The 144,179-nt window shown below is 37.0% G+C and overlaps 1 protein-coding gene across 2 annotated transcripts; it reads left to right on the forward strand.

Moving 5' to 3' along the window:
- Positions 1-11,907: 11,907 nt before the first annotated feature.
- TBC1D32 (TBC1 domain family member 32) lies at positions 11,908-96,178 on the forward strand. Of its 2 annotated transcripts, none has more exons than XM_056344175.1 (34): positions 11,908-11,997; positions 14,301-14,455; positions 18,509-18,670; positions 21,487-21,664; positions 22,308-22,379; positions 23,565-23,690; positions 24,568-24,646; positions 24,790-24,890; positions 24,978-25,039; positions 25,558-25,702; positions 26,431-26,490; positions 27,921-28,020; positions 28,290-28,427; positions 29,647-29,739; positions 29,989-30,131; positions 32,598-32,725; positions 33,870-34,071; positions 37,016-37,098; positions 39,532-39,670; positions 40,354-40,441; positions 41,948-42,066; positions 42,710-42,826; positions 46,195-46,283; positions 58,384-58,506; positions 59,759-59,867; positions 60,709-60,802; positions 66,556-66,681; positions 76,541-76,624; positions 85,690-85,759; positions 86,568-86,683; positions 87,622-87,776; positions 89,482-89,622; positions 91,491-91,679; positions 94,956-96,178. In XM_056344175.1, exons 2-34 carry the CDS (start codon positions 14,301-14,303, stop codon positions 95,073-95,075), a joined length of 3,906 nt encoding a protein of 1,301 aa, XP_056200150.1. In that variant the 5' UTR covers positions 11,908-11,997; the 3' UTR covers positions 95,076-96,178. The 2 variants fall into 2 exon arrangements, with proteins under 2 accessions (XP_056200150.1, XP_056200149.1); XM_056344174.1 differs by lacking the exon at positions 11,908-11,997 and adding an exon at positions 12,174-12,407.
- Positions 96,179-144,179: the final 48,001 nt, after the last annotated feature.

Here is a 144,179-nt window from a genome sequence, read left to right on the forward strand (position 1 = left end):
AGGGAAAAAGCCTTTCACCTTCTTGTGTGCCATGTGTTGCTCCCACAGTACTGGACACTCCTTAAACTTAAGAGACTTCTACCTACTTTCATGGAAACTTCCACATTTATATAATTTCCCTTGCACTACAGACATCTTCATCCCTGTCCAGTAGCCTGGAGTGGTAAAAAAAGTAAGACCACAGAAAACAAAAGTCACAGTCTGAGTTGACAGAAAGAGCACCAAGAGAAAGATTAGGCATAGTAAAGAGCCCAGAGCTAGCCAGTTAGAGAAAAAAGTTCCTAACCTCATCTTTTAAGAGGAACAGAGGTTCAGACTTCATCTCATTTCCAAATCTCAGATTTCTAAGAGATTTTCCCACACCCTATATTGCAGGTGACAATCAAAGCTATAGTTTCAGTGAAGTATCTGTAATATTCATGCTGCATTTTGGTGCAGCCTACAACTAAGTGCTCATACAGAGGCCATCAGAGTCATTCAGCTTTGTTTATGTATTTCTCATTGTAAAGATTCACAAAACTCTCCCTCTGAATAAAAATCTACTGAACATAAAGAAAGAAAAAATCCCTCCAACAGCTATGCTATATGCAATACTGCAGCCCTAACATCAACTCACACCATTTCACCTATTACACCCTATATAAACACCCTCAACAATGTGTTTGAAATGCAAGCATACAGGATAAACCATAATGAAATAATATGCTATATATTTATATAGTACAATATAACAAAGAAAAAGCAATATTTTTTCTTTCTCATCAGAAAATTAAGCGTTCTTTAAACAGGCACTAAAAATATTCAGGATTTAAGGAATCAGACATTTTAAAATGTTAAGACAAAGCTCTATATGACACTAAAAAAAGCTAGCAAATGTAACAAGGTTTACCTGAAGAGACTTTTAGCTCATTCCCCCATCTGTTCTTTAAATCTACTTTGTCCCTTGGTGGTGCAGAAGCAAATTAGCGACATGGGAAAAGTACTAGGGAAAACAGAAGGTGTACATTAATTTCACACCTAATTATTAATTAACTTGCTCAGGCTCTGCTGGAATAATCAGCACTTGAACAGCTTCACTTGTTCCCAATGAGCCACTGCAGTGTATGTTTAAAATTCCAGGGGGGTCACAGTTGCAGCAGGCTGAATAGTAATGATTGCAGGAAGCCTGAGCCTAGCCCTGGCCCTCCTTCCATAGGATCTGCACCACATGCTTTTATAGTACCAAGCACGAGTGGGTCACTAACACTAGGGCAGATAGATGTGATTTCTTTCTGATGGTTGAGTTACACTAGCATAAAACTGAAGAGAAAGGATTCAAGTGAAGTAGCTCCATTGGTCTTGTGTTGCTGTAAAATCATGAGTGTTAAAACAAAGCCAGTGTTACTGGAATTGGAGAAATTATGCAGGACAAATTAATCTGCATAATGTATTATAAGCCAAGGCTTTGGTGCTCTGATACAAGTAATAGTGTGGTATTGGGAGATGATAGGCTCTACTAACTTACTAAATAACACCCAAATCATCTTTGACAGACAGATGTGAAGGCTGGCTGAAATTTTCCTATGTGTTGCCTCGCTTTCAGATTAAACTTTTAAAATACAGCATATATAACCAGTTCCTTGCACATTTGATCCAGATTGCCTTTCACTCCCTTCTGTACCCTATATAGGTTGTAATTTGCTATAATATGTCTGATAAAAAGCCTTTAATTTATAGAAATTAAGTGAGAATTTGAAAAAGAGCATTATGCTTATATAGATATGACACATCTTCCATATTCTGCCCTTTTGTTATCCTAGGTATCAGAAATTGGTATAAGAACTGTCATAGATATAGAGAGAACTGTGTAGAGAAAGAGGCACATGTGAAAAATGGAAGCCATTTAGGACCAGATTCAGAAGGAACTCTGGTATAAACAGGACTTGGTAAACTTTATACCCCAAACTGAAAATTAGGATGCAGTCTCCTGTTTGGCTCTGAAAATCCCAGATGCCTGCACACCTTCTCCCCTCCTATATCACAGTGCTCACTGATACTACCTAGCTCAGCCCTAGAAATTGGGAATTGAACACAAACCTGAACAAAATAGGAGAATTTTATACTTGGTGAGGAGCAGGCTGAGCAGGACTTTCCTGTTTTCCTGCTGAGGATTTGCAAAGGCAGTCAGGATCTGCCAAAGAGGGAAGGAAAGTTGATAAGGAAGAGCTTGGCTCTGCAGAGTCACTAGGACACTTGGGTAGGAGTGAGATGATGGGACTGTCACTACTGTCAGGACTGATTATGCATTTTATATTAAACAGTTACTGGACTTACGAGTAATAAAAGGAAAAGTACTGCCAGTCCCACATCAGTACTTAACCACAATGCAACAGTCAAGCTCCATCTCTGCATCCACTTTTCAGCTACAGGAATTTAGCATTGCTTTGGGAAACTTCCCTCCCCTCCCTGTGGCACTCACATTGCAGACTGCTGCCAGGGACCTTGCTGAGAGCCTGGGGTCCCTCAGGCTGGAGGATGCCTAATTATGCAGGTCTACTACTGCTAATCTCTTCTCAGAGCGAGCTAGGGGCACACTCTGAAAAGGCACCAGGAGCTTTGCCTAGCTTATTCAAACAGTCTTGATGGGCTCTTACCCTCAGAGAGAACGTGGACTCCTGATACCAAGAGAGAGGCATGGACCTGCAGCCCTGAATAAGGAACCTAAGCTCCAGAGCAGGATTTGAGGGACAGTCCTCAGTTTGTATTTTCTACCTGCATCTTCCTTGTTTAGTATGTCTGGGGAGAGTAGAGTAAGAATTTGCTGAGGGCCACTGAACATTCCCATGCACTGCCTAAAAAATGCTATTTCAGTGGTTCCTTTTGGCTATCAGGACCCATTCTGGAATCAAGTCCACCAAATGAGAGCCATGCAGTGTATTTCTGGAAGTACAGTCATCCACAGAAGACAGCTCATCTCAGTAAGCTTAGCTAAGTATTTCAGTTTCTGGTGGATAGGAACTGGAGTCTCCTGTTTAAAATGCAAAATATTCTACATATGGGTAAATAAGAGAAAGAATAAATGGTTCAGTTCTGCAAAGTGAGACTCTTGGCAGGCACTGCATTCAGAAACTACTGAGAATGTGCAATAACCCTCAGGACTGATCTTCAAGTAACCTCTGAAGCAAAGCATTACAAACATAAACTAATCTTAAAAATCAGGTGTAAAACCCATAAAATTCTAGCAGAGCTTATTTACTGTTTTATACCAAGATCTATGTTTGTATAAAATTTCATGAAAATTGCATCTAATTTACTATGGGTTATGTCGTGAATAAAAAGTAGGAAGAAACGGAATAATAATTTCCCTATATTTTTACATTATTTTTATCACAGTAGGTAACCTACCTGTAATAAAAAAAAATGCAGCAACTCTGTTTTGTAATGCTATGTTTATTGTATTGAGTTATATGCAATATAATACACATCAATACCATACGGTGCATACGCAGTAAAATAGAGTATGAAACACAATGGCATTACAGTTATTTAGTGCTATAAACACCATAAAGCATCGGAGTAGCTAGCAAAATTATGCTGAAAACTAAGCAGGAATGTTTTTTTAAAGTTTTTTGAGAACTTTGCGAACTACTCAGCTGAGTATATCCTCCTTAAAACTGGTGTTGAATCCTCCACTGGTGTAATTTTAAGATAGATCCATCGGCATAAATCAAGTTAATCAACATACACCAGCTTAGAGTCTACATCCATAGGGAATCTTCCCTTCAGCTATCACATTATTTTCCAGTGCAAGCCCAGGAACCTGAGTTAAGCAGGAAGAGCATGCCAAAAGGGAAACAGACTTTAAAATAGTAATTATCCCATTATTAGCATACTTTGCATTGCTGTGGGAGCACTCCAAGGATTCCAAGCAGAATAATCAGTCTTCAATCAAGTCATTACAAGTTCACAAAACCCATTTTATAGATGAGATATTCATTATATGAAAGTACTGAAGATTACACTCAGCCTTATCAAAACAGGACATGCTCGCATTTTCTTTGACCGTAAAGCCAGGTTATGGAGTTCCGAGCCCCATCACTAGCTGACTTCTTCCACCCCAGAATCCCAGGTCTTTCCACCCTCAGCAGCACTGACCTGTACACTGCAGGTCTGGTGCAGTAAACAAGACCATTCACAAGTCTGGAAAAATGGCACCTCCTGAACCATGGGACCCGAGTCCCTCCTTGTGGATTTTAATAAACTTCTGACTCAGGAGAACAGGGGCTCGGTGAATGTTTTTTTCTGGTAGTTGCCCCAAACACGTATGCCTAAGTACGATTGCCTGGATCGAGGAGGTGGCTCCCTTGAAAAGGAATTGAAGATATGAGTCTTCTGAACTGAAGAAGAGGAGGGATATGTTTTTTACAGGCTGTTCAATTTTCTTCCGAGTTTACAGATAAAGATTTAAAAAATTTGACATTTCATGCCAAACAGGCTGTAACATTCAATGTCCTGATCAGCGGGAGGCAAGTCCTGTCTAACTGAATGTAGCTTTACACTTCTGCATCCCAAAGTACTGGCAGAGAGCCCTAATAATGTCTGTTATGCCTGTTCTGTGAATAGATTTCTTCATTTTGCTGCAAGCCATATGGTTTTCATGAAAATCACTTTTTTTCTCAAAATACTAAAATAAAGTAATATATGGCTGATATTTTATTTACTTACCAGTATCTTTCGGGACAATGATTTAGTCTGGAATAAAATATGCATTACAAATTTTGTAACAGTTACTGCAGAGGTGTATCAAGATACAGAAGTATTTGTCTTATTCCTCACTGAAATGAGTTTGGCTGATAAACCCATGTCTCTATTGGAATTTTACTCATGCCATGAGAGCACTAAAATAAATATAAATGAAAATATTAAGTATTCTGTTTGTTACTTAGAGATTATTATTCATGTCAGAGAAATGTATTTGCAGACTTACTGAATCAAATTCATCCTTAACACTAAAATTCACTGGAATTACACCAGAGATAAGGGTGGCATATTGACTTTAATAATACAAAACTATAACAAATATTCTTTTACTTCTCCAAAGAAATGAAATTCATTATTCCACGGGATGTTTGTGTGTTACCAGTGAGATTCCATTGCACAAAAGATTCTGTTACACAGCAATCTTAAAATCGATTTTCATTAAAAGACCCTTTGTTTTGTGTGAAGACATTCAGAACTGCTGTTTTTCTTCATCCATCTTTCTTTATTTCAGACATGGTATTTGTTCAGAGAGGGTCCAAAAACTTTTCTCAGATGTAAAATTATGTTAGGATCCCAGACATTATCTAAGTGAAATAAAAAGTTAAAAAAATGCTTTCTGGAATGTAAATAAACAGTGTTGTTACCAAGCAATGCTTTTACTATTTCTTTAAAACATCATGTTGATGTTTGAGGAGGTCACAGTTTGCTAGGACAAACCTATTTGAAAAACAAAGCACACAGGTCACGTTGCTCGAAGTACACAGAGGAATAAAGCATGGCAAAGTACAGGCCATATTCTGCCCTCCTGGGCAACTCTTACAAAAGAGTATAGCTTCAAATGAGCAGCAAAGAGCATGATTTTCTTACTTTTCAAGCATTTTACAGCATTCCAAGTATGAAGAGAACAAAGTCTTCTGTGTACCACATCTGGCTAGATTAATCTGTTCTTCTAGAAGAAACTCTTAAAAACAATTATATGAACAAAAGAATATAAACCAACAGCTTACATAGCAAACATGTAAAGTATTTGACTCCCTGCAAATATTAAGATTACAGAACGCACTTGGTGTGCTGGTACAGGAAAGAAATTGTTTTGTGTTTGATACTGGGATTCAGAACTATAGAAGAACAAGCCATTGACTAAGGAGAGCTGAAGTTTATCTGGATGGATACAATTTTCAGAAGACAGATGGGAAACAGGAATGAGAAGGTGTGGTGGCTCAGCAGAAAACCACTTATGCAGGCTTTATAGTGTAGTATGGTATAATAAAGTGACAGCAATGATACATTTTAGGGAAATCTAAGACAAATAGAAATCCAAAAAGGAATAACAGTCTGTGTCTGCAACAGAATACCACATCAGCAGCTCAGAATTCTGAAATGTCAGGATAACAAGTGCAGGAATTAATGCTGATCTTGGAAGGAAATCTGAAGGAAGTTACTTCTAGCAATACTGTACAAAAGATGAACGTAAAATCAAGCAATCATAAAAATATTCAACTTCAGGATATCAAAGTACTGGTTTGTAAGGCAGAAGAAACAGTAACTGGGGAGGACAAGAAGAAAGTCAGACAATTCTAAGGCACAGGAATATTCACATACAACAGAAAAGGCCGCTAGGTTTGCTCAGCAGACTCCTTAGGGGTCAGTGTAACAGTGTAACAAACTGTTCAAAATTGTAGCTTTTGCATTTCATGCATATTTAGGTGGGGAGATTACATTTAAAACAAATGCAGTTTCTTTCTTACTTTTATTTCAGGATGAGACATTCAGCTGTGAATTTGGGAGGTCCATTTGAACCCGTGAAGACTCACAGGGAAGCAGCAGGGGCATCATCAGCTATGCAATTCCCTTCCTCAAAAGTGGCCTTCCTGGAACAGCAGCACCAGGACCTGGGCCCCTGTCCTGGATGCACTGTGAGAGCAGCCCTGGAGCTCACAAAAGACTTGCAGGCATGAGGGTTACCTAACATGCAGTTCTGGATTGAAAGACCAACGGGAGGACAGCACTGCTGCAATGTCTTTGCTAGCTTCCATGATGCTCCGTTCAAGCTGTGGCTGGGATCTGCAAGTCCCTGACCAGGCAATTGCTGGCAATGTGATGGAAGTGAGTTCTCCAAATTGTCTCCTGTTTCTAATGTGGATGTAATTGCCTTGCCTCAGCAGCAAAACCATTTCATGATAATGCGAAGTGTATTGAGTCTAAGGCAAAAGGAGAAGTGTTAAAGATTCTTTTTGAACTAAAACCCTGTGATGCTGGTGTGAGATACAGTTGGCCTGAGTGACTGTAGCAGTGATTATAAATGATTAAGATCAAGTGAAGGAATGGAACTGAAAGGAACCTTATAGATAGGCTCTAATCTTCCTTCAGTGATCACAGATAATATTTGTATAATGTTTTGAAGTGCTAATGTAGTGCCCACAAATAAGCTAACAGTTCACTTCAGAAAATATATGTGATCCGGACTTCACTGAAGCCAATGAAATAGATAACTTTAACTGCAAGCAATAAATAAATAAAAAAAAAAAATTAAAAATGTATAGTACTGTAGGAATATTCCTTTAGCTTCTGAATTCTTATCAGACAAAAGAATAAGCAATCCTGTCACCCTAGGTCAACATATTTTCTTCATATTCTGTGGTGATATTGCTCATCATATGACCACAACTACAGTATCTATGCCATAAAAGTTTGATTTTAGTATATTATAAATAGCCATAGATACAGATGCATTTACATTTCAAGAAATGCTGTTTTACAGTTCAACAGGTTCAAAAGTCAGGCATCCATGCAACTCCTGAATATTGCTGCCACCTTCAGGAAATACATGATAAAAAAAGACCAAAATATTAATTAGAAAAGAAATGGCAAATAAATCAGAGATTTATGATGTCACTTTGTTATCATATTGTACTTCTGCAACATTAATTTTCATAATGGCACATAAAGATAATTTTATTATCCTCAATTTCCAACAAAGATGTAAGTCCAATCTTGAGAGATTTGCCTAAAGCCAATCAAAGCCAGTAACACATATGTCCTTAGCTCCTTGAAGTTTCACCAAGAAAGATTTGTGGATCAGAAAATCATTTTATTGGCATTTGGATATTTATATTGTCGTTGAAGCTTATTTTGTCTTTGATTCACAGAGGCAGTTACTTAGCATTGCAATATAGATTTCATTGCCTGCACTGAACCTCAGTTCCAGTAGTTACTTTTACAACCACATGAAGAGTATCTATTGACAACTGTGTCATAGAATACAGATGGAAAAATCAGTGTCTATATATTCACTAAGTTGAATTTTTAATCAATAACATTCCTGATTGTTATTGGGCAGGATAGTTCTGAGTTGGTGCTATACAATGTTATGCAAGAGTCCCATTGATTTCGTGCCAGTTTTCCACTTCTTTTTCTCAGACAAAAAAAAAAAAATCAAAAAAAAAAATCAGGCATAGCAATGTAAGACCTTCAGTCTTTTTGAAATGTCAGCATAACTGAAATTTATCAAATAAGTAAACTGACTCAATTTAATTTTTATTACTGGAAGAGCTTACGTGTGTCTCATATTGGATGAGCTCTCTGTAGTAAGGTACAAACTCATCTGATGTAACATTAGACTAAAATCATGATACTTTAATTTTTTTTTTTGCAATAGAGGCAGTGTAAATTCTGTATGGCTGTGCTTTAAAACAAGCCTTCCCAGCGCAGCTGACAGTATGAAGTGATCCAGCCTGCAGCCCTCATGCCCATTCACCCACCGTTTCCTTATTGTTTAACGGAAATATCTAGTAATAGGTTAGTATTTCCCCAGAGTGCACAGAGAGGAAAGGACAGATGGTCTCTGAAATAGAAAATTTCCTTTGGAGATTATTTAAAAAGACTTTCTCATCAGCAGTAATATTTTAAGCAGTTTCCTTTTTGATATTTATGATTAGATTACGATCTAATGAAGTTTCAAAACATGCTCAAAGTTCCTCCAAATTTGGGAGACTCCCATGAATAGAGACGTGAGAGGGCAACAAAAGCCACAGTGTTCATAAAAGGGTTTATCTGGGGGCTCAAGAACTACTTAAGTAATGTCAGCATACTCAGAAAGGTGGAGTAAGCTTCTTGCATTACGTCCAGAGCCAGATTTCACACTGACTTCTCATTTCCTGACATCTGTCTTAGTCCTAGTTTGGGAAACTCTAAACTGGGGGTATCCTTGCTCCTCCTATTCTTGATTTAGCTTTAGAATGGAGTATAGAAAGTTGGTTTTGGTCAAGTTAGTTTGCCTTCCCCTTTAGTTCTTCTTTGGTATATACTCCTTTGAAAACCGTGTCAGTCAAGGAAAAGCATGAAGCCGGATTTCAATACATACTGGTTATGGTAAGTTATTCTACCAGATACTAAAAACCAGTTCCTTCAGTTCGCTAAAACAAAGGTCCTACCTACTGTTGCTGAAAGTCTTAGTTAAATGTTCTTGGAGACACTAATGGCTGTGCATCAACTACATAAAATCAGAATCTCTCCAGACTTTTGTGTGCCATCCATAAGAGGATGGTCTTGTGGACAGTTACAATTGAAGGAAAAGAGAAGATGGCAGGGCAGAACAGAGCAGAAAGTAAGGAAAGGAGAGAAATTATGTCCCTAGTGTAATGACATTAGCACTAAGACCATCTGTTCCTACTACTACCATTAGCTGCAAAGAAGATTCCTCCACAGTTTCGTCCTTTCTGGATGGCTGTGTTGGGACACTGCAGTATAATTTTAAATTTCCAGATATTTGGAAAAAAAACTGGTAATTCAAATTCTGGGATATGTTCAAGGTATGAGGAGAGTCTTATTAATCAGCAGGTATGGAAATTAAACTTCTCTGTAATACTTAAATGACTCACATCCCTATGTTTCACAGCTTTAAACTTTTCTTACCTTATATGCTCTAAGAACTGGTGCATTTACTCTTTTCTCTAAGTTTCTAAAATTTTGGAGGTCAGCACTGTGATGAAGACTTGTTTGTAACTCATGTCTTCCTGAGCTAGGGTTAGGAGCCAGGGGTTTTCATTTGTACAACCAGGAGAGAACTTCTGGAATATTTTTGCCAATGAGAAGGATGCCTTGGTCTAAGAGACAGTGGAATATCACCGGTGTGAGATCCACATAAGCAGTTTCACAGTGATTACAGCCTCTTTCATGTGACTGATATCCATCCATGTAAACATAATGCACTTCAGATTACTGTTGCTCACTCTGGAGTATCACCCTCAGAAGGTATCTGCTTGGATGCATCCTAATGATCATGCCCAATGACACTTGAGATCTGCCAGCTCGGCTCAGGAGAAAGGGCTCCAGGTTCCAATTGCTGTAAAACATGTGGCAGAAGTAGCTGAATGAAATACAGGTGGAAGAGAGTAGAAAGGAATGGATCTCAGAAATACCACAGGTACCATGAGAACATCTTTCTGTGATGCCACTACAACTGCAATTTGTCTTCTAATGTGTTTAATAAGATAGGAAAGGTATGCTAAAATGGAGGCTTTCTCAGTAAGGACTCCGAATGCTGACTGTTACATATATTGAGTTTCTTTATTCCATACCAGCCATGAAATTGAGGTGCTGTCACTTGAGTCAGTGCTTGTGAAATGACAGAGGAATTAGAAGCGTTGTACCACAGCACAGCACTTCTCAGTTGGTATAGGGACAGAAAAGAAGCAAACCAGACTGTTGCCTGTGAAAGAAGATCCTGGCACAGATGAGGAATAAGCTGCTGTCACTTGTAGTCCATTCCACACAGCGCACTTAGAAGACTTGGAGAGTGTGTGGCTGAGCCAACAGAACTCTGGTGAGTTTACTGAAGAATCTCTGCAAGCAACAGTCAGCAGACAATTGTTTCAGTTTTTGTTTTGTGGGCACCTGAGGGCACTGGCTGCTTCAAAGTGCTGAAGAGAACAGTGTTAAAGGTACCACAGACACTCCACTGCAACTGATCAAAATCTTGTTTCTGAGGAACTAGCAGTAAGACAGGTTTGTGTTTCAATTCCCGAATCATCACTTTTCAATAGAAATATTGCATTTTACATGCTTGGCCCCAACGTGCTAGTAGTTCTACTGTGAGAGAGTGGAGGATCCCCACACTTAGATAGAGCGAAGGGGCTACAGATCCACTTACAGGAACATGTCATCATGGAAGAGCAGCGTTACTGACATTATCAAAATCATTAGAAAAAAGTAGGAGTAGAGGGTAAAAATGTACAATGAGTCAACTTACATGCAAGCACTGTCAAACGTCATTATGAGGGTTTATTATAACTCATTTCTGGCTTGCAAATAAGCTAATGGAGCTAATGGAAAATGATTTTAAATACAAATGCTTTAGCTGTTTTGTGTTATGCATTTCTTTGAATAGAAAATACTACTATCTACTCTTTCAGTAATACTTCCTCTGGAGAGTTAAAGAGCACTGGAAAATACCTTGCCACTCATATTTTCATTTATCGAGACAATCTGCTCCCCTGCTGATGTAAACTGGGAATATCGTCATAAGTTTATTCCTTTGATTTTAGCGGAAAACTTTTGCCACACAGATGGCTGGCGGCCACCATGGGCTTGACGGAGGGGAGCCCCGACACACCAGCCTGAACACAAGGAGAGCCGAGTTAACTGCAGCTGAATGGTTAATGAGTGTTGCTGGGTGGCAGGGGGCAGCTTATCGATAACCCTGTCTGTTATCCAGGCCATGGGTTCTCCCTTGCCGTGGCCTGGGCGCTTCACCACGGAGGCGAGAACGAGGGGCAAGTGCGGACCCATCATTTCCCAGCTCAGTGCTGTTCCTCCGCACCTTCATTTTAAGGAATTTGGCCGACAACACAGAGACCACCATGCCGCGCTGCAGAGAACGCTCGCGGGAGCCAAACAGCCTCGGCGCGGCAACGGAGGCCGTTACATGCTCGGACCCGTTACGAAGAGAGCCTGCGGGGCTGTGGCCGGCCGCCCGCCCCGCCGGCCGCCGCTGGCCGGGGAAGCCTGCGAGAAGGCGAGCGCCGGCGGCGGGTCGGGGCGCCGAGCCAGCGAGGGCCGAGGGGGCGTGCGGGGACAGCGGCAGCAGCTCCCCCGCCGCGCACGGGGAGCGGCCGGCGGGCTGAGGCGGCCCGGCCCCTCTCGCGATGTTGCTAAGGGCCCCGCGAGACTCGGCAGCGGGCGCCGCCGGTTGCTAAGGGCCGCCGCCCGGGGAGACGCGCGGCCGCCGCGGCGGGGAGGGCAGCCGCCGCCTACAAGGTGATTCCCGCCGGCCCGGGGGCCTCGGGGCGGGGGCGCAGAGCTGGAGAGGGCCCCGGGCCGCGCCGCCCCTCGCCACAACCCGCGGGGCCGGCCCGGGCCCCCGGAGCCTGGCGCTGGGCGGAACTGGGAGTGCGGGGCGCCGGGGTCGGGCCGGGCCAGGGAAGGGGGGCGCCTTGAGGCTGCGGGGGGAGAGCGGCGCGGGCGGCTGCGGCGGTGCCGGAGCGGTGCCCTGGCAGAGCCCCGCGGTGCGTTCAGCCGTGGCGTGCGAGCGGGACCCAGGCAGGGTGAACCCTCCTCTCCTGACGCTTGTTAAAAGACAAGCCGCTGTCATACACGAGTTGGCACTAGCAACCTGGTAACAGCCGAGAACTGATACGCAGTGGAATGACGATAAAAATCGGGAGGGGGTAGGAATTCTCGCACTACTCCTATTTCTGTGAACTGCTGTCGTTGGTTTGTTGCTAAAATTGCCAGGTTTTCTGTTACAAGCCTTGCCTCAAGCAAAGGCTTTTGTAAGGATGAATGCTGGCCTCAACAGGCCGCGTCTGAATCGTCCCCTGGGTTTTGCGGCAGGATTTGCGGTTGCGGGACGGTGCCGGGAAACAGAATTAGAAATTGGAAAGGCTCCGCAAACTGGGCTTGTGCTCGGGCTTCTTGGGGAGAAACCGACGGTTTAAACCTTGCCCGGAAACTGAATGGGAGGTGCGGCTGCTGACGGGGAACTAACACAAACAGAACCCCAGCAAACCCAAACACAACGAACCACAAACATTTACAAAGTAATTTTAAGATGAGTATCTGTTAGTGTTTACGTTAGTCAAATACGACTTTTGAAAGCAAATTGGAGGTGAAACTGCAATATTCTGGGGATCTGTCTTTATGGATAGTTTGAGTGGGGCTTTGCAGGGATTGCCAACCAGTACCAGATTAGTTGTACTTTTAAAAATGCCTAGTTATACCAAAATAATGAAGTTTTTTTTGCAGGGGATTAGGGTGCTATACAATAAGATCAAAATATAAGACTTACGAGAGTGGTTTACATAGACTTAAAAAATACATTGACTTTGAGGAAATACCTTGAGACTATAAGAAAGAGGACTGCAAATCAGGGAGTTAAGATTATTACAAGATTTTTTTTTTTTAAATTGTAACACTATTTCTGGTAAGATGATGGAGTTAATGTTGAATTATGTTTAGTGAAAGTGAAATGTTCAGCAACTGTGCTACTTACTACAGAGAACTGCTAACTCGGAAACGTTACCTTTCATAAAGAGTAACTCCTCCAGCTGGTGCTATATGGCTTTGATTTTTATTTGTGTTTTATTAGTTAATGGTGTTTAAGTACAAAGAAGTGATTTATTGTATTGTCTCTTCCAAGTGTGCATATTGTTTATTCACAGATGCGTGGAGAGTCTTTGATTGACTTTTTTTTGTTTTCCTTTTTGATAAAAACCCCTCAAAGGTCTCTAAATCATTCTTCCTCAAATAAACTAGAAATATATGTTAGACCTGCTACTGGGGATTGGAATATAAAGAAGTTTAAGCCATAAATTTAGATTAATTAATTAATTAAGATAGAAAGGGAGCTTTTAGGCTTTTTTTGCAACCCTTCAAGATTAAACTGATAAGATGCTGTCTTCTGGACTGTTTCCAGTTTCTCGCTGCTGCTGCTGCTCCTCCCAGTTTCTCCCAGTAGCTGTAGGGTTAGATTGACTGGACTGTCATGTCACTGCAGTTGATTGCTGCAGGGAAATTAAAATAGTGCTGATAATTCCACCACCCCTTGCAAAAGCTGCCAGCAGCCTTGATCATGGGCATGGCAAGAGCTTTGAGCAGAGGGATCCAAAAATCAGAACTGAGTAGTAGTAGTGGATGAGAAGCAGCTGAGAGACTTGTAGAGGGTTCTCATCAAGATGCAGTCATTACATCTGTAGAAGCCCCCTTTTTTAAAAAAAAAACAAACTACGGTGTAGTCTTGTGCCTGTTTGATGGGAAAGTCCTCAAGCAACTATGAACAGGAATATTCAGGCTTTTCTTAATGCAGTATCTTGTTTAGGAATATTGTACTAAGCTAACATGAGGTTTATTAAAACTGATATGATTATTTTGTTTCCAGCTCATCTGAAGATAAGCTCTGTCAAATATTTCTTGTCTGTGATTGTGTCTTTTGATAGAAAATCTCATGTTGTTGGTAACAGGAAAAAAGTGACAATTTAAGGGATTTATGATTTTAGCATCTTGAGGGGAGGAAAAAACCCAACACTATGAGAGCTTTTTATTCTTATATTTGCTTTATACAGATGTCGCACTTTACAAGTGAAGATGAAGCTCTGTTACAGTCTATGCTTAGGCAGCTGCTGCGGAGTGTGAAGGAAAAAATCACTGGAGCCCCATCAGTAGAATGTGCAGAAGAGATTCTCTTGCATTTGGAGGAAACAGATGAAAATTTTCACAAGTAAAAATATTTTTGCTTTTTTTTTAATCTTTTGAAGGAGGTGAAATGTGCTGAACTATATTGTTCCTGGGAAATATTTACAAGTTATATTTCTATGTGAATGTGTATGTATTTTTATATATAGATAGATATTCCTGTCACTGATCAATTCTCAAAACCTGCTAATTTAGAGAATAAAATTAATTTTGCCATTTTTCTGAGTTGTTTTTTTTTTTTCTTTTTTCCACTTTTGGTGATTGTATTTTTACTGTAATGGTAATTGATGAGCTGTTTGTGAGAGAGTGACTTAGAAAACTACCTAACTTGGCCAACTCTCATGAATATGTACATGTAACGTACTAAATGCACACATGAACAGAAGCTAGAAGGAATCCTCACTGAAGGCTGTCAGGCAGTGTTTTTACACCTGCTAGACAATCTAATTTTGTTTTCCAAAATAAGGTAAATTTTAAGAAGGCTAGCTGGCTTCTGTATTTGATTGTTCTGTTTGGCTTATGTTACTGAACCCTTGTATGTCTTATGAGGTAGTTATTTAATTTATGTTTTGAATAAAGCAGAAATGTATCCCCATCATGTTTCTGTTAAACTAGACTTGACAGTGCAGCATTGCTTACATGCAATGTAGATTTCTGGAGCCTACACTCCTCTTGCCTTTCCATGGTATTCTAACTTGCTTATTTTTTTACTCCATGGGAGATTTTTAGTATGTGTTTATGGTAAGTCAACAGAATATCATGCTGAAATGACCTTGAAGACATTTTAATAAGGACCGGTTTTGTGACCTGACTCTTTCTGAGAAAGCTGGTTCCCTGCCAGTTTTTTCAGAAGCAGGACTATCTACACTCTTTTAAATTTGTCTAGTTTTTAGCATTGCTTTGTGAGTGGTAGAAGTTAGGTAAAAGTAAATAAGTGAAATAGAACTAGGGTTTATCTAAAATTTCACTATAATTTAAAAACTTTTGTGCTTTTGTATCTTCTGAAGGTGCTAAATGCTTTAAAATGTATTTTAGCTTAATTTTAATTTGTATTACAAATTGTGTCGGATAACATTTTTGTTGGCATCTTGCGAATTTTGAGTACCAGGTTACTGGGTGACAAGCATGAGAGTAAAAACGATGGTTATAAACATATCAAAGTTGAAAATTGCATGTAATTTTGAAATAAAACAATTTTTATTTAAAGAAAGATATATTAAAGAAAGATACATACAGTAAATAAAGCCCGAACAACCAAAACCTTGAAATTACTTCTGTAAGATATTTCTTCTGAGGACTTACTAGGAGAATACCCAGGGTAAGGGAGTAAAGTCTACAGCTGTGGAAACAATGCACACATAGCTTTCCTCTTTAAAACAGTGAAACCATGGCATCCATTACTCTTTCCGGTATGTTAAAGATTCGGTGGTCCTAAAGGTACTTTCTTTTAATGAGAAAAAGTTTTAACTTACATTTAATGGAAAATAAAGTGATTGAATGTGAGCATTACTCTGGTCCTGGAATATTTCTGGAGGTATTGTAGTCTTGTTCATGACCCACAGCGATATAGGCTGGTTTCCATGGAAGCTCAGAGCAGTCATATGGCAATTTTTTAGCGAGAAAATTAAGAAGCTTTTTCCTTGAGCCTTACCTCATCCATCCAGACTACAAGCTCCTTTATTAGTAGTGTGTGCTTTTGGGTTGTCCAACTGAAACAGAACAAGGTCTTAAAATAAAAAGATTAGTCAGGATGAGTTTGGTACAAAGCTCTGGGTGATGCTCTGTTTGTGTTGAGAAAGGAATGTACTCTGAATAATTAGAAAAGATAAGGTGGGCACCTGAAGGAGATAAGGAGACCATCAAGTCAGGAACAAAGAAAATCGAAAGATCTACTCCACCTAGACAGATCCCCCCTATTGTGGATGGAATGATTAGGTGTCAAAATCAAATGAGTATGTATGTAAAGATGTTGTGTAACCTCTCATGAAAACTGTATAAAATACCTAACTTTTCACTGAAAACTTTGGAGCTAGTTTGTCCGGTGCAAATCGGCTAGCTCCCCAGCGTTGCACGAAAGAAATACCTTTGCTGCTTAAAGACAAAATTCGTCTCTGAGCAGTTACTCTGTGCCGTTTTGGCATCACAGTGCACTTGTTTAGCTCAGTGTTTTGATCGGCACTGTTAACTTATGGTTATTTTGCCTCAGAATTTTTATCAGATTTTGAGATGCTGCTTTGTGGTTTGTTCCCACCTTGATGTACAAAAGACAGAAACACAGGATCCTCAGAAAGCTAATAAAAAGGAAAATGGAATCAAGTTAAAAAATTATGTGCAGTGGTAGAGAACAGTATTGTAAACTAGATAATTAGCATGTTTTCTGTTGTATTTTTTTCTTTAAGTCCTAGAGTTTTTTTAACCCTGTTTTTCTTTTTTTTTTTTTTTTCCTGGTGTTTCGTTTGTAAGCCCGTCCAGTTCAGTCTGACTTGATTCTACATATGAGGAAGTAGTTCTATCATTGCTGAAATACTTCTGTGTTGCAGAACATTTTTAAGGTGGCAAAATGATACAGAAGATCAAGGCAAGGACATGAAGCTGACATAAACTTAGTGGCATGAATAATGATGTGATTGCTGTGTATTTCAGAGCGAAGCAGCCACTGCAAAAATGTATACCCTGGAAATGTTACTGTTGGAAAACAAATGGGAGAAAGTTTTATGAAAGCTTTCATTCAGTGGAGTCGTGCCATTTTATTATGGCAGAAGTAAAAAGCTAGCCTTAAAGACAAATGAAAATGCAAATAAACTTGTTTGCACCTTTCTTGAAATGTATTTCTTTGTTACTTTCATTGAGAACAAAAGTGATGTAGGAATTAAAGTGGGAAATGAAGGGGTTAAAAAAAAAAAGGAGGGTGCGCCCCCCCCCCCCCCCCCCCCCCCCCCCCCGCCCTTATAGTTGATGGAACTTGAGGTAGGCAATCCATGTACGTACATAAAAAATCATGACACAAGATGCAATTTCTGTGCTTATTTTTTTAACGTACCATGAACGTAATATGATTTTATTTTCTTTTAGTTTATAGTATCTGAGAAAGGCAAAAGTTGTAACTTTTTGTAACAGTTGCTTTTACTTACATTTGCATTTTATAGCTTTGGACTCAGTACCTACATGGTGAACTGACTTTCATTTGAATTTTTCTCACTCTGTATTATCCAAATGAACAGAAAGTTGCACATCTACATTTGATATAATGAAAATATAATGATGTGCATCTACTGTTTATGTATGATTACTTTTTTGTGTGTTTCTGTTTGCCTTGTCCTTTATACAAATCAGAAAACTAACTAAAAAAAATATATTCTGAGCACTACTTTTTAGCAGTTCCTGTAGCTAACACAGTGTTTGAGGACCCACTGAGAGTCTTTCACTTGAAATCCTCCTTTGATTATTCTTTTGTTTAAACGAGTTTCTGTGAGTATCTAATAATGAGTGCAAAGTGCCAATTTCCTAGTTTTTAATATGTACATGTAATTACAGACCGTTAGTTTGTTAGTTTGACTGAGGGCTTCTGCATGCTATCATGACACACAGACTTTCTTAAACCTTAGACGTGCTCATACGGTAGAATTTATGAATTGTGTTTTCGGTTTGTTCTCATTTTGTATGTATACTGCATAAATAATAATACCAGATGGATATACCATAAGACAGTGCTATGTTCAGGATGTTCCAAGTAATGTTTCTTTTGGAATTCGAGACTTCTTGATATTCTATTATTTTTGTCTACAAAACCTTAACCTTTTGTCTGAGTAGATTTTTACATTTAGAAGAAGCAGAAAAGGAAATTAGAAACTATTTGGTATTGTTTCTTCCTGGAACGTGCTGTTAATGACCATATTGGAAAAAATCAGACTTTACTGTGGTGTTTTACACCGTTGAAGTTTATTTCTCTGCAAGTCATAAACCCTTACCTTAAAGTAACGGGGTCTTCTGGGATAGAAGATAATGAATGCTAATATAATGTTGAGTATGTTTGACGGTGAGCTCAAGGAATCTGTTAATTTTGTGTATTTTGTTGCAGCTATGAGTTTGTGAAATACCTTAGACAATATATAAATAATACAGTGGGATCTGTGATTGAAGAAGAAACAGAAAAATGTACTTCTGCTCAAAATCAGGGTGAAGTATCTGGCTATGACACGCTTGTCCAACATGTTACTAAGAAGACCCGTGAATCAAAAGAGTGAGTATATACATGTAATTCACATTTCTTTTTCTTCTTATGTCTTCCTTTCTCCTTTCCAGAACTTGTTTTGAACAAATTCTGAACCAACCGGTAACAAAAGTGATTCTTTGTTTCCAAAAAATCAGTGCTAAGCAATTCAGGTATTCCCACCCTACAATGCTTTTGTCGTATTTCTTCTCACTCTGGAATTAAGATTATGAAGTATTGCGTAAAAAGATCGGTAGCAAGTCTATGAATTTTTTGAGGTATCTAGGACTGGAGTTCAGTAGGTGTAAGATTTGAGAGAAGAATCACTACTTCATACTGTTTTACTGCTGCAAATTAAATTCAGTTGTAATATGGAAGCTGGCCTAAAGGAACAATTTGTTTTATCAGGTATTAAGGTTTGATGATTTCTGTAGATATAAATGGAGAGTGCATGACAAGGTGGGTTTTTTTTAAAAAATAAATGAGAATACATGTGTATTTTTGGTTTTTTTAAGGATTTCTTCCTTGCTGTCTAACCAGGTGTCCTGTGAGAGTAGTGTGTTTAGTCAGATCTGCTTTTAAACTTGACTAGTTTAAAAATTAAAGTTTGAGTTATCTTGCTTTGTATTTTATTGTACATGCAAAGATACTTCTGCAGGGCTATCTGTATAATGTGGAATTGGTATGTGGACCAGCTGTGTATAATTGTCTAAGATTTTTTGACTCAGACTGTCAGATGGCCAGAAATCAGTAGGTATGCACATGTCAGCATATTACAGGGTCTATGGTCCAGATTAATTGGCTTTGAACACCGTATTTAGTAAAGCAGCCTTCAATAGAAAAACCTCTGTGAGTACCAGTTAAATTCTTTTCTTAGTCATCTCTTCCCTACTAACTTTATTCACCTTCCTATGGACATTAAAATAACTTGTCCGTGGAATAGAGGCTGGTAGCTCTGTTACTGAATTTTCATGCTTTGGATTTCAGATTTGCATGGGCAGATAACTGCCATGATTCTTTAAAGCAGTGGTCACTAGTACTTACGAAAATGATTTTTGTATATACAGCTGTTACTTCCAGAAAATAGGTAAAACTTCAGAAGTTTAATCTGTGCATCACATTGTTTTTTGGAATTCCTGTAAAAAATCCAACTATATCATAATGCTTAAAGCAGTTCTAAAAATATTTTTTCTTTAATTAAAGCAAACAATATACTTTCGTTGTCATAGTGAATGAGGTCCTTGCCTCTCTGTTTTTGTTATAGAGAGCCAATGATGAGGGCTTTGAGGGCTTTACTAAGGCTGAAACATTACAGTGTGAAAACAATGAAATTAAAGTGAGCAATGGTGAATGTAGGCAAATGAAAATCAACTAACTCCCAACTATTTTAGCATCAGTGGTCATTTTTATGTGTTGCAGAGGACAAACCCAAAAAAGACAATTTTTGACTGTCATGTATTTTAGCCACTAAAATTATTTTATACATTACTTTAGCTGAACTGTTTTTTTTCACTCATTCTTACTGCACAATTTTAACTTCATGTTTTTTTTTGGTGGAACTAGTATTTACTTTGATGCTTATTGTTTAGTATGTGTCATCAGTAAGAAAGGAATTAAAAAATGACGTGTTTCTGTTCTGGAAGATTTTATTTTCTATTTATTTTCAGATGGTTTCTTTTCTAGAAGTACACAGAAATATGTTTTATGAACCATGCTTTTATAGGGTCATTTTTTGTCACCCGTCTGCAAGCATTCTGAACTCTGATCGAGCATTATTGGGTCTCACTGTGATGGTCTTGATAACATTTTGGGATCATTCAAGGTTCCAGTTTTGTTCATAACAGTTACTCATTTTCTGTGGTAGGTAGTATGTTTAAAGGTATTTATGGAGAAAAACGTATTAAGCAATTTAACTCCTTAATGTTCCATTCTGTATTTTCATAGTACAGTCATTTATGTTAGAAATCAACTACACTTGGCTTGTATTTCCACGCAGGAAATAGATGTTAGGATGACTGTTTTCAAATTATGCAGTTTGTGTCTTCTTGTTTCGAGGATTAGGACCCTAGGGTTCTTGTGCTTGTTAAAGTTGGTAGAAGAAGCTCCAATGAACTAAATATGACTGTATATTATATTTTTCATTTGAGAGGTAGGAGGATATTAAAGCACAATATGGTAATTTATATCTTTGGTGACTGTAAAATAAGTAATAGTGGTCTTAAAGTAGAAATAGTTTGAAATAAAATATCAACATTTTACAATAGGGTGTTTTTCTGAAGCAGCTTATATTTTGAATTGCTTCCTTCTGGATATTATTATTCAATATATGTAACTTAGAAAAACCCTGGTTTTGTTGAAAGAAAATTATTTTTTGTACATGACCTGTACTCAAGATCTTGAGTCAGGATGATGTGTTCTTTTCTCTCGGTTCTGCTCAAGGTTTATAGCTGAAGAAAAACTAGATGTTCCACTTGAAGAAACAAACAGTAACAAGGATGAGAACTAGGCTGTTTTCTCAGGGACAGATTCTCCCTTTTGGAGGATTCACTTTGTTCTTAAGGACCTCCCAAAACAGGATTATGTTAGTGGTATTTTATTGAATAGTTTCAGAAGGGCAAAAAGGAATTTTACTGTAATTTTAAACTATAGTTATCTGAAACATTTAAGGTACATACATGTTTTGTTGCTCATTTTGGATTTGCATTTGTTTTTCATTCATATGTGTAAATTCTGTGAGTTTGGGTCGAAGTAGCATTATGCAATATTCAGTTATTCACAATTCAGTGATTTTTTTTAATTAGTGATTTTTTATGCTTTTTAATATTAAAATCATCTTTGCTTTGAAGATACAGAGAAATGATGCATGCCTTGAAGAATGTCATGATGGTTGTGATAGAATCTTTGATTAACAAGTTTGAAGAAGATCGGATGCGTAATAAGGAGCTGGATAGTAAACCAAAGAAAGAACGTCAGAGTGGCTATTACACAGACAACTGTTCTGACAGTGACTCCTCATTCAACCAAGTACAGTGTGTTTTCTCTCTATGTTACGAAATAAGTGTGGCACTGCAAAATTGTTAAGTTTCTGTCAGTGGAGATTGAGAACAGCCCTAGAAAAAGTTCATCCTTTCCATCTGATATATCTTAAACCAAATTAATTACCTTTCTTTCACTTTGAAGTACTAAGCTTATACTAGCTATCTAACCTTTAGACAGCGTATGCTAGATGAGATTAATGTGATGCCCGTATGCTCTAAAGTACCTATTCCAGTACTGCAAAGAAAAAGATTAAATAATGGTAAAAACAATACATCATCTAACATTTTGTGATTTTACTTCAGGAGCCAAGTAATGTGCAGTTCATTTCTAGACTACTGCACCATGCCATAGTACCTACTGAATGAATTATTATAAGGAATTCTATGAAGATACAGGAAACTCAAGTACAGCAGAGCACAATATGTAATGCCAATTTTGTTGCTATAAATTTAACTTGGGGCAAACAGCAGAAAACATTTAGAATGTTGACTTTAATATTAAATCAGTATAAATGTTGAAGTCCTAATTATTAAAAGAAAATTAGATATCAGAAAGACTGATGATTTTAATTGTCTGCTATTCAGTTTAATAAAATATACTAATGATCATTCTATAATGTGTGTTACAGAGTTACACGTTCATGAGTCAAGAACAATTACAGCTGCTTGTAGAAAGGCTTGACCCTATTCAGCCTAAGGAAGTAAGCTTAAAAACAGAAAAAAAAGGTTAATACAAATGAATATTTATGGCATATTGGAAAACAGACTGTATATACATCAGAGTTCACATGTACTGAAGTGTCTTTGTTGGTTGATATATCTTGGCTTCAGTGCAGCTGCTGCTCTGCAGTGCAGTATTTCATCATTCATAACTATCTGGTTCAAAAATTAGTGTTGCAGGAAGTATCTTTTTTGTTTTGTTAGGACTCTGTATGCTACAGATGTGTATTTTTAATTTAGAAAAAGTTGTTCTGTGAGAAATAAAGTTATTGACACTTATTTTCCTGTATATGTGTCTCTTACCCTTCTCGGTAACTTCGGTGTTGTCCTTTGTGTTATCCCTATCAGAAGAGAGAATTGCCTGTTGATTTGCCAGTAAGCTGCTGCCAGGTGGAATGTATAAAGTCCAAGTTAGTTTTTTTTCTATCAGTGGCAGTACTAATTTGGGTCTCTAACCACCAATCAGCATCAGCTGCTGATATTTTTGAAGCTTGGAGAAACATCATTTTGAGAGTGTTGTCTTAGATTTATTTGGGATTGTCTGGCAGTTGAAAAAGGCATGGTAGGTAGGAACTGGTATAAATATTGTGTTCAAGTTCTATTAGAAAACCAGGTAAAAAGTCTGATGCTATTAAATATTGTTAAAATTTCCTAGAGTTTCTTTCAGGAATATGAAATCTATTACTAGAAATCAGTTGTCTACCAATAGAACAAAAAAAGTTATTTGAGATTATTTAGATTATAATGCTGATGAAAATTCAGCAGTAAAATACAGTGTCTAATAACTCTGTTTCCACTTTACTGACATTTTAGAGAGCTGCTAGGCATGTTTGTATCACTTGGCCATAGTTTCTTATATTCCCTGATAACAAAGTATTTGTTTACAAGCAGAAAATAGAATATAAGTCTTCTATCTAGTATTGAAAACGCATGTAAAATGGTTTTGTTGCTTCTTTAAATATATGTTTGGTTTTCTTTTTTTCCTCAGTGGTGTAGTGTTTTGTCTAAACTACCATAAAAGTATAGTAAAGAGAAATATTCTGAAATTCCTTATCTGTGCTACAGCCAGATGCTGTGCCTTCCTGCCTCCAAATTATATTTTAAATTACATATTTGAGAGGTTGCTGTGAATGGGTTTGTGATGTTTATCTTTCTGACTACTTCAGGTTCGCCAAGAAGCATTGCAGACACTGTGCTTTGCCCCTCCCTCTGATGTACTGAACTTTGAGAGTTGGCCAAATCTGCGTAAGCATCTGACGATGTCTCTGTCAGATCCTGATGCAACATTCAGTGTAAGCTAATATTCTGTGTTTAGTTATCAGATGTGTAGCCATAGTAAAGAGTACTGAAGAGGAGTAAGGAGTTACTTACCTACTATGAGTAATTCAGCAGATTCCCAAGACATTTTATTATGAGTGTATGTATCACACAAACTCTTCTTGAAGTAAAAGAACTATATGATTCCAGTAGGTCTTGATTTAAAGGATTACAACAGGATTTCAGTAGGGTTTTTAGAGACTGGAGCATATCTTTTAATGGGAATAAAGATGTTTGAATGTCTTCTAGCAAACAGATGTAAAAAAAAAAAAAAAAAGACAAAACTATTCTGTAAAACATGTCATGTTAATATTTCCTATTTAAGTCATATATATGCTCCATGTTGATGAGAAAATGTTACATAGTAGTATTACACAGGCACTGATGAGGCAGCTGCTTAAACTTCTTTTAGATTATTTATTATCCCAGTTAAACCTTGTTTTCTTTTTCTTTGAATTTTAAAGTGATTACCAAATAAATAGGAAAGTTGCCCCACCTGCTGTCATTTATTTCTCTTTCAGCTTAGAAGAGCTAAACCTGTGCTAGTTAAAGTCACTGGTATGTTTAGTAACATAAAACCATTAACGTTAATGGAAAAGTACAGTAATATTCCCTGATCTACTTCTTTGTATTTCAGTGATGGTTTGCATTGGTACTGTCAGTTAAAGTATTTGAGTAAAATTTCCTTGGACTGTAGGTTTCTGCGCTCCCAAACTGTACATTTTTATAGAATATGCTCAACACCTATAAATATATAATACTAAGAATAATGCCACTACATATTGATCATTGTGCAATAATAATACACAGTAACGTGACTATTTAATAATTTGCTTGCTTTTTCTCTCTTAGGAGAAAATTCTTAGGTTCTATGCAAAAGCCTTTTCTTCTTCTCCATTTAATATGACAAAAGATGTCTATACAAGTTTAGGTATGTGCATTTGATTACATTTAAGACTTGATGAATTATGTACATCCTGAAAATAGATTAACTTTTATAATTAAGCTGTATAATAGCCTGTTTTGTCACTATTTTCATGCTGGTGATTTTTTTTTTCTTTTCTTCTGTTTTAGCAAGACACTTAGAGTTGTACTTCCTTTCTGGAGAATACTCTCTTCGTATTTCAGCTGGTCTGGATGTATCTAACAAAGATATAAATTATTTACTTAAAAAGGTATAAATGAACATTGTGTACGTTTTTTACCATTACTGAAATTTTATGCATTATTTATTTTTTTAATTTTAGTAATTATTTTTTCAGGTCCGCCTTTTAAATGAGTACCAAAAGGAAGCTCCATCCTCCTGGATTCGTCATCCAGAAAAGTATGTCACCTTCAAAAACCTGTCACTGTTTCTTAATTTAATGATTTTTGGCATGTAATTAGATACATATAATTTTAGCAGAGAGTTGATGCACGATGCAAAGATGACTGGTCAGTGATAAGGGGTGAAATAAAAATAGTGTGTGGGAAAAGTTGAATAAGGAGGTTGCATAGGAATAGTCATGAGTCATGTTAAGCTGCTTGCTTATCTTTTGAAGTATCCTAAGTGCTTTTTAACAAATATAGTTTGGATGTTTTACAAAGTAATGTGTAATATTTAGGACTTACAAAACATGTAATAATTTGGGACAATACACATGGATGTTAGTATCAGTTTTATTCATGGTAATACAAAGAATTAATATGCTTAGAAGATGAAATTAAAGGTAATGTTGTTCATATTTATGATTTACCTAAACAAGGTTTAAGGTTTTACAATAAATTTGTTCCTGAATGTTACTGGTGGAATAATTTAAGTTAATTTGTTTTCTGTTTGTTTTTTTGTATTTGTGTCACAAGGTACATGGAAGAAGTAGTGGAGAGTACCTTGTCACTTTTGTCAGTAAAAGATGAACCTAATCATCCTGCCTCTCCAGATTTTTTGAGTCCAATCTACTTCTTAGCTCTGCTAGATATCAAAGCAATATGGTTTAAAAAGTGGACGGTAAGTAAAAAAAAAACCAAAACAACCCAAAACCCCATAACTTTTTCATGTTTTAAAAACTTTTATTTATGAGTGTTATTATCACAGACCTGTTGTGTCCTGATAACAACCTATAATGAGCACTGTAATTAAGGAAGTTTGGGGGTTTTTTTAGGCATTTATGCCCTTTACCCTTTAAAACTACTCTCTCCCTCCATTTCTATTCAGTTACTAGTTTTCATAGAATTTCTGAGAACATACTGCACTTTGTGACTTCAGTCCTTTTGTCATAATTGACTGATAGCCATTAAAAGATGCACATATTCTGGAAGAAGTGATAAGCATGAAAGTACAGTTATATATATGATACGCTACACACAACTTGCTAACCTCCAGTGGACATTAGAGGTTTTTGCAGCCTACCATGTAGACACCTCTAATTTAGGATTACATGGCTATGTCAAAACACTTAGTCTTAACATTTCAGCGTAGTTATTGTTTTTCTGTTTTACTGCATGTTCTGCTAACATTTTTCTAATTACTTTTTTTTCTTATGTTAAGTGTACTGCAAACAGAAGGCTCAGTTAAGTATAATACCTTTTTACACAAGCTGAGGTTTGATACATCGAATATGTACTGTGCACAAGATTCCTAATAACAGAACATAATTGGAGATAATTCCTGCTTTTTAATTAAAAAATAAAACTTATATGTTTGAAGTTGACATTAGGTCTTCTTTTTCATTTTAGCATGCATATTACAGCAGAACAGTGGTACTTAGGCTTTTGGAAAAGAAATATAAATCTTTGGTAAGTATTTCCAAAGGCAAATTTACTTGGAGATTGTTCTTGCTGTGCACATTGTAATTTGAACATTTTTTCCCTTTTTTCCTTTTGTCAGAGCTGTTCCATGTTGTTTAGCTAGATGAGCCTTTTGCTTTTTAACTTTTTAGTTTCTCTTTGCTTAGATAAGTCATTGTTAAATACAAAGGTATGTGACCAGATAGATCTGAGTAACGGGAAATTTGGAAGTTTTACAGCAGGTGTTTAATTAGGATTATTATTTATTGTTTCCTTATGTTGTATTCATATTTAGCATTATTTCTGACAATGTATAAAAATAGCAAATAGTGTATGAAAAACACCAGAAACTCTATGCTGAATTTAGATTTTTGATGGAAAGAGATGAAAAAGCCACCACTGTGTTCTTTAAGTTGTGATATGAAGCATTAAGGATTCATAGTGTCAGCAAGATAAATCAAACTGGGAAAACATCTTTAGTAACGTAGGTGTTAATCCTATCACATATTCTGTATGGGCAGATCTCTTCACTGGGGTGGAAGTTTCATTGATTTCAGTAAGACCAATATAGATGTGTGATCCATTCATATACACAGGACTGACTATTTTGTAAAATCTTGTTATACAAGTGAAATACAATGTAAAACCTTAAGATAAAACCTCAAGATGGGAGACAAAGATACAGACAGCTATTAAGAGATGTTTGTCTCATTTATCTGTGTGCATAGAATAAAGCACGTTCCATGGAACAAAAAGTTTATAATAGGAAGTCTATGAGCAGCATAGTCTAATTTATAAGCATAGAGTAAACATCAGGTTATTTTTTTATTATGTATGTCTGTATATTTTACTTACACTTGTGAATAAATCTTACCAGCTCCAAACTGTAATAAAGCTAAAGGTCGTTCTTTGTTCATATGAACAATACTTGCGATTCCTTTCTAAATCTATGTTGATAATTTTTAAACTTTTCTATACGTTGATTAGAAGATAATGCTATGATAATGATACACTTCTGCAAAGAACAGGAATAGCACTGACAGCACCCAACAACCAAACTTAAACTTTGTCTTGAATATATTTACTAAACTGTATCATGTGTGGAAAATGAAAGTCTTCCATAGTAATGACAATATGGCAATCATTGCCATTAATGTGTCTAAATACTTGCATGTTCTCTGTACTCTTTTTTTCATAGATTGTCTTAATGCTTATGGAGCTGGTAGTGTGATAATGTAATAATAATAGTGATGTATTTTAATAGCTCTGTAAAATTTTGCCTCCTGTTGGGTAACCCATCCAAAGCAATGAAACATGAGGTAATTGCAGTGAAGTGGATACTCAGGTTCTTGTGTTAAAGGACAGTACTTGGATTCAAGAGAGGATGACTTTATTGTAAAATGCCAGGTATTTTATTATTTTCTGCTTTTTTCCCCCAGATTAGTGCAGCTGTTCAGCAATGTGTTGATTATTTTCAATTTTGCAAGGCATCAGTTAATAAAAATTCGGGAGTCGATGACTTCTCGCAGCAGCATCGTAGTGAGTATATTTGCATGTCTTGGATTATGTACCCATACATCCACATTCTGTAGGTCTTTGCATGCTACCTCAAGAGGAAGACATTCTATCTGTTCTTTTTCTTCCCAAAATATTGTGTCTGTCTTCTGAGAGAACACTGATTGCAGTCGTTAGTTACTTGGGCTGTCTGTCTTTATATCTAAAATGATACATGTATGTTGCAGGTAGTAGCTAGGTACTGTAAAGTAAACTGAAAGTCAAATTATATTTGTTTGGTTTTATTGTTAAAGGTGATAAGCAGAACTTTTCTTACACTGGACCAGAATTGCAGTACGTCTATTTTGTTCATTCACTGTGCCTTTTAGGAAGATTGTTGATCTATAAGCAAGGCCGAAATCTCTTTCCAGTACAGCTGAATAATAAAAAAGGTAAGGGGAGGGCTGAGGAAAATGGAACCTGTTGAGAAACTCTTTATCCATACTTAATATATGTCTCCACTGCAATGTTGTGGACATTGCTGAACAGAATATAATTTTGTGCCTGGAAACCTTTCTTAAAAGATAGTATAGGCAATTCTGAGCAGCAACATAGTTTTTTAATCTTTGATGGATGTGGTTGAATAGATCATTTTTGTCTTTATGTTTAATACATGAATTTCATGTTGAAGGATAGTTGGGTCAGTGTGTAAGTAATTCAGTCTTTCTAGGTATGAGTAATATCTTCTGTCAAACGTATTGATATAATTGGTTGGAAGAAAGACATGTCCAGGGACCAAAACTGTTTTTCAGGTGTGAAACAAAATCAGTATTGCAAGCTAATTGCAAATTGAAAACAATTGCTCTGAGCTTAGCCTATTCATATAATTAAGGTAAAAACAATTCTAGAGGAAAAAGTTGGTACAAGTGAACAGAAATGTTGGTAAGGACAAAAGATGTGGAATGGAAAAGCCCTTTGATATCCAGGGAGATGTGCATATGGTGATACACTGTGCAGAGTTGGCAAATGCAAGTATGTGAGAGAAATTTTAGTGTTCTGTTACATTAATATCTCTATGAATTCAGTGTAGAATTGAAAACATTACTGGCCACTAATTCTGAGACTTGTCTTTTGAAGGTATTTTGTCCCTCTAGTTTCAGAATCAAGACTTAGTAGATCCACTGTAGAGCAGTTTTGAGGAAGAAACATCTAGTAATGGAGTGCTTTTCTCAATTATGGATTATCTGTGTAACACCATTCAAGCAGTGGTCCGTTGGTGATGGTTGCTTTTTTCTCTCCCTTAGAAAAGTAACAGTCTCACCATCTGTCTTCGTAATAGTGTCCTTGGCTTCACAGATAGCAACTTTTCCCTTACAAATTGTCTGATTTATTAACATAATTACATTCAACTTGGAGCAATAGCTTCCAATCTGCATTTAGCTATAAGTTTGTTGTTGGGAGCAAGGTCAAGGCTTATTAGTTGATCATGAAATACCTGGGTAGAGTCCCATGGATGCACAAGTCCTTTATTTTATCAGGTGTACACATGTTGTTTTTCTCAGTAAAGCAAAGCACTGTTTAGATATGTTTGCAAGATCCATTTCATTTGTAAAATGAAAGTTGCATATTAATTTGCAGAGTACTTTCCTCTTTTTATTTTTTTTTTAATAGATCGTGTATCCATAACCGATCTGTTGGTATTGTTTACTCAGCTTATTTATTACTCCCCAAGTTACCCAAAGACAGCTTTGGCAGCACATACAGGTAAATGTTTGTGTTTAATAGATGCTAATACATATCATTGTTATGAGGCATGTTGTAACTTCTTTTGCAGTTTTTGATTTGAGTCTGTTATTTGTGCAGCTTTTTTTCTTCCCTTCCTTACCTTTCCTTCTTCCCTGTAATTGTGTTAAATCAATGCTTAGCAAAATTATAATTCAGAAACATCTAATAAAACATAAAGATGTGTTTGTTTAAGTTAAAATACTAATAAATACTTCTTGTGTTCACCAGACAATTATTCTCCAGCAAGTCTTGTTATGGAGATTCTGCAAGCTTTTTGTGATCAAACAGGATGTGCTGCTGAATGTTTATATATGGATGCAGTGATAGATGCCCTACTTCATCCTGTTCAAAGTTTACTGAGTGGCACACAGGTTTGTAGTAATCTTCCAAATAATTCTGAAATCTATAGAATGTTATCATTTTTCTGTGTTTTCTATGTAGATTTATTTAGACAAATAGCAACTTCTGTAGTATGTTCTACATTAGCTGTCATAGCATGCCTTAAGTACTGTAGGTTATGATTGATTGACAGACTTGGTTTTCTTGAAATCTTGTGAATGGTAGCAAAAATCACTTGAGAGAAGCACATAGCTTTTTTTTTTTTTCCTTCTGATGTCTTTTGGATATTTCTTGGACGTTTATTTGCTCTACCTTCTATTTAAAAGGCAACCTACTTTTATTCCTTTTTAAATTTTTAAATTCAACTGGCAACGTGAAGTTAAGTGTTCTCAATAGTTAGTATAGGTAAAATAGGTAATTCTTTGTGAAAAATTATTATTTTCTCAATTGGTAAAAGGAAGAGTGTGGGTTGTTTTCTTTTGTTGTTTTTTTTTTTTAACATTTCTATCAAAATGGTAAAAATCTTGGGCAACGTTAATGAGGTTGTTAAAAGTCTAGTTATAATTTCAGCCTGTCTTACTTTGTTTTGACCGAGATGATTTAATTGATCTAGGTGACTGTAAGTCTCAAGACAGAGAGGCTATGAGTCTGAAATGCCCATGGAGGAGCCTGAGCTGTCTTACATAAAGAGATTTTGAGAGTATTTAATGTCTGAGAAATTCCAAATTTAATTCCCGAGACTCATGCTTGCAAAGATGTCTGGGTCCCTAACTTAAATACCTCATCTAGGTTCTTAAAACTGAATTTAGTCAATATCCTTCTGATTATTTTTTCAGCGCAATTTGTTTATTCTTCAGAAAAGACTCTATTCATTCCTGAAAATATGTTTACCTATACAAAAATGGTATTCAAAGATATAAAAAAATCAGTTTCAAAGTAAATATTTTAAAGTATTTATTTCTGTAAAGCTTAAAACAATAGTCTGCAAAAACTTGATCATATCAATAATTTAGTTCTTCTGTGGGTGTCTGTACTGAATACAGTAGCATTACTTAGACATTTTATTACAAGGCTATCTATGGATGCTTTTGCAAGATTAACACTTTAAATTGTCTTGTTTTTACTATACCTTGCAAAAATTCAGTGCCAAGTTTTTCAAGTACAAAAAATGACCGAACCTGCATATGCTTTGAACACTGATAGTCAAATTTAAAAGCAGTACTAAGGCAATACTTCATTGATTTTCTGTGATGGAGGCCTGTGTAATCCCCCAGGCAGTCTCTGTGGTCATGTGGTATTCTAAAGCATATACAGCTGTCTCTCTTTATTATAAATTAGTAGTTAAAAAGAAATTACCTCAACTTTTAACAGTTTTTCCCTTTCTTCTTTTTGTTTCTGCTGTGCTCAGCTGTCTCTTGTATGTGGCTGAACTCTTACCAAATTGTTAGCCCTCCTGTGACTTAGTAACTGTCTATTTAAAAAAATACCATGTTCAGAAATATTTAATGCACGGTAGCTGTAGTGGGTTCCTTATGTTTTGTGAATCTGGAATTTGTTGTATTTGTTCTAACAAAGGTGCAAACTTTTTGTATTGCACAAAATGGAGGGGATCTAGACTGTTGGGTAAACTGGTTACTATCACTGGACCTTGTCTGCTCACCTTGCTTGGGTATGGTGGGACTGCCTGCCCATCCGATGGCAAGCCATTGCCTCTGCCCACCTTGTTATCATGCTCAGCTCCTGGCTTCTCATCCCTTGCAGTCCATCCTGCCCTTGCTGCTTCCTCACAGGTTGTTTATGAAGCACCCATGTTCTGCTTGTCTACCATTGGAATATTGACTTCACTTATTAATAAGAAATGGCCAATTTAACATTAATTTCGCATTCATTAGTCATGATACCATACTGAACAGTCTGAATCGCTGAATTAGATGTTCAACTCTGCTTGATTACAGCCGAGTTGTGGCTATACAGTGCTCTGATGTAAATAAGAAATTGGTAGAGGACTTTTGCTTTGCTCCAGTGGGGAAGACTTTCCTCATGATTCCAAAGCAAATGGCTGTTTGGGTCTACTGCAGCCTAGAAGTGAGGTGGATACAGAAAATCTTGGGAACTGGAATTGCATTTCTGGGCAAAGTTGCCAATGCACATGCAGCAACGAGGGACTTAGCAAATTTTGCACCTTGATTTGGGCATTGTTCTTATACCTCTGGCTGGCATTCATGGTGGAAAAAGAGAAAAAGGAGTTTACAAAAGTCTGTTCTCTACTTCTGTGCAGTAATTGGATTCTACCATATCATTAAAAATGACAGTTATTGTCGTTTGTGATGAAGATGTCTGTGTGATGGTGTTTGAACATAGGCTGTTTACTTACTTTAAGCCGTTAAGCAATCATTGGAAAGGAGATCTTCAGGTTCTGCATACATAAGCCAGACATCAATAAACAGCTTTCACGAAATCCTTGAATTTAAACCTTTTTATTTTTCTCTTCCAAATAGATGTATATAAATTGTCTTGAAACCACTTTAATTGATGTAGCTGATATTTTGGCAAGGATTGCTGCTGTAGAAGATGGTCTTTCTCTTCTTCTTTATGGAGAAAATGAAAAAACTGCCAAAGAAGATAGGTAAGAGTGCATTAACAAATGGCATTAGTGAGTACTTTAATGAGTTACTTTAGTCTTATGAGACTAATTTTCTTGTTTTTCATTTATCTATAATGTCATATGTTTTGTTTATGTTTGGAGTACAACATCTGATTATCAAGCAAACTAGTAAGTGTTTCAGAGAATGTATTAGAGAGGTGTATACCAGGTGAAATGACATTTCAAAGAAATAATTTTATTAGGGAAGATTTCTGTTCTTATTCATGCGAGAGCTTTCCTTTCTCTGAATGTGGTTCCATTGTATTCATTGTGCTACTGTTCAGGCCAAAGGCCTCTCTTCTCAGTTTTTTGTTTGGTTTATTGGTGGGTTTTTTTTGTTGTTTTTTTTTAGACTAAATATTACAAATCAACTTAAGTTATTGAAATAATAGATTTAATGTACCATTCACTTTTCAATACATCTAGTAGAGACAGATCTTCTATCAGTAGCTGGCATTTGTAACACTGTACCTAACTTAGGATCTCTGTGATCCTGTGGGTAGTATATTGTTAGGTGATGCTAAAACTTGAAATAGGGCAGTAAAATTGAAGCTAGCCTTTAAAAATATCTAAGCTGCAGGTCATGAAAATGTTTGGAATATGTGTCTTCCAAGTGGAGGATTCTCAGAAGCTGCGTATGTTTTTAAGGGGGGTTGGAAGTAAAAGATAGTATTTTGGAGGGAGTTGTGCTTTGCATTGCAAACCTAGAAGACTTCAGAAGGAGATCTCAGGTAGGAAAAAGGAAGAACAAGGACAAATTTTGCCTTAACATATCCTTAACACTGGTCAAGCAGAAACCAAAATGATTTTCTTGTTATACTTCCCAGCTGGACTCCTATAAAACAGTCTGTGTAGTTCATGGCTATGTGGGCTGGATGGAAGACAATAGATGCATTTTTGCTTATGTAGACCTGTAGGCAAAATAAAATCACTTGCTGTGTATTTCTTTTCTTCTGACAGATGTTAACAAATTGTTACATAATTGGCCCCTGCCATAGTGGGTCATTGTTTCTTTCCATAATTTCTTTTCCTCTAGAAAAATGTAAATAAGTTTAGTCATAGGATTTGTTTTGAGGCTTATTTATGACTAAACCCCAACATTTTAAAAGTGTTCTTTTATTTCTAGTCCTACAGCTGTTCATGTAATTGTTCCATTTACAAAGAAGCTTCTCCGTGATGATATTTCTCTTTTATCTGGAGCCGAGCTTTTGCCAGCTGTTAAAGGAGCTTTCATTTTCGTGTGTCGTCAGATGTATAGAACTTGTGAAGGTCTGCAGATATTACTTCCTTATGGCTTGCATGAGTCTATAGCAGAGGCCTGGAAAAAGGTAAATCGTGTTTTGGATTAGGGAGACTGAGAAAAAAATCTAACTGTAAGAGATTCAGCTTATGTAATCGTTGGTCTTTGCTTCAAGTTGCTTATATTATAGATAAGTAGTGAGATAATGCTTGGAATTGTTAGAATGAAGCTCTACTTTTCAAGTTTTCCTTCTCTATGTGAACCCAGCAGAAGCTTAGTTTGAGACTTCTGTGCCTTAAGATTAAACCAGGAGTTCTCAAGTTGCACCAATGAGATTTATCATTCATTGCCCTTGATGCTAGGTGTCACTTGATGTCATGATAGCCAGTGTCCACCACAGATCTTCTTTTCACTCTTGGTTTGGGATATTTTGAAAAGATAAACTCCTAAGCTATGGTCTCAGTAATTTTTAGGTTAAACTAATTTATTTTGATGGGAGATAGGGAGGACAAAAGGAGATTCCAAATACTTGACTTAAATAGTTAGATGCCACTGAAATATTCTCAAGAGACCATAATGAGAAGTGCCAGGCAGGAGTGGTTGTCTTACCGATGTACTTGGATATCGTATGAAATGTAGGATGTGCACTCGAGCTTCACTTTGACTGCTAGTCTAATATTTTTTCTGCTTGAAAGAGCTTGGGTCCAATAATTCTGTCTATTCTATTTTCTGTTATAAATTTACTGAACAAGGTATATGGATCACCGCTTTATTCATTAAACTTTTCTGTTTTCATTGTTCTGCTAATCATATGCAGTGTGAAAATTCTTATCTATTATAAAAAATTAGTTAAGATGGAAAAATGACAATAGATGCTGCAAGACCATTTTTCAAAAAGTTTACACTGAAGTAAAAGTCAAACATTTGAACCATTAAAATAACATTGGCAGCATTTAGGTAAGGGTAGCATGCAAAGCTTCAGCTTTGGCTTCCAGCTAAACTGAATGCGTATTTAAACTATAGTTATTGGAACTCCTAATGGAAAACCAAAATTTACCTGTGTTGTTTCACTTTATACTGAAAAATGGAACGTTCTCATTTTTTTTTTCCTTCTCCAGTGATTGTAAAATATTTTCTTAGAAAAGGAGCAGACCAAGATGGAAGAAAAAAAGTGGCTAAAAGATTTTTTTTTTCTTTTTTTTGAGTCAAGGAAGTGGGAAAGAGATTGCATGCAAGGGAAAGAGAATGGAACAGCTATTCTTCCTGTCAAATGGTGTATGCTTTTATTATGATTAGAAATTTCAAAAACAGTCACAATGTAAACTGAGGCAGAAAATATCAGAAGGATAGAACATGAGAGACTTAAATCAGCAGCTAGTGGATATTTCTCTCTGCTTTCATATATGAATGTGGTCATGAAATAATACATTTTGACTGAAAATAAAATATATTATTACTTATCCTAATGATGTCACACTAAAATCTCATCAAAGAATGTTGCTTTTGAAACTTACATTTTTCTTTGCATTGAGAATTTTAGGATTTTATTGAATTAAGGAGTTTAGTTCACTTGAATCGTGCTGTGATTTACATAACTGTATTTCTGTGCATTTTTGTTGTGTAACTGGGCAGTCTTGAGCTAACCTGTTATTCTAATATTTATCACAAGCAGACTGTTGTGTGCTTTGAGGGGACATATCCAGTTATTTGCTCTAAAGCACCACAGCATTTACACATGCGCAAGAGAATTCTTTGCACATTAAAATCCTTTACTATGGTATGGTACATCATTTAGACAAATTGTTTTGATGCATACAGGATAAGTAGGATGAATGTGTTGAATTTAAAAAAAATAATGAAACATTTAACTGACAAAACGCCATTTCTTCACATTGCTTTGGAGGTCAAATTGAGACTGAAGTGGAATCTACCTATTCAGGACTTCAGGAATCAACGAGTTAGTACAGGAAAAACACATTTTCAACTCTACTGTCTTGATTAGTTTTTAAATTATTTCCTGTCACTGTTCAATTTTAAGACATCGACAGTTTATAAAATATTCTGCCATTTATAGTGTAGCAAAAATGGTGGAATTCAGACTCTCCAAGCAGTAGTGACAATTTTTTTAATGGATAGACTGGTAATTTGTTTACTCCTTTTTTGCATGTCTCCTGGAGTTTTAAGGCTGATGAAGAAACAACTTTTTTCTTGACAGATTCTGCTGGAATTCTGGGACAAAATTTACACAAATGATAATAAAAGGGGAACTTAACAGATCCACTGAAACTGACTAATTTGATAGAGGAATCTTTTATGGATTTATTAGGTTGTGTTTCTAAGAGCATAAATTCATGACTGCTCACTTTCACTTGAATGATGCAATTTGCTTTTTATCCCTAGAAACATAAAACAGCTTAAATCATTCATCTGCAATATACAGTGCTTCTCACACCAATTATTTTAAAATGTCTGATTTAAAATTTAAATTAGAAACTCATCAAATATATGTAAGTATGTATATATATTTATATATGCCTGTAGCTCCAATTGTATGCATACTAATTTAGATAAATTTATATAATTTGTCAATAAATACAATAAAATTTGCAATATTACATAATACATTTTGTATTGAGTTGTTGACTCCAGAGGCTGTTATTTCCATTACCTGTGACAGAAGTGGAGTAAAGAGTTGCCTTCTTATTTTTTAACATTTATTTATTTTAATGATGATCTTTGCTTTGACAGTCTCCAGTTAAAAAGTATAAAGAAAAGAATTTTTTGTTTTAAGAATTCTAATGATTTTTTTAAAAATGTACTAACTTTAAAATGGTTTATACCCAAGGAAGAAATAAAAAATAAGCTTTTCTGGAATAAAAGATGTAGTGGAATAATTTATTCTATACCAAAGTCTAGACTACAGCCTGATCATCGTGGTTTTTTTGATATATAACAAGAGAACAAGCAAGATCTGGAGTTTAAAAATGGTGTAAATAAACGGTAAGGAGGTATTTATTTATTTTTTATTTCAGATGAGTTTACTTTCAGAAAGAGTACCTACTCCTGTAACTGGTGCAGACCTGACTTCATCGATAAGTCTAGAGTCAAAAAACGTGTAAGTTGATGCTTAATTTATGCACATGCATAAGTATGAAGACATACTGCTAGTTTATTGACAACTGAGGCATCTTATAACCCTGTGTCTTTTTTCCAAAAGCATAGTGGTAGGTAGAGGGAATGATGTTGTCCTAGTGTGGGTGTTTGTAGAGTTACAAAATTGTTCTTGACCTCTTAGAACTTCTGTGGCTTACAGACTTGTGTCTAATTATGTGAAACTTGATCTATAGTTGACTCTGTCTACAGGAATTAGTTTGAGGAAGATGTGAATTAGAAAGCATAAAACAAAATAGCTGTTAGAGTTTATCTTATGGCTTTGACATAGTGCTAATTTAAGATGTTCAGCTGGATGGTATCTAAACCTTCAAAATATGCAGGAAGATTGGCAGCATTCTGGCTGAAAGTCTGATACATATTAAATGAAAGGCATCCTTCCTTTTATACTAAAACTTAATGTCCCTTTATAGAAGTTTGTATGCATTAAGATGGGAAATATACAAATACTTGTGAGCCTGAAAATTCAGGGTGATGTTCGTGTTAGTGCAGAACCTAGTTAATTAAGTAGATTTCATGTAAAATTTGCAGAGATAACTCAACAGTTATTACTCCAGTCTGTGGTGGTGGCGGCATGTGAACTGGTTATATGAATTCCAGTCTAGTGGCAAAAAGAAATCTAGGGATGCAGAGCTCTGACTGAGGTGGCTGCTACTAATAACTACCATTGACATAGATTTGTGGGTTCATAGAATGGTTTGGGCTGGAAGGGACCTTAAAGATCATCTAGTTCCAACCCCCCTGCCATGGGCAGGGACACTTTCCACCAGACCAGGTTGCTCACAGCCCCATCCAGCCTGGCCTGGAACACTCCAGGGATGGGGCACCCAAAAGTTCTCTGGGCAACCAGTTCTAGTATCTCGCCACCCTCACAGTGAAGAATTTAATCCTAATACCTAATCTAAATCTTCCCTCTTTCAGTTTAAAGCCATTCCCCCTTGTCCCTTTTAAAAACTCCCCCTCCAGCTTTCTTGTAGGATTTTTAAGTACTGGAAGGCTGCTATAAGGTCTCCCCAGAGCTTTCTCTTCTCCAGGATGAACAACCCCAACTCTGTCAGCCTGTCTTAACAGGAGAGGTGCTGCAGCCCTCTGATCATCTCTATGGTCCTCCTCTGGATTCACTTCCACAGGTCCATGTCCTCTTTTATATTAGGGGTGCCAGAGCTGAATGCAGCGCTCCAGGTGGTGTCTCATGAGAGCAGAGTAGAAGGGGAGAATCACCTCCCTTGACCTGCTGGTCATCATTCTTTTGATGCAGCCCAGGATACAGTTGGCTTTCTGGGCTGTAGGCGCACATCGCTGGGCCATGCTGAGCTTCTCACCTACCAACACCCCCAAGTCTTTCTTCTCAGGGCTGCTCTCAACCCATTTTATGCCCAGCCTGTGCTTGTGCTTGTCCTTGCACAAGTTCCTTGCACTTGGCCTTGTTGAACTTGTTGAGGTTCACATAAACTGCAGTTTCCTCCTGGCATCTAGATTGTTCGCTAACTCTGGAACAAGACATGCTGATACATTTCTGGGTGAATTTTTTTGCTTCTGAACATGACTTGGCAGGGATTCTGCAGAAGTGATTAAAATTTTGGGTAGTGGTTGACTGCTACGAGAAAAGCTGTATGCTGCTTGCTGGTGATATGAGTAAAAAATGGGAAATGAGAACTAGAGATGAGAATCTAGTAAGCAAATGCTTTTGGAGAAGCAGAACCACGAGTCTCGTGATACCTGCAGGGATGGTACCCATTCAAAGGTAGTGTAATTGCTTCCTTTTTATTTTTTGGGCATAGAATATTTTGCAGGGCAGGAGGGTATCATCATACTTCATACTTGCAATTGCTGTTCTTGCCGTGTCTGTAGAAAATATTTTCCATTTACTGTAGTTAGTATGTGAAGCTATTCTGTATATATTGCACGTTGTTTTCTTAACTCTACTAATTTCTGGCAGGAGCCTTTATCTCCTTAAACATGAGTTTTTATTAGTTCCTTATAGTGTTTTTACATTGGTGGGAAAGTCTGTGTCTGCTTTGCCAGTTTGCAGCTGCCCTGTTAATACCTTAAGAATTGGCTTGTGTTAGTAAGTCATAAGTATGTTTAAGGTTGGCATAGTCTTTTGGGTTCCCTGTTACATTGTCTTTCTGTTCTGTGATCCTACCTAACCTTAGTTTTGCCAGGATGAGTGTGAATATTTGTACAAAATAGAGTCTAATACATATTACAACTTTTCCAAACACTTTTTTTAAACTATCATAGTGTAAACATTTAGAATAAGCACAGAGTCTAGTGAATGAAGGGGTGTTGGTTTTCAAAGTTAGAAGTTTAGTTTTTCTTTTTTCACATGCTTTTTTACATAACTTTTTAAATTATTTTATTGCTACTCTTGCAGTTTGTTATGGGAAGAGACTTTGTTAGATGCCTTGCTGAATTTTTCTGCCACACCCAAAGGACTGTTTCTGCTTCATAGTACAGGTGCCATAAATGACTGTGTGAACTTTATATTCAGCAGTTTATCAAAAAAACTCCAGGTAAGCATTACAGAGTCTGTACAGTTTTTCTTTCTTTTAATGATTATAAGAAAATAAAGAAGAAAGAAAATAAGTCCAGAAACAGTTTTGTCACTTAATTTTTGCAAAAATGAATTTAAAATGTATCTTATCTTTGAGATTGGTGCCACACTGATTTAAGTTTGTTGGATGTTGCTTATCTTCAGAATGTCAAGCATATATTTAGTTTTTCTGACTTTTTACTGTAAAGTTTGAAATGCTAGGAAAAATATTTTTTCTTGTTTTCACCTAAGTGCCAATTTTTCTATACTATGTTGGTAGGTAGTGTTGAAATCTAGATATGCTAGGCACTCAAAATGTAATAAAAACTTGGATAATATGCATTTTGGGAGAAAAAACATGATGTTGTAGTCATCCTACTGAATGTGTGCAAAAAACATTATAATACATTTTTATTCTTTCCTGATGTATCATGTCTCAACCATAGTATTTTGCATTTAAATTTTGATAAGATACTCAATAAAGATGTTTGGTTTGGAATCTAACCCTGCTAAGTCTGTAGAGGATGAACTGTTCAAATCTTAACCATACATTGGATTAAATTCTGTAAATAAGTGTAGGAAAGATCAATATTTAAGAGATCATTTGAGGGTTTTATGCCCTCTGAATAACTAACACTGTGCTTTTATATTTGTTACTAACAGACTAATGAATATGAAGAGTTTGATAATAGAGTGATTGTTACACAAATGGCAACAACACCAACAGGTGCAGTAGCTCTACAGAATTCAGGTAAATTGAAGAATGATGCTATTATGAATAGTTACACTTATATTCTGGAAAGGATCAGCGGAGTGGAATAATCACACAGAATTAGCAAAGACTGCTTAAATGTCTGTTGATTTTTTTCTTGATAGAATTTTTTTCCCCCCAACTTTTAAGTCATTCACTTGATGCAGAGTTTAGATGTTGGTTTTTTTTTTGTTTTTTTTTTTTAAATTGAATTATGCACATTTTTTACTTCATTGGTTTATATTTCCAGAATTTTCCTGTATGTGCATGAAGACATTTATATCTGTTAAAAAAGAAGTTGCTAAAAATTTGCAAGTGATTTTTATTGACCTACAGATCAGAACTAATAACTGTTGATTGCTGTAAGTTGTATGTACTTTTCCATGGTTACTGACTGCTCAGAGAGTGAGAAACTGCAAAGGCCTGAATGTCGTTGGTGCTCCTATACAACAGTGAAATGGAACTGACATTGTCTGAATTGGCAATTCTTGTATGTCAACCCATATGACAAAGGTCCTTCAGATTCACTCTTAAATAACTCAACTGTTGTCATACCATGCAGTGGTCTAGGTAGTCATGTTAAAACTAGAATCTTAGCAATAAAGTAAAGCTACTTCTTAAGTTGCTAAGGAAATCAATGAGGTACAAAAGTTGCAGATATTCTCTCCGAGTATCTAGAATTGGCTGCTGTGAAATTAAAATGACTTGACTGAAAAACTGCCAGAAAGGCAGGCCAGTTCTGCTGGTCAAGGAAACTGATTGTTAGTTGCTCATTATTTAGGCCTCTGGGATCTTTCAGAAAGCAGGGAGCAGATCTACTTGAGGAGCAACCCATCTCTTGGTTAAGGTTCTCAGCCAAGTTGTTTCTTACGTCCCTTGGTGTTAAAAACAAATGATAGGCCAAAAATAGTCAGCATTGATTTTCAAACCTGCGTAGAGGTTGTTTAATGTAGATGAAGTTTGTAGCAGGCTTGTAACATACATTTGGAGGTTTCAGAGTTAGATGGCTGTCCTTCCTCCTCTACTTTAATTTAACATGTTAAATTCAGCTAATAATGCTTCTCTTAAAAAGATTTTTGCAGTCCTTAACTTTTCACTGTGGTATGTTTTCATTTATTAATGAGTTATAATAAATGTGTATTTTTAGAACCACAGAGCCAATACTAGCTAAGCCTTGATCTGTAGCAGTTAACTCGTTCGAGGAGGTCAGCAGCTCATTTACATGGACGATATATAAATATCATCCCACTCTAGTATAACAGTCTTTGCAAACTCTTGCTGTATATTTTAGATTAGATATAAGCAGACCACTGGAGAAAGGCAATTTGACTAAAGGACTGAGAATAGCAGAGTAACCCTCAGGCAGTGTGTCTTGTGAAATTATAGTTGACAATTTAGAGAATTTTGAAAATATGAGTTAGAATTGTTATGTAAAACGTTTTAAATATGAAAATATTTTTCTGATATTCTTGCCATTCTCATGATTAGAAGAAAAATTTGTTTTAGGCTTTATAAAGGCACTTGTAACTGAATTATGGGCTCTTTTGGAGTGTGGAAAAGATGATTTGAGGATAACTCAACCCAAATCTACTCCAGTTGACCCTATTGACCAAAGCTGTCAGAAGGTGAGAAATTACTTAATCTTCTGTACTGGCATAGCAAAACCAGTGCTGTATTTCAGGTAGGATGATACCTACCTTTCTGTAAGCTTTTATTGCAACTATACCTGTTTTTTTTGCCATGTAGGCAAAATTAATATAGTACACTAGTCAAACGATGACTGATTGAAAGGATTCTGGTGCTGCATGGCAGGTTGCAGTGCCAAGGATCCATTAAAATCAATACAAAATAATAAATAACAATCATGGTCACAACTGAAAATCTTAAAATACTGGCCATCAGTTCATATGTCTGATTACTGTAGTAAGATCATGGAGATTGACATGTTGTAGAGTATGCAGTGTCTTTGTATTTTAGAATTACGTGCTAAAGAAAATATTGTAATTTTCAAAAAATTTTATACAATTTTATAGATAATATATATTTCGTAGACACTACTGCCCTTTTAGATTATACAGACACCTGTCAGGGTTTGCAGTCTTATCCTGGGCAGATATACATATGTCAAGTTCAGCCTACAAAGAAGGATAAGAACAAACTTAAAGTAAATGGCAAATAATTGTTTATGTTTACTTGGTTATACTTAACTGATCAATGTTCCCTCGTTCCCTTTTGCCCCCCCCTTCCCCCACTTTTTTTTTTCTCTAGTCTTTTCTGTCTCTGATAAACATGCTCACTTACCCTGCAGTTTTTGAGCTCCTGAGTGAACGAGATATACCAAATAAACCAAAGTATTCACTCCGCGAAGTACCTGCAGATATTATTGTAAGTACACATTTATTCTGAAGGAAAAATAAATACATCTGTGAAAAACTTTTTCTGAGAAAATTTTACTGCAATAACAGAGTAAGTTTTTCTTTTTCCTAAAGGATTTTGAATTTTTCTGCATTTTGTATTACATACAGCATGAGGGCAGTATATGCACATATCACTTCATGTTAACCTAAATTTTAATTTTTAAATCCTAAAGATAATATAAAATTTGATGCCTAATATTAAGATCATCATTCCTGGCTTGTGTTAGAACTGTGTTTTTCCATAGAAAAAAAAGTGGTATACATAAACACCTCTGTATGTGCATGCAGTTACATACAGGAAATTGCTGGAATATCTATACTTGCATTTCATATAATACTGCTTTATCCCACTGTCTGTGGATTTAAGCAAAAATTAAAAAAAAAAAACAAAACCAGAAAAAACAGTCAAGCTTTCTTAATAACATACATGATTCACACACAGAAAAAATCACTATTTGTGAAGCTACTCATTTAGGCATATTTCAATTCTAAGAAAATCAGTATCTCTATTTCTGTATTTAGTATTGGTTTGTGCTAGTTCATCCAACTGCAATCCATAAGGTTTTTTTCTCATCTACAAAGCACAGGCAAATTTCATCTGTGACCTTAGGTGGCAGTTAAAATGAGATTTTTTAATCTATTGAGTTATCTATTGAATTCCTGTTGTATTAAAGTTTTTATTTAGCGCAAACTCTGTATTGGTGACAGTTCAGTTGTTTAGACAGAGTATATCATAATAATGTATGTTACGTTTGGAAGGGATATTTTGTAGTTCTTTTTTGTAATACTGTTTTGATGATTTCAGGAGGAAGTGGGGTGATAAATTCCATTTTTTCCAATTCGGTCAAAGTTGGTATGTCCACTGGTGGATAGTTCTGTTCAGTCAAGTTTTCTGAGGCACTGGGAGCAGGGGAGATAAATGTATGTTGAAGGTGATACATATTTGAGAGCTTTCAGATTAGGGTAGATATTAAGTAATGATTTTTGTGACTTTTGAAAGCCTATGTTATTTGGCTTTTGAGGCACTTCAGTCTTCTGATGGATTTCTCTACGTTTCCAGAAATAGCAATACTGATACAGTTGTTCAAAGTTCCCTGAGGAGTTACAGATGTTTTGGATGGGATTTGTCTCTCTTAACTACTGTGCAACAGGGGGGTTTGTAAGCCTAAGTGAGACATCCAAGGTTATGTAGTTAAAAGAAGGGAATTGGTCAGTTTGTTTAATGTCAGTTTAACATATGATGACTAAGTTTGAGTAGTCAGAAAACGCCTGGGATTAAGCAGACATACGGATTGGTTATAACCTTGTTTTTGGGCAGTGACTGCAGAAAGCTAAAGGTAAAAGTTTTGGCCAAATGTAAGTATGGTTAGAAAGCAAAGTAAAAGCAATTTCACTGCAACTAGAAGACCTAATTGCTTTGTATGCTTTGTTTTTTCTACATTTCTGAATCATGTCACATTGCCACAGGATCAGACTTGTAATATTTATGCTGAACTATATTTGATAGTGCACAGAACTTAATCATGTTTGTATGCCCTTTATTTCTTAATATGCAGGATTTGAACATTTTTTTCCTCCTTAGTATTTTTGGCTAACTAGTTGTGACATTGACTGAACAGATTATCAGTCAGACTTTTTACTACTTTTAATGGTTGACTAGTCAGGTTTTTATTTTGTGCCCTTAGGAAATTTTTTCTTAATACATGCAAGATTTTTTAAAATTCTGTTTAGATTATAAAAATATTTTAGAAAACGGAGCAGATAAATCAGGGTCCTTCTACCTACCTCGGGACTCTAGCTTGGAAAGTACCCTCCAGAACTGTAGCTTTGAAAGACATGTTAAGGCAAATGTTTGGGAGGGTTTTTTTTTCAGTGATTATGGAGACTCTTATATTTGGATGGTGTTTCTTAGCTATTCAAAGTAGATGACATCCTACCTGTAATATTTCACTCTGCTCACACAATGTATCTGAGCATTGCAGATGTATCTCCACATTTTTCTGATCAGACCTTGCTCATTATCTTCCTTCCTAATATCCCAAATCAGACTTGGTCTGCTTTCTCAATAGTCCTGTCTCTGTGCTTGCTCTTTCTACTCTTTTGCAGGCTCCAAGCTCTGATGTACAGGTGAGAGAAAGAGGCTGTTGTCAGAGAAATGCCCTTTGGCATTTAACTCTGTATGTGCAAATATCTAAATGGCTTCAACCCCAAACAAATCAATTGCTTGCACTACCTATTTTATGAACAGTCTTGAGGTCTGAGTTGAGTGGTTTTATTGAGAATTTTTTTGTGAACATACTATGTGGAAAAAGTGCATTCTTCACAGCTGTCTCCCCTACCACCCACTAAAATCCAATAGGGAAAATGTGTTTTCACTGTATTTTTAATAAGAATACCTTTTATGAAAACACTTTACTTTGAAAAATTCTATTTTTTCTACTACTGGGAAGTGGTGTTTACTTTTCTCTGTTGAAGATCATAGCTTTGGCTGATTTTGTGAAAGTATGGATCCTAACTTTTTTCTCATATCACATTAAAATGACTTATTGATCTAACCAGTTGAATAATAACTCCCCCTACTGTCTCTAAAACTATACTTAAATTTGGAGAAAATAAAAGTTTGGATTTAATCCAGACTAAATGAAGCCCATAAGGATTTTGTAGTTTGTTTCTTCTGACCATAGCACAGCAAGCAGTCTCTGAGATGATAACATCAGTGAATGTTTTTATGCATCTCTTAGTCTTCTAATGAAATTTTTTCTTCTGAAGCAGTTTGGGTACACAGTGAACCAGAGGGGAATATAACTAGGCTGGATTTCTGGAATAAGTTGAAGCAGCCGCAGGTCATTGTCTATTACATGAGCTGCTGTAGGATGAAAGATGTAAGCCTCAACATCCAAGCCAAGCCTTGCTATGCTGAGAATAAATGGCCATGTTTTGAAGCATGTATACTAACTGTTGTGAGAAAGGGCATTATACAAAAAGATTTGCTGTTCTTTTCATTAAAATAGATGTCTACTTATTTCAAACACACAAAACAGTGTAACATTTTTGTGTGGTTTATTGCTAAATAAGAACTAGGATACTTGGTATGCCAGGATCATTTTGTACGTTTAGGTTTTTTTAACTGGATTTTTTTCCCCCCTAACCTTCTGTATGTTTTTTTTTTTTTTTGCCATTAACTTTTATGGTGGAAAGCACTTATCCTTACAGAAAAAATTTCAATGTGTCTTTTAATAATAGGTTTCATTTTGTAGTAAACATCCCTTTGAAACTATTATATGCATTAAAAATAAAATAATACATGAGATTTTTACATTTGTCTTCCTTTGGCAGGATATCATTGACAGGCTTGTAATTTTGAATTCAGAAGCTAAAATTCATTCCTTATTCAATTATGAACAATCACATATCTTTGGTCTGAGGTAAGATGCTCAGTTTTTTATTCTCTGGTCACATTAACTAAATAGGATATAACATGCTTGGATGTGTTGCTTCTGATGAGATAACATTGTTTGGTTTTTATTGTGCATGAAGGTGTAATCCCCCCCTTTTTTTAACATAAGATGATTAAATGAAAAATGACCTACACAATGAGAATAGCAGTGAAACTAATGTTATTACCTGTAAATGGATATATGGATAATACAATAAGCAGTAATAGAAATTGCATGTTGTTATTTTGTTCAGTTGATTGCAATGAACATGTGACATATCCATTGTAGTGCATAAAACAAAAATCGTATCAAAATACTAAAATAAAGTATTTTTTTAGCATGTTTATACCAGAGTTCATTTATTTAGTCTCCCTGTACTTAAAATTACTTTTTAAAGTGTTGTTTTAAGTATCACCAATTTCAACAAAACTTACTTTGAGAATGAGAGTACCATTTGATCCCAAATATTTCTAGAACCTGAAGGAACACTTCATATATGCTCACACTATCAACCTCATGTTTTGTAATATGAAGTGCTTTATAATATTTTTACATAGTAATTAGTTCCTGCATTTTTTTCTGTTTTCCAAAGTTGGATATGTAAATCCTTGAATTCACATTTTTATTACTAACATATTTTGTGCAATTGAAATAAAAGATCTACTGGATTGTACTTTACAATAATATGGAAAACTTTGATAACCTTGCTTGAGCAAGATCTAGCTCAATTGATTAAGTATTGCAACATTAGCTTCCTGCAGCTGTATTTGGACTTTGATATCACAGTAAAATTATTTCATACTATGTATGAATAACCATAACATACAGTATAATTTCCTGATAAGGGTGAACATGGCAGACTTCGGAGTTGGGAGATACATGAATTTGTTGTATAAATTAAAAGTTATAAATGCTGCTTTGGAGGAAATCACTGGTTAGCTAGGAATTAGCAGTCCTAAGATGAAATTTTAAAGATACTACTCTTCATGTAGGATTATACTGACTTCCTTAAAAAGCTTAACAAAACTCCCATTGACTTAATTCAGGATAAGGGAAAGTGAGATGTTTTACAGTTTAGAATAATAGTTTGCTTTTAGATTGTGTTTTATGTGTATAAAGTAAAAGAGCAGATTACTCCTACAACGGTATTAGGAATCTGTGTAAGGTATAGACAAAACTGAGTTATACAATATGATTGCATAAGCGGTTGACGTCCATGCTCTAAGACAGACTGGTACACAAATTCATGGATCGTATGTTGAAGTTCTGTTGAATGCTTACAACGTTTTTAACAAGGCCTATAACCTGTGGAGCAACAGAACTATACATAAGCCTGCATATGAGCAATGTAACAAGCTCATCTGTAATCATGTAAAAGAAGCTATATTGTTACACAGGTAAGATGAGCTTTAGAGTCCACTGTGGTACTGACATTTTCTGCTGGACACTGACAAAGTCAAAAAACAAGCAAAAATCCAGTCAAACTGCCAGATTACAGGAAAGTAGTATTTTCATTGTACAAACTTACTCATAAAAGTGGTAGATATTGCCATAATTTAGTAGCAATCAAGTAAAGGAAAGATTTTTTTAAAAACATTTAAATATGATTTCCAATAGAGGCTTCATGTTCTGCATGGACTTTGGAATCTCAGTGATATCTAGGACCTCATAGGTACCTTCATTTTTAACAGATTAAGCCTTTTTTCTTTTTTTTTTTTTCTTTTTTTTTTTTTGTTCAGAAGCCCTGTTCCCTTCCTCCTTGCCTTTCTTTTCCTTTCCTGTAAAACAAGGAAAGATACAATGTTAGGATTTTTAATATGGACCTGTGCATACCACAGATAATGTAAGACTCGACTTACTGATTAAATGGCTTTTCAAAAGCATGTTGGGCTTGCTGTACAAATGTTTTTTGTAAATAATAGAGAATTGACACATGACCCTTTTAATATGACTAAGTCAACTCCCTGAACAAAGAGAATTTTTATTATTACATAGTTTTCAAAGTTCCCTATTAAAATGATACCAGAATTCTGGATGGCTGTGGAATTTATCATGCTTATTGTATTGTTTAATATTGTAAGATAGGCTATGTTACCTGAATATGCAGTGTACAGTTAATTTAAAATACGTTTTGAAACCAAGTTCCATGAGCTTTTCTGTAAATGCTGCTGACTGCAAATATCTGTGTTCTTGCCTTGTGTGGTTGGTTTGCTCCTTGATGAAATTTAGCAGCAGTTAGATCAAATGCTCTCAGATGCTTAACAGGTCTGAAATTTTAGAAAGTTAGTTAGAAAGGGCAAAAGATCTACATTTTTCTTTGCCGCTATGTAGAAATAAAATATTTAAATGTTTGTGATAACGGTGACATTGGAAAACTGAATGGTTTTGTAACTGAATGATTTTGGTGAAACGTTTGTCTAGAAATGTTTGTTTCTTCTAGGCTTAGTACCAATAGTACAGCCATACCTGCATTCTTGTAATCGTTCACGGATCTACACAGCGATATACTTCGTTACTTGTACACGTGGCCCACCCAGAGCTGAGCGCTGAACTTCAGTTCTGTTCAATTTGCAGGTTATACTTGGAGGTCCCGTAACTCGCTTTTATTGTTCAAATGAGTTACAAATCTACATACTTGAACCTTAAACAACTTCTGCAATTTAGAGCTGCAGTTTTCTTCATGTGAATACCGTGCTTCAGTGACTTAAAATTATTTTGGTTACTAGCTGTGTAACTACATATAAAACTTAAAATATATAGGTATTTCCACAGTCTGTTTAATCCAAAACACATAGGTGTATCTATTTATGTTTATAATGTAAATATTGAATTTTCTGGTGGGTGATTGTTTTCATTTTGAATAAGTATGAATTCTGGATTATTATTTTGAAGAGCTTTCCTTTCCAAGCTTGCCTGCTCTGAGAAGTGATGTGCTCGCAGTAGAAATTGAAGGGAGAATGTAGGGAAGCTAGATAGGGTTTTGCATAGCCAGTATCTGTCTGTAAAGAATGCTCCCTAGAGTGCATTCATATAGATTGGGTCCTGTGTGATCAAGGTAAAATACTTGGTTCCACACACTCTATAGCCTAATGTGAGTATATATTTTTATCATTCTTAACCTTGAGGTATCTTGGCCTAGGATTCTTCAGTAGTTTCACAAACACTGATCTGGTATTTCTTTAATTGCAGCTATTGCACAATTCTAGGACAAGATTTATTCACTTGAAGATCCTTTTAAACTATTTTTTAAAAAATATTATTAATTATTAAAGGAAAACTCTAGGCAAGAAGTTGGAGTTAAGCTCTTTGAGTCTCTGTAACTTACATTACAAAAGAAATTAAGTAAACAGGAGTAACATACTTTTTCTTTCAGATTGATGAATTATATGGTATCAAGGCAGCTCATCTAGTATTTCAGTACAGTGAATACATCTATGAGTTGAGCTTTTACAGCCTGCAAGAAAATAGATGAGCAATATATATTTTCAAAGCCTCTGCCTAAAACATTATTCAGGCATTTACATGTTACATTCCCTGTGTTCAGAAACTGAGTTTTCTGTGAATGTTAGTGGCACTGTGTTGTTAGGTCAATTAGTGTGGCAAAGTACCAGTTTTGTACTTTTGATAACCAAACTCCCATCCCTAAAAAGTATCAATACTCCAAAATTAATTAAAGAGACTTTGTCAGTGTTGGCATGCATAACAATTAGGAGAAACAGCATTACTGGGAAGAGTAGACTGTGGACAGTGGGAGGGGATCAGAGTTGGACTACAGGCAGCTTTGCAAAAATTCCCCTCATTTAACAGAGTACTTTTGTAACATACACTGGTCCTGGAATTATTATTTTTTTTTAATCGCTCTCTAATAATATGGCACTTGTTCACTTAAATGCCTCATGCTAGTGGTCATCAAGCAACAAAGACAGCACTCTGTTCAAGAGTTTGGCTTTCTGCAGGAAAATGCCTGAATAACTCTGAGAATAAATCCTTTTCCTTCAGATACGCAAATTGGGACTGTTTAATTTTAAAGACACAACGTGCTTGCTTAGCATTAGAGATATCTGAAGACAACCTATTTTGTAGAATCATAATTTGAACTGCAATGAAAAATAGATTTATTTTAGGCCTCTGTAAGGTAAGACTGAAAAGAAGTATTTGTTACAGTGCTTGTGTGAATCATCTAAATGCATTTATGTTTCTGTGGAATTATAGAAGATAGTAAATATTAATGAGTTACATGCTCATCAATATCAGCCCCAGGATTGTGTGGAGCTTTCTGCAGATAGAAAAAGAATATTGGCTAGTTATTTTCAGATTTGTATAATAAAAATTCTGACATTGTGTGGTGGCTTGACCTGGGCTGGGTGGCTTGACCTGGACTGGGTGCCCTGTGCCCACCAAGATGCTCTGTCACTCGCCTCTTCAGCAGAACAGGTGGGGAGAAAATAAGATGGAAAAAAAAAATTGTGAGTCAAGATAAAGGCAGTTTAATGAGGCAACAGCAAAAGTACTGTGTGCGGAAGTGAAGGAAAAGATGTTATTCTCTACTTCCCATCAGCAGGCAGTATTCATCTACTTCCCGGGAGGCAGGGCTTCAGTACGCATAGCAGTTGCTTCCAAAGACAAATGTCGTAAATCGACTGTCCCCCCCTTCCTCCTCCTTTCTTTTAGCTTGCATATCAGAGCAGACGTCATATAGTATAGAACATCCCACTGGTCACTTCGAGTCAGCTGTCCTGGCTGTGTCTCCTCCCAAGATCTTGCCCACTCCCAGCCTCCTGGGATGGGGAAGGGTTTACAGACAGCCGTGATGCTGTGAGCTCTGCTCAGCAGGAGCCAAGACCCTGGTGTGTTATCACCACCTTTCCAGCTGCCAATAAAAAGTACAGCACTGTGAGGGCTGCCGTGGGGCTCAGCCAGACCCAATACACATTGTTAAGTCACTTTTTTTTGGTCATATAAAATATCATGGTGAATATATTTTTCTTATAATACTGATCTTCTAGCTTGCTGAATGGTGCAGAAGATGATAAAAATTGCATTGTATTTATTTCTGTTGGCCAACAAAACTATTACGAGAAAGTTTTAGGAAAGAGAATTTCAGTGGTTTACTGACATGAAAAGCAATTGGCGTTTTGAAATTTGCCTGAAAGCAGTATGTATTTGTCAAAATTTCATCAAGTACACTCCAGTGAAATTCAAGTGAATTAATTAAATGCTACAGGAGCTGGGAGATGAACAAGCTTGTAATAGGCAAGAGGTAGCTTTGTGGGTTGAGGAAATACAGATAATAAACACCCTGCATTCTTTTCCGTTATGTTTTCATCTGCATTGTAAACACACCCTCTTATATATAATTGCATTTTAATAATGAGGTAGCTTCAGCACATGAAGTAATTTGTTCCCTTAATTGTACTTACATTATATGTATTGTTAATTAAGAGAATGTGTGATTTCTAATAATTGCAACACAATGGGAGGAGCATTAATTGCCTTGTTTTCTAAAGGTAGAAGATACAAATGCTGAGCATTCATTTTCCTCAGGTCAACATGATGTTTAGATTTATCCTCTCTCTTTCTTTATTAAAAAGCATTATGAATAGCAGCTTTTTGAAAATATTCTTATATAATTCTTTAAAGTCTCATTCATTATACATTGGAGCAAGATAAACAAATCCAGTTTCCCCTTTAGAAAACATGGCACTTTTTTGCTAGTTTCATGTTTTCTTTCTACTTCACTTGCAGAGCCAGAAACAAGGCTGTATCTCTTGCTTTTCACACATCTTTATTCTAAATATACTGGCATAACCCATGAACACTGTCTAATGTCACTGATGAATCTTGTTGATTGCTAACATTTGAGTGACTGGCTGGTACATTCACTCTTGCAACAGCATTTATGGTACTGTTGGCTCGATGTACTGAAGAAACCTTTCTCATGCCACATCCTGTGGCATTCAGCATCCTTTTGTCTCTTCGTGAATGGAAGAAAGCCATGTTGATAGAGTTCCTCCTCTCGAAGGAAGGGAGGAGTATGGTGAGAGAGGGAGGAATTAAGCCTAACAGTATTTCCTTCTTCCTCTGACTCTGGCAGATTTGAATTATCTTATTTTGGAGGCATGAAAGGCTATATAGTCCTCCAATTATTTTCTACCAAACTTTTTCCAATTAAATAAGGAGAATTGATTGAGTTAATAATAGAAATTGGGTTATTAATTGTGTTATCTTTTTAGTAAGTGATACACAGTTCTCTGGAAGTGAATCTCTTCCTTCCAAGTGTGCATGCTGGATGTGTGTGAGGGAAAAGACTTCTGCAGTAGTGATCACTGGAGAGGGCACATGTCCTGTGAATCTTTGACCCCTGTTTATCAATCCAAAGGTAAAAGAGGACAGAGTCTGTATTAATAGTGGTGGGGATTTGTAACAGGATTATGCTGGCATGCTTCCGCATTGTGTAGTTACAGAGTTAATTCAGTTTTTTGTTAACTTGTATGTTAATAGAATTCTGCTAAGTTTATTAATGTAAGACAATTTATAATTAATAAAACAGGAATAGCAGATTTTGTGGTAGGATTATATCACTTATTTGTTGGTGGTTATTTTTCTTCACTTCACTAAGGGAAATTAAAACGCTTCACTTCCTGCAGTTTAAAATCTGTCTCACTTTTGAGTCTTCTAGGCTGGCAGGCGATGCTTATGAAAAGCATTTTTGTTTAGCTAGGGAAACTCTTGCCATTAGCAATCACCTTACATGTGATTTGTAAGTACATTGGGTAGATAAAGTACTGTAGGTACTCTTCTGAAAATCTTTTCATGTGGAAAATACTATACAGAGTACATCAGTCCCCGAGTTTTCTTACTGGGAGAAACATCACTGCCCTGAGGCAGTGGCTTCCAGTGTCTCAGGCACTGGAGCTGTAACGCAGGGTATTGAAAAATATTCTGTATCCACAAGATCTCATATTTTTCAGAACCACTATGAGCATTGCCTTCAGTGGGACAATTAAAAGCGTTGACGCTTTAGAAGACCACATGCAAAGGCACGTTCTCTCTGCTCATTACTTATGCGCTTTGTTCAGCCTGCAAAGGCAGCATGCAAAGCTTTTGGTGGCTGAAGCTTCCAAGTGCCCTTTTTTCTGTAATGCTGACTAGGTAGCTTTTGGCTTTGTGGTTGTTTTGGGTTTGGTTTTTTTTGCTAGCCGTTTGCATTTGTCTACTGGTCAGGCATGCTTGATAGTAATTGCCACTTGCTGTTTGGATCAGTGTTCTCATTGGAACTCAGGTCATACTCAAAGCATAATAAAGAATAATTCAAATTGGTAGTGTAGGCTCTGACATTAAATGTTTTGAGTCTGTTCTCCATGATGATGATAACACTGGAATTATTTAATGAAAATTTTGCTCTGGGTTTCTCTGTTGGTATCCATATTCATTTAGCAAGAAGGATGTCCTGCTACTGCAAAGTGGTTCCACTTCTTGGATTTTTTCCACTTATGTTTTTAGTATTGATTCCTGGGAGAAAAACAAAGACCTTACATTGTCCCATAGCTGAGCTCTTTACAGATGTCACGCTGTATTGCACTGGCCTGTATCTATAGAAGGCAGTAACTGTAAGCCAAAAGAAAACCTTTTACTAAAGACTAGTATAACCCTCCATTTTGGGGTCACATCACTGGAACACCTTATAGACAGCACAGACAAGCATTTCAGGTTTGGTTAGCCATTGCACACTGCCTGCACACGTATATTATGGAGATTGCAGTATAGTTTACTTTAGATGTGGCGGTTTCTTTTTTCCCTATGGTGGATGGACTTCTGCTTCTAGCATGAAATTTTATCTTTTTTTGCTGGGAATGTGTACTGGTTGGGATGGTGTTGATTTTCTTCGTACAAGCCCACATAGTGCTGTGTTTTGGATTTGTGACTAAACCAGTATTGATAACACACCGGTGTTTTGGCTGACACCGTGAGCACTGCTCAGCAGCAGGGCTCTGTTTTTTTCCTCTGCAGCAAGTAGCCTCGGGGTGTGCAAGAGCTTGGGAATGAACTCGGCTGGGACAACTGACCTGAATTGACCAGAGCGATCTTCCATGCCACGTAACATCTAACATTGCACTCGGCAATAAAAACTGTGGAGGGTGGGGGGTCTTTCAGGTGGCAATTGCTCGGAGGCTGGCTGGGTGTTGGTCTGCTTGTGGGAGGTGGGGAGTGAGCAAGCTACTGGGTGGGTGCTCAGTTGATGGCTGATGCCAGCCCATCACAGACTATTTCAGCTTTCACTGCCAGCTGAGCATTTGCAGGCATCCCTGAGGTACAGGCAGAGTGTCAGATTGGCTTCGGAAAGAACATGTTATGAAAGTAAGGAAGAATAGTCTATGGGAGTGTAGTGGGAACTGCAGAAGGCTAGACCTGGGTTTACCATAACGAAAGTGGTGTTTGAAAGAGCTGTGATTTGAAGCTGGGAAAGAAAAAAAAAAAAAAAGGCAACTTAGAAAATGGGAGTACAGGGAACATCATATTATTTTGTAGTCTTAAAAGACACTAATATAAAAAATATTAAGAAATATGATACTAAGCTATCATCATAATGGGTAGCAACTCAGAGAAATTAATAGGTGGTTTAATTACATTATTTTCAATTAAAAAAATTAGAAAGGCAACATAAAAAATAACAAGGTGTTGGGTTTGTTTGGGGTTTTTTTCAGCTAGAATTTTTTTACTAGCTGGTTTATTCCCATGAAGGACCTTCTATTCTGCCATAATTAAAGAAGTCATTATGATTCCACCTACCAAAACCAAAGAGATAGTTGGTTTACATCGGTACACAAGTACTAGTTACCATGCCTTCTTTCAGACTAGAGATTTTTACAATAAAGTACTAGTTGTGTAATTGTAATTGAAGGGGGAGAATCCAGAGAGCACCCTCTAAGAAAGACAGGAGTGACATAGGACAGGGAATGCAGAATTCAGAAACCAAGCTACTTACTGCTACCATATTTTCACAAATATGATACGTATTTTGATTTTTCTGAATTTCTTTAAAACTACTGTTTTATAAAAGACTGCCTTCAGATAACCTTTTGTTTTATCTGTGTTGCAGTTTGTTCCTGGGAATATGGTAAATCGTATTAGTAGTTTTCACAGAATTATAGTGACGTGCGGAATTAGACTCTATAACTCGAAAGTTATAAAGTAGGTATGTTTATTGCGCGCAGATGCACGGGGGATCGCTCCTCCACAAGCGTGCATACCCGAAGTGAGGAACCATCTCACATTTATACAATGAACAAATGAATATTCAATTAACGCCTATACATATTTGTTACCTAAACCCCGCTTCGTATGTTAATTAGCTTATCAGTCCATTTCCTGGAATGTGGTGGTCTTGCAGGTTTGTAGGTGATTCATGTTCTTGTGACCATCCGATCTTCTTCAGGTGATTCATGTCCTTGTGACCACCCGATCTTCTTCAGGTGATTGTGACCACCCAATCTTTTCCAGCAAGGAGACTTAGCACTCCCTCCCTCTAGATAGCATTTGAATGTCTCTCATCTTTTCTCATTCTCTTTTAGATAGCCCCTTTGTTAGAGAAAGAAGGGCAGGCGTCTCCCCTTTGTTAGAGGAAGAGGGGCAGGCGTCTCCTCAAAACTGTAGTTGTCACCGCACCCATGACTAGTCACCATACCCACATTCCTTAAGCAGACACATACAATCACAATCGATGTCCATTATCCCCATTTCACACTATTTCTCCATATCACTAGAATCAGGATTGAAAGGGAGATTGAAGATTGTGTAGTCCAGCTGCTCTGCTCAAAGTGGGTTCGATTTGAGAGCATTACTAAGGGCTGTGTCAAGTCTCGTTTAGGGTATCTCCAAAGGTGGTGATCCTGCCGTATCTCTGGGCAACTTGTTCCACTGTTTCACCACTGTCACAGTATGTTAAAATGGAATTTCCTGTGTTTCAATTCATGCCCTTTGCCTCTTGTTCTTTCGCTGGGTATCACTGAGAGGAATCTGGCTCCATCTCCAAACTCTCCTGTCAGGTAATTATACACATTGACAAGATCTCCCCAGAGCCTTCCCCAGGCTGAGCAGTTCCAGCTCTCTCAGCCTCTTTCCCCATGTCAGATGGCCCAAGCCCTTAATCATACTTAATGTATCTCAGAAAGATATGCTTCGATTTTATTGTATCTGTCAAGGTTTTATACCTTTTCATAAGTATGCGCTCCTTATAGACAGGATATTGAGCTGGGTGGTCTAATCCAATTCTTATATTCCAGATGCCATTAAAAACAAATAAAAAAGAAAACCTTCACTGCTATATTCAAGCATGTTTGCAAATATACGTGCTAGAAAATGTGACACTTTTTTTTTTTTAGTTTCAAACTTTAGTCTCTACATTTATGACTTTGGAAGGTAAAGCAATGGAATATTACCTTTAACCAAATATCTGTACTTCAGTGATGGCATTTTTACATGGATTTTTCCATGTAAATGAAAATTTCATTTGAATGCCACAGCAGAGGCTGCTCCTCTTAGATCTCATAAATTTTGTCATTTATCCTATCAGAATCCCTCTACCTAATTTTATTTGCTTATGGTTTATTTTTTTTTTTGCTCTGCCAGTGGAGATGTTATAAGTGTTCTCAGCCATCAGTCTTCCCCCAAGTGGTTTTTAACTGCTGGAAACTGGTTCTGTGCCATTTAAAGTCATCATACTTAACAGAAGAAATGGTCCATCTTCATAATGGTTTCAGTGCTCTTTTTGTGGATTTTTCTTCTATACAATAAGAAAAAAAATTGTACTCGAACTGGCATTTCTTCTGTGATTTAGAAAAGTACTGAGAACAAATCACTGTCAGGATATAGTTAATGTAAAATTAAATAAAACTTGAAGAGGACTGAAACCGAACAGAACAAGTTATATTAAAAAAGCAACAAGAAAAAAAAAAAAGACATATTATCATCTTGACCATTTAATCCTTGGCCATAATTGTGTGAATTTGCAGGTGTTAAATTATGCAGAGAATAGCTTGTGAACTTTTGCTATTGTCAGTAGAAGCATATTGGGAATTCCATGGAAGAAAATAGGCATTGACTAACGGACTACAAATTTCAGACAATACGTATTCTTTAGCTGATATCAAGTCTTATGTGAATGCAAAATATAATGCTGATCAGAGTTTATTTATATTGTGTTTTATTACTGTGATAAAACAGAAAAGAAAAATAACAACAAGAATGTTTAGTCATATTATTTTCCATGAACAGGAAGCCTTAAATGAAATTGTTGCTGTGTTAGAATGAATAGATTAAAAAAAAAAAAAAGGAAAGAAAAAAGGAAGTAATATGATTTGGATTGCCCTACATCAAATTTACGTGAAATATATTGGAGTACTTTCACTGTTAATTTGCCCTGAAGTTATGAAAGAAAATTGTATATAATGCGCTGTTATGTTCTCTTGTGATTATTAATTTAATTTACCATTGTTTTGTGTTTTTCTGAAATAAAGGGAAAACATGGAAGATTTGTTGTTTTTATTACAAGGTAAATCTATTGCTTTTGAACTGTGTTAAATTTGATTATACAAAAGTGTTTAAAAGGCTGTTTTCTAAAGGAAAGATGTATTTTTATCTCCTTCCCTTTCCATTCTTCAGCCAACCTGATTCTGAGTTGCCTTACCAGCCTATTATTGTATAATTTATTCACATTTCACATGGAATGTCTGATTAAGTCTGTGTCACTTTTGTTATTGTGTGATATAAGCTCAAAAGCAGACTGAGCTGACCAGTGAATATTTTCTCTGGTTGTTCAGTGCACATGAAAATCTGCTGGGAACTATTCCCTGTTTGCTCAAGGCTGTGCCACTTGAGTGGCTAAAAGGGATATAAAAGAGTGTTCCTGACCCAGTTCTGTCTGGGTATTTCCAGATACTTCAAGGTTTTTGGGTTGCCTTTTTTTCTTTTTTTCTTTTTTTCTTTTTTTTTTTTTTTTTTTTGACATCTCATAAACACGTTCACCTTTGCCTTACTGTGCATTACTGGATTCCTGAGTGATGTGCTATCATTTCAATGTATCCTGCAGGCTGTTAAATGTGCTGTGCTGTGAGCTCAATACCCTATTACTCTTGGAATCTCAGTATAAAGTGTCACAAGTTTTACTAACTGCTCAGGAGGAAAATGTCACAGAAACTTCAGAAGGACCAGGGTAAGAAGTGACTGATGTAAATGTTATTTTAACTATCAGACTTTTTTCCTGACAACAAATGCATGAATACCTTAGTGGCTTTAAACAATACATCTGCTCTCACTGAAGTTGGCTTCTAATGTGCTTAAGTTTGTTTATGTGCAGGTTTGTCATCAATCTTAAGTTATGAAAAGATACAACAGTTTTGTTCATTCTCCCATGTCCACCTCAAAAGTGTAAGAAATAAAGCAGCAAATATTTTCCTCATTTTTATTTGAATTAAAATTAAGTTTTGTTTTTTTTTTTTTAAAAAAGAGTGCAAAATTTGTAGATGTAAATGCGGCTTTTAATTTTACATTATTCTTTTATGTTATGTACATAATATAAAATTAGGGTATTGTTTTAATGCTTATGAATTAAAGGCATCATCAGTACTTTGTTTTTTTTTTTTTTTTTAATATTTATTTATACCATAGTCGAGACTCCCGCTTCTGTGACTTTCCATTGCTAACTTCTATATAAAATTGTACAATGTATCTTTTCAAAAGGAAAAGTGTATTTTTGGGACAGAAGTGGACAGTCATTTAGTCACAGATATTTTGTCCTTTCCCTTGGCATGCTGAGTTTTAAGAACTTTCCTTTTACTGTTTGCTGTATGGGACCAGTACTGAGTTTAAATCAACCAGTACGGGTGAAGTCTCAGCAGATATAGGTGATTGTTATTTACCATTTCAGGATGAGACCTACTATTCCCTTACTAAGGAAAAGGTTGGAAGAAACTTGGTGTATAAAACCTGATTTTTAGTCCTTTTAAAAAAATGTTGTACCTTGGGCTACACAGTGCCTTCAGACAGCAGGTTAGCTGTGTGTTAAGTTAAGAATAACTGTTTTTGACAGCCAAAATTTGCTAGTAGGCCAAATAAGGCACAAATTTTGATGGTCCATAAACTGTCTCTGCCCTAATTACTGAGCATGTGGGCATAAAAAAAGCTTGTGCAGTTTTCTACTCTTTTGTGACCAATAACTGCTCAGATGTTTCCATTCAGCAGTAGGTAGGGAGGTACAGAGCTAGGCTAATGCTTGCCAACATCTCAAAATACTTAATGTTTCTGTTTATTTCTTTATGCCTATGTGTTTTCCAGGTCGTGTTTTAACTCCAGTATGTCTCTCAAGATCTTCTTGCTCATTAATGTTTTTTGAATTGAACAGCTGGTAAATCAAAGTGGTTCTGATTTTTTGTTTTTGCGGTTTTACATGTTTTTTTTTCCCCCAGAGATTTTATAATTGATGGTCTATCAGTGGAGAGAAACCATGTTCTTGTAAGGATAAATGTGATTGGAGGACCACAGGAAAGGATTTTGCCTTTGAGAGAACTAGATAAGGTTAGAATCTAAAGTTTAACAGTTTCTCTTTCCATAACTCCTGCCTTCATTAATTGAACATTTTTGCTGATAATTCAGCATGCGGAAAATTATTTAACATTAAAAAATACCAGTCCACCTTTAGCTTTATAAAGGGCTAAAATTTTTTAAAAGCGATACACTGAAGAAATACGTTGTTCCCACTTTCTGGGGATTGGGCATGTGCCAAGGACATCGCTCATTCAGATGAAATGTTTGTATTGCTCCATTTGAATGTTACTTTTCCTAGTATAAAAGTGAATGCACTTTGTGGTTTTTTTCCCTTTTTTATTTCTGTGTTTTCTTTATTATTTTTCCATGTGTTATATCTTCCTTTTATTTGATATTTTTTCCATGCTTGGGTTTTCATCTGCGGTGTCTAATATAGTGTTTCTTGAGCAGCTGCTTTAAATGTTCTGCTTCTCACAGGCTGTCAGTCTTATAAAGATGAAATGCAAATTGCTGTCAGCACTGCAAAGACAGCTAGATCAGTGTATACAATTGGAAATACAGTTTTATGGTTTTTTTATTTTATTTTTATAAAAATTGCTATTTCCTTTTTGGTTGAAAAGAAGAACTGTAAAATCAAAACTGTCAGTGGTAGATACCAGACAAAATTCTGGCTCAAATGCTTTTTGAATTTTGTATCCCTTCAACTTTTTTTTTTCTTTTTCTTTTATTTATGGAATAGCTCATTGCAAATTGTAGTATTAAGCATAATTTTGGTGCATAGTCAATAATTCAGGGAACTTTACCTTGTGTTGATTGAGCAAATGCTATTAATTCTTCTCCTAAATTAATTTCTTTCTGGTTCTGTTTTTAGGGCAGTGATCCATATCCTTGGCCAATGTTTTCATCCTTCCCATTGCCAAAGTGCTATCTTGCAGAAGTTTCAAGGAAAGCTGAATACAGACAAGGTACATCAAAAGCCTGCAAGCAGTGTAGATGTCAAACAAGCATCTCTAGATTTATTAAATTTTTCCTTCCTCCCTGCCCCACCCCATCCCTCAGATTATAATCCCATAAATGCTTAAGGGTTGTTTATTGTCGGCTGAATTTGTAGCTAAATAAGTTGGTTTGGTTTTGCTTGTCTGGCTTTGTGAAACTGTCAATCTGCAAAGCTCTGTTTAGTAATCTAATTCTTATGCAAACTTCAAGATTAACCTTTTGGCTCGTCTCAGGTGGGTGACTCATGAGACATTTATATCATATTTCTAGTAACTGAAGCAAGACAGTATGGCTAAGCTACAAATTTTTTCTACACTGTTTTTGTGATTCAGATCCCTGTGTTTACAAAGCTTGACGATGTGTGAAATAGACAGCGTTTAGGATAGTTGGTTTCTACATTGAACATCAATTTGGAATGTGGGTGGACCGAAGAATCCTTTGAAGAACTGTCTAGGCACAGAAGTTTAATTCATACAGAGAAACTATTTTAAGGTTTTAATTTGCATAGACAATGCAAAAGAATCTGAATGGTTTATAGTAAATAAATCATTCTTTGTGTTTGTTCATGTTTACTGTATCCTTGAGATGCACTTACGAGAAATTACTTGTGAATTTCCTTAGCAGATACAGATTTTCAGAAGTGATAAAAATTCCACATTAACTGTAGAATACAAAATAGTCTGTTTATAAAAATCTAGAAAAAATAAATGGTGATTCCTTTCTCTGACAAGAGGAAAGGCCATGTAGTTATAAAAGAAGGGAGTTTTCTGCATCTAAACTTTAGTAATACTGTTCCAGGCTTCTCAAGACAATTTTCGTAAGACAACAACCAAATCACTGTAAAGTTTTAAATATATCTTCAAGGAGGCAGGTAGTATAGCTCTTGGATTGGAAAAGCATATTTTATTGTATCCCACAGAACCTCTCTGTTTTCATGTTCAGAGCAATTCTGTTGCTCATCATTAATCAGCGGGATAATGGAATAGAGATTGTAGTTGCCACTTTCATGGATGGGAACCAGCTAGGAAAGGTTGAGTAAAACTTTACGACTAACAGTGAATTTCCAAAAATGAAATTTCAAAGGTTTGCAAATGTGTTTGATGAACTACTGAGATACATTAATTTGTAATGGTGTTTTTGATATTAAAGGTAGCTGAAGACTGTACCACTGAAAAATGAACAGAACATCTAGTTCCATAGTTAAGCAATACATTTTGTGTTTGCTGTTTGGAAAAAAAGGAAAAAAAACCCCAACATTTGAAGTGTTCTATTTCAGTTTTCATTTTAAAAAAACAAACAAACAAAAAAGGATTCTTCCGCTGAACTGTGAATATCTGATTTGCCAGACTGAAGCTTTCAGGATGTGAAGTTATTTTGAAAGACAGTATCAGAATAAATAGATCAAAATTGAAAAGAAAGAAATTAAAAAATTGCTATTTCCAGTGCTTGGAAAATAAGAAATCAAGAGCATGAGTAGAAGATGGGGAATATCTGAACTGTATCCTTCAGCATGACAGTATGGTAGTGATAGGCAGTGACAGAATTGCTGTTTCACAAGAGAGATTAAAAATGTGATTATGAGAAAAGTCTGTGAGTTACATTTATATAAGGCAGAAGATGATCTTTGTTAGCTGAAGGTGGTGAGTCCTTGGGTGGAGTACCTCTAGAAGTACCTTCTTGTATTTCTTTCAGGAAAAAAAAAGGCAAGTAATTAGTGTAGGATAACTAGTGAACCTGTTTAGTGACATACAAGAAAAGAGAAGAGCAGGACTTCTCTGTTTTGGCATTGGCATGTAGTTAGAAAACCTCTAGCAACAGTGTGAAAGCCCACCCTCAGTAACAAGCAGTATGCATAGCCCAGGACTGTGTTGTAGTTGTAGTTCCAGCTACGTGGTAATACTGTTGGGCAAGTTACAGTTGCCTGCTAACTTGTGAAAGTGAGCTGGCATTTATTTGGTATCGTGAGTTTTTTGGAAGCAGTATTCATTCAAAAAAACCCCAAGGTTCACTTTTGTACTGTGATGACCTGCTGGTAGAAGTGATATCCATGTTTAATGACAAGCTGTTAAGAAAAGCAAATAGTTTAGCTGGAAGAAAATAAGATGCTGAAGTTGCCACAGTATAGCAGTTACAGTATATGATAGATGTATTAAGTGCATGGTTATGCTTTAGTATCTTGTTGCATGGATTGTAAGCTTGTTTCTGTTTTTCTGAGTTTGAACATTCCTGTGCATTCTCTGAGCTGTCTTGTATCTTCCTTGACTGGATGGGAAAAAATCCACTGGTTAAATAAAAACAAGTTCTTATTCTCAGCAGATTGCTTGCCTGTCCCTGTTTTGATGGCAAAACATGTATCTGCATTAGTTCTAGTTGATATGTATTTGAAGTTGCTTAAGTTCCTTTTTTATTAAATACTACCTTCCCAGGGGAACCTTAGGCAGAAAAGTCCATGGTCTTTAGCAAAGTTTCAGAAAAGACTGTAATACTACAATCTTTATTTCCTTATCCTATTGTTATAAGGTAACATTGTGAAAGGTTACACATTTAAACAGTGCAATTATGGATGCGTTGACGCTGCTACACACTAGCATTGTGTGCATTTCAACAATCATAAAATGAAGATTTAATTTTGTAAAACCTGTAGGAGAGGAAGAATGTTAGAGACAAACTGCAAAGAAAGTAGGGGTCAAATCAAGAAGCCCAAAGGACACAGCATAGATGGGTGGGCCATGATCTTGAAATCCTTTGTTCTTGAAATTATTGGGGGAATTTCTTTTTTAGTAGTTTTGTTTCCTTCAGGGGAATCAGTTTCACCCTGGGCCCTGTTTGGTAAATTGACTGATTAAATCTCAGCTTGTAGTCTCTGATCCTTGTCCGCCAAACTGAATTAATACAATCCTTTAGGAAGTAAAATAACCACTTAACTTGTAGACGAGTGTTGCTCTGCAGTTCTAAGATTTTCCCCAGTCTTCATCTGTTATATAAATAGTAGAAAAGGGCAGCGAAAGAACTAGAAATCTTACTAATAATACTTTAAGAGTAAATCCTTCACATTAAATTTTCATACTCACATGAACTGTTCTAAGCATCAGTGCTTGTTATTTGGAAAGATATTGAGGGTAACAAAGGATTTCAGGTTAAATAATTTGAAATAATTATTAATGATAAATAAGTTACTATAATAAGCTTCTTTGGAAATACTGTGTCTTGTATAATAAATTACAATGTCAGGGAGACAATTTACTGATTATAAATCATTAAGGTCTTTAGATCAGCTTACAATAAATTATATGCAATATTGTAATTCTGTTGAAAAGATTCTAATCATCTTAAAGGAATAAGACAATTTGAAAATAATATTTTGTTTGTGGAAACAATTAAGTTTTGATGAAAAAAAAATACTATGAAGAAGTAAAAGTAACAGCAAATATTCTAAATAGCCATAAATAAACTGATTAAAACAGTTGTTGAATCTTTAATCAAGTCAACTTTTGTGACAGAATTCATTTCTATAGTGTCCAAAATGTAGAAACAGAACAAAGAAGAGCTTGCAAGGTGTAAAGAACCTTTATCACATTAGTGGATAGTTAGTAGCAGTGTAGACTATGATCCTTTTGCAATGATGGGAACTGCATGGTCTCATAGCAAAGGGATTGCACACAGCTGGAGTGAATGCATATGTTTTTACCTTATCACAGATAATGCCTTTATGTTTCCCCCCAAGTTGATGAGAAAACATTTCATACTAGCATCAAGTACTCTAGCAACCAAGTTGCTTGAGGAGAGGCAGTCCAATTGATTGTTTCCAGTTTGTAGGAGTCAGTATTCTCTGTTAGAAAACTGAGTTTGATCTGTTTTATCTTGCATATAATTACTTTATGAAATGACTTGGCATTTGAACTTGAAATTTGCTCTGCCTTCAGAAAAACAGAATTTGAATAGTCAGCCCTTCCCAATATATTAGCATATTTTAAACAAATGTTGCATATAGGAAGAAATTATTTTCTCTGTGATCTGCCAAAGCATATGTATGCATTATTTTAATTGCTACCCTGCATATATTATTCAGTGTGCTCTGTCATCATATGTCATGATAGCTTGCTGATATTCATTGTTCAGTGTGAATTTGAAGACAGACATTTTGGTTGCAGAAGGTGTTTAAGTAAAAAATTCTTAAGGCTTTAAGTACAGACATCATATTGTTGAAAGCCAACTTAACATTTTTGTGTATGATTACACATGATCATTCTACATTTGTTACTATGGTTCATGGTAACGTTTTCCAGCCTCTGTGAGATCCAGCTAGCTGGGAAATTTACTGCCTCAGCCTGTAATATTTTATTCTAGAAAACTGGTAAATTATGTGTAATTTCCTTTAAGTTAGTAGAAGATAGAGGGTGGGGGAAAATCACTTTTAGCCAAAAGAGAAGAGAACATATTTATTGTCCTTTTGTCATAGCATCAATGGCAATTTTAATTTTGAAGTCTTGTCTCCCTATTGTAAAGAGAGAATGTGTCTTTAATAAGAAGGTAAGAGTAACAGTAAGGAGCAATCTTTGGAATACTTTCTTTGCATTTAAAAGAAACCTTTCATAAGGATTTTTTTGTAAACTGTTCCACAGATTTGTTTTGTAAGCAAGCTGAACATATCATGAAAAACGTTATCTGATCCATTTTTGCCTCATACATAACAATTATACCAAAAGACTGTTTTAATAGTGCTCAGGTAAAAAGTCAAGTGTTCAGAAGTTAGAAAATGTCTGAATTATATTGTTGCAGCCTCTGACAGCACCAACAAGGAGCCTGTGGCCCTGGGCTGGAAAATGTTGGGGGGGTGCAAAAGTATACTTTAGTAACCTTTTGGTCCAATTTTAAGTCCTTCAGCTGAAGTTAGGAAATGCTGGAGATCAGCAGCAAAGCTATTACAAGAATTCTTTTAGTATGGGCAGCCCAATATATTTTAACAACATTTATTCAATAGGTATGTCTAGCAACCTGAAAGTATACACATACATGCCATAATATCTGTCCAAAGTAGAAGCATCTGAAGGAAACCTACTTGCAGAAGGAAGCAGAGATTTTCTATCGAACACTGTTACGTTGCTGTCTTATCATGCTCCATTTAATTTTGCACAAATCAGTACTGCCACTTCACAGTTTTATTGTTAAACCAATGATATTTGGTGGAGGATCTTTGCCTGTTTTCTATTTTAGATTGTCAAAGTGGTGAAATTACATGGAAATACAAAACTACTTTCTTTAAAATGTCTTTCCAGTTTATATCACTTCAGGACACAGGAGTAATACCTTTAGGGGAGTTATAAAATGTAACTCAGTAATGTCTTAAATGTTCAAAACCCAGCAGTAAATAGAATGAATATTTCTGTTCTGTATAAAGCAGAATGTCATCAGCTTTAGGACTGCTTCTCCAGTTTAATTGTCATAAGATAAGGGATATTTATTTAGTCTTTTCTTTCTAAGGTATGAAGTCTGCCAAAATTACTATGCAATGACAGGGCTTTCAGCTGCATCTGACTTTCCTGTTTTTCATTGAAATGCTTTCTAGGTTCTTTCTGAATGCATCTACTTGTTTCTATGATACACTGTTACTAATAGCTTCTTATGATTTATATAGTAAGTTTAAAAAAAACAGAAAGAAAAATAATAAAAAAAGAGCCAGGATTATAATTACAGAATAACACTTATTTTTAATTTCTTCTAGATAAAGATCTTGACAAGCTTCTATCACTCTTGAAAAGTCCAGAGAAGCAAACTGGAGGGACAGAAATTTGTAGGCAAGAGTTCTGCAAAGTTATGAAAGCCAGACCAGATATCATCAGTGGAACGGGTGAGTAGGACGTACTGAGTTTGACAGAGCAAGCAAAACAGAAGGCCACTGGCAAGCAACTGTTCTTTAAAGTTTCATTGAGGATTACATTATCTATACAATTAGTCAATAATTTTGTGTTGAATATGAAAACTATTTCAATGGGATTTTCCTGAGAAAAAAAGATTTATGCCTGATGTCCTATTTTTCTCTCTTATGTCTGTCATCTCTCTGTGTTGGCTCTGAAATTTGATGCAGAAACAGGGCTCAAATATAAGTGTTTCAGTTCTCTAAAGGGTCCATTGTTGAGATGCTGAGAAAATGGAAAAGAGAGCCTGAGAGAAAACACATTTCCCAGAGATCAGTGAATGACTTTAAGATGGGTTGAGAAATTGTAGGGTTGAGAAATTGTATTAATGGCCAAATTCAGTAAAACTTTACAGAATTAAGCCATTCTAAACATCAAAGAACACACTCAAGATTTTTCTTCATCCTAGTGAAGAGCATGCTCATGCAGGAGCATTGCCAAAACAAAAGCAAGTGATCACCCATGTGACATAAATCATCAGAAATCAGATGTGGTAACTCACTTGTAATATATAAACTTATGTAGCAATAAAGAAGTTAGGTGTTTTCAGAAACTGTTGGCTTCCATTTCTGTAAGAATTCTGGTTATGGTCAGATGGTCAGTTGTAGTCTGACTTTTTGTTCACAGGTGCCAAAGGTTTCCCTTTAAATTCTTCAGGTAAGGAATAAACACAACTGGCAGTGAAGGCAGATGAACTATGGGATCAAAGTAACCCAGCATTTGTGGTTTACATGAGACCTGAATTCTATGATAAATTACATAGCAACACAAAAGTATAAAATGGTTTCAGAAGCCTTAATGGAGTCATTTATACAGGAACTAATTTAGTATTAAAATAGTTAATAAGAAATTTGACATTTGTATAACGTAGTTAAAGTCAGTAATTATTGAATGTTTCTAAATTCTGAGCTTTCTGTTCTTATTATTTTTTTGAAACAACCTTGAGTGTATAATCTTAGCTGATTGTAAATTAGTCAGAGCTTTCCCCTTCTGTTTGGAAGAACATGTGTGTAGACAGAATACATATATATTGGTATAGAGGGCATATATCCACTTATACACTATATTGTACATGTCCACAAATGCATATATTCAGGCAGCTTTGTGAAACAGGTAAACAGAGATTCATAACCATTCAGAAATAACTGAATGTATTTTATATGAGCTTCTGCCAGTATAAGAAAAATAAGTTGAAGAGTAGCCATTAAGAAAACCCTAGATTTTTCTAGCAAAATTGTGTGTTTACTTCTCTTGTATGACTGATCTAGTAGATCAGTGAAAGATTTTTTGATGTTATATGTTGTGAAGCACAAATAATTTAGTATTTTCTAGACTGATCTCTTCTTGGATTATATGAATTTTTCATTGAAAATTGTTAGTCTGTCTTCCTGCATCTAAAAGGAATTGTTTGTTGAAAAAACATACTTTTACAAAAAAACAGAACATACATTTAAAGTAGGTGGCTTCCAAAGAAAAAGTATTTCCTTTTGTGCTTTGTAGCTATCCTTACACAGTCTCAAAACACATTAGGGTTGTTTTCTGCAACTGTGGAGGTACCAGAAGCTATAATGAGGAATTAAAGAGAGTCATTAAGATTTGTTAACCCAAAGCAAAAAATTATGCTTGGTTCTGGATAACTGTTTCCAGCTGAGATGGAACTGGTAGTAAAAATCAGCAAGAAAGTGTCTGTGGAAATGTTAAGCCTCACAGGAACTTATGCAAGTGATTTCACAAACCATACAAAAAAGCAAATATGAAGATAGAAACAGAATATCATAATGAAATACCAAATAAATAAAATCATCCTGCAAAAGGATAGTAATATGATAAACTCAGTGTAAGTACTTGGTAATTTAAGGTGGATGCAAAGCTGTTCAAATGGTGCATATCTGCTTCAAGATATTTCAGAAGCAGCAAAATATCTGCTGTGTGGTTTGAGGCAACATCATGTTCACTGAAACTATTTTATGAGGGCCAGCTGTGCTGCTATGTATCTTTTGTAGCATGTGAAGCTCTCCCCGATTTTAGAGCACTAAGAAGCTTCCGTCCAGATTCCAAGAAATCAAAACTTTCTCTGTAGTTACCGATGGAGCAAACTCCAAGGATTAGAGAACAAAGATGCATACATACACTTCCTGTACTGTGCCCTTTGTAAGGGAGATTAACATTGACAGCAGTTGAACCAGAACAAAATCAGCAAAGATGAACTGGATCCAATGACTGTATAGTGTAGTGTGTATTGATTTTTAAAATATTTTGTGATTTAGTGTCAGGATTACCAGATGCTGAATCTGTAGAACCTGCTTGAACTCCATCAGAAAATCCTTGAGCAAACTGTATAGTATCAATATCTTGAATTCACTCCTCTGGTGTTGATTACCATGACATTGACTTGGTCAATGTTTTTGTGCTAAACGCTGTCGTATCACATTGCTTTTGAGAATGTCCATCTTCATCCCTAGATTGGCATTTTCTCTGCTAAAGCATGACCTCTGACTATAGTTTTTAAGTACTTTCTGTGGTCAAACATCAAGATCCAGTTTTAAATGCCTTTATTGAACTGCTAACAGAAGATGCAAAACTTCTCAGGATTGTATGTCTTTTAGTGTGGTAGGACTGGCCATCTGAAAGGAGAACATCCTGTAGACAGCCACCTTCTAAATTCTGTTGTTCTAAGTGCAATAAGCTAAGACAAAGGGGTTCTTTGTCGATGCTAGAGTTACAGCTACTTGTTGTTGAGTGGCTTTGCATATATCTTTGGGTCACTTAGGTCAGCTAGAGAACTATGGATAAAGCCCTTGGTCAGGTTAAGTCTTGGCCCCTTTCGAACTACTCTTTGCAATACTTGTGTCCTCCCTGAAGCATCTTCAGTACATCTAGGTAGGAGCTTTCTGTGTATTGGCATCTGAGCTTTGGCAGGAAGAGAAAGAGACAAATCAACTCCTGTGAGAAATAGCTTGGATTTGACTAGAAAATTAGTCCGTGTGAATCTAGGCTTAGTATATTGCATGTTCAAATTGTTCATGTGATTGGGAGGTGGTTTTTGGTTTTTTTGAACCATGTCTCTACTTGACTATTTTATCCATGCCTTTTTCAGTTGTCTCACTCTTCCTGTCCTTCAGGTATGGCAGAAGGCATTTCTGTTGTTTTCAACCTCAGCAACTTCTTTTTTATGTGTTCCCAGTTAATGTTGTATCAGCAGCTGACTTCAATGTTATATCAGCAGCTGACCTCTTTCCTGTCTGGGCAGATTCAACATCCTTAATCTTCCCTCTTAGGAGACTTTAAACCCTAAGTAAGAGAAATTAAGGGTGTTGCAGAGATCATATAATTATATGCTAACATTCTTCCCTTCATAATGACAGATACTCAGTCCTCAAATTCTAATCATTCTCCTTGAGCTTTATATCCATATGTGGATATGGATAGGGGTAGTAAACTCAGCTAAAATTACTTGCTACCTGGAGTTATCCCGTTTCCATGGCACATCTCCATCAGAAATCTGGACTTAGATCACCAGTATTCTTTAGGGCCTATTAATTTACCTCCAAATGGTTCTCGCTTAAAAAACAAACACAAAAAATACATGTGGGAGGCATATAGATAATTCTAATCTTTAGGCCGTTATTCTTTTAGTGTCAGCAGCTATTGATGACTTCAAAGATATGAAAAGCATAGCAGCTCTTGAAATTGCATATGAGAACTTACTGGCAAACACAGGATTTTTCTTCAGTTTTTACAAGTGAAATGGTTGATGAAAGCAGAGTCGTTATGATCAACATAGTGTTCTGGAATCCATTAATTCTTTGTGAGCTCTGCATCGTCTGAGGTAGCTCTGTCCAAACCTGCTGACAATGAATACTCAAGAGGCAGTGTCTTGTTTCTGGTGTTTTTGTGCTGCATACTTTAGCAATTGCTGCAAAATGTTGAAAGTAACTGCAGAACTTGCCCCATGCAATGAAGAACCAAAAAGAGGAGTATTTTCAGTAGGTATGACTGTTGTGTGTGGTTGTGGTTTTTTTTATTCGGGATAACAAAATGCTAAACTTTGGCAGTTTATCAGAATAGCCTAATCAGGCATTGTAAATGTAGCTTATATCAAGATATACAGCTTGTGACAGAGGATTATCTAGGCTGTAGTTTCAAAAAGACAGATGGGGTAACTGCATTAGATCGCCATTCTGACTTGACTCTCAGAGGCGCCTATTCTTCTCTTTAAGAAGAATATAGATTCTCTAAGCTCCATTTACTCTTCTAAAATATGGACTAAATTTTCTACCTCAAAGATCACTCAGATCTTTGTCTGTGGTCTGTGGTCTGCTCTCATTCTTTAGTATGACCAATGTAAAAATACTGCGTTCACAGAAGAGGTTTTTAGAATAATACAAAAAAAGATGTTTACCTTTTTATGTCCTTGATTTTTCCAGGAAGCTTGTTTCAGAATTAGGGTGGAACAGTGGGTTTTTACACGTTACGCAGGAAGAACAATTGCAGATCAAAACTTCTTTCTTCTGTCCCCAGACCAGTTTGGAGCAACTTCGTAGGAATATCCTGTAAGCAGTGTAAATGCACGTGAACGTGCATGCGTGTGTGTGATGATTATAACATTTGATTAGGATTTGAAAGGCTGTTTTTTCCATTAGTAAAGAAGATACAAGTATCTTGTTGTAAGATATGCAACCTTCATCTCTAATGGAAGCACTGTTAGAATCTTTATTTTCTTGTTTTCTTCTTTTCAAAGAAAACACAGGTTGTTCCTTTGCCATTACAATATGCAGTAATTGAAAGTCTCTCCTATTATCTTAGGAATTCAAAAATTTCCTCCTTATTGTTGCCATTAAGAATGGAATTGCCAGCTATGTTTTTCATAGATTTATTGAACTGAAGTATGGTCAATGGAGTTGAAAATTTCTGACAGTACTCTTACAAATAAGTCAGCTGTCCAAGGTTTTCACTCTTGAATTTTTAACCATTAACACAAGTCAAGCAGGACTACTTTTAACTCTTAAGAAAGTGTTTTTTTCTTTTAAACTCCTCTGAAGCATCTGTGAGTTGGTGTAGAATATGATCCAATAATACTGACATTAGAGGACCTAGAAAAATCTGATGGTTTTCACAGTTTTTGACCTTTCTGGCTTAAACCTTTCAGAGTAGAAATTAGATAACCTCTCATGGTGGTTACCTATTCAAACAGTTTTAATCACATGAATTTTTTTAATTAGTGTTCTTATGCAGTTCAGAAGCCATTTTCAATACCTTCCTTTTGTACATTAGTTCTTCAAGGGGAAAAAAATAATCCTGCAGGAATTCAGCTGTTTTATGAGCATACTGCAATCATTTAGGGAATTTTAAAGCCCTTTCATTTATTTTGTATATGATTACACACTCCTACATTAAAATTCCCTTTATTTTGGATGTGTGGATTAAATTTGCATGAGGTAATTGCCAGTCTCTTAAAAACTTCAATGTTAATACAGCCAAGCTACCATAATTTAAGAAAATCAACATTTTCACTGAGTTGGTCTACCTCTGAACATAACCTCTGCAGGAGAATGTGGGCTTTTACAACAATACTGACTATACTATACAATGAACTTTCCTAAATTGCTTTTGTCTACTTTTCCAGTTAAAGGAAAAATCACTGAGCCAGTTCCCACCCTTATAAAGATTTTCAGGGAGTGTCCAAAGGCAGCTAAATGATTTAGTATTGAAAGACAAAAATGAAAGTAACTACTTGTCATTTCACCTGGACATTCTTTTGAAAGGGATAGCATGCTGTGAAAACCCTCTATTTATGTATTAACCACATTTTTTTTGATAAATTCTTACGCATGTTTCTTCCTCTCTTAAGACTTGATTAAAAGCTTTTCAAAGATCAAAGGCACTTAGATGAATACTTTCAAATGGTGGAAGTAAAGTTAATGCTTTGGTTTCAAAAAACTGCTTAGCACTTGAGCTGTCACTTCTGTTAACTCAAGCACTGAACTGTAATATTTGACTGCTAAGTCAAGCATGTGGATGCCTTCCAACAAAAAGGGAAGAGGTGTACAATGTTCTGATTTGGTTTTAAATTTTCTGAATTATGTGCTATTTTAGTCTTTTTAGTTGCTGTTTCTTATTATAGTATGGCATACGGGGCCAGTTCTTTTTAATGTCTTTATCAGTGATCTGGACAAGGGGATTGAGTGCACCCTCAGTAAGCTTGCACTTGCTCAAGCTGGGGGGAAGTGTTGATCTGCTTCATGGCAGGAAGGCTCTGCGGGGGGATCTGGGCAGGCTGGACTGATGGGCTGAGGCCAATTTTATGAGGTTCAACATGGAGAAGTGCTGGGCCCTGCACCTGGGTCACAACAACCCCATGTAACACTACAGGCCTGGGGCAGAGTGGCTGGAAAGCTGCCCAGAAGAAAAGGACCTGGGGGTGTTGGTCGACTGACTGAGTATGAGCCAGCAGTGTGCCCAGGTGGCCAAGAAGGCCAACAGCATCCTGGCTTGTATGAGAAAGAGTGTGTCCAGCAGGAGTAGAGCAGTGATCGTCCCGCTGTACTTGGCACCGGTGAGGCTGCTCCTCGGATACTGTGTTCAGTTTCGGGCCCCTCACTGCAAGATGGATGCAGAGGTGCTGGAGCTTTTCCAGAGAAGGGCAATGAAGCTGGTGAGGGGTCTGGAGCACAAGTGTTATGAGGAGTGGCTGAGGGAGCTGGGGTTGTTTAGCCTGGAGGAGATTCAAGGAGACCTTATAACTCTCTACAACTATCTGGAAGGAGGTGGTAGGCAGGTGGGGGTAGGTCTTCTCTCAGATAACAAGTGACAGGACAAGAAGAAATGGACTTAGTTTATGCTAGGGGAGGTTTAGACTAGATATCAGGAAAAATATTTTTAACTGGAAGTGTGGTGAAGCATTGGAACAGGCTACCCAGGGAAGTGGTGGAATCACTGTCTGTGGAGGTGTTTAAAAAATGCATAGATGTGGTGCTTAGTGGCATGGTGTAGTGATGGTCTTGGGTTAGTTAGATGTTAGATGGACTTGTAGTGGTGGCAGTCCTGGGTTAATGGTTGGGCTTGATGATCTCAAAGGTCTTTTCCAACCTAAATGATTCTACGATTCTACAATGGAGTGACAGTACTAATAGTCATACAGTAAACATCTAGCTAGTTACAAATTTTAATTTCTTGGTTTTGCTATCTACTGATCCAGGTATAGACATATTTGCTCATTTTACACAAATAGTTGCGATATTGTTTGTTGACCAAATTCCACTAAGCATATTAGTGAAGATTAGTGAGATTATTTATTTTCTTTATTCTCACAAAATGAATAAACTGTTACTCTTCTATGAAACTGCCTTTTGCTAGTCCCATGTGGTTTATTAACTAGGTTTAAAAATAGCTATATTATGTTTAATTAGCCGTTTCTTCTCTCCATAAAAATTCATAAGAATATAAATTACACATGTAATGTTTTCTTTGATTTAGTAGTCCTTTGCAATGCAAAATTAATTTTGTGATTGCTGAAGTTGGCTACTCTAACTATAAATCCGAGTTTAGCTGTTGTAGTGAAACTTTTTTCCCCTTTGCCTCACCCATCAACACAGTATCATGGTTTAACCCTGGCTGCACCACGCAGCTGCTCGCTCAATGCCACTTGCCCAGAGGGGTTGGGAGGAGAATCGGAAAGGAATGTAAAACTTGAAGATTGAGATAAGAACAATTTAATAGGTAAAGCAAAAGCCATGCACAAAGCAAAGCAAACCAAGGAATTCATTCAGCACTTCCCATGGTCAGGCAGGTGTTCAGCCATCCCCAGGAGAGCAGGGCTCCACTGTGTGTAATGGTTACTCGGGAAGACAAATGCCATAATACCAGATATCCCCCCCTTACTTGTTCTTCCCCCAGCTTATATACTCAGCACGACATCCCGTGGTATGGAATACCTCCTTAGGTGGTTCAGGTCAGCTGTCCTGGCTGTGTCCCCTCCCAGTTTCCCGTCCCCCTCCAGCCCTCTTGCTGGCAGGGCCTGAGAAACTGAAAAGTCCTTGACTCAGTATAAACATCACCCAGCACCAACCAAAGCCATCAGTGCTGGCAGCATTGTTCTTACCGCAAATCCAACTCACAGCACTGCACCAGCTACTGAGAAGAAAATTAACTCCATCCCAGCTGAAACCTGAACACATAGTAATACCAAAACTCAAACTTTTGAAAACTTTTCCTAGACGCATTCAATATAAATAAATTTCTGTAAATATTTTAGACAACTAATAAGAAAAAAATAATCATGATTTAATGTCAGTATTAACTTAATAAATATTAACTTAACGGTTGGAAGGAGTTAATTGTCTTTATGATATCTTTTTCTTTATTATTTTTCTGACTAACAAGCATCGGACTGTGGGTGGAGGTTCTGTCTTCCTCCTCACGCATGAAGAGCTTGCACTGCAGTGTGCTGTGTTAGTTTTCCTGTCAGCGAGGCTAGTTTAAGAGTTTTCTCCACGAAAGTTCAAACCAGTTCAAAGGTTCCTCCATTGCCATCTCCACCACAGATTGTTATGCCTTACTTGTTTGTGCAGCTAGCCATGAAAATGGTTAGAGGAATCATTCAGTCTAAAACCAGCAAACCTACCTGTGGGTGCATGGAATCATGTGCAGGAATGGAGGACCAGGGCTAAAGCTTCAGTGCTATTAAACTGTGGTGCTACCAAGGAAATGGTAACATGCAGTCTTAAAACAAGAAATCTCATGGGTAACAGCAGTCATTACTCTAAATACAGTTCCTTACTTTGCATTATTGTGAAAAAGTTATACTACAATTCTTTAAATCCTGTTTATCATGACAACAGCAGCTGTTTTGGGATAGCAGCATTGCTTCTTAAAAATGTTAATTGTTCCTACTGTGAATTCTTAATATGGCTTATCTCAATATAGGCTTCCTCTATGCAGTATATGTAACAGCTTCCTTGCATCCTTTCTTTAAACCTCTAAGGTGGGATCTGCTCAGTTGCAGTATCCTGAAATCTGCAGAATTTAGGAATCAGGAATGGGTTTTGCTAATGATTTGTCATGGAGATTTCTCACTGACTTCCTGACTAACATCCTGATAAGCTGAGAGATATGATTACCTGCACAGTGACCAGATGTCAGCATCTGACTTACCTATGCAGTGTCTGCACACTCAAAGTTCCATGTCAAGAATTGAGTAAGAACATTATAGTCATTGTAAAATACAGAATTTCCCAAAGTACCTGTTCCTGTTGCTTAATTCCAAGTGAATAATTTCTATCTTGTGATGGCATACATGGTGGTACATAATTTTTATTTGTAACCACCCTTCATTTACTTTTGTTAGCATCATTTTGGGCTGGCATGTGTTTCTTGTTGTATATAGGTTGCTGCATTTTTGTTTGTTTGTTTTTACATTCTTTCCTGTTTACATACACAGACAAACGTGCTAAGATACTGTAGTTTAATTGTAGTTGATTTTCATTTCATGTTGAAACCATGTAACAAATTCTGCAGTAATCTTTGGAGAACATTAAGACAATATGTGATTCTCTTTCCGTTTACACTGAATATGTTTTCAGTAAAACTATTAAAAATTAATTTAAGGTAGGAATGGTGTTAGGAATGCAGAAGCACAATGCATGCTTTGAATTGTTCCCCCAGAAAATCATAAATAAACATGCAGGTATTCAAATACCTTTACTTTCTCACATATTGTCATTTTGTTAGGTAATGTAGTTCCACGTTTTGTTTGTTGCCTCTAATGTTTTAATGGGCTTTTACTTTTTGCAGTTTTGGCTGAATTAATTGAAAAGTTCGTGTCACATCTTTCTGAAAGCCAATTGGATTGTTATTTCAGCACAGGCAACCATGAAGGTCAGTTTCCTAATCATTTATTGCCATGCAGCTCTTCATATTTAAATTATTTTCCTTCTAAATGTATCTATAGCATTTTGAGAGTTGTTTAAAATGTTCTTTAACAGCTCAGGAAGTCATCACTTAACTGGTGGGATATTTCCTCACTTTGGAAGCAAAAGATGATGTGCTTAAGTAAACAGTACAGATGATAATTTGCAATGGGCTTTCACATTTCTGTATGTGTAATGGAAAGATGGAGATGCAGGACAGGTGAGGGAATGATTCAAAGTATTTGTTGACATTATTATAGCATCATTTGCAAAGCTGGTGGCATAAATGTTTAAGATGGTATAAGCAATCTGGCTTACCTTTCGAAAGCCCCATAATATATAATTACTCAAAGGTATATGCAATTTATTAAAGAACTGCTATTGTTGGCAGAGTAATCTTGAGTATTAGTTTTTTGCAGGTGTTATCTTTACAGCCAAAAATAAAGGATGAACGATAAAGTTAATTTATTCTGAGTATAAAGCAATACATTTTAATGTTTTGAAGGACTAGCAAAATTAGAAGATTTAGAAGCGTTGTTAATACCTGCTGGAAAATGCACTTTCATTCTTTTCTATCTGTCCAGGACATTTCTCTTAGGTTGTAGTTCAGTCATTTTGAGTACTTACTCTGCCACTGACTCTGGAGAACCAAGTCTGCTTTGGGGAGAGCCTGTTATTTATACTGATATTTTATCCTCACATACATAGGATGCAAATATAGTGTCCTTGGAGACTTCAGATTCGACTTTGAAGTTTCAAAATAAAACCCCTTTAGTAATTTAGAAGATCTTATTCTTTTATGTAGTGGCCTTTACCTTCTGAGAGCTTGCTAATGAAATACTTTTAATTTTATTTGAGAATGTCTGTCTTTGCTTAATGAAGAGAGTTGCTGAAGTGACAGTTCTTCTTGTCACTATTTTATTTTTCCTTGAAAGATCCATAAAGGATTTTTTGTTGTCCTGCATTAGTTTGTCATTTACTTTTCAACTTCTCAGGAGGCATAATAAGCAATAAAAATCTTTTCATGGAGTCATAAGACTTGCTATATACATATTTCTGACACTTACCAGTTCAAGTTATGATTTTGATTGTTACTTTAAAAGTCCACATAATGTGTTCATGAGGTAAATGATTTATTTGATACCTAGACTGCCCCTCTTGCTCCTTTCTGCACATCTGTTTTTAGGTTGCAGTTCAAAGTATCACACAATCTCCAACGATATGGAAGGCCCAGGTGTAGTTTTCTGTCTTGGGGAATGCCTATCTCACATTTCTTTGGACAACAGTATAGCCCAGAGACCTAACTTTTGAAGGTTATCTTAGCGTTCCCTGTTCGAAAAACAGGAAGATGCACATCGTTTGAATAAGGCAAAAGCTAACTAGAGAAGGAGCAGACATCTAACTGTGCAACCTCCAAGTGGATGCCTTGCCCAGCGAAGACAGCATCCTGCTGTTTCTTACTCATACAGCTAAGTACTTCCATCTGTTGTGGAAGAACTCTAATGAAGGGAAGCAGTAGTCCATACTCTGTTCACTTAGATGTTGAGTACCTTAGTTTCAATCCACTCTTTTCAACTTCTTGTTCAAAGCTAGGATTTAAAACACATGCAGGGAGGTTTATCCTGGATCTTCTACTTCATTGATTTCACCATGAACCATTGATTAGGTGCCAGTGGCAACGAGACTACATTATTTATCTAAAATTAAACTTTCTAGAAACACCAGGTTTGAAAATCCTGTGCAATTGCACTCTTTAAATTAGTTATTTTTAGAACAGGAAGTCCCAAAGAATAGGCACAGAAACAAAACAAAGATAACATAGTAAAAGCCTCAAGTCTTGATTTTCTTGAGCCTGACAGATTTTCTATCCATTTTTATCTTCTGAATATTTTTTTTCATTTAGTCTTATACAGACACTATTGAACATTAATTCTGGATAAGTTTGCCCGTTCAGTTCTCAAATAAAAGCTCCAAAATGTAAAGGGTTGTCTGATGGCGTTCCATGTGCTTTAATGAAGAGGAGCTTAGAAATGGGAGAATGAGAAGCCTTCTCAAGGACAGTCAGTGGTCTGGTGGTAAGAAACTGATGTAAAATGTAGACAAAGGGCTGTTGTTGCCTTAATGGTTTCTTTCCATATCAGCAACACCATTATCACAGACTTTTTTTGTGCTGAGTTCTCCAGTTCAGGAAGGAGTGTTGCTCAGGCAAACAGTGTATGTTTCATCAAGGATTTCTTCTAAGTTTTTCAGGAAGATAGCTACTAAAATGTCGGTACATTTTTCAGACAAGTGTAGCAGTGAGTGTTGTCCAGGGAAACTAGTTTAGACCAATAAATTCATACTGATTAACATGAAAGTGAAAGAAAAATCTGGCTCTAAAATTGAATATATGATCATACTCCACTCTGGAATAGTAAAAGGGTTTGGTTGTAAGAATTAGGTGTGTGATGTGGCTAAACTTACACTCACTTCATGTTCTTTTATGCATAATAAAACGTACAGTGTGGTCTTCCTGTGGAGACAGGGAAGGTACTTTGAGAACCCAAGTCAGTATTATGCTTCCTGTGTTTGTTACAGAAGGGACAAACACAACATGGTTGAATCTTTATCAAACCTTATTTACTTAAATTTAGGTTTCTCACTGGCTGAATAATGATTGATCAGATTTGTGTACATTTACCAGGGTTTTATGCTAATGCGTATGAAGGGTTGGAATTTCTCCAAGGAGAACAATTAATTATTGAATGCCATGTTATTTCACGGTGTCTTTTCCATGTATGTATGTGTAAACACTATTTAAGCTAAATCCTAAAACTGCTCTAACAGTAGAGACATTTTTCTGAATTAGGTAAAGCTAATGACTTGTTACAAGGTAAACTATATTCCAGATGCATCTTTCTAGCTGCACATCTAAGCAAGCCAAATGTGCACTTGGCATTTGTGTGTGTCCACCATTCTGTTGAATAAATTTGGGTCTGAGAAACTGAAAAACAATTTCTAATAGTTGTTTAATTTTAATGAAGGGAAGCCACAATTTTCATGAAAGTGGATTCAGTACAGTGCATAGATATTCAATGTTTATCATGTTTCTTGAAATGAGAAATCGATTATCTTAAAAAATGACAGCTTTCTAAACCTGTAGGTGGTTGTAATTAGAATAACACTGTCATCCATCTGCTGTGGAATCCCTCAGGATTTCAGTCCATTATAAAATTTGCAAATATGGAAAAATCAAATTAGTTTGAGTTTTTATCATTTTCAAGATAAGAGAGAAGGAAAATATCTGATAAACCACTATGCAGTTACAGTGTTTAATTATAAACAGTGACACAAATTTTACTTGAAGTTTACTTTCTGCTGGCAGCAATGATACAGCTGTGATTTGGATTCAGATGAGTAAAATAATGTACAATGTGTACATTAAATGTTAATGAACTCTATCCTCTTTCCTGGAATTAATACTTTCTAGTTTGCTTTTATTTTTCTTTCTTCTTAAAAAAACCCCAAAACATTGAAAACCAAATCATTGATGTCTAGCTGTAACATCAACAGCATGGCAAGAAACTGAAATTTGGTATGGTAGTAAAATAGGCATTATGCATTAGGGTTATGGAGTTTCTAGAATAGTCGCTTGCTCTTCCTGTTAGCGAATTCCAGTTAATTGCAACATAAATGCTTTGTAGAAATGTATTAATTTTCTCAAGATTCCAACAAACCCATTTCTCAAAGAATTCCACTTGCAGAGTCATCTAATAGGTTGGTGTCTAAACTTCTTAACTAATCTCTGCAATGTGCTGCAGACTACCCAAACTTGGGAATGCTACGACCTTTCAGGATCAACTGTTTTTTTCTGGTAGCTCTGGTTGTGCAGATGACCTTGCAGTTCAGTTCTCTATTTCCACTAGACTCTGTCTCTGAAACAGCTCTGCCATGTGCTGCCAAATGGATAGATCTGCAGGGATCTCAGGTTTTGGCCATAAAACTCAAATGTCGTGGTGTGTTCTTTCTCTGGATGAGGCTTAGTTCTCCAGCTGAACAAAATCTCATAGGAACTTTCTACCATTTAATGAGTTCTTAATCTTCTAAGGGTCAGGTGGATTGGGTAATGAACTGAGAAATTTTAAAAACACCAATGGGAAGCTATCAGTGTAGAGCTGATCAGAAGGAGTAGCAAAGGGGAAATACAGGACTATAACCGCAAACTGGACTGAAAGGGAAGGAGAAGGAAGGGCAGTCTTCTCTTCTTTCTGCATCATTTGATGAATGGACTTCTTGAAATACGGGTGCCCACTTTAAAGATGCTGTTAGCAAAAAGCTTTTTGCCTTTTGCCAATTTGCATGTAATTGGACTGCAAATGTTGTTCATTCTTAATAATGTTGCTGCCAAAAATAGCTTGAGTATTTGTGATGTCCAATGCATGAAGTTCCACAATTTCAGTTTGTATGGGGAAAGCCAAAGACTAGAGATCTGATAGCGAACATAATTACATGCTTCATTTCAAAACGTCTGCAGAAATTATGCAGACGGCTCTGGCCATTATGGAATTTTCAACTGTTTACAGTGTTACTTATGTGGTTACTTTGAATCAAAAGTATTTTCAATCCATACAAGTAAACCTAGTCTTTCTTACTATCACCAGAGTTAAAATTTAACATTCATTAACATTTTGTAGAGGTTATATAGCTAAAAAAAGTTTTGCCTGGGCAGCAGGAAGTGAAAAAGCTAAATTAATAATGTGAGGGACAGCTTTAGTAATTTTCTTCACTTAACACAAAAGGGAAGCCAGTAGTTTCTTTGGGGTAATGGTAGTTAAACAGGGAAATAAAATTATTACCTAAAGACCATTTAAGTTGTATGAAATACACTGTAAAGCTGTTTCAGCTTGGCAGCATGTCATTTCAGTATGAATACAATGTAGCCCATTTTCTGACTTAAACACATAAAAGTTTCTTCATGGTAAGAGGGAAAATTAATAAAAAAGTCATCTTTTATGTGAGTTGTAAAGTTGATTGAAGTCTGTGTGTGCCAGTTAACTTACTCTGAAGTGTTTGTAGCTATAGATTGAGTTTAATAATAATATGTAAATGTCTGCAAAACATGCCTTATGGGTTATTCGTTTTTGTGAATGCTACAAAACATTTGGAGACGTACTGCCTACTAAGTGCTTGAAATGGGCATGATCAGAGTTAGTACAAATGATCAGTCATGACCTCTAAGCAAGGAGACACTGAGATTGATTGAAGAATTCTCCCCATCTTCCCTTCACGCTGTTCTTCCCATTCTCCCTAATCCCTTTTGACATTTACCCTTTGCTCAGAGTTTTGCAGGAAGACTTGAAAGATAAAACCATAGAAGACAATCAGCCCATTTGTTCCTGTTGACACAAGATGAAAACCTTCACATTCCTTTCCATCACTAGGTTTTGTTCTGCAATAAATAAATAAATAAATAAATAAGGTCCCTGCCTGTCCTCAGGATCCACCTGATTTGCATCTGGAACTATGCAGGATGCACAGGATCTCTTCTCTTTAAAGATGAGGACTAGATAGGCAAGGGCAGTGAAGCATGCCTTAGCTAGGAGTCCCAGATGTAGGCTGACTGAACCAGGTGGGACAAGTTGCTCACTGAGCCCCCTCCACCTTTTTTTGCCTTGCCCCCTACCCTCACTGCTCCCCCCACTCAAGCAGCAGAGGTCCTAATTCTCTTGGTTTGGTTCTCTGTGGAACACTGGAATTGATGTAGAGGTAGAAAGGTTGGAAACAAAAGGAAGATAGCCAAGTCATAAAACAAAACATTTCTTTGTTATAGAAAAAGATAATGCTCTACAATTTTTCACATGTAATGTTCTGTTCTTTGTTTAAAGTTATCACTGACAATTAATAGTTTGCGGTCTTTGGTGTTTCAAAGGAAGCAGTTTCTCTTTTGAATGAACAAGAATATGTTAGATAGTAGATTTAAAAGCAGACTTTAGAGCAGGGATACCAATATTTCTTATGATTAGCATATCTGAAGTGTGTGCAGTAGGTTGCTAATATAAAGACCAGTTGCATGACTAAAAATGGCAAAAAAAAAAAATCATTTACACTTAAAAATGGTCCATAGTTACTGCTGTGGCATTTTAAATGCATTTTGGAATGAGAGATAAACTCAACTTTCTATTAGAATATTTTTTTCTTTTAAATTGTAAATCAACTCCTGGAGAATTCTAATATCCTTCAAGTGACTTAATTTCTATTTTACAATGGTTTACATTTTTAAAGAAAGGCATGTAAAATGCCTGTTCAACACTGTATTTTTTTTAAATTAGATAAATAAAAAGGAAGCTGCCAAAGCCTGTTGTTCATTCCATTAGCCACAGTGCTGTACCATGTGTTATGTAATTCACAATTCACAATTCAGAGAGGTGTTCTGTCCTTTGTTTCATTCTTTAGAGAATTGGTCTGTCAATGCCTTTGTTATGAAACCCATTGTATTTCAAGGCGGTTATATCAGGTGTATTGATAAGTATCTGTCAAATGAGTTCTACAGAAAATTACATTCAGTGTATTAAATCAGGGGTATGAGTATCATTACAACAGTGCAGCCACAACATAATCCTGTAATCTTACTAGTCAAATTTTTATCCATGGATTGCAATATGCAGTGTTTCAATATTCCCCTTATTGTTAATAACAATTTTCTAAGCTTAATGAACCATTTAAAGTTTCCAGGTCCAGTTTTTAATCAGTGGGAAGTGGTCCTTTGTGTATTCTAAATGACTTTATAGTTTTCTAAAGCATAGTCTTCCCAGTCTCCTAATTGCTAAATGAAATGGAAAATCAAAACTTTTGACCCAGGAAAAAAGAGTGACAGTTTTCATGTTCCCATTGTGACTTGTGGATTGACAGCAACTTGACTGCCTAGTGTATGGAGCTATGATTATATCAAACACAGTGGTGTACAAAAGCAAGAATTTTTGCCTTGATGAGGTGCTATGTAATATATAATTATTTTTAGTTCCAAACTCTATGTTAATTTTATCTTTGTTCACAATGCTGGGCAATATATCAAAAGGAAAGCTGATAGGGAGAAAACTCTTTTCAGTGACTAAGAAATCACTACAACAGAGAAGAAAAGGCAATGAAAATCAATGCAATTGCATTCTTGTAACATTAATGGGAAATAGGCATACAGTACTTGCTGTGAACAGTTACAGAATGGAAACTGGGCTCAGATTGTGGGTTGTGATACAGCTGTTCCTCATTATACCCTTGCTGGACTGGGATACCAGCTCCTGCGTTGCTGCCCGCAGGAGAATCCACCTCAAAACGGAGACAGGGCTTCTTTCTGGCTTAGAGGGTGTTATACTGCTTGCCTCTCTCCTGCCATTGAATACGGTCATGTTCGGACTGAATTAGCCTTTAGTCATAACCAACACATTCCAGTTCCCCGTGGTTTCTAGGACATACATACGCCTCTTGCCTTCACAGTTGCACACAGGAACCTGAAAAGTAGTTGGCTCTAGTGTGGTAATTGCAGCCTGAGTAAACAGGTAACTTGGAACAGGAGCCGTAAAAATATATGAACTGTTTCGTTCATCTCCATGGTTGGTTCATCTCAAATGCCCTGTGATTTTATATGTATTCTTCCAAATACTGTGTTGCGGCTGTGCTATGCAAAAGATATTTGAACTTCTGTTTTTTGGGTAAGAAAAACCTCTCTGATGTGGGTTTGCTACTTGAGTCTCATCAGATTATTGAATAAATTCATTTTGCTGAAAGACCAGTTGATTTTTCTTACGTATAAATGTATTTGTCAAAAGTACAGAGTTAATTTCTCAGGACACTACACTTAGATCATTGTCCTCTATTAAAGTTATAATACAGTGTGGGTTTTGTCTTACCGTATTTCCTCTGCTGAATTGTATTGCTTCATTGTCAAGTGTAATTTCACTGTATTGTTTTCTTCTTGAAAATTTCAGCCAACCTCATGTCAACCTGAGCAGATTGCTGCTTTTTTTTTTTTTTTTTTTTTTAACTTTAACAGCCTAGTTTGTTTACCAGGAATGTAGAGGGTTTACTTGAATTGGTAGCCAGGGAATCTTTCAGTTTGATTTCTCTGTCTGAGGTGGATATAGAAAAAATGCATAGCAAGTTGCTGTGTGATCTGCTTAGATTTCTGCATTTATCACATTAATGTATTTTAATTTCTGTTACCATGTTCTTTACATTTTTACCAAAATAAGTCAGTTGTTAGGGTTTGGGTTTTTTAAAATTATTTATTTGTTTAATTTCTTTTTTGTTTTTAAGTATCAGTCTGAAAGAAGCATATTAAAGGTTTAAGCCCTCAGCTTTGTAACTCGTTATTGGACTGTAGTTTTTTGTTGAGGTATAGTTATCTTAGATGGTATATGTACATGAGAGAAACAATGCCTATTTTTAATTGTATTTAGAATTTAAAATTTTGAGGAAATATTACAACAGAGATTGCTTTAATACATAATTTATTATTTTGTCTAACGGATTTCTAATTTAAACAAATGCAGAAAATAAAATGTATATTACTGTTTTAAAGAACAATGCATAGAAACACAGGATTTTTAAAAATCCATCAGTTATACAGTTTTCTGTGATTCGTATCAAAATAGAAATTTTGTTAATAAAGTTGGTTTTCTAGCTTGGAGACTTTTAAGACCACTGGAATGGAAGAAAGTAGATGAGAAAATGCTTCTTCGTCTGATTCCTTGTCCAGAAAGGATAAAGCTCTACTAAGAAATGAGACTGAAAAAGATGTTGTTTGTTTACATCGTGCTGTAAAGATAACGATAACCATACTAACAGTGAAGATTTCCTTATAAAGGTGATTTTAATAAAAAAAAAAGTATATGAAGAATGCAGGTTCTTGATACATCCTTTGCCAACACTACTAAACTCATTTCAAATAAGAAACAGTTGTTCAGAATTGGTATTCATACATGAAAGAAGCTTTACATTAGTATTCAGGTAAAATATTTTTTATCGTAATACCTTATTACATTTTTTGTTTTGTTTTAGCCGTGGATGCTGCTGTGAAGAAAGAAAGCCTTTCATCTGTGCAGCAGCTTGGTGTTGAAATGACAGTCAGGTACCTGGTATTAAAGTATTTCCCTAGTGTATTTCTGCGATTTGTTTGATTTTCATGGGATGACTTTAATGATACTTAATCCATCAGCTCAGTGCTTTATACTGTTTAAATCTAAAAATCATCTTTAAGAAAATGAGTTCTAACTTTGAAAATGTAAAAGGCATTAGTGCATAACCTATATAATCTGTAAAGATAATTTAATTATTATCCTTTATTGTTGTAAAGGCTAATTGCAACTTGTTAGTAATGTTTACCATAAAGTTACATTATCCTGAGTTATGTGTCTTTTTTCCTCATATTACTTCTCTAAATGGTTCTGTTTAGCTAGGCTTAGTTATCTGCCATTTAAACAGTTTATTTGGCTTATAATTTGCGGAGCCGTGATGAAGAAAAAGCTAATGCCTGTACTTCCACAGATTGTTATCTTCAGCATTAATATTTGAACTCTAATGTTAATAATTACACATACAATATACTTAGATGGAATTGAGTAATGTATGTGAAGAAAATGAGTCATGTGTGTTAGAGTACTTGCTCCTTCCCACCACAGTCTCTAACACTGAAGTAAAAGGAATTTAGATGAGGAATTGTAATACTGAGTAGCAGATGTTTGGTGAGTATCCTTCCTAGGTTAAAGCATAACAGCGTTTAGTAAACCGTTTATGTGTATATCTACAATATAGTGTTTGTGATGAACAACACCATGACAACTTAACTTTCACAGGCCTGTTAAAAGTGAGTTCTTGCTTTTTAAGAATTAAACCCAAAATATTTAACCATAGTTTTGGATTTAATTTTTTTGTGCTAGATATGGAAAATACCTAAACTTGCTAAAAGAACATGCTGAAAATGGGCTGTACTTCGTGTTAATGAATTGTGAGAAATTTCTGAAACAGCAGCAAAGGACTGTGATATCCTCACTTTGTATCCTTTCTTGATGGCATAAATTATATTGCCTAAAAATGGCAGTGGAATTTGACCTCTTGCTGCGGGCTTTTGATGGTGGTGTAGATGCGTAATATGTACTGAAATAAAAACAAAAAATAAGACAGCACTTTTTTATTAAGTTAAACTGTACACCCAATGTAGTCAAGAAAATCTTCACCCTTTTGTTCCCATACTTTGTTTATATTGTGTTTCATTAATTTTGTAATAAACCATTTTAGAGTAGGTTCGCATCTATCTGTGTGTAATAGAGTCTGCGGCAATGCACTTTTGAGCATTAATGAGTATTTGTGATACTCCAACAATACAAACAGTTAATGATATAGCCCATGTAATGTGTGGCTGTAATCTGATCAATAGGAATGTTTTGACTTCTGACTCTTTTAGATCTACTGTGGAACTTATTTTTAAAAAAACAGATACCCCTTTCCAACAAGCTTTGCTATATTCTTCAGGTATTGGACTTAACGTATCACTATTAAAATACACTTCAGCTATATTAGTCAGAATATGTTTAATCTCTGCTTTAAAGCTTTTCTTTTACTTTGTTTTTTTCCCCCCCCATAATCTTCACAACTCCTGTTCTCTTCCTCCACTGTTTTCCTTTCTTGTACTATAAGCACATTTGTTTTGGTGCAGGGTTTATTGCATTTACTTGGGTTTTGTTTGCTTTTGTTGATTGGGCTTGACTACTTATGGACTGGAAAAAATGTAGCTTAAATCGTTTCTCTTAATTCAGTTTGAGAGGCAGCAGTGCCTCAAAAAGCTGCATTCTGTGCAGCTGCATTCCCCTTGTCCCACCTCCAACAAACCAGCTTTTGCCTCTGTGTGCGAGGGCCTGGGGAGGAGGAGGGCTGGAGTTCCTGCAGGACGGTGAAGCAGAGATCTCTGCCTGAGTTCCTTAACCTTCTCCACAGGCTGCTTGCAGGAGCGCTATGCTGGATACGACTGGTTTGCATCTTCTGTGTTCCTCATAATGTCAGGGGATGGGGAAAAGACACTGAAGTTTCTTCAGCAATTTTCACATCTTCTTGTTTCAGCATTTCTCTGGCTGCCAAGACTGCATGTATCTGTAAGAACTGAAAAGCTGTTTCTTTCTGAAAAGCAACTCTAGAAGTTTCTAAAGAAGACTTTGTTAATTCTCTCAGTTTTGGGTGGATTTTTTTAGTGCATTAAGTTTTTATTACAGCCCTCTAACTGAATATGTGACACCAAAAAAGTCTCCTGGAAAAAATATAGATTTGACATTTGTGTAAATGGCTATTTGAAAGTAGTGAAATAACAGGTGGACTGATAGTAAAGGCAGTGTTATTGAATTTTAAAGCTTGCAGTAAAATAAACTTTATTCATGGCATTAAATTCTGTGTTGAAGGCTGCAATACTGTTGAATGTTGAATGACCTTCTTTTTATTATTACAGTGTGCAAGTCCATCCTTTTGATTATTTTTTAGTAAAACTTATCAGGTTTAAAATGTACTAAATACACTAGAATATATTTAGTAAATTTTAAAAATTATTACTGCCCAAATACTGAATGCTTGACAACTTAAAATTATTAGTATTTTGGATCAAGTTTGTAGTGTAGCAAACATCATTTCCATCTTTCATTAGAGGTTATTCTAACTATTTAAAACTTCCAGTTTGACTTTATACATTGTCACATTGTCTTGAACGTTTTGAACATAAACTATGAAATAACTGTAGTCTTTATGAGAAAACTGGGGAATAAGAAGCACGGGTTAGATTCTGTACCTCTTCTGCATGCAGGCTTCTGTATTAATATGAATTAGTCTGTCTTGTCACCAGAAGTGACTGTATTTGTCCGCTCACAGCAGTGTCTCACCCTGAGGTTGTTCCAGCACTATGAAATTTTGCTCCATTGTATGAGTATAGTGGTGCTGAACACTGTCAGTGCTCAGAACTTCAGTGTCGTCTTGCATACAATAACTAGCCAGCACTGCAGGCAGGTTGCTGCAGTGCTAATGTTCATTCTCAGTACTTAAAAGAATTATTTTTCATAATATATCTTGAAAACACAACGAGAAAATTCAGTATTAACCTATTGTATAACTACCTTAATGTAAACTAAAATAAAATGTCAAAACATGAATGAGGGATTATCCAGCCATTAGATTGTGATGCTGCCTACCTCAGGAAGGAGGAAGATTCCAAAGGATGTACCTTGACCTAGCACTAAGCCAAGGATTCCACTACCTAGAAACCATGCACTGGTGTTCAGAGCTTTCCATACTGATAAAACCTCTGTTTCTTTTGCTGCACAAAATAGAATTTCACTCATACCAGCCACACATACTGCAAAAGAACATGCACACAGAAAACAACTTCAAACACCATAGAAGTTCCACTGTATCTGCCAGTAAATGGGAGAGAAAAAAAAATCCAACAGAAAGTAGTCTTTTTTTTCTTTCTGTTCTTTTGTTTAAAACATAACATCAGTTTCTCCATCTCTGCTTTGGCAATTAGAGCTTGCATGCAACAAAGAGCTAGATTGCTAATGCAAAGGAATAGTCAGGATATATTTAATAACAGTTTCTAACTTTTAATTTTCTTTAGTTTAACTACATATTTTTCCTGATGGTAGTGCCAGCTTTTTTGTTTGTTCTATTTCCTGTCTCTTAAAATAGCTGGGATGACTTACAAGTGAACTTATGTATTTTTATGTATTGTTCTCAGCAAGGTATTTTAAAATAACACCTTTTTGTAGTCTGTAATCTTTTTTCCTCAATTTTGTTGATGATGTTGTTGTTGTTAATCAGATGCACCTGCCTATTACCACAGTGGAATCTGGCATCCATCCAGTCTATTTTTGCAGTGCTCACCACATTGAAATGTTGCTGAAAGCCGAATTGCCACTTGTCTTTTCAGCGTTCCACATGTCTGGTTTCACTCCGTCCCAGGTAAGTAATGAAAGCATATCAAAGTATCATCAACTTTTTGACTCAAATCCACAAAATCAAGGATGTTCGGGAACTACTGTGGTTTTTCTATACTGCACTTGAGTGGTGGCTATGGATCTGGGGGTAAGAGCTATACTGAATACGTAATGACTTAGAATGCCTGAAAACAGAAAGGAACTGACTTTGGTAGAATAATGACAGTGTACTGCAGCTGATGAGCTTCCATTACATATCTGGGCAAAAAACTTGATAAAAACCTACTACATCATCTAAACCATCAGATTTATCATTAAAATAAATAGAATATCTTATTTCCTGGAATGATTTTCTAAACTTTCCATAGGAGGGAAATGAGTAGTTTAGGATAGGCATATAATAGGAAGCAGTTCAGGTGGTATTAGAGCAAAATTAATTTTGTTTGAGCTACCATAACTATTACAATTGGGTAACACACTATTATTCTATATTAAAGAGATGTTACTAAAGAAGAATATTTATCCATGATGTTAGCTTCCATTTATACCTACTTACTACAATTCTTTGGTAACCTGGAATGCTACGTATAGAGCATTACTTGTAGACTACAGTCATGATGAAATGTAAACAGCTTCATGCAATAATGAGTTTGATTGCCAATGCAAGGATCTGTCACCACAATAAGAAAGTTTATTGGTGTTCCAAGGCAAGAAAAATATGTTTCATCTTGTGCCTTCAAAATTCCCTGTTGCCAAAAGATTTGCAGCTTAAGACGCTTCTTAATGGGGGCAGATGCCAGTATGGTACAGATACTGCTTAAAATAGTCAGCTTGGTATTTGGCCTTTGAGGAGAAAAGATTGGCAGATGAGGGACTTTATCTCAGCATAGGAATGAGGTGCTTATGATAAGTTTCCTATTTTGGGCTGGAAAAACACACGGGGAAAGTCACTCCTTCAACTATTCTTATGTAAGTTTTTTAAACTTAATTTTTTAAAAACATTGTGTGCTTTTTTAAATTGTTTGTACTCAATTAATAGTAGACTAATTGTTCTAAGCTGCTGACAAGGTTTTTTCTTTGGGAATTATTTTTTTTTTATTTATTTACCATCTTACTGAAATGCCACTGGTGGGTGCCACTGTATTTTCTATGTGATTTTGCAGTTCTGCTGCAGGATTAAAAACAAACAAGCTCTGAACTGTGAAAACAACTCTGATGTATTTAAGTGCTTGTGTGCATCAATAAATACATGAAAACAGATTTAATGCCAGAGTATGGCTGCTGTCATCTAATTAGAATCTTGGTGCTTCTGCTGCTGCATATTTTTAAACACTTTGAGGACTGATTAGCAGAAGATTTGTGGCCTAGAACTAAATGAAATGTGCTGTACACATCTTAATACGTTGTGATTTAGAGCTGGAAAAAGGATTCGCTAAGTGTGTTCCATACCCACTTCATTAAATAAACATGTCCTAGGGATGGGCCTAACATTCATTTATAAGGCAAAGAACTACTTCAATTTAAAGGAAAATCCACATTAAACACACCTTCACCCTCATTACACTTCAGGCCACATAAAAAAAACCTTGTAAAAAATCACCTTTGCTTTCACTAGACTTTATGTTTCAAACTCAGGAGTTGCTGGAATATACTCAGATAAGCAAGATATACAGATGCAGGGTGTTACGTTAGCAGAACCCTCTGGAAGTGTGTTCATAGGCTGTGATATAAAAAATTATGTTTCTTGGCTTTTGTACTTTATCCCTTTTATTTTCATAAATAGTGTAATGTTACAGGACAAAGGGTCTGTAGTATAGAAAAGAGATAAATCTGATCAGTTATGACTGAATGTCTGCAGCAATTTAATTATATATTAATTTCATTCTCATCTAGATTTGTCTGCAATGGATAACTCAGTGTTTCTGGAATTACATGGACTGGAGTGAGATCTGTCACTACATTGCTGTATGTATTTTCCTTGGTCCTGATTATCAAGTATATATGTGTGTTTCTGTGTTCAGACACCTACAGCAAGACATCCTGAAGCACACTGAAGCCCAAGATCTCCAGGTTTTTCTTAAAGTAAGGATTTCTTTCTTAATTTTTCAATTGCTGAAGGGAAGCAAAGCTGTCTATACTGAAAATATGTGTTACTGACTCTGAAACTGTTACTAACATTGACCTTTTATTTTTTTTTTTTTAAGTGAGTGAAATAACACTTTACTTCTGGCAGGAAAGTGGGGTATAGTTGTCCTGCATTTTGTCCCGATCAGTTCCATTTGTAAGCAAGTAAATAGCCACATGAAGTCATGAGGGCATTTGATTCAGTTCTCTCTACATGGCCTCAATGTCATTAAACTAAACGTTCTCCAGAAAGGTGGGTTTATGCGGTGGTCTCCTACTAAAGCTTGAAGGGATGTGCCACAAAGCTCAGTGAGCTGTGAATTTGAACAGATGCCAATTGCTATACAACCAGCCTCAAAACTGGATATTCTTTGCCATATTATAAATTACATTTGGTTATCAGATTCTTTTTGCAGAGTACTGCTTAGCTATAAATGCAGTTATGAATAGATAAAATATTTGACCCTTGTTCCCAGAGACATTCTTGCTTTTTTATCTGCTCTTTTTTTTTTCTCCAGTCAGAAGTCTTTTGCAAGACTTTTTTTTTTAATCTTCATCTTAGTCTGTCCTAACAACAATAGTTTTCTAGACTAGTTTGCATCCAACTTACATATTCTTAAATAAGAATATGTCAGCTCAGTTGTTTTCCTTGAAAATGTTTGGTACACTCTCTAATGGGTGAATTGTTTTGTTTGACCTGGTCTTGGTCAATGCGGCTTAAAAACAACTTAATCCTGATGGCATTATTGGGATAATTTATGTAAATTTTAGAAGAGAAAATTTGTATGTTGTCACCTACAGTATAAACAGGCCAAAGATTTGACACGGTACTGTTAAATTAATGAGAAATTGTGTGTGTTAATGCACTGCCAGAGTATTTACAATTCATTGAGTGACTACTGCAGGAAAAGGAGGAGTTAATAGCATATTTAAACTGTACTCTTGCTTTTGATAAATCTTAATTAATCTAAAGAAAAAAAGATTCTGTCATTCTATTAATTTGATTTCAGATATATTATGGGCTTCTTGTGAGGTTACTTGTATTTAATACTTGCAAAGGCATAAGTCAGCTGCCCTTTCATTGAAATAATCACATTCAATTTCAATTTTTAGCCTATTTCTCAGCACAATATTCACAGATTTGGATTACTGTAGTGGAGCAATGATCTTAAAAGTGGAAGTGTAAACTAGTCTGAGAACATAATCCAATTAAGAAAAAACCCAACACACCTACAACTTTGAATATTCATTTTATATTTCTTTTTTAATGCAATGTCACATCTTGAGCTTCATACTAGCAGTGGTCATTTGCTGTACAAACAAGTCCCGCCTGCCTATTTTCCTTCCAAGAACCGATAGTACTTTCTGTTTTCAAGTTTCTACCATGCTTTATATCTGTAATGAAAAGATGATTTGACAGCAATACACCTTTGTTGGTATTATCTAATAAATAGTTCCAGCTAGCTATTAAATTTAAAGCAAATATTTTCTTCTTAAAATATAAATATACTTTCATTTGCATGCTGAAGAAGAAATTGGAGAAAACTTTGCTATCAATTCAGATGACATTATGCCTAGCACTTAAAATATGTAAAACGTTCAGCCTTTCATTACGTCCTTCTAGTGATAAAAACCAGGTGACCACCTGTGAAAAAGATCATCTTCTATTACTCTATAATTAGCCTTTCCTCTGTGCCAAGAGGGAAGTAGAAGAAACAAGTTACCCATGAAATTTTTTTTCCTTTTTCTGATTGTTTCTGTTGGTTGAGGTGGGTTACTAACTTGATCCCTTCAAGGTGTCTTGAAGTTTCAGCATTAACTAAACTTTAAATTTATTGCTTGGTATTTTATTAATCTCTTCATCAAAGGATAAAGATGCATAGCTTTACTATTTCCATATGTGAAGTAAGAATACTGTAAACTGCCACCTCATCATCTTGACTATCTTGGTTTTGTCGGTTTCATTTGGATAAAATAGAGAAACTGAGGCTACAGGGTTTGTGACTGGTAATAGCACATGCAGGCCAGTATGTCAGTCTCTTATGAGTAATTTAGCTACTCCTCACTTTATTTTCTGTGAGTATAGGCCATATTACTGACAACTAAGTTGCTGACCAATGCTTTAATACATGTGCATATTTAATCAATATAGGATTTGACTGCTTAAAATAAAGAGTTAAATACCTACTGCAGTTCTTTATTGGAGTCAGTTTTCTGTTGTGCTGTAGTTAACTTTCTCGCAGTGCATGAAGAGCGACTTGGAAGGTAAAATCGTGCCTTTGCTTTCACTTGTGAGTAGGGAAGAAGAAATATAAAGACCATCTTAAATTCCTGTTCAGGTGCCAAAGTGCCTTCCAAGCCTGAATAGATGATCTCAGGAGAATTTTGCTTAGCCAAGGTGCACAGTCAGTACACCAGCAGATACAACATATGTCCACAAGGACTGTCTGGCTCCAGAGAGCTTTTTGCAGCACATGCTGCCAACAGTGGTAATACGGCTTAGTAGATGGTGCGCATGCAAGTTGTTCCAGTTCAAAGCAGCAACAAATTCACCCATTTTATCTACACTGTTCTTCAGGATCCTGCTCTCTGCCATGCATCCTCCCGTTCCCTCTAATATGGTAGCCACGAGAAGGAACATGGCCTGTTCATTTCTTTTTCCTGAGGGCACCTTCTTTTACTTCTGTGTTTTGGAATTAGTAAGAATTAATTGTGGTCATGCAGAAGTGTTTATTATGTTTTTATTTAATCACTTCATAAAGACCTTTCTTTATTGCTGATTTTAAAAATAAGTATCTACTGTTACTCTCCTGGTTTTATTGAGAATCTAGTTGGATATAAAAGCCATATTAATAAACATCTAGCATGTCATGTGCTGGTGTAGAAGTCTTTTTTTTTGAGGAGTATTTTAGTACCTGGCTTTGCCTTCTTATAGCTTACTTTGTTTTCCTTAAAAATCTTCATATGGCATGTTCTCCAAAAATGAGATGAACAATGTCCACCTGAAAAGAACTATTTGTTACGAAGACTGTAATTAGAAAGAACTGTCTGGAAGCAGATATTACCAATTCTTTATTTCTAAATGAAAGATAATAAAATGTGTGTGTTCTAAACACCCAGGCTGTGACAAGCAAAACAAAATGAGCTATCTTTAGAAGCTTGGAGTTCATTAAATTGAAGTTGTGCATCTTTTTTTTCCTACCTAATAAATGTTTTCTGTGTGTATTTCTGCAGGAAGAAGCACTCCATGGATTTCGAGTGAGTGATTACTTAGAATACATGGAAAGCTTGGAGGCAATCTACAGACCTATGTTGCTGAAAGACATGAGGAACATCAGAGTGCAGAATCCATAGATGAAGCAAACAAGCACTTTAATTTCCAGTTGTGGATAGATCCTTTAAAAGGATGCTGATTGATTGGTAAATTAAACTCACCTAAGATAAGTCAGGCTGTACATATTGTAAATCAGAATCCAGTTTTTGGAAAAGGTCTTAATCTAATTTTCATGACCTAAAATACCACATTTTTCCAGACAGACTGTATGTGCAGCCACATTTTCAGTTAACAGAAGGCAGCTTCAGAACTCACTGGTAGGGTACCGAAGTGTCTTCCTCATAAAGCCTTGAACCTGTTTGCAATTCGTTGCATTATTGTCATCTCCTTGTAGCACAGTCCTAAAACTTTTGTATTTTGATAGGGCCTGACAAAGTGATTTTTCTTAGAAAATGTGCATGAAAAGTCAACAAATCAAAAACAAATTCCCTATACACAGCTGTTCTGAGTTTGTGGATAAGGTTCAGAAAATGGGGTGTTCCAATACATGCAATGAAAAGAATGATATTCCTGTCCCCCCTTTTTTTTTTTTAATAAAGTAAATAATTTCATGTCATAAAACATGCATTTGTAACATACATTCTTCGTCTGCTCTTTGTATTTCTGGAAAATCATTGCTTTTAAAGATTCTGGTTTCATTCAGGCAGGAAACTAAGAAGCAGCTTCATCTGTGCTTGCTTTTTATCATCAATGAAAAGCAAGAATGAAAGCTGCTAAATATTTTCTAACACCAGTGCAGTGTAGCTAAAATTTCAACGTTGTTGATTAAAATTCCTAATTTCAGAAGAAACATGGTTTTATTGAGGAGTGCTGCATCCCATTTGCTTTAAGGATAGATTTTAGGTAACAGTCAGTGGACAGCAGAGGAAACATTCTAGCAGCTTTCTTTTCCATATTCTATTATATCACTGTTCTCTGTTAAGAAATAAATACATATTTGTGCACCAATTAATAGTTGTTTTTTTAAATCCAAATTTCAAAGCACTAGGCATGATGTTGGGTCAATAAATGTCGTTTAGATGGCATATTCCTAAAATGAATAATAGAGTTGGTTTGTCAAGAATTAATAAATGCCTTTGTATTTGATCAAAATTATGGCTAATAAAATAATAGTTATTGTCAAGTAGGAGGTCTCCTTCAATATTTGCAAGTAATCGAAGTATGTAAATGGATGAATACAACATATTGTCCTGTGGCCAGTTAATATTTTTCATACAATCAGATCTGCATCAAAATTGGAAAAAAAAAAATAAAAAAATAAAAGAATCCAGTAGAAAAGTAATCTTTACAATGCCTGCGTGAGGCTAGATGAAAAGTAGACATTCAGATATTTAAGATGTCTACTTAGACATTTCAGGCTAACTGCAGAAATAAAATGGAAATAAAATCTAAAATTAGAAAGTTATTAAAATTTATTCTCAAATTTGTAACAGATGTTTTGAAACGAAAAAGGAGAAGTGTGGTTTGTCTGGTGCATTCTACCCATCACCAGCAAAGCTGCTTCTCCAGCCTCCCTCACTCTTACCACTCACACAACACACCCCCACCCCCGTATTTGTAGATTGCTTGTTCTTTTCATTTTGCAAGATTTTTTTTCTCCCCTCATTTCTGTATTTTGTTGGCCTCTTCTATTCAGGGCTTTTCATCTTTGCTTAAAGGTATTTTCTCAGTAGATGCACTAATTTCCATTTCTCACAATCTCTATTCTATCCCTGTTTTTATGTTCTCTGCTACAAGACACATTACAGTGTTTCTTATACACTACCTCACCATAGATCTCTGTGATTTGAAGCTGTCTCATGGGATGCCCAAGTTCACTGAGTATTGGGAAGGTTGAAAGAGTTCAGACAGTGGGATTAGCTCAGCCTACAGGGCTTAGAGACTGGCTTGAAGCAAAACTTTTGGGAGCATTTCAGAGCAGTAGCATTCATCCATGAAGTAAAACACACTTGCCTGCTTTTTCTTCTGTGCAGAACTGGCATTTGTTGCCTGCTGGCCCACAGCCTTCCCCTCAGAGTAACAGTACTGTTTTCTAATATTCATCCATACAGGTATTTTTGACTGGTGATCTCTGACTTTGGTCTGAAAGCTGGGTTTGTCTTTTTGTAATTATTTCGCAGATGTCATTTATAGATTATTAAGAATTTTATGGTGCATGATAAAGTATTTACATTAAAAGGCCTCAGAGACCTCTGGGTAGGTTCTAAAACTGACGCATAGGTCTGTTTGGGTGCTATGAAGAAACTCACCAAGGAATCCTACTCATGTGTTGTGAGCTGTCTTACTAGCTCAGGCAGTGACTGTCATTTCATCTTGCTGTCTTAGGAGGTGGGAAGCAGACCGTTTTCAGAAGTCAGTAAGCAACTCTTAGGTGAAAATTGACAATGGAAGAAAGGAAGTAATAGCTTTAGTGCAGATTTTACTTAGAAGGGTTCATCTCCAGACATTCTGTTCCCTACTCATGCCCTTTATTAATGCATATTTTCAAACCATGTTCTTTGAAAAAAACACTTTCAAAAACTCAGACAACACAACCATGCTGTTATCTAGCCAAGCCTTGATCCAGCACTTGGATTTATGAAGTCTTACCACAAAACTGCCTTAACTTTCATTTAAGGTGTTAAGATCCTGTGTCACTCACTACTGGCATGCTCAGTGATGGCGTCTAAATAGGCTTTGCAACTGGATGAAGTAAAAGTTCTGCTACACAGAAAACAGCAAATACTAGTTTATTACTTTGAGAGTATAGAAGATTCTCTAGTGTCAAGTATCAAGTACTCTGGTATCAGTATCAAGTTTTCTAAACAACTTTTCGAAAACAAGATTATTTTTGGCTTAGTCTTGGACTATAAACCTATTCTAACACTGAGATACTTATTTTCCCTGAGTAAATTTGAAGCAATAATTATGAAGTTCCTTGAAATTTGTGCTTCCTCCTTAAACTGCCCACAGTTTTTAAAAGGCAAATACTGAGTGTATCTTTTTATTGGGAGATCTGTCCTTTCTTAGGATTTCAGTTTTGTTTTAGCCAAAGTAATAGTTGCACTAGTTCAGTTTAGAGTGAAATACCCTATTCCTGCAGTTACCTTTAAAGAGATTTTTGGTCTTGGTAATTAAATTGCATAGAAAGTTGGTAAACTGCCTTGTATCTTGTAATATCAGACCCTTAGTACCTTGGTGTTTCCAATGACATTGATCTTTATCAATTAAAACAAGATTCAGTTTCTCCAGCAAAAAGTTACTTATCATCTGTACTCTTATAAGAAGTCTTTATACTGTGAATTGTAAGTAGCCAGCACAATTGGTCAAGTCCCTGCCGTAGTTAGTTTAGTAACTAAGCAGCATAATTTCCCCAAATGCATCCTGGTTATGTAGGCAGCGTTACTAGATAATGTTAGGTAGTGGAAGTTAAGCATTAGGTAGTTCTTGGTTTGGTTAAAGAAGCAGGGAAAATATTATGTTTTATCAACACCTGCAATAACTTTTTTTTTTTTTTTACAGAATGTCTGGAATCTCAAAATGTTTTTTATTAGAATTTGTGATATAATAAAAGTTTTAGAAGTCCAACAGAAACCACGAATGTTGAATTTAGATTTATCCAGTATCATTGCCACATTCCTGTGAGACAGACTACAGGTTACCGTAAAGTTCTTGAAAAACAAATTCACTAGATAAAATGAATGTGTGAGCGCATACACAAATTCAAATTATAAAATACATTAGAACCCACAGTAAAATTTCTGTATTTCTGTAATTATGTACAATCTAGGAGTGAACACTGATGGAGGTTTTGCCACTAATTTCTGTTTTCCTGACTATGCATTTCATAAATTCATGTATTTAGTTTTTTTCCTGTCTAGAAAAAAAAAATTAAATATTTTTAGACTTCCATGAACTGCGTTTGCTCACCTACTTAATAAAAGAGGCTGACAAGTATGAGGAAAAAATTATGACAGCTGATGGAACCAAGTATTTGCCTGACAACACGGCCAAAGAATCTCAAGACTCCCATAAAACCTGTTTTTTTAATAACAGTCTCTTTTTTAAAAAGTATTTTTTTGGCATATATTTCAAAGAAACCAAATTACAAACATCCAGATAATAACACTAGAACACTAATATATATGTGTTTCTAGAAATTCTATAACATTTTAAAGAGACTGTGGCTGATTAGGCTACCAATTAGGAAGTTGTCAGTTCCTGTATCAGCAGCAGATATTTGTCAGGAAAATTAGCTCTTGTGCTAGACATTTGAGGGACTCTTGCCATCTAAATAGCTGCCACTTTGTATTCCTTATCCCCCAACAAAGAAGAGAGAGGGACTGCAGAGCTGACCCTTAATATCAACAACTTTCATCAATACTGCATCAAATCAGTGCAAAGAGGTGCAGCATGCAATAATCGGGAAGGTAAGTACAAACACAAAGCAAACTGCTGCTACTGACAAAAGCACTTTTTGCATTGCCTCCAGCAATTCAATCAGCTGCAGTTTCCCCATCTGCAAAACAGTTACAATTTTATACAGTCCATGTAGGTGCTGAGATGATTAATTAATAATATTTGTAAAACATTTACTGCGTGAAAATGCTATGCAAATGCTAAATCTTGATACCTGATAATAATATAATTTTCCATTGTGCCTTATGACAAGCTACAAGTAGACTGAAACAGAACTTAAAGGGATGGTAGTCAGGGAAAACAGTGGGGTCTTTGGATCAAAGCCATTCTGAAAACAAATGACCATTTTAGCAACAGATACCTGAAGACCTACCCACATGCTGTATTATCTCTAGTTTGAAAACTCCCTCATCTGGCTTTGCTGGCTTATAGGTAAATTTCTTCCTTCGCACAGGTCCCCATTTTTTTTCAGGGAACTAAAGTCTACTGAGATGTAGACATTTTCTATTTCTAAATGTATTTGTATTTTTATGGTTGCCTCTTCCAGCTTCTTTTCCCTGCTTTCCACCTTGATTGTATTTACCTCCCTCAGTCTTTATCTCTCTTATTTTCAGCTGTCTCATTCTTCCCAATCCCCAGTGACAGCCCAAGCACTAAAGGGTAAGAAGTGCTTCCTTGCTTGTACCTAAAATGTGTAACTAAACATGATTTTAATTAAACATGGGTCAAAGTGGGGCAAAAGCATCCAAACCAAACCCAAACCACTATATAAAACCCCAGTTTGGAAAAACTGAGAAGCCAGTTGTAGGACGACATAACTGCCCACATAAGCTGTCAGCAGTCCTGACCCAGTCTCCTACTGGAGGAAGCTAAGCACTGCTGCCTCTGCTGTCACACCCTCCTAAGCATCAGCTGGGATGCCATGCTGGATAGAAATGTCTGTGTTATCCCTAAAAGACACGCAGTTTCCAGGCCATCTCCTTCAGCAGCCTATGCAGCATGACTCAGCCTTTGGGGATAAAATGAGTAATACACAAAAATATTTGTCACCTGTTCATGTCTGCCGTGTTGCCTTTAGCCAAGTTATTTTACTTCTGGAAACTTTGGGTACCTGTCTAAAAAAATACAAGTAGCGCTTACTTGCTTTGTAAAAAATGACAGTTCTGCAAGTGGAAACAGATTCTTCATTACCATATAGTGTTCATGCAACAAGAGAAATCCTGGCAGTGGAAGCAACTAAAAAGTTAAAAAACCCCAACTTTTAGATCCAGTAGGAAAAATTAGATCAAAGTTAAATAGTTACACTTTAAACTCTGTTTTCCACTGTTCTAAGATGTCCAGCTCAAACAATCACTAGGTCAACAGGTAAACAGTCTCAGCTTCTTTAAACTTTTTTTTTTTTGTGTTTTCTCAAAGTAACTGCTAGCTAATCCGTAGCAGTATTCCACAGATTTCAAAGGGACCTAAGTTTGAGTAACATTAAAAGATCCCAGTAAACAGGCTGACATGGTGTCTTGAATGACAAGGGATCACAATACAGAATGAAAGCAGCAGCACTGGTGAATTGACATTCAGAAGGAAGTTAGAAAATATGAGACTATAGGCAAAGTTGTTGTGTCATATAATGCACAGTAGTGACACAATGCTTCGTTGCCAGCCTCTTTGCATTTCATCACCTCCAGCATGGGAATCATCCTCTATTGCTTGTCCAGTGAACATGTACTCGGTTCGATCATTTGCATTTTTGTTTGATACAGGGATAATGCTTCAAGGATGGCAAGAGATTTGGCAAGAGGAATGGAGTCAGCACCAGTGGAGTTTCAGGATACAGCAGGTCCCTCACTAGTGAGTTACAGCAGCAGGTTTCCAGAGAAGGAAACTGGCAGTCTGTCTCAACATTTGAGAAAAGAGGTACATTATTGGGCAGCGTTACTGAAAACCAGCCACTGAAAGCAATTACTTCAGGTTGCATTTCCTAAGGAAATGAGCAGGTTCATCACTTACCCACACCAGGGCAAGGACTGTTGTGTTTTGGTTTCGTCAGGGATAGAGTTAAACCATGACATTTTGCAACAGAGACATTTATGAGTTGTGGCTAAGAAAGAAATCCTAATTTGTAAATGAAAAGACTATTTTCCTCTGTTTGCAGCATCAGGGACTATTAAAGAAATAACATCCTATTCCATTCCCAGCACTTCCAGGAATCGTGCAAAAATTAGAAGGCTGTGATAAAAGCTACAGTAAGTGTCATACTAAATAATTGTCACACAGTTAAGGACCTATGAGGCATAGTGTAATTAGTCCATTCAAGAGAAGACTGTTAGGCTAGAGTATTAGATTATTCTCTCACTGTCTGTGATGGTCTATATGGAGCATAGATTTCGGGTAACGTCTTCTTAACTTAGCCAAATGTCTTTCCCCAGCCCCCACCCCACAAACAAGAAAAGCACATTGCCAACAAGAGTGTGTGAGATCTAGGCATGAGGAGCTATGGAAACAGACGGAAGAGGTTGTCACAGTGAAGATAATTATCCAGTAGAACAAAGTTACTTTTAAGATAAAAAATCATCAGATCGATATTTTTAGTCATGATCTATTTTTTGAGATACAAGCTATCGTAGAACACATGCCATTCTAAAACATGCAATCTATTCCAAGTTCCACAGCCCAAGCTACACAGTGATTTAATTGTGATATCTGACCTTTCTGTCCTTAAAATATATCTAACAAAAAATAAATCTCATTAGTATCAATGGGATATGATCTTCCCCAGTTCTCTGATGCTTTCTAGGCAAATTGTAACAAAAAAATCCCCCCTAAAACAGCACAAGGCCTTAGAGATGGACAAATCTGAGGTAGAACAGGAAAAAATGTATATAAAGAATTTAAGAATAGATGGTAATGACAGCACACATTTTCCCTTTCAAATTATAATATATACCTATATATCACATAGGACTAAAACTGAAGACACAATTTTAATTAGTTTGAGCAGATAGAAAATAAAAAAATATTTGAATCATTACATTATAGTTATGTGACAAAAAGTAACTAGCATTTATTTCCTGTAAGGAAGTCATTTGGAGAGCTGCAGTGTTTGTACTGTTCTGGCAAATCAGTGGAGTGTATTCATGACGCCTCTTCTGGCATTTTGTTTACTAACTGATCACATGTAAGTAGACAGAGGTATGACTTCTACTTCAAAGTATTCTGCCTGGTTTCCGATCATTTAAAATGCTATTTCCAGATACACAGACCATGTCCTTTCAGATTTCACTTTTGTTCAGAATGCACCTTTTAATTTCAGATCAGGAATGACGTACCAGCTTTATTACTTCACCTAACAAGAACTGGTTCAAAGTTTTGTATACTCAGCAGAATATTTGTAAAAAACACATTCCCTGTTCCTTTCCTCTGATACCAAACTGCCAGCAAATTAAAAAAACCTCAAAGCTCCAGAGCATAAAGCTGTTTGATTCCATTTAATCACAAAAAAACAAAAAAGAAAAAAAAAAAAGTCTTAAAGCTTAACATACAAATGCAGTGAGGTATAGGGAGGTATCAACATGGTTTGAAAAATTAGTTTAGATGGGGTTAAATTGGGAATTGACACTTGACTAATATTTCATCAGGTCTGTTTCCTGCTCAGAAATAGAATAAGACAAGGAGAACACATGAAATTCACTTAGAATGATGAATGGGGAGAGCAGGCTTTTTTGTGGTAGTTTTTTAAAGAAACAAACACAACACAAATAAAAACCCTAAGGGAAATTAACCATTTGAAAGAAATCAATGTTTAGTCTCTCAAAGGATTTCATTTGCTCTTGGTATTTCCTGTACCCTAAGTCAAAGCCTGTCATGGAATAAAATTCATCCATTATGTGGGAATTAGCTGCTTTTAAAATGGACGCAACATTTTAAAAAAAATTGAGTCATGGGTTGATGGTTAGATAAGGTACATTTTTGGAGTTATCAAGACTTACCTCCTGCAGCACAATTTTCACTTAGAAAGCAAATTGCAAGTATTTTTTTCAATTGCAAGTATTGTTGTGAACAATGCCATATACTGTCACAATTTGTGTCATGGACTTTCTAAGTAAAGCTTTCAGGTCCAAAAGAACTTATTCCCGATTTTGATTCAAGATGGTGTTTAGTTATAATGTTATTTTTCTCCAGCTCTGAATCAACAAAAGAAAGGCCTCCTGCTAGAAAATATGAAACCAAGGTTTGGAACAAATACAGTTTTGGCAAGGAATTTCTTCTGAGGGAAATTATAGACCCACGAAGCCAGTTAGACCATCTGTCTAAATCACTTTGGAGTCATTCAGATACTTGTAGGAAATTAATTTTGTACAGATCTTGGAGGTGAGGAGAAACGATGGCCTCTAGATACCCCAACCCTTTCAGACTCCCATGAAAAGTAAATTTAATCAATTTTCAGCCAAATCATTTGGAGCCAAATAGCTTTCTCCCTTAGAGAAACTAATTTTACATCCCAAATATTTGACTTCACCTTCAACATACAGTAGGCTTGAAGCTTCCAAAGCATCCTGAACTGCAGAAGTGGGAGAATCTCAATGCAATGCTCAACAACCACTGTTCTGGGTTTATTCTGTAATGCTCCTGCAGACTAGTGCTATGGCTATTCTTAGTGCCAGCTGCTTTTCATTGTGAGGCCAGTTTCAAACAGCTATTGACAGCATCACACAATACTAACATGCTATACTGAGGAAAAAGGTATGATCTTCCACCTGCAAGCTGCCAGCTCTTTCTCTATTATGAATAATAATGGAATTGTTTGCTGCAACAAAATTTTGACATCAGAGTTCCAAAAGCATTTCCAAATGCTTTCTGGAACTTCCAGAGTTCCAAAATATTTTCCAAAAGCACAGTGATTCTTTTCAGAGAGGGAAACTCTCTTAAGAGTCTCCCATGAAAATAGCCCCCCTCTCTGAGAACTGTCCCCCAAAATAACAAGGAATTATTTAAAATAGAATACTCCTTGGAGAGTGTAATAAAGAACTCCCAGGACATTCTCTTACATGCAGCTAAAACAACCTAATAACCTGCTGTCTTCTATAATCCTCGCCCCTATGTTAAATACTCCCACTGCTTGCACCACTCTGATTCTTACCAGATCCTTCCACTAGCTGGTTTGTACAATTAGAACGGCAGAAGGACATCTTATTTTGTGCAGGTTGTTTTCTGGATGCTTGGATGGGTAGTGGAAGCCCCATCAGGGTTGCAAGCTGAACCTGTAATGTGAGTAATAGTGCACAGATGGAAAAATCTCTCCTCCGCTTGCGTCACAAACAGTTAAACTGTCATTTGTTACAGCAGAGAAGATGAAACTGTCAAAACTCCAATGTAAGAATAGTTTGTTTTCCCCCCCACATGAACGTATTCTTACTATAAATTTCAGCTACTGAAGAAGAAGCTTGAAAGATTTAAAGAAATATGTTATCATACTCTATGGTATAGCATGGTTTGGATTATAAGCAGCCAGTTTGACTTGACTTTAAAGAGCAGAGAAGATAAATGTCAGAACCTGGTCTTCCAAATGAGCCTTTCAGAAGATACGAATGGGCAATAAACTAGAAAAAGCCAAATGTTCTCTCCTATTCTAACCAAGAAAACAAGCTTGGCACCAACAGCATAGCAAATGTTTTCCTTTGGGTAAATCCCGGCTGAGACCCACAGTAATTTTTCTTTGGCACATAGCTTTTACCTCAGCTTGCTGATTGAACTGTCCTTTTCCTCTGGTATCTACCACAGTTGCCAGCATCTATCCCTAAGGTCCTTGTATACCCACCACTTACAGGTTGTTTTTTTTTTAAATATAGCAAAATTATACAATGACTGCAATAGTGTAAGTTCAGGAATTCATTTTAAAGGGCTTGTGATCTTCAAATGGAAGGGTGCACTTAAACCAGTAACTGTAAAGGGATGCTTGAAGTATTACTTGCAAGTTCCAGGTTAATGACAATACAGTCAACTCATGATGGTTTTGGGTTCTGACCATGTGTGTTGTGGATCAGCCAGATTTAGCCTTTCTCCAGTTTCCCTGACTGCAGCCACAGGTTCCTTGCACAAGGCATTGCTCAGCCTGCTACTGTTTAAAAGTTGTCATAGATCCTAACAGAAATCTTTCTGGAAGCTTGTGCTGAAGTAGATGCTCTAAATACAGTCTCTGAGTGTTATTTACTTAAAAGTATGAGCAATACGGGAAAGCCCACATATATGTCTTCAAAGGTCTTTTGTCAGAAGACACACAAGATAGAGTCACATTTAGTTCCTGACTCTGCATCCTTTGTCATGGGCAATGGTATGCAAGTCACACATTTTCCATGCTGCAGATAAACAACTGTACAACATGAGGAATAATACTTGGTCCATCCCCACCTTAGCTCCTGCAAGATCTTCAGGAAAGAGCCTCCTTCTTAGCCCTTAATATTTGTACTAGCAGTTTCTATTGCAATTTCAAAACATTTCAGGACAGGGTGTGAAGAATTCCTTGAATTACAGTAACATTCTTGTGGTTTATGTTTATAAAAAAGTCAAACTCACAAAAAATGTGCTGCTCACAAAGGCTAAGGGACCTAGATGCACTTTATCACTTTTGAAAAACATGCCACTCTGCCACATGAGAGGCCAATGTTGACACATCTTTATTTAATCCCAGTGATAATTCCACTGAGATTAATTAAGCTATTTGTAAATTCACCTGTAAAAGTTTCATGTGTAACTACTGAAAACCATGCTAAGACTTGCTAATTTTTTTTCTGCAAAAAGGTAGATTGAGGAATTTAGGCTAGATGTGATGGTTAAATTAAATATTTATCTGTAGAGTTATTTAATCTGTCTAAAGATATTAATGGTTTATGTGTTCTACTTGCAAAGAAAATCTTAGGAGTATAAACTCAGTGAACAATAAGGCAAGGCAGTCAATTTAAAACAGTAGCTTGGGAAAGTACCTACTTTTCTCTGTTTACCTCAAACTAGCATTATATTAAGACACATCATTACCTTTAACAAAGAACAGGTGGGTTTGGGGTTGTTTTTTTTTTGGTGGTTGTTTTTTTTTTTTTTTTTTTTAAATCTCTTGCTTTTATTAATTCCAGAGCAACAGACCTGGTAAGATCCCAGGCTTTCTTCTGACAGAGCTGAATGTTAGGTAAAGTTTCTAGTCAGGTGTCAGTATGGAGAGTGAAAGCTTATAAAATTCAGCAGTAGTTTCAGCAAACATACTGTGCTCATTTGTGAGGTGACTGTGCAGTTTGATAGATTGCAATTATTAACAGTTAAATGTTCAATTTTTTCCACAAAGTAACCAGCCAACAAAGATTAGCTCATTATGCAAATGCAGACAGTGAACACTGTGTGCACAGTGGTGTGGCAAAGATGCTCCACTGGCAGCAAGCTACTTAAGGTACAGAGAGAAACCAGAATTTAAAACAGTAAATGTAATAATAAAAAACCATTAGAAGGAGTGTAAACATTAGGTTTGAGACTAAGAAATTAGAAAAGAAATAACTATCAAATTAGTATGCCAGCATGGAGTTGGAAAGAAGGCCCTTCATAAAATAATCAGAGCACAACAGAGACCATCTGAATTTAAAAATGCAGTTCCAATGGATAAGAAAGGATCATCTGCTTGTAACAAAAATCAGCCCCAAGAAGTATATGAAAGCAACAGAGCTCTCACCCTACTGTAGAATGGTGTTTTCTGTGTAATGCTGTCCAAAGTTTACGCGGCTGACAATTCCTCAACAGAACCTTTTTGTTAAAATGGCCAGTGTATTGGCCTCAGGCAGCTCTTTTGAAACATCTTGCAGTGAAGAATTTTCCATAAACCCATGGCAGGTATTTAAAAAGCCCTGCTTGCCTTACCTGAGATCAAGCTTTTCCCACCCTCCGAACCTGGCTGCTCTGGAAGTGCTGGTAACCTTATCAGGAGCAGAGAAGAAAGTACTCGTAACACCAGACAATTTGCCCAGGCTGTAAGCTAGTAAGGCACAGCCCAGTCCAGGTTGGGAAGCCTTTTAGAGACATGAATGCACATGTGCCCATCTTACGTCCATACAACTTCCAGGCAAGTGATCAGCTTTGAGTTAGCACATAATTGCACATCTCCATGTCAGCCTAGCCTGTTCCATTCTCACTGAGAAACTGCAAGCTCTAAACATCTTATTATATTGAAGTGCTTAAATAGTTCCAGGGGTTTTAATCAAAAAGCAATTAAAAAAAATCAACTGGAAGTCCCAGCTCTATGCATTTGTTTAGATAAAAGTATTCCAACAGCACTACAACAGATAACAAATGCTGGAAACTAGCTTAAAGAAACATACTTGTTTCAAAGTTTGGGGCACTTAATACTTCGCATCCAATTCTTTGTATATGCATCCAAAGTCCCATATGTACTTAGAACCTTCTAAAGAAGTTTTTTCACATTTTTAGAAGGGTCTAAGGCTTTAAAACCAATGTATAGATGTTCCACTGCCAACTATGGGTACATCTCCTAAGAATTTTCTCATTTTCTTTAAAATATGATCTTTTGATCATTCATACTCAGTCTGATACATATCTTTGTTACATTACTGTTCAGTATCTAGCTGCACATAGTTCAATGCTTTTCAATACGATCTTCTTCAGGCTTGATCCACAAGCTACCAAGAATCTATCTCAACTGCTTTTTCCAAAGCAGAAAGCAGTAATGGATTTTAATTAGTCACATACAGTAGGAAAACATTCATTCAGGAGACTGATTTCTTTCTATTTTCAAATTGTGACTAACCCTATCTCCCCACTCTGCCTTGCTGTGATTCTGCAATATCCATTTATTTCTTTGTGAATAGGGGACACTGTCAGAGAAAATCTGTTCTGAAATGCAACAATGCAGCATTCCACCTGGTCTAGAGATGAAAGGTACAAAAGCTCTTAAGCAGCATAAGCTATTCATCAAAAAGAAAGATTTCAGACTTGGAAAAAAATTAACCCACCTCACCCACAGAAAAGTAAGGATTAATCCCATGCCCCAATGTGTTAGGGAACGTTTTCCTTGCTGTATATGAGACTGAAAACAAAACACCAGTCTTAGAACCTGATATAGATGAGATGTTTGCAAAAAAGGAATTTAAGAGGAATTAATTATAAATTGTCTTGGTTTCTCAAATTTCCTAGTAAACACCAAAAGTTAATTAGAGAAAGAAGGAATGAAAGAAAACAAATAAACAAAAAGGCCCTTAAACCATCAAGAATAAATAAAAATGGTGATAGTGATTTTTTTCTCAATCTCTTTTGATACGACTTCAAGTTTGTTCTGCACCTCGGTCTAGTGTCAATAGGAGAAAGATATTTATATTTTATGATTGTGATGATATTAAAATACATGCCATTTCCCACAATACCAGCCACCTATGAATCTTTTGTTAATTTGCCTTTGATATTGTAAAAATCACTCCTGATCTCTGATCTAACCCTGTAGACACTTCAGCCTGTAAAATTTCAGATAGGAAGATCTCCAAACCAAATCCAACACTTTTAGATTTACTAAAACTCTAAAATTTACACCTGGCTCTTCCATAATTCAAATCTGTACCATATAATACCTAACTCTTAGGTGTAATCTCAGCTTGCCTGCATGCACAAAAGAAGTCAAAAAAAGAAATTTATACCATCTACTACCATTACATGTATAACATTTTTAAAGAAACTCTAAGGACCTGGTTTTTTCACTACCTAAGGCCACTGATAGTACTCTTCCTGCGTTTGCTGTGATTGCTTTTCCAACTTTACCTCTTTTTCCATACTGCTTGTGCATGACACTGATCCTTGTTTGTATCGCTTCAATTTCCCTCAAGTGCAATTTGCCCGTAATGCCAGGGGAGCAGCAGGTTCATGAATACCTGTACTTTAAAGTGGTAGAGATTATTAATACATTACAGGCCGGAGTTCTCTGACGTAAGCTTTATAACTAATGACCCACTTAAAATTATATTAGCGCTTAGATAAGCACTTATTTGAGTAGCATTTTTACTCATTCTTTTTCTGCCTAACCCGCTGGAGCCAGGCGGGAGCGCGCAGGGCTGCAGGCTCTGTGAGGCCCCGTTCGCAAAGGTCGCCATGACGGCATATGCCGCTTCCAGTGTGGTTTCAACCCTGCTGAGCTTCCAGCAGATCATTTGAAACATGAAAGTCCTTTTTTTTTTTTTTTTATAAAATGTCTTTCTGAACCTTTTCCAAAACTGAACTCAGCATTTTGCATTCAAAGCTAGTATTTTAAAAATTGGAAAGCAGCAGGGAAGGCACTCCAGCAGCCTGCCATGGAAACCACACCAAGAACAAAGCCATGAGAACATTTTGGCTGCCCCTTCCAGCCCCTTTCTGCCTGCTTTTTCCCCCCCTCTTCTACAGCATGTGCTAAAAGTCCTTGTTTTCATTTTTTTTTGTTCCTTCCAACATCCCCTTTGTGTGTGTACCTGTGGCAGGTGCACAGATACTGACTGGGGCCTGCAGGGCAGCCTCTGTGAGGGGCGGCTGGGGCCACCCTGTGCTGGGCACAGCCAGTTCCAGCTAGCTCCAACGGCCCCGCCAGGCATGGCTGAGTCCCTCAGACAAGATGGTGGCGTCTCTGGAAGGGTGTAAGGAAGGGCAAAACACTGCCCAGCAGTGAGAAGTGAGTTAAAACTCATCACTCATGGTGTGAGGAGACAGAGGAGCCAGTAATGAAGGTGTGAAGTTGAGCTGGGGAAGAAGGGGGGCAGAGGGAAACGTGTTTTAGTTGTGTTTTAGTTTCTCACCATCCTACTCTGTTTTTAACTGGCAATAAATTAAAATAATTTTCCTCAAGTCAAGTCTGCTTTGCCCATGGCAGTAATTGGTGAGTGTTCTCCCTGCCTTTATCTCCACTCATGAGCTTTTTCATTGCGTTTTCTCCCCCTGCCCTGTTGAGGAGGGGAAGTGAAAAAGCAGCTGGCGGAGTGTCTGGCAGCTGGCCAAGGTCAACCCACTATAATGTGGTTTTTTCCCAATATTGCTAATCACCGTTTCCCTGTAAGTTAGGAGGAAATCAAATACTAAGTTTGTCTTTAATTGTTACAGCTTCTTTGCTTTTCTTCCATCCAGGAAAATGAACAATGATTTCTCATATGTTCCCCATTTTTGTAACACTGGAGTAAATGATGTAACTGTTTTTTAAAAATGGACGTCATCTACCTCGTTCCCATCTCTTCAAATGGTTTCTTTCCCAGGATACTGATGAATGGTGTGATGCAACTTCCACCATTTTTGTGGCACCATCAATGGGCAAGCTATAGCCATGTTCAGCTTACAACAATTTAAGAATTCAGCTGTGGAAAATCTCATCTTTTCTATCCAACTTGACAGGATAAAACCAAATTGTAATATTTGATCAGCTGAACTGTCAGGATTTGCCATAGTGGCTATATTAAGAGGGTATTATTTCCAAATGTAGAAAAAAAGAATGCTTATGACAGTGCATACAGACTGAAATTTTGCACCCTGAAGCCCTTCTCAAAGTTCAGTTGCACTCAGATTTAATACCCAGTCCTCAAAAGCATATAACCTAGTTAATTGATCAAAATGTAATCAACCAAACCTTAAAAAAATACCCAGACAGATTTTTCTTTGGTGATGATACTTGTGTGTGTATTAGTACAGTAGAGTATATCAGACTGATCATTTCTGCATGTTCATTTCTGAAGTATGGTAACAGTGAACCCAGCGATTTGTCTTGCAGACTTGCAAAAACAAGCTAAAGAGACCTTCACCTATATAATGAGTCATAGACAATATTCACAGGCTGATAGACAATTCTATTCACGATTAAACTACCTGAACATTGCATACAGTGCTTGGCAAAAGATTTAACAGAAATGTGCTGTTTTGCCTCACCATTTTCCACAATATACAGTTTCTTCCAGCTGGAGATTCTTGTTTTCAACACTTCAGGATACAGACCTTGGCCTCACTAGTGCCTTCAATCAGCACAGGTAAGCCAAACAATAAGTTATGATCTAAAACCAGTTTCTCTCCAGGTTGCATCCAGGCTGATCAATAAGTAGTCATCTGTGTTTATAGTCTGAGGGCCTCTTTGTGGTTCTGTGCCTATACTTTCAAGGCTTTTGTTATCACCCCAGGGTTATTTGACATCCTTAATGATTCTAAATTATGTTTCTTCTGAGGTGGTTTCTGACAACTTCAACACACATTATTGATGACTGGTACATACACTTGTTACAGGGCAGCTGAAAATTCATTCTGTATAGCAGTGATTCATTAAAAGAATCTATATACATAATATTTCCTTGACTACTCATTATAAATATCTATGTCAACTTTATTAGTATGTGTTTGAATTTGGTTCTTTTTGGGTTATAACATTCTTCTCTTCCTGAAACACCCATCCATATATGTGTACTACGCTGTTTGAACAAGTAAAACTAGGCTCGGGATTTTTTGGATAGCAATGTTTGTTGTTACATCAGTAGTACACATTTAAGTGTGCTTTTGCCTCCAGCCCAAGCCCTCTCCTCACCATGCATGGCTGTAAATGGGAACTAACATGGTTTCTTCACACATTCTGGATGTTGCTTTCCTTTATGCATTTTTAAAAACAAATTAATAGTTCACTGTAACATCTATCAGTACTAAGCATGTATTTACTATCATTTATATTGTCATGGAAGAATGTATATTCCCAAAGCTAAAAACTTTACCAGCCCATGAGCTGTTAACGATATTCAGAAACATTTGATTTCCCCGACCAAAAAGTACCTTAATAGCAGATGTGCCATTGATATTTCTGTTTCACAAAACACCCAGCAAGCAACAAAGTTTAATCTTATCCAAGCAGGTATTTCAGAGGTGGGTCCACCCTGTCACTGAGGTTGGTTGGCACTAATATGTGGTTGTATTGGTTTTGCATGGCAAGGTTTTGGTAGCTTGGAAGGGTGGTGAGTTGAGGGGTTGGGGGTGGGGTGGGGAGGTATGAGTGTGCTAAAGGTGTTGCTTCTGTGAGGAGCTGCTAGAAGCTTTCCCTGTGTCCGATGGAGCCAACACCAGCCATCTCCAAGACAGACCCACCACTGGTCAAGGTGCTCATCAGCAGTGGTGGTAGCACTGCTGGGATAATGTATATAAAGACGGGAAAAAACACCTGCACAACTACAGCCAGAGAGATGAGTAAGAATATGTGAGAGCAACAACTCTGCAGACACCAAGGTCAGTGAAAAAGGAAAAGGAGGAGGTGCTCTAGAAGCCAGAGCAGAGACTCCCCTGCAGCCCATGGTGAAGCCCATGGTGAGGCAGGCTGTCCCCCCGCAGCCCATGAAGGTTAACAGTGGAGCAGGTACCCACCTGCAGCCTGTGGAGGACCCCATGCCAAGACAGGTGGATGCCCCAAGGAGGCTGTGGATCCTGTGGGAAACCCACACCGGAGCAGGTTTGCTGGCAGGACTTGTGACCCCACAGGGGACCCGCAATGGAGCAGTCTGTGCCTGAAGGACTGCATGCTGTGGAAGGGATCCAATCTGGAGCAGTTCATGAAGAACTGTAGCCCATAAGAAGAACTCATGTTGGAGAAGCTTGTGGAGGACTGTATCCCATGGGAGGGAACTCACGCTGGAGCAGAAGAGTGTGAGGAGTCCTCCCTCTGTGGAAGAAGGAGCAGCAGAGATAACATGCAATGAACTGATGGCAACCTTCATTCCCCTCCCCAGTATGCTGCTTGAGGGGAGGAGGTACAGAAAATTAGAAGCAAACTAAACCTGGGAAAAAGGGAGGGGTGGGGGGAAGGTTTTTAAGATTTGGTTTTATTTCTTATTAACCTACTCTGATTTACTTGGTAATAAATGAAACTAGTTTACCCAAGTTGAATCTGTTTTGCCTATGATGGTAATTGGTGATCTCCCCCTGTCCTGATTTTGACCCATAAGCCTTTCGTTATATTTTCTCTTCACTGTCCAGTTGAGGAGGGGGAGTGATAAAGCATCTTTAGGGAGCACCTATTTCCAGTCAAAGCCAACCCACCACACTTGTCTGGAAAAAAACAGAAGTATCTTACAAATGGTATCTCATTGGATACCAATTCTTCTGTTTCAAAGGTATCTTAGAGGTAAAAACTCTTCTGTCTTAAGTCAAGCAGTACTGGGTACACCACAACAGACTTTAATGCAGTCTAGAAACACAGACCCAGGGACGTCATTACAGAATCTAAGAGTTACAGAATAGTCAGGGTTGGAAGGCACCTCTGGAGATCATCTAGTCCAACCCCCTGCTAAAGCAGGTTAACCTGCAGCAGGTTGCACAGGATCACGTCCAGGTGGGTTTTGAATGTCTCCAAAGAGGGAAAATCCACCACCTCTCTGGGCAGCCTGTGCCAGGGCTTTGCCACCCTCAGAGTAAAGGAGGTTTTTGTCCTATTCAGGTGGAGCTTCCTGTGCTGCAGTTTGTGCCCAATGCCCCTTGTCCTGTCGCTGGGCACTACTGAAAAGAGCCCAACACCATCTTCTTGACACTTACCCTTAAGATATTTGTAGACATTGATAAGATCCCCTTCCAGGCTTCCCCAGGCTAAACAGGCCTAGCTCTCTCAGCCTTTCCTCATAGGGAAGTCCTCTCACCATCTTCATAGACCTCTGCTGGACCCTCTTATTTGAGGGTAGACTCTCTCTTGAACTGGGGAGCCTAGGACTGGACACAGTACTCCAGATGTGGCCTCACCAGGGCAGAGGAGAGGGGGAGAAAAATCCCCCTTGGCCTGCTGGCCATGGTCCTCTTAATGCACCCCAGGATCCCATTGTCCTTCTTGGCCATGCGGGCACACTGCTGGCTCAAGGATAACTTGCTGTCCACTAGGACTCCCAGGTCCTTCTCCACAGAGCTTCCTTCCAGTAGGTCAGCCCCAGCCTGTACTGGTGTGTGGGGTTATTCTTCCCCAGGTGCAGGACCCTACACTTGCATTTGTTGAACTTCATGAGGTTCCTCTCTGCCCAGCTCTCCAGCCTGTCCAGGTCTCACTGAATGGCAGCTCAGCCTTCTGGGGTGTCAGCCACTCCTCCCAGTTTTGTGTTATCAGCAACCTTGCTGAGAGTACACCCTGTCCCTTCATCCAGGTCATGGATGAATAAAAAAAGCAGGACTGGAACCAGTGCTGACCCCTGGGAACACCACTAGCTACAGGACTCCAGCTGGACTCTGCATCATTGATCACAGCCCCCTGAGCTCTGCCATTCAGCCAGTTCTCAACCCATCTCACTCTCCCCTCATCTAACCCACATTAGCTATGAGGATGTTATAGGAGACAGTATCAAAAGCCTTGCTGAGGTTAAGGTAGACAACATCCACCACTCCCCCCTCATCTATCCAGCCAGTCATTCCATCAGGCTATCAGGTTGGTCAAACATGATTTCCCCTTGGTGAATCCATGTTGTCTATTCCCAGAAACCTTTTCCTCTACATACTTAGAGATGACCTCCAGGATGAACTGTTTCATCACCTTTTCTGGGGATGAAGGTGAGACTGACTGGCCTGTAGTTTCCTGGGTCCTGCTTCTTGTCCTTTTGAAGACTGGAGTGACATTGGCTTCCCTCCAGTCCTCAAACACCTCTTCCGTTTTCCATGACTTTTGAAAGATGATGGAGAGTGCCTTAGCATTGACATCTGCCAGCTCCCTTAGCACTCAGGGGTGAATCTCATTGGGGCCTATGGATTTGTGTGTGCAAGATTTACTAAATGATCTCTAATGTTATCCTTCTACCAGGGGAAAGTCTTCCTTTTCTCCAGACTTCCTCTCTTGCCGCCATCCATTGCCATAGTCCAGTGATTATGATTCAGGAGGATTCATTCCCTGCTGGTGCATCGTGTCAGGTATGTAACACTGAGTAGCAGCAAACTGCACTACATGCCAGCATGGGGGGGACTTCAATTATAAGTCCTTTGTGTTAGCAATATTCATAGCATTTTTTTTCTTTTCTCCCACAGATACCAGAGCAATAGAAGAACTTCCCAATTATATTCTTGAATAGAAACAGACTCTTCTGTTAGATCTCATAAGGAGTCTACCATCACCCATTAAGCACTATACACCTTCTTCCCCCTTAGAAAAAAGAAATTCAAAAGAAAATTTCAATTCCTCCCTCTTTTATTCTGCTTCCTCATGGAAGTAGCAAATAAAGGGCATATACCACCTCTGGAGCAGATCCTACCTAAGCTCATTACCCTAGACCGTTGTTATCTAAGCATGATTGCAAGTTACAGGCAAGTGAATAGGTGCTAGTGAGATGCTGAGGTATATCAGGCAGCCAGCCGTGCTTTCAGCATCTACTGCCAGAACTGAACTTTCATTTAGAGTTCATTCTGGGTTCACACTGGCCTCTGAGAAAGTCACGGTAGTTTTCCCATCAACTTCAACAGCACTGATAATTCACTTTTTATTTTTCCACCTTTATATGTATGTAAAAGGCAAGATTTAGTGGCACATCATTCACATGCTGAGCTATAAAGTGGAAAGAATAAAGATGCTTTTGGTTTCCCTTTGTCAACTCTTCCCCTTCCCCCGCCCCCTTTAAATACTCCTGGCAGAACTTGCGGTAGGGAAAGCACTTAGAAAATTAACAAAAAAGGATAACTATCTTACTGTTATCACCATCGTATTTTAGTAGCCTGCTAAGAGTTACACATGTAAAAAGATTACAGAAAACATTTCAAAGCTTCAGACTACCCAAGCAACCTTCACAAGCAACCTTCACTAATTGCATTGATTGTTACAAAAATGCAATCCCTAAATTAGCAATGGATCATTATCAACATTTTTTCACCTTTCCAAGAAAAGCAAAGCACTTGTTTCAACGAATTTAATTAAAGGTGCATTAAGCCTAAATCATCAGAAAGAAATACTTAGGTTATTAACATTCCAGTTCCACTTTAATGGTACTGGCTTTAGCAATAGGTCAGTAACAAACTCAAATTTTTCATTACCAAATAATAAAAGGAAGAGCTAGTCATTCAGTCTTTCCTTATTTAGCATGAATTTCTTTCACTTTATTTAAATGTTGTTTGTTCTCTCTGCCTTACAATGTTGCCTGCGATGATTATCTCTAATTCAGTCCTATGCTCTGAATCAAATATTAGCATGCCATACCTGTACCCAGACCAAGGTCAGTTCTGCCAAGGGTTGGATTTTTGAAGGTCCCAGATGGTTAGTTCATCCCAGGCTTTTTAATGTCATCCTACCTGACTTTACTGCACACCATGGTCTGGAGTAAAATGGTTCACTTTTCTGTGAGGATGCCTGGGAATCTAATAGCAGCAGGGAGAAACAAGAGGGACTTCATGAGCAATAAATCAATGTTGGATGTGCTGTATGTCAGGGAAAACTGACATTTCATTTTTGTTGTTTACAAGAATTGATCATTCTTCAAGTAATAGTGACTTGGTGCCTTAGTCTCTGCGAGGTACATAGGATGATCCTCTGTGTTCTCAGAAATATCTGAAACAATCCCCTTTAACAAAGTAACAGTCATCATCAGAAGCTCAGCCTTTGAGATAGGAGTAAAATAGAATATGTCCATTTTACCATGGTCTTGAACAATATTTTTTTTTAGTGCATGACTGATAGGCAATGAAACTCTTCTTACAGACTGTCACTACTAATGAATTGATTTAGTATTGCAAAACTAACACAAACAGCTAAAAAAGCAGATGAGGAAAATGAGGAACTGTTCATATTGTTTTCCTGGTCCCTGTAAGAACTGATACCACTCTTCAGGGAGCTTTCATTTACAAGTTGTCAGTTATTTGCTGTGAATATTACTGACTCTCATTAGATCAACCCTCCTTATCCTCATGCAGAATCAAACTGGTCTTTACCAAATAGATAGAAAGATTACATTTGTGTACATAAAAGTTATGATTCTGAACATCATCAGTGCATGTGGAAACCTTTACAATACATGGATGCAATCTCAAAGATTTTAAAAATCCCCCTACTCCTCAATATTAACAAGTTTAAAGTGAAAATCTATACATTTTTAGCATCTTAGAAAGAGTAAGAAACCATGACTTTTTACATTATTTTAAAGTAATTTCTGATTTATTTTTCTAATAAAATTGAAGCTAAATTACCACTCCATGTTTATCTCATTATAAGACCGGATTCTATGCAAACCTAGAAAGACTCCCAGACATTTAAAAATCTTTATGAATCACCATTTCAGGATCCAAATTACATAGCTGAGACCTTTCCTGACTTTTGCCTGTGAGCAATACTTGGCTCAGTTTACATTGCCTATGTAAAAGTGACATTCCATAGTAGCACAGCATTATGAGGTGACTGTGGGTTTTGAATACTATGTTGTTGTACTCTTAAAAGCTAGTCAGAGGTAGAAATGAACCTAATGAAATAGGCTCCCAGTCTATGCTTCTCGTTCCAAGAAACTAAGCAGATTTCTACACGCCTCACATAATTTTGTGCTTTTCATGATTCTCAACTAAACTATAGAAAACTGTTTCTCTTTCACATTTTAGTATTGATTTCTGCATGCATCACAGCTGACAGTGTTGATCCCCTCACTGTTCATTCAGCAGAGACTGGAGAGTGAGACATTTATAAAGTCAACTCAGAAAGACCTTCACTGGGGATATATTTCCTTTCATTCTCTTCTTTCTTTAACTGCAGTAAAATCAAGAACAATCATCAAAGCAGTCTATTGGGAATCCTGGAGCCCATTTAAAAGCCTTCCCTGTGGCTGTTTAAGTTGTTGCTTCCTGCTCTAGGCATTACAGTATGCTGACACCTTCAACAACTCCTGTTAGCAAATATTGCGGTACTAAAACTTCTCCCACTTCCTCAGATAGATATTAAAAAAAAAAAAAAAAGAAACAAAAAGAAACTTTTGGTTCAGCAGTCTCCAACTATCACAACTTTTCAAAAAGCACAAAGCACAGATACCAAGTTCTATTTCAATATAGCCTTTTGGGACAATGTAATTTCTCTTCTACAGCAGCAGACAAGGAATGATTTGCCTATGCTGCCTCCTGGCATTGGTGGTTATACTCTATCTTTTTAACCTGTTAGCTCACAATGAATACTGATGCCTTTCTGTTCAGGCTAGCACACTTTGATGAGAAATCACCTTTTCCTGACTTTAATTGAGCTGACTGACATTTTCTAGTGCACTGAACTCTCACTGTCCTCACAGCGCTAAATTTGTAAGCAGGATAGAGGTGGCAGGTAGGGCTAAGTGCAGTTCCTCCTCAGTTTCCTCACCCATTGCAGTACATGCAGGCTGGGCACATTACCAACTCATGTAAATGCCATCTTCATGAGAAAAAGTTTTTTTCTGAAAGAAACAATATACGGTAATGCCCTGTAATGTATTCCTATATCGTCTGCCTACCATGGCCAGATATCTCAGCTCTTATAAACCATTATATCTTTGTCTCCACATCTCCTCCTCCCTCTAAAATCAATCCTACAATGATTTACAGTTATGGAGGATATTGTCTCATTCCTGTTACTACATTTTTCCTTCAAGAAGGGATGACAAAACTCTCAGCAAGATGGATGGAACATTAAATCTGAGCAGAGAAAATGCTCTGTTGACATAAAGTAATCAGTGCTTTATGAAAATTTCTAACTACAAAAATTAACCCATATCAGAATCTGCTCCTAGGACTGCAATGAGGGTTAAACTTGAATGCTTTTTTTAGCAGTAAGCAGAGTGAACATACAGAAGCAAGTGCCTTGGTATTCTAATGAGAGATATGAAGCTTTAGGTGAAAAACAAAGCAAAACCAAAATTCCATCTGCTTTCCCCTGAAACACAGATATATAATGCAGACAGTCTTTGGCTATCACAATGAGAGTTAATGTGAAGTAAAGGGAGAAGTGCTAGATAAAAGCTGAAATAGGCTACAATTTGAAAAATACTCAGAACAGGATTTTTTAAAGCCCATTAAGAAGAATAGGCTATTCAAGAAGTCCTAAAGTGCAGTTCTGAACCTTTGCAAAAGTTCAGGCTTCATATTTCAGTCCTAGAAATGAGTAGCAAAAAGAGCAAAGAGTTTATCTCGTCTGTTCTCAGCCTCACTGCAAGCTTTCTTAGTAAAAGCTTAGTCTCCATTCTAGAATCACAAATTGAATTCAGATGAAAAGATGTAGTGCATTTGGCCTCTAATTCCTTTACACTCAGTAAATACAGGAGATTTTAACCTCTATGGAGATTGTTTCAGGCCACACCTAGAAATCACAGCCCATGCGGCAAATGATATTTCATTATAACAGCAAGTGATTTCCTCCTGTTTTTAAAGGATAGTTGTTATAACTTTAGACTTAAGTGGCATTTCTGATTTAGCTAATGAGGGCACTATAAACCCAAATGTTGCTACCATTGTAAAGAAGTGAAGCTGACTTACTCATTGATTCTGGTTTCCTTCGGAAACAATACTCTGCCTCTGGATATATAATGCGTTGATCTGCAAGAAATTAATCTTACTAGGGTGAGTTAAAATGGCACAGTTTGTTTTGCTCTTACCACTTCAAAAATTACTCTTCCCTGCTGGGTTTTCTGTCAGAAACAAAGTGAGTAGATTTCTTCTATTTGAAGTGCCATTAAAAGATTTTCATCTTGGAATGAAAACAAAACTGTCCAAATCTCATCAATCAGGAAGGAACTAAATTAAATGATAACAGAGACCACGTCTTTTGGCTGTCACTTAATCTGTGAACTGCCAGGCCCCCATTGACTCCACTGATGGACAGACGCATACTGGCTGCATATAGAAAAGTGGCAATGTCCTTGATAAGACAAACCCCTAGATACTGGGTATGACGCAAACCCACAGAAACCTTTCTGTCTGCAGTTACCTGGTCTCCATTTTTATTGTCAAAGTTGAATAATAAATACATCAATCAAAGCATACGGTCTTGTCCTGTTTAGTCACTGACAAACAGATCCGTATCTGTATCTGTGTGTGTGCATCTGTATGGATGAAATGTAGAATAAAAGGACAGCAGCTCCTGTGCTATAATTGCTTGGATTGTTCTGCACAGTGATTACACAGTCCCAACATCCACAATGTTCTTATTCTGTTCCATAGTGATATTAAAGAGCTGGACTATGATATATTTTCTTCCACGTTTGGCTAAAAAAGTTAATATGCACAGTAAGAAAAGATCTGCTTACTGCTACCCAAGATCAAAGTTGTAGATGTGACACCACATATCTGGCTGCAAACATTTGGTCAGGGAAAATACACTGGTTCTGGAGATTCAGGCAGCTGTTTGTCTTGTTACTGCTCTGTGGGGGCCTTTCTTCATGTCTGCCCCAAAAACCTAACTTCTGCATAGTCAAAGAGCCATGCAACTTGATCCCCGTTCCATCCTAGATCCATCTAGTGATACACAGAATACACTTCTACCTTCAGTGCTGATGAGGTAGCCAGGTAATTTTGAGGGAATTAGGATGTAAGTGTTCAGTTGGGAGCATTCCAAAAAGGAAAATATAAATGCTGTAAACAAACATAGCTGTAGGTAAACTGAGGATTAAAGGGGAAAACTGTTTCCCTTGGAAATATGAATTTAATCACTAATACCCTCCCCCCCCCCCCGCCCCCCCCCCCCCCCCGGCTTTTACAGAAAAGTTAAAAGTCTTCAGGCCAAACAAATAATTTATGATCAAGTACTGACATCCTCCATAACATAGGACACACCTCACCCAACCAATAATTTCCATTTGATCTATATCTAAATCCTGACAAAAGGTTAAAATATTAAAGGATTGTCATGCTGCTTGATGGCCATATTTAATTGCCATCTTTAAGGAAAGTGAAAATAGCAGTTATGTTCCTTGTTATGGAAACATATCTGGTTGAACCCAGTCTTTAGTGGTTTGCATTTTTCTGCTACTTTAATAAGATCCTCACTTTCAGACATCCCAATAGCTAGGCACTTCTGTACTGTAATCAATTCACATTTTAAGTTACTTTAAACTAAGCACAAAGTTGACTGGGTTTCTTAGATCTCTCACTAAGGTGGATTCTCCAGTGGTTTTTTTGTTATTGCTGGTTTTTTTTCCTTTTCTCCCTTTTTTTTTTTTTTTTTTTTTTTTAATTTCTTCAAGAACTAAAACTGCCTGATTTTTTTATTAAACCCTTTCCAAGTTTTCAGTGTGCTTAGTTGTGGACATCTCACTATATTCATTGATAGATTCTTGCTCTTGCATCCATGGATCATACCTGTTCTAGCACAGGAGGGAACCACTAGTTTGCAGTGAAATGATAATCTGCCATCACTCATTCTCATCCCCAGGTGCATTTTGCAGGTGTAACCTGTTTGTTTGTTTGTTTGTTTTTTAATTTATTTATAGATACATGAACTTGCAAGAAAAAAGCTTCAACATGTAACTGTTAAATGTAATAGCATAAATTTGAAATAAGTGCCCACACTGCAACCCTTTTTTTAACCCAAACACGAACAGGAATTCTCCATGAGAAGAGCACTCATTTTATGCATATCTTATTCTTGTTCCTACTCATGTATCAGAAAGGTCAGACTACGCTGCTAAGTTTGGTCTTTTACTCTTCTATTCTTTTGTTATTTTCATAGAATCACAGAATCGTTTAGGCTGGAAAAGACCTTTGAGATCATCAAGCCCAACTATTAACCCAGGACTGCCAAGTCTATCACTAAACCATGCCACTAAGCACCACACCTATGCATTTTTTAAACCACCCAGGGATGGTGATTCCACCACCTCCCTGGGCAGCCTGTTCCAATGCTTGACCACCCTTTCTGTGAAGAAATGTTTTCTAATACACAAACTAAACCTTCCCTAGTGTCCTGTCACTTGTTATCTGGGAGAAGAGACAGACCCCCACCTGCTTACAGCCTCCTTCCAGGTAGTTATAGAGAGCAGTAAGTTCTTCCGAGTCTCTTGCGGGCTAAACAACCCCAGTTCCCTCAGCTGCTCCTCATAACACTTGTGCTCCAGACCCTTCCCCAGCTTCTTTGCCCTTCTCTGGAAAAGCTCCAGCACCTCTGCATCCATCTTGCAGTGAGGGGCCCGAAACTGAACACAGTATTCAAGGTGCAGCCTCACCGGTGCCAAGTATAAGGGGACAATCATTCCTTAGTCCTGCTGGCCACAGTTCTTCAGACACAAGCTAGGATGCTGTTGGCCTTGGCAAATTTTCTTTCTTGAAAAGAAAGCTGTCTTACATGAATGATCACAGATTTTAATTAGTCATAAGATTCCTGCTGTGCCAAATATTTTGTTTGGTTGCTCTAAAGAGCAGAAATATCATCTTCCTCCTTACATCCTTCACAGCGACACAAAATCCCCATTTTAATACATATCTTCCAAAATTTTACTTGCCACTTAGAAAACAAAGCTTCCTACTGATTTATCTGTCTCCATGCTCCTGGGGGCAATATGGTCTCTATGTGAGAATAGGAACAATAGATGAAGAGAAAAGAATACATTCAGAAATCTTGCATCATGGCATCTTCTCAGTGACTCCATGATGACCTGATAGAAGTTACCTAAAACACATTGTATCCCATTTGTCCTATCCATGACAGAAGGCTAATACTTTTCTGTTTTGTAAGAGAGTTACGAGTCTAAATTAATGTAAAGGCCTTTCAGATAACTGCAAAGGTATTGTTTCTAGAGAAAAATGAGGTATTAGAAAGCTCTGAGCAAAAAAAAATGAACCATTCTTTTTATCTGACGTTGCAGACAACAAGACAACAGCCTTTTTTTTTTTTTTTGGTTAATAAATATTTCTTAGCATCTTACCAGAAAGAAGTAGTTTATAGTACAGCTAAGGACTTTTCTTCGGAAAAAGCTTTCTGCAAGAAACATTCCTCCCTAACGTTTTGATCTCTATTAAACAACATGTAGGAATTCTTACTAGAACTTTTCTTGCACCAAGGAAAGAAGAGTAATTGTTAATATTTTACTTCTCTCTTAAAGATCAGCTGAGACCCTCCCCTCCATTTGCAAGAGGTGGAGAATCAATAGACAGCAATCAGAAGAGGGTCAGCTAGTTGCACTGAAGAAATAAGAGGCAAGCAGAATTTATAATTTTTACTCATCACAGGCTTGGACTTTCTGTGCAGTACTCCTGAAGTTATCTTCCACTGTAAGAGGTAAGTCCAAGGCTCTAGTACAAAACATACTACCTTAATTCAAATCCAATATAAAAGACTATGTTCTGATTCATTCTGCATCCTTGCACAATTATTGTGCAAGGCCTGAAAGACCAGAAAGAGAAAATAAAAGGAAAGTCAAAATCTAAATACACCCTTTCTTTTGTACTCAAATGGTTTTCCTCATAGTTTACAGGTACCCTTTTTAAGAAGCATCACTTACCAACCTATGAAGCTGAACTAGATCAGAGATTCTTTGAAAGGTGATCAAGGTTTGTGTACGACTCAGACTATTTCACATCATTGTTATATGAATTCACTGCCATGTTTTCAGAGTACCACTTTTCATTAACTCCCATTTCGTTCAACCCCAAGATCCCTTATAAAAACTTCTTCCTAAAACTCAATAGTCCAGAACTTCAGTACATATGAGTCATTTACACAGCTCTTGTCTTACTTTATAGACTGAATTGCGTCATTTAGATGAACATTCGGGTGCTAGAATAATAATTTTTTTTTTGCATTTCCAACCCAAGAAAGCCTACAACAATCCTATTCAGGCAATCTCTGTGGACACAAGAGTAGTTTTAAAGTTGTTCTACACCATTTTAACTTTAATTAAAATATGCAGAGGGCAAAATATGAACAAAAGCCTCTTCAGAAAAAAACCAAACCAAACCACCAAAACCAAACCACAAAAGAGGTCATAGATATTTCACTTAGAATATTAGTGACTTCTGAAAAGCATGTTTGTCATCCTATCTTATCCTTAAAATGCTGAGAGATTTAAGAAGGTAGTTTTTCCCCCCCTAGGAATTCTATTCTCTGTAACCTATTGAAATGCATTGTTTTTCAGCAAGTAATGAATTTTCTTTCATATCATTCTATACCCTCAGGCTTTGTTGGTTAGGTTATAAATCTTCAGGGATGAGGATGGAGTAGTTTCATGTATCAGTTTGAATCTGAATAGATGCTTAAGCTAGATCAAAACTACATCTCCTCCATGGACCTCTAGAAATACAGTTCATTGATATATCCAAGCATTTTTCACAGTCCCTGAATGAATAAACCATTAGCTGCATAAACAGTGTCCATTCTTTCATCCACTTTCTAGAGGAATGGCTTTATGATGTTTTATTTTAGTAGGGCCTGGTTTTGGTTTTCCTTAGTGAATGGTGCTGAACGTTAAGCCCTGCCCATGACCAGTTCAGAATGTTCCTGCCCTGCATTGATCCAGCAGCCAGGGACCTCTGTCTTCCTCATGGCCAAGCTCTACTCTTCCTGTAGAAACCTCTGTTTTACTTGAGCAAACTTTTAGGACAAGGTTTCCATCTTGAAACTCCAGACATCAAGGAATGGCTTTGAAAACAGTCTGGGTGATGCTGCATCCCTGACTTTGTCTTGACATTTTGTGGGAAGCCAATATGCACATAAAAAAGGTGATGAGATATGCACTTTAAGGGCTAACTCCTTAACAGATATAAAAGCTATTACCTCAGTCGGTATTCTCAGTGGGAAGAGGAGGGGGTTCATTGCAGGAGGCTAAACTTAGAAAATGATGAATGCTATTTTACAATATTGCTGTAGTTCTGCAAAGCCACAAAAGTGTCTACTACCAGATTATATTAATTGAATAGTTCTCAAACATCCCATACTGGAAAAACTAAGCACACTGTCTCTCATGTTTGAATGATAGGGAAGAGAGATACACTACTGTCATTGTGCCTGTTGTCTACTCAGCCTTTTCATAAGTAATTTATCAAGAGGGTTTTATGTGTCCCAGGGTAAGGGCCAAGCACTATGAATGTCAAGATCTACTGACAAGGTAGATAATGCAATACCTTTTACTGGGCCAACAAAATATGATGTGCTATCTTTCATCCTCAAAAAGCTGTCTTTTGGATGTTGTCAGAATTTCTAGGCTATAGCATTTAAATGAGGCAGCTGGTTTAAAGCATTTCAGCTTTCCAACTTAAATCACATCTTAGGGCTAAATAAAAAAAGAAAAGCCTTCTGAGAGAAAAAGACAGGCAAGATGTCCATAAACCCTATTGCCTCTCCTTTTAGAGAAACTTTCCTGGTATGTCTAACTATAAAATTATTCTATGATTTTCTTCAAAGGTATTTGGAGAACAATATAGGTTCTGTAAAAACTGTCAAAATAATCAGGAATTGGGATAAGAAGAAGAAATTACACCACTTAATTCATTTGCAACTGGCTCAGGAAAGCTTAAAAAGAAACAGAAATTTCTTAGAACACCTTCTGATGAAACTGTTCGACAGATGGTGAAAATTGACAGAAACAAAGTAGAGACAAAAAAGAGCATTAGAATTCTGTTTAATTTGTTAGAAACTAAGCTGTTTCAGAGGAAAAACAAGAAATTCCAGCATAAAAAAAAAAAAGGAAAAATTCCTGCAGTTTAACTGCCCTGATCTAAGGAATCAGTTATCTGAGTAACATGACAGCTTCCTGTATGCTTGACTAGCTTGTTTGGTGAAGGCAGCTGAAAGACAAAATCATGTTGTCAGTAAAGGTTCAAGGATGGGAAATGCAGGAGTAAAATTTTAAAATTTCTGAAATGGTTCTAAATGCACCTTGTTTGCTGCCTTTGATTTAAGCTTTGGAAACTATAATAATCACAACTGCAGATTAAGTTTTTACTTGTCTTACTCCGAAGAGTAATACAAAACATTAAACTTTGTCCTAAAATGGTATATGAGAACAGCAGAACTTGAAAATAGAGACCTTCTCAGCTTTAAGACTCTGGCAAAGACCAGAGCTGGGGAAAAGACATCTAGACAAAAAGCTGACAAGGGTCCTCTGTAATTTCTCAGCAAGAAGTTGTAGCTGCCCAGGGAAACTAGTAACTAGTGCGAGAGCACACATTGCTCCTTTGTCTGAAAATACTCAGCCTGCAAAAAACCAGATAACCTTAGAAAAAGCTTGCTGTTAGATCTTCAGCTAGCAAGATGTCTCAGGCCTCTTTTCCAGTTGTTCTCTTTCACTGATGCATCTTTGGAGAGTTAAGGTATCATTTCATTATTAATAACTCCTAATGCTACATGTGAAAATAACGGATTATTTCCGTTGTTGTTTACAGTGCCCAGTAAGTCTTGTAAAGCTGCCATGGTTGTTGCTTTATGACCCACTTAATGCTTTTACACCTCTCCTAGAAATGTCCCCAAATCCCTTTCTTTTCTCATAAGAGTTAATTTCACTGCAGAGCCTGAGAAGATGAATAATCACTGTACTTTTTAATATTTCAAGAATGGCAAATTAGTAATCTCTGTGCTAAAAGACATCAGTAGGCATTCTTTAAAGAGGCTTCCTTAATCTTTAATTCCCAGTGTAATGGAAGAACTACAGCTAGCAATAGGCAGTCACTTTAAAACAATTATGTAAGCACACTAACTCATCAGCACCTTGGCTTTTAAGATTTATGGAACCTTCAAAACCATGAATCAGCTTAACCTATGCTATACAAAGGGCAATTTTTCGGTTTGAATGCATGAGAAGAATGTTCGGTTTCTTAAGAATGAAAGCTGGAGGTGTAGTTGTCTAACATCTTCGACTCAAAAATGTGTCACTAAATTAGGACAAATTAAAAAATGTAGTGCACCTGATCAATATTACCTTATTTTTTGTAATTTGTAGATTAACCTTTTATAGTATTTGCAGTAAACTGTCAAGTCTTTTCTGACTGCTAATATAGCAGTCATTTTTGCCTTCTTCCTTATCATAGTCCCTTTGGTATTATCTAAACATTTTCTATTACTTGTGTTGTCGAGGTGTTGATAACAATTAGCAAAATAGCATACTAAGAAACACAGCTGTCTCTCTAGATTAGGAATCAAATGCCATCTGTGGTTTCATACAGGATTTTACATTTCCAGAACTCTGTGTACACTGCAGATAATATTGTTGCTTGGAGAAATAATTAAGAAAGCAAGTCAGTCATATATTACTCTCATTCTGATGCAATGACAGAGAGGTAAAATTATTAGCCTAGAATCACACAAAACAAGCTGGGCAGAGGTGCTGTTACTAAGGGATACCCACTGCCCTACTCAATACCTGGTTTGCTTTGCAGTTGCACCCGTTAGGATTTACGTGGTCTTACTTGCCAGTCAGGGTTTAGTTGCTTATTTGCAGAACACTGCCGTCTGTAATACAAGCCTAGGAACTACAGTTAGGCAGGGAATAGCTTACTTTTTGAGGTCCAGGTGTAAATCCCTTCTCTCATTTGCATATACTTCATAGGTGGCAAATATCTGTTCATTTCTGAGAGGGACTCTTAAAAACACAAGCAGAAATTTTGAGATAGAATCTTGCTCTTTGCCAGAACTACATCTGTGCTCAACTTTACAAAACAGCTACCCTATCTCCTTTACCCACCGAGAGCTTAGCAACAATTTTCATTTTTGGTGAAAAAGGAAGTCTTGATAACAGTGTGCTTCACATGTTAATCTGGACACAAGATCACACCATTCTCTCCAGTCTTGTTTCAAAGACCACTCCATTCATCTTGGTGGAAACAAGCACCTGGATTTTCAGATTGGTGAGGCAAATTTCCTTTTCAAAGTTGGCTTCAGAAATTTAAATGCCTTATCAGCATTAGCATAATGATTAACCCTTCTATGCCTGCCTAGTCCCTTTGGAAAACCTTAAGTAGCATGGCACCACAAGGACTTCTAGGATATACATCTCAGCTGGGAAACAAACAGGAGCAGAACTGCAGACTGCCCTGAGTACCTGGGCAGGTTAAGGTTCTGTATAGGGGAGTAGACTGTAAGAATCCTGCCTACAACTCATCCTCGATTCAAACACTGAGTGTAAAACAAATGGAGATATACAGATGCATATACACATTCACATATAACAAAATGTAAATACCAAATAATAAACTCAGTTCTAACAGAGGCTAAAACATTATTACTTACTATTATCTTTTACTTATATTTACTTTTATTTTACTTTGTTCTTTACTGTATCAGGTATAATAATGACTTATACAACTTCTGTGATCTTTTCTTGATCATAGTTTTCTAGGAAACAAGAGAAGCTCTACATGAAGACCATTTGCAGATACTTCTCCAAAATGGCTGCATGCTCAGACTCTTAAAAATGGGAATAGGATATTCTTGGAAGGTTGCCTGATTCACTGCATTAAAAGCATCCTTTAGGACCATGTCCTGGAGGCATACATATTCAACTTCATATTAGTGGGGGGGGGGGGGGGGGGGGGAAATAGTTATGAAGAATTGATTCTGGATTAATCATCTAGCTTGTTATTTCACAACAAAATTCCAGTGTACCGTTTGCTAGCCTAAGCAATAAGGCAATATAACAAAGGACCTTTCCAGCGCTACTATAAATAAATATTATTTTGAAATTTTTAACTCCTTGTATTTCCCTAGTTACATTACTAATTAAATTTCTTTGAAGTATTAGCTCATTGTCAATTGTTATATACAATTTTTTATAAATCTAACATAAATAAAGCAAAAATGTTGTCAATAAAGTCACACAGCCCCAAATGAAACTTGTTCCAGGCTATATATTTAGTATACACAAATATGTCAGTGTTTGTGTGCAGGAGGTAGAAAATCTAGAACAGGAAATATATGTCATAGAAAACAAGCAACATTATGTTTTCCTGAATCATGATTCTTGTATCAACAAAATTATGTATGTAATGGCATATGTATTAGGTCTACAAATAAACCACCTTGTAATACTTCATATTTGACTGTTCATCAAATAAAACAAAATGCTTTAAATTTCTTGTCAAGGGTTCTCTCCCATCTCCAGTGGATTACAAATAGATCATTTGTCAAATTTCTAAAATATTAAGGAAGAATTTTCTGACAATAGCAGAACACATGGAAAAAAATGGTAACACCAGCTGCACACTTTCAAATATTGATTCACTCTAGTAAAGATTTTTTCCTCTGCTGTTTCATGTTACAGTTCAGTCCTCTCCTATCTAACTTCCACAGCATCAATGAAAGTAAAAGACCTTTTCTGCTCAGAAATTTTAATGAAGCCTGGCTCCAACACGCATTAACTACATTTCTTTTTTCTTTACTTGTTGAGCACTTGTGCCTCCCTTTCAAATAGCATTATTTCATACAGATACATTTAAATCAGTTGTCCCCTCTCCCATGTAAACATTATTATCATGAGAAGTAAAGGACAGTAATTCATTCCGGAAAATCAATCTGAACAAAACAATATTTTCAAACAGTGTTGTGGGTTCCTGTTTCAACCCCCTCTCCCCCCTCCCCCCCGGCCATTCTGCATCAGTTAGAAGACAAGATAGACAGAAGCCATAATCTAATAATCTAATAAAAATGGAAGTCTGAAAAGAAGAAAAAGAAACAACCAAGCAGGCTAAATTCAGTCAGATTATCAAATAGAACAGTTAACTCTTCGGGAGATCAGACAGTTCCAATGATTTTGTTAAGGTTGCCTTTGATTTTACTGAGGATCTGGCCCACTTTATTAACTGGTTAAAACATTAGGACATGCAATATTCTGTTAGAAGCAGAAGCAAGATATTTCTTAGTCCACACAAAAAAAGGTGTATCTATGTGAAAAGAAAAAGGATATCTAATGTGGTATCTTCCAAACATTGCATAAGACCATGTCTAAACTCCTGCAGAAAACAACATGATTACATACTTGCACATAGTTAGTTTCACTTTCAGAATTCAGGGTCAAGTTTTGATGCCCTGTTCTACTGTAAAGATATGCTACATCATGCAGACCTAGATCTCAAGATTTCCTATCTCCATCTAAATATCCTACTCTTTCTTTTCTAGTGAAGACTTTGAGAATGGTTTCCTTTACTTTCTCTGTGCTCTGAGCATTCAGTGTTGTTATAGTCTGGAAGAACAGACCAAAGGATTACAATTAAGAAGCAAGCATATTTTTAATCACAAGATGGATAGCGCTTGAAACAAGCTAACCAAAGAAGTAGTAAATGTTGATTTCTTAACATCTTCACATCAATAATTTATGCCTCTTGATCAGACATGCCCATGAAATGCTGGCTACTGAGCTGAGTGAATTTCTGTCAGTCAGTGACCTGTCATACATGAATGAATGGACCAGGACCCTTTCGTCTGATGTTGCACACCATGAATCTCATTATTACTTATGTTTGAAGTTCTAACTTCAGATATCTAAAAAAATGGGTTTAAGACTTACCTTCAGGGTCCGTGTTTGAAACTTTTTCTATATCTATAAAAATATCAGCTGTATTCAGTTGCACTTTCTGAAAGTCTAACTTACCCTTCATTGTTTACAGGAAGCACTGAAGTTTAGAAAAAAAGCAGAGACTTGAAGCCAGTAAGAAAGCATTCTAGGAACAATACAGTTTTGCACCAGATGCTGTTCTTGCTTAAGTTCAAGCACATTATACTTTGGAGAGTAAAGGTTTTAATATTCAGTGGTTTAGATTCAGATAATTCCAGTCTTTAAAATTCAATACATGTTATGATTTCCTGATAAATGATTTTAAAAACACTGATTCAATCTACTCCAAATATTAAGGTAAAGTGGCAAAAGTTTGCATTTCTTAAAATAAATTTTACAAAGACTCAGCTTCACTGAAAGCTTTATCTATGATAATAGCAATACAGAGTTTTCTACAAGATATTTGTATCTACAAGATACAAAAGATTTGGTAGTTTATTAAAATTACTGAAAGGCATGTAAACATTTTTATTTTTATATGGCTGTTCAGTTCTTGACTAGTAAAACACTTTAAAAAGGAAAACAAAATAATAGATGTTCCTGCCGAAGGGCTTCAGATTGGGCCAAGGACCTACTGGCATTGTTTTGTTCTATACAGCCCTTCCCTAGTTATTAATGAAGTTGTATGCTTCTGCACACAGATTCAAAAGGTCACATAAAATGTGCAGTTCCTCCAAATCCTCTGTGCTTTACATCTGTTCCATGTGCTTGTCACTCACACTTCTGAACTTTACTTAACTTTAGCACTTGTTGAACATTACAATCTATTTGATGAAGGTAGAGATGCAACTCTTGACCTTCATGAATATGTGATAGCAGCTTTCAGACAATGGAACATGGCTCATTTGACAGACATCAGAATTGTAGTACTCACTTTCAAAAGTGATTTATTTTCCACATCTTCAAAAAGCAAACATACGCTTCCAGTCTGAACAAGATTAAGTTTACATTAAGAGAAATGTTTAACAAGAGCAAAGATTCCAGCAGCTTTATCCAAACCCTCTTGTGACAGTTAGGGAGTGCTGAAAAGAGAGCAAGAGAGAGGGAGAAACACTGCCCTGTAATATCAGCTGTGCCACTTGGTCCTTCTTGAGACAAGAAAGTCTCTTCAATGTTTTGAGGATACAGCTCTACGTAAAGCTGTCTTTCTTCTGCAACTAATTATCCTACTTAAGAGGAGTCTGTAGATTCAAGCTACATTCATAAAAGCAACCAAAGGTGCCATGTGCTCCAGGATACTTCAACCAGTTTGTCAATACTGAGAACTGAATAAGAACAAATCAAAATAGCTATGGAATATATTCATCTGCTTAGCTAATAGGCTGTATCTCCACTAAGATGATTTCTGATTGTCTAACCCACTACACTAGTGAAGCCCCATTTTTCTTATGTAGAGATGCCCTGTAAAGTAACATGTGCACCAAGTCCAGTTAATCACTTTATATTATGGCTGTTCGAAAAGTCAGACTACGTATGTGTTCCAGAAATGTTCCTTAAAATAGCACTGTAGTCACAAGTCTCAGCACACTAACTCTGCTTGGAGTGGCTTGCTCATAGGTTGGAAGTGTAGTCTTCTACACGTTAAATAGAATTTTTAATCATTGAATCATAGAAATTATTCTAAATTATTTTAAAATAATTTTAAATATTAACAAATAGAATTTACAAATGCCATGCTTACTAATATTTACTTTGTACATATCCAAATACATTGTATTATTTGTTTTATCTGTTAGGTACGTTTCCATATTGTCTTTCTCATACATTTCATTGAGTTCACATTCTCAATGACAATTTAAGGAACACTCAGAACTGACAATACAAAAGCAATAAGATTAATGAACATGTAACACAAACAGAATGAGCATGCCAGGAAGTTTATTGTATGCTTCAGACACAGTTCTTTACGGTTAAATGCACTCAGAAGCAGTGTTTCTTTTCAGCTGTGACATATAAAACCAGAGTCTTGATTACTCTGTTCTACTGGTAATGGATTAAAGATGCAAGAATGGTTAAATGTAACTGTCATTTTCTACTACCATTTCACTTGGCTACCCAGTGAGCAGGTCAACAAGTTAAACACATTTGGAAAAATGTTGCAATACTATAAATACCCAGAATTACATATTCTAGCTGTTACATGCTTACATAAAAGGATGTACTACTGTATAACTTTTCTGACAGATTCTGTAAGTTGAATGCATTCACTTTTTTTTTTTTTTTGTTTTACTGAATAGAAGAATTTCTAAAATTTTTTGTTTCCTAACAGGATGTACCTTAAATACTAAAACAAAGATGTCTGCTCTGCATACTGTAGATGTAAGAAGGGCAAGAAGTCAGGGGAGTTAAAGAGAATCTCTCAGTGGCCAATTATATATTTAAGAAAGATTTCAACCACTTAGACATATATTTGGAAATTACCTCTAAAGTAAGTTTACACATCAAAGAGATTCTTTCTCTGACAGAAGTCATGAAAGTATTAAAGTGATCTTGGTTTTTGTAGGTTGATTGGGAAGAACATAAAACTAAATCCTACTCACCCAAAGGTAAAAATATTCTCAAGCATCATTAAGATGCTCTGAGTTTCCACCAAAACTGTTACCATATTAAGATATGCAAATTGTACCTATTGAAATCTAATTCAGTAAGAAGAAAAACTAAAGCAAGATAGAAATAATTTTAAGATTTTTAAACTGTTTTATTATCTCGGGTAAGGATGGTAACTCATGGTTTTCCCTAGAATATCCACATGTTAGTATAACCTTTAACTCAAACTTGCATTTTGCTTGGTCATATACAAACTGGTTACCTTTTTCAGGTATAGGGAAATTCACCCCTACTACTCAGTTCCTGCATTTGGATTTCTGAACCTTACCATGCAAAAGAAGAGAGGATTATCTAAGCAACAATTGTGTGTTTATTTCTAGCATTTAAACAGCTTACTCTTCCCACATTCATTTCCTTTTCTAGATGTTTCCACTTGCCATATTTAACCCAGCTGGCCTGACATGCAAAGAAACAACTACATCTGTTGAGCAACCTGTGATGCTGCACAGCATTCATCAATCCATACTCATACAAAAAAGCAGCTGTATTCCATGCTTAGTGGAAGGAACTTGGACATTTGGTGTCAGTATCTTGGTTGTTTAAGCCTGGTCAGTGTTCCTGGTCTTGCTTCAGCTCCTCTTATAGTTGTCCTCTGGTCTGCAGTGACCCAAGGCAGCAGAAGGCTGAGGAGGAACTTACAGACCTCCTGACAATTACAGACCTCTTAACTTTCTTCTTGGTCTGTACATGAGGCTCCTTATCATGTTACATTATGAGGACAGCAAATGTGATAAGGCCACAAGGGAAGTCTGTCTTCCACTAGAGCTTAGGCTGCATTTCAGAAATCCTTGCCAGGGGTGAATACTGCAGCATAGTGCAGCAAGTTAACTTAAACTCCAGGTGTGACAGTGAAGTGAGGTCATGAACAAAACCCATGCTTGGTAATAAGAACTTGCCAAGTGCATAAGTTGTGATTGTCAGTTTCTGAATAGAAACTCTTGATATATTAGGTCTGCTTCAATCATGTAAACCCAGACTCTAGTGATGCTAGTGATCAGCTTTCATACCATATGATACAGGGGTTTTTCAATCAAGATAGTGCTGTGCTGTTGCCTTGAGTCTATGTAGAACTATGTGCTCACAGTGACTAGGTAGAAGTCATTAAAAATTTTACTCAACTACAATGTATTCTGTAACAGCATGCTAAATAAGACTGGAAGAGAATTTCAGAAGTTCATTCTGCAAACACAGACTGAAATCTTCTGTTAATATTTTTTGAGATAGAAAGCTTTACACATTTTTTTATTCTGTTAAGGGTTTCTGGAATGGTAGGGTACTTTTTCATCAGTTAATAGCTATAGGAGTTCACAGATATTAGATTATCTTCAGGGAATTCTTTTTCCATGACTTCAGTAGAAATGGATTAAGAATTGCAAGGGAATACTAATAAAGATGCTGAGTATCAATGCTTACACATTTTAAAGTCAGTTTATTCACTAGTTAATTTCATGAACTAAATTTGTAGATGTCACAGAGATTTGTTATAAGATACCTTGTACTCATTAAAGATAGGAAGAGGAAATGAGGATTAAAAAGTTTGCTTTATGAACAGTTTTTTCTGAATAAGTTAGATTTATTAGGTTTGTGTAAAATGAAAAGTTAAACATCTCCAGCCACCAGTTAATATTGTCAGGATAGTACTGCAGCTTTCCTCATACATGACCAGATAACAATTATCCCAAATGTAAGTATCAAAATTCACAATGACTTCAAGGAAAAGCTGAAAAATAATAACTAATTTTGCTATTTGGCTTAGAGCTATCCTTGAAACATTGGTTATATGCATGGAAACAACAGAAGCCTAAAAAGATCCTTGAGCTACAGGTTAGTATAAGGTGGAAGCAGCCAATTCAAACCAAAAACCTCAGGAATTCAGAAACAAGAGAGTTGAAACTCTATTTCTTTTTATAAGAAAGTGGTGTTTTCCCAGTCATTGCAGTATTTTTGACCTTCTGTTTCAAGATAGCAGTGCAGAAAAGACTATTTAAACCACAGTGTCTTAAAAGTCTACAGCCAAAGGAGAAACCCTGATGAAAGTGAGTCTTAGATCCTTCTGGAAACTAAAAGGAAATAGGCACCTTTTCCAACCTGTGCCCAGGAATTCACAATGAGTCCTGAAGTGGCAGTCTAGTAAAATGCAAAAATTACTAGCAATTTGAACAGTGCTAAACTGATAGAACTCTTAAAATACAACAGGTTTTCTTTTGGCATTTTATTACATGCTGTTAGTTTCTAACACTGAAAGAAGTTCTTTGAAACATCCAAGCAGAATATTAATGAGTACAGGAAACTTATTTTAAAATAAACACCTGAAATTGGTGTGTCAACAGCTGGAGTGGTATCATAATCACCAGCTGTATCATATCTCCTTCTCTCTGAAACCTTCTGACAGGGGAAAATCCAAGCTATAAAAATTCACTATCACTTCAGATCATCATCACCACACCAACACAAAAACCAGTCATCACCTAACTTCAAAATCTTTGCTTTCTAGCAAGGGCTGAAAGAAAAAACAATTCCTATTTTTTAACCACACGCAGTCCTGAATCTCAAAATCACATTGTATATTTTTGTCTGAGAGCTGTTCTAAGTCAAAATCACTTCCTATCTCTATCTCCTTCCAGAGTCTGGAATATCTTCCGCTCCAGCATTTTATTACTCCCAAGATCTAAATTTCCTATCTCAGCTGTATCTCTTGGGACTGACATGAGTTTGTCAGAAGCATGAGATTTACTGTTTCAGCCACCTTGCAGTTTTAAAATCTCAACTTCCCATCTAAGGACTGCCATCAGAGGTTGAACCAGCAAATGATGTTTAAGAGAATGTAAAACTTCATCATAATTTTAAGTTACTCCATTCTTCAACACTAACAAGAGCACATTTTAATCCATGGGTAGGTTCTCTTTTCTTCCCTTAGTTTTAAAATACATATTGAAACCAGGATTTCTTTCATATACTTGTGCAAGCAATGATGCCTGGATGAAGATCTTTTATTTGTAACTGCTTTTACCTTTGAAATCATTGCTGTTTTCTGCAAAGCAACAAAACACACTGATTCTTTTTCAAAGAAATCTTTTTGACAAAATGGTTAATATACCTGTCAGAGTAATAGAGGATGTATAACTTACATAACACTGTATCTAGAAATTGTTGGAAGCTAACTGTAACAAGCCTGAGACAGTTGTTCCAGCACTCATATTCTGCAGTGCTCCAGGAAAAACTCATTCTTTCATCCATCTGGCCTTTGAATCTTTGGTTTTCTTATTAGTTTACTTTGCTTGTAGTCACTGTTGCTTTTAAGTAGCTGTCCTCCCTTGGTTCAGACCACAATCCCTCTCACCTGTGGTTTCTACAAGCAACTGGGATAAAATTCTGTTCAGTTATGATTAAATGGGGAAGTGGGGGTGAGCGGGGGGAGGAGGAGGTGGGAAAGAGGTGTGACACGACAGAACAGGGGACAGTACAGGACATGGACATGTGGACAAACAAGCCCTCAAGTTACTATTCTGGGAAACCTCACTCATTAGCAGAAAGGTAGAGTGTTAGCATCTCTTTTATTTGTGAATAATACTATCACTGAAAATTAATATCAATGAAAATGAAAATAAAAAAAAATAAATAACACATCTCACCTTTCCAACTGTTTTGAAAGCACAAGAAAGAAAACTTGATTACACAATTAGAGAAGAAGCATGATTATACCAACGTGGTAAAAGGATCTTTAAGTTTCTACCTTACAAACAGGTAAGACAGACTAACCCCACCGATGCTGCCCTGCTGTCTTGGTTTTACCCCAGCTGGTGACTAAGCACCATGCAGCTGCTCACTCGCTCCCCCCACAATGGGATGGGGGAGAGGATCAGAACAGTAAAAGTGCAAAAACTTGTGGGCTGTGATAAAGACAGTTTAATAGGTAAAGCCACGCATGCAGGCAAATCAAAACACGGAATTAATTCACCACTCCCAATGGCAGGCAGGTGTTCAGCAATCTCCAGGAAAGCAAGGCTCCATCATGTGTAATGGTTACTTGGGAAGACAAACGCCATAATGCCAAATATCCCTCCCCTTCCTTATTTTTCCTCCAGATTATATACTCAGCGTGATGTCATAGGGTATGGAATACCCCTTTGGCTAGTTCAGGTCAGCTGTCCTGGCTGTGTCCCCTCCCCAGTTTCTTGTGCCCCTCCAGCCTTCTCACTGGCAGAGAAACCTTGATTTAGTATAAACATCACCCAGCAACAACTAAAATCATCAGTGTGCTGTCAGCATTGTTCTCACATCAAATCTAAAGCACAGCACTGCACCAGCTACTAAGAAGAAAATTAATCCTGTCCCAGCTGAAACCAGGACAGCCACCAACCTGGACTAGAAAGGACCACCAAGCATCATGCAACCCTAACACAGTCAAAGAGCTCACAGCTGTACTGCCCGTTTCCCATGAATTCCTTCTTACAAAAAGATCTATGGTAAAATCCCATCAGCTTAAACAGGGCCAAAGCTTCACTCACAGATCCATTCTCCAGCAATGCTCCAAGTATTTCTCCCAAATTCGGAATGCAGCTTTAGCTTTAACAGCAACAGATTTGTTCCACAAAACTTTCTAGATCAAGCCTAAAAAGATGAAGCTGGGGGGGAATTGTTTCAATGTATTTATTTTTTTTAAACCCAACAGATGATAAATGGCTGTGGACCGATTTGTTTGACTAAATGTCAGTATCTGAATCATTCAACACAGACCTCCTTTTGAGTCAGAAGAGAGCTAATCAGAGTTAACTCCATTCCAAAGCAATGTTCAGCAATGTTAAAAACAGCTGAATTGAACTTCCTCTGAAAGCAGCCAGCTCTCTCCACTTGATAATGAACAGAAGACTTACACCAAGTTCTATAAGCTAGGATTTTACTTTAGGAATTCTTAGCCTATATTTAAAGTAAAGTGATGCCCTTAAAGCTGCATATCAAAACCAGGTGGCTTCTCAATTAATTTATAAATCATATCAGATTTCAGTGAGCTTTCCTAAAAAATAAAACTCATGATTATTCTGTCTGTCCCCTCAATAGGTTGATTTAATTCATATTTGAAGGTGGACAAGGTTTTGAGGATATTAAAATGTTTGGGATTGGTTTGGCTTTTTTTTTTTTTCCCCAGTAGAAATTCTAGGGAGAAAAGAAAGATGCCATTTATCTCCTTAATAATGGGAAATCAGAAAGAGGTCAGTCCAAATCTGTTGCAAGAAGCATCAGCCAACGTACAGGGGGAAAAAATAATAATAATAATCTTTTATCTGTTAAGCAGGTACACAATTCCAGACAAACTACACTACCTGCTGTGGTGGCTGCATGACAAAACATACAAATGTGGGCCGGTGTGTAAGGATTGATGGCAGTAGAAAAGCAAGTTTCAGTAGTTCTGCACTACTAATGGAATGGTTTGGTTTAGCTTATAAACATTCTAGAAAAACTTAATGGCTATTATAAACCTTGAAGATTACATTTGATCATTAAAGTGTGAAACAAAGAAATTTATGACTGTTTTAAATGAAAAGCTAAATACAACCTTTACGGCAGAGTTACCTCCTGATATATTTGCAAATGTCTGCAGAAATGTTTTTACTGTGCATATTTTAACTATGAGAATTAGATGGTGAGGACAGAGACAGATTAATGGAGATTCAAGTAAGTTGTTTATAATTAAAATCTGTACACTTAAGACTGATCAATTTGTCCTTCCTACCTTTTCTAGTTGTATAAAACAAGGGAAAAATCAGGTGCAATCCTATAGCAGTCCTTTTAGCACTTCTCAAGGGAATACCTCTCCACACAATGTACACTCAGGCTGTAGATTTGATGGGGAGGAAGTCAGCACCTATAATCCCCACCTACAGCACTCTAAAGAGTTGTTATGTTGTTATGTTGCAGCGAGTCAAGTTTGTACTTACATGGCACAAAACAAAGATAATGAATCTACAAGGCCTGCAAGGACCAGAAAGACAATCTTCCTGCTCTCTGATGTTGCATAAACTATGTGCATAAACCACTTTGCCTTCTGGAGATTGTCAATTATAGGGTCAACAACAGGGGGTTCAAAGAAGAAAACGATTTGATATAGAAAATAATCCTTAATACTTTCAAATATGTGGATCTATAATTAAGCACTTAGATTCAAAATTAAGTTCCTTTTACAAGCAGAAATTTAATTTCATACTTAAGTTCTTACTGTAAATAGCCTTCTTTCCAGAAGTGACAAAGTACTATCAACATAACGAAGAAGAGTTCTGTGGAACTACCCTTATTTGGCAATTATGCCAGAATTCAGATCACTTCTGGCAGAGAATATGTAATAGTTCCATCAAAAAACTGGAGCTACAAGTGCCAGGGGAAAATAGGCATGAAGCACATAGCAGTGTCTACAACTTCAGCAGCCACTCACACGCAGCAAAACTTGGATTCCATCCTCTCCAGCAGCGTCAGAAAAGCTCAGTATTCATACACTAATCATAAGACCATACTGAATTTAAATGTGCAAACCAAAACAGCCAAGTTTGAAAATCATAGAAGTCACATAGTAGTTAGGGTTGGAAGGGACCTTTAAAAGGTCATCTAATCCAACCCTCCCTGCAATGAGCAGGGACATCTTCAATCAACTGTTGCCATTAATCCCACGGCAGGAACTTTTACCGAAACCTGATAAACTGCTCCTGACTTCATCTCTAATCTGAGGAGAAAGGAATATTAATTGCCCCAAGCAAATGGTGAGGGAACTGTCTGACCCACATTATGCTCCCAGTAAGTTGTACAGAGTCTCAGTGTGATGGCACTACATACAGTTGTGATACTATAGATGTATACAGACTAACATTGCAAGGTCCTGCACCTGAGTTAGGGCAAGCTCTGGTTGTGAAAGACAGACCCCATCCTATATAAGTTAATAGAAAATAATATCCCTGTAATTTTCTACGGAGGATTCAGAACTCTGTAACATTTCTATATGATGCTCAGTTTTGTAAATGCCAGATTGTACAGGTGACCTCTGAATTATGTGGCAGTAGGACAATTAGAATAATTCAGGGTTTGACTACAGAACCCTACAAGAACTTTCTTTAAAAAGTCAGTTTTATGAAATTAAATTAATAGCAGGAAAAACTAGCAGTTCTGTGATTTCCATGTTATTCAAATAGCATGAAGCAAAGCAATGTGACACCAATCAGTAGACGTGGAAGCTTGTGAACTAGAAAGAGGAGAGCAAAGAGAGAAGAGGTGAAGGAAGGAGAAAAGTAAAAAAATCATGACTTAGAAGAAGCTCCTGTGCACTTGTCTTACTCAGATTTATTAGCAGGATCAGACACAGCAGTGCAAGAATGGCATTGTTATTAGAAAGGTGCTTGTTCTGCCAGCTAGGTGTAAAATGTCCCAGCAGTGCATACAGTGCAGTCTTTACTTTATTACTTTAAATTAATTGCATTAACTATCAAAATACAGCTGGCAAGGCAGTCAGCCAGGTGTAAACAGGAATTTCAGACTGCCACAACGTTCCTGCTGGAAAAACAGTGCCTCCAGAACATGAACTTCAGCTGTTCAAAGTGACAAACAAAAAAAGGGATAACGCCAGTTCAAGCTCCTGACTTGAAAGTGAGGAACCAAACAGCTGATACTCTAAACCCAAAAGCAGATATCAGGGAGGTTGAAGTCCCCCATGAGAACTAGGGCCAGTGATCATGAGGCTACTTCTAGGTGCTTGTAGAAGGACTCATTGACTTCCTCTTCCTGATCAGGTGGCCTGTAGTAAACACCCACAACAGTGCTCCCCATGCTTGCCTGGCCCTTAATCTATACCTATAAGCTTTTTACTTGTTCTTCATCTACCCCTAGGCAGAGCTCGATACGTTCCAGTTGCTCCCTCACATAAAAAGCAGCTCCACTACCTCTCCTTTCTGGCCTGTCTTCCCCAAAAAGTACACAGCCATCCACGACAGTACTGCAGTCATGCAAGCTATCCCACCATGTCTTTGTAACTGCGATGAGATCATGGCCCTGTGACTGCACGCAGATCTCTAATTATTTCTGTGTATTCCCCATGCTGTGCACAGGTGTACAGGCATTTCAGGGAGGAATTGAGCACACAGGTTTCCCAGGAGGTGTGCAAGTAGATCCACCATAACCACACATGCCCTTGAGGTGGCTGGTTTTCTAGTTCTCATCTTGGGAGGCAGCTAAGGAACATATATCGCTGCTCTGGTTGGTCTGGCTTATTCCCCAGTTGGATGCGATGGTGTTGGCATGGCCACTTTGGACCCTCCCCCTGAGTCCTTCAGTTTAAAGCCCACCTCACCAAGCTGGCCAGCCTGCTGCCAAAGATTCCCTTGCCTCTTCTAGACAGATGGATTCCATCCCTCCCTGACAGGATATAGTCATCAAAGAATGTCCGTTTGTCATAAAAGCCAAAACCCTCATGACAGTACCAGTCACAAAGCCAGAAGTTTATGTGCATCATACACCTATTTCTGGCTGCACCCTTTCCTTTTAGTGGTAAAATGGAAGAGAAAATTACTTGGGCACCAAAAGTTTTCACCTGCACCCCCAGGGCTTTAAAGTCTTCCTTGATTCTGCCCAGGTTCTGGCTTGCGCTGTCATTTGTGCCCACATGAAAGAGCAGCAGAGGACAGTGGTCCGTGCTCTTGAGAAGCTGTGGCCCCTCGGCAACATGTCGGGCCGCAGCTCCCAGAAGGCAGCACGCCTCACGCGACTCCTGCCAGGCCGGCAGGCGGGTGCCTCTGTGCCCCTTAACAGTGACCCACCACAAGCACCCGTCATTTTGCGGGAACCAGGGTCTGCTGCTGGTCCAGTTTCTCCATGCAGACCTTGCTCGTGGGTGTCCACAGCTGTTAAAGCTTTGTATCTGCTTCTGGTTGTGATCCAGGAGGGTGGATACTGAAGCAGAGACTTTTGTGGGCCACTAGGTCCCAAGGTGCCTCATGCTCTGTGGTGTCCCCTTCAGGTGCACTGTCCTGAAAGCCCCTGTCTGTCTCGTCTCAGCTCCTCTAATACGGCGCAGCCTTTAGCTCTTTCCTGCAGCTCGGCCACTTGGAACAGATCAACCTGCGCACACCTGAGGCAGGTACTTACCTGTTCTCCAGGAGAAGGGTCTGGGCTCTCATGGCCACCTGCCCCCTGTACTGAAGTCTCCTTCCTTACGGGTTCCACCTGGGTGGAAGCATCAGCCACCACAGGGACTTTCTCTGTGAAAACACTGGCTTTACCTCTGAGGCGAGCGCCCACCATCCTGGCAGAGGCTGAGGGCACTTCCCTGGGCTGTGGGCCTGCAAGTGGGTGTGGGGGTCCCCCTGCGCACCCCACCATGCTGGCTGCCATGTCACAGCCTGGCCGCAGTGCTGCCGGGGTTGTTTAAATCTGCTGTAATTGCTCCTGGCAGCACCCAAGGCACATCAGCTTGTGAGAACTGCTGGCTTCTGGCAGGGCTGTGCTCTTGAGACACACACAAGGGACCTATTCTTTTTTGTGTTTTAACGACTTTCTTATGCCAGCAAAGCTGTAAACCTCTGAATCTGTGTATAGGCTGCAGTCATGGATGGATTCAGAGCTTGAATTGATGTCTGAAATATGGGGCAGGAAACCAGCAGCTCATCTGTGTCCTGTGAAGGTGTGTTCATGCAAAAGGTGTTGGTTTCTGATGAAATACGTGCTGATGAGAACATCTGTCCTGGACACTTATCTCCCTTTCCCTTTTCTTCTTGTAAAGCCTGCAAGTTCATTCATACAGGCTCTGTGAGTATGCTCTGTTTCATTTGGAAAAGCATTTTCTAGGCTACTCTGATCATCTACAAGATATAAATAATAAACTGAGAATAACTTTTCCTGGAATAAAGCTTCCATCAATCAAAACAAGGAGAAAACACATCTGGCCGTTTATGAAGACAGAGCACATAATCTATTTTTGCTTCTTTGCACTTGTTCACTTGTCCATCTGTCATAGAACAGGGAGGAATGTGGTTTGGATCAGGAACTAAGAGTAAGGACCTCATGCTGTTGAATACCCTCATGGGCTTGTCCACCTCTAAAAAATTGTGTTAATTAGGAACATCAATGCTCAATTTGTCTGACAGAAGATTGTGCTTGTCTGTTCCAGCTATCCATACATCAAGCCCATCAATCACAGATTCGAGTGTTCAGAATAATACTTAAACATACCGACAAGCCTAGCTGAAATCACCGACAACAAAAACACCAGCAGCCTCTGGAATTTCTCTAGGACCTTATTTTCAGGGTATAATCCCTATCCTCAGAGAACAATTGTGTCTTAAAAATACCAGACCTTGAAAATAAGTAAGATGATATCTTCAAAAAATTTATGAAAAAAAGAAGGGGGGGGGGGGGAGGGGGGAGGGAAAAAAAAATAAAAGGACCCAAAGGCAGGAGAGAGTGTTGAAGGAGAAACAGCAAGATACAGATGGATCAGAGGCCTTGGAGCTACTTGAGAAAGTAGACCTATTAATTTAAACAACTGGTAATTCACAAATTTAGCTTGTTAAGGCTTTCTATCTTGTGTTATTTTAGATTATCGGGAGCCCTTTCATATGCTTGAAATATAGACTTTTCCAAAATACGTGACATTTTTTTGAAACACTCCAGTTGCATTTTGACCATAGGGAAAGAACATTTTCTTTCAGAGAG

Source organism: Falco biarmicus, chromosome 6 (assembly GCF_023638135.1).
Source record: "Falco biarmicus isolate bFalBia1 chromosome 6, bFalBia1.pri, whole genome shotgun sequence".
In the NCBI taxonomy this organism is placed as follows: Eukaryota; Metazoa; Chordata; class Aves; order Falconiformes; family Falconidae; genus Falco; species Falco biarmicus.

Bases quoted from the DNA above. Each gene is read 5' to 3' on its own strand.
- TBC1D32 (XM_056344175.1), top strand. From the start codon at position 14,301: ATGTCGCACTTTACAAGTGAAGATGAAGCTCTGTTACAGTCTATGCTT. The intron at 25,703-26,430 runs GTAAGTAAAAAA...TTTTCATTTTAG, and splicing joins TATGGTTTAAAAAGTGGACG to CATGCATATTACAGCAGAAC. The intron at 39,671-40,353 runs GTAAGCATTACA...TGTTACTAACAG, and splicing joins GTTTATCAAAAAAACTCCAG to ACTAATGAATATGAAGAGTT.